The 144,179-nt window shown below is 34.6% G+C and overlaps 8 protein-coding genes across 57 annotated transcripts; 3 read left to right on the top strand and 5 right to left on the bottom strand.

Moving 5' to 3' along the window:
- Positions 1-17,833: 17,833 nt before the first annotated feature.
- On the bottom strand, positions 17,834-24,864 carry LOC110921246. Of its 49 annotated transcripts, none has more exons than XR_004886170.1 (14): positions 24,747-24,863; positions 24,308-24,398; positions 24,123-24,184; positions 23,975-24,014; positions 23,659-23,775; positions 23,162-23,570; positions 22,717-22,782; positions 22,318-22,622; positions 21,936-22,035; positions 21,195-21,802; positions 20,375-20,497; positions 19,761-19,836; positions 19,481-19,529; positions 18,431-18,472 (listed from the first exon to the last, which is right to left on the bottom strand). XR_004886170.1 is itself a non-coding variant. In XM_035986680.1 (7 exons), the coding sequence occupies exons 3-7, from the start codon at positions 21,232-21,234 to the stop codon at positions 18,239-18,241; spliced, it is 459 nt and encodes a 152-aa protein (XP_035842573.1). In that variant the 5' UTR covers positions 21,235-21,802; positions 21,936-22,035; positions 22,318-22,710; the 3' UTR covers positions 17,834-18,238. The 49 variants fall into 49 exon arrangements, 2 of the variants coding, with proteins under 2 accessions (XP_035842573.1, XP_035842574.1); XR_004886167.1 differs by having other exon boundaries at positions 18,431-18,537; XR_004886169.1 differs by having other exon boundaries at positions 18,431-18,552.
- A 13,402-nt stretch (positions 24,865-38,266) lies between these two features.
- On the top strand, positions 38,267-39,079 carry LOC110923704 (uncharacterized mitochondrial protein AtMg00810-like). Its single transcript, XM_022167766.1, has one exon. It carries the CDS (start codon positions 38,267-38,269, stop codon positions 39,077-39,079), a length of 813 nt encoding a protein of 270 aa, XP_022023458.1.
- Positions 39,080-54,963: 15,884 nt separating this feature from the next.
- LOC110922630 (protein P21-like) lies at positions 54,964-55,845 on the bottom strand. The gene has a single exon (XM_022166888.2). The coding sequence runs from the start codon at positions 55,815-55,817 to the stop codon at positions 55,149-55,151; it is 669 nt and encodes a 222-aa protein (XP_022022580.1). The 5' UTR covers positions 55,818-55,845; the 3' UTR covers positions 54,964-55,148.
- Positions 55,846-64,427: 8,582 nt separating this feature from the next.
- LOC110923132 (protein P21-like) lies at positions 64,428-65,297 on the bottom strand. Its single transcript, XM_022167308.2, has one exon. The coding sequence runs from the start codon at positions 65,280-65,282 to the stop codon at positions 64,611-64,613; it is 672 nt and encodes a 223-aa protein (XP_022023000.1). The 5' UTR covers positions 65,283-65,297; the 3' UTR covers positions 64,428-64,610.
- A 5,943-nt stretch (positions 65,298-71,240) lies between these two features.
- LOC110923706 (protein FAR1-RELATED SEQUENCE 5-like) lies at positions 71,241-74,148 on the top strand. The gene is made up of 5 exons (XM_022167767.1): positions 71,241-71,692; positions 71,846-72,104; positions 72,791-73,028; positions 73,440-73,500; positions 73,611-74,148. Exons 1-5 carry the CDS (start codon positions 71,241-71,243, stop codon positions 74,146-74,148), a joined length of 1,548 nt encoding a protein of 515 aa, XP_022023459.1.
- A 19,739-nt stretch (positions 74,149-93,887) lies between these two features.
- LOC110922662 (thaumatin-like protein) lies at positions 93,888-94,563 on the bottom strand (the record flags this gene model as incomplete). The annotated part of the gene is made up of 1 exon (XM_022166916.2): positions 93,888-94,563. A coding segment is annotated over one exon (534 nt), but the record flags the coding sequence as incomplete, so codon positions are not given.
- A 3,943-nt stretch (positions 94,564-98,506) lies between these two features.
- On the top strand, positions 98,507-100,428 carry LOC110923276 (pentatricopeptide repeat-containing protein At4g26680, mitochondrial). The gene has a single exon (XM_022167420.2). It carries the CDS (start codon positions 98,521-98,523, stop codon positions 100,108-100,110), a length of 1,590 nt encoding a protein of 529 aa, XP_022023112.1. The 5' UTR covers positions 98,507-98,520; the 3' UTR covers positions 100,111-100,428.
- A 1,280-nt stretch (positions 100,429-101,708) lies between these two features.
- On the bottom strand, positions 101,709-106,860 carry LOC110921295 (exosome complex component RRP42). Of its 2 annotated transcripts, none has more exons than XM_022165586.2 (8): positions 106,669-106,860; positions 105,215-105,342; positions 105,077-105,133; positions 104,919-105,011; positions 103,435-103,513; positions 103,224-103,348; positions 102,434-102,577; positions 101,709-102,053 (listed from the first exon to the last, which is right to left on the bottom strand). In XM_022165586.2, the coding sequence occupies exons 2-8, from the start codon at positions 105,338-105,340 to the stop codon at positions 101,814-101,816; spliced, it is 864 nt and encodes a 287-aa protein (XP_022021278.1). In that variant the 5' UTR covers positions 105,341-105,342; positions 106,669-106,860; the 3' UTR covers positions 101,709-101,813. The 2 variants fall into 2 exon arrangements, with proteins under 2 accessions (XP_022021278.1, XP_035842575.1); XM_035986682.1 differs by having other exon boundaries at positions 105,215-105,762.
- Positions 106,861-144,179: the final 37,319 nt, after the last annotated feature.

Raw genomic sequence — 144,179 nt, forward strand, 5'->3', positions numbered from 1 at the left:
AAAAGTCGACAAGTAAGTTTTTGGGAAAGGCAGGACCACATGTTACAGTTACGCAGTGTCCTCCTATTCCAAAGGCCGAAATTCGAAAACAATATGGAAATAAAAAATTACCAACAGAAAAGAGGCAGCCAAATCATACCAAACCTAAGGGAAAGGCACCGACTCAGGGTCAGAAGAAACAGACCCAAAAGAAAATCAAGAATGTGAACTTTATGAAATCTAAGGGAACGGACAAAATCGAAACTTTTGAGAACAAATCTAACTTAGATTTTGTTAAACAAGCAACAGTGTTGAAAAGAAATGATCCAAACTGTTCAAAACCTAGTACCTCGGGATCACAAAGTTCATCATTTTCAGCAAGACGATCACATGATGCTTCGGGGATTGTTGAACGAAGATATTGTCTTGAATGTGGTACAATTGGACATATAATTCGAAATTGTCCATATCTTCATAAGTTGAAAGCAAAGTTTGATGATCCCCGTGAACAAAATCATGCCGCCCAAGAGAATAGAAAAGGCAAACAGGGCGAAAACAAGAAAAAGGATCGGAAGATAAACTTCGTGAAATCAAGAGGAACTGATAAAATTGATACTTTCAAAAGCAAATCCAATAAGGATTTTGTTAAACAAAGTAAAATTTTGAAAAGAAACAGTCAAAACAACTATACACAACACACAAACGGTTGTGATGTAGGACCAAGTACCTCAAGATCACGAAGTTCATCATCCAGCTATTACAATTATGATACTCCGAGGTTTGTTGAGCGGAGATCATGCTTTGAATGCTGTGAGTATGGACACATCATTAAGAATTGTCCATATCTCACCAAGAGAAAGTCAAAAATTGATGCCCCCCATGGTAACAATTACCATAAAAGATCTGTTTCACCAAAACAGGACCCTCGTCTTGTTAAACAACGAGAAAAGAAACAGAAAAAGAAACAAAGAAAAGAAGTTGAAAAGGCTTTGAAACCGGAGGTTATCCAAACAAAATCTATTAAATCAGATGTTAAACATGAAAAACAGAAAGAGATTTGGATACCAAAACCGGTAACTGTTTCAGGGGGAGCTGCATCAATTCCGAATCATCGGGAAATGGATGTTACAATTCTCGATGATGACGGACGACCCAAGTCTGTGAAGGCTTGGGTCCCCCTCTCCAACTAATCTCTGAATGAGTGTGCAGGATGTTCCAGGAGGAACTATTGATAGTCTTAGGATTGTTGATAGTGGAGCGTCCATGCACAAGATTGGCGACATAAGGCTCCGAAATATTGTTATATCTAGGAGAATGTTGTTGCCATTTATGGAGAGAGAGAGAGGAAAGAAAAAGAGAAAGAAGAAGAACGTGGTTGAATGAAGTTGCAAAATTCGACCAAATGAAGAACGCGCCAAAATTTGGTTGCTATGGTTTTTAATCGGGTTCTCAGGAAAGAATACAATGAACGGTGTACAGATGCCGTGATGTAGATTGAACATCCGCACACCGCTTCTGAAAGAGGAAGACAAAGGACTTTCGCTGGTGCAATGTGGAAGACCAGCCGGAACCAAAGGTTTTTGATCGTGTTGCTGTGAAGAGATTTTTCAGTAGCTACAAAATCGACTTTGACGTCCACACAGGGTGGATATCCAGTTTGGGAGAGTGCTCAGATTCCTTGCAATGCACGAAGCAGTTGCAGGATACGGTTTTGAATTTCTAATCTCTCCTATACTTGTCGATATTTAAGCTACTTTATGAATTATTATCATCTCGTACAGCACTCTTTGGCCTGACACGTTGAACTTTGATATCACCTCACATGTGATCGTTTCAATAAGAAACTCATCAATGTTGTTAAGGTCCACACCGATGACCAACGTGCCGACCTTTTTACCAAAGCATTTGACAAATCAAGATTTGACTTTTTATTATTGGTAAACGGCATTAAGGTCAAGCAAGAGTAAAACCAACATCGGAAAATCATTTTTTTGTAAATATCTTTGTGTTTTAAATTTGTCTTAGTTTATTGATTTTAGGGGGAGTAAATCAAAATTTGAAAATCCAAAAACATCGAAAAATTTCAAAAACACAAAAACAATAGAAAAACAAAAATGAGTTTCCTGGCGAGAAAAAGAGAAAATGATAGTACATCAGTGGTCTATCCAAACCTCTTTAAACCTAAAATGAAAAACGATAAGCAGCTCTATATAAGATGTATCGGTAGGCTCACAATCATTTTAAAGTGTGCAGGGTGATATAAATCTTAAACCGACTGAAGACCAGGTGGGAACCACTCATTGGCATATGGTCTTAGTACCGAAATTTCGTTTGATAGATTGCCGAGGTTCTGAGATATTCGGTCTTTATGCTGCTTATCATCTGGGTATCATGGTTGTATCTTTTACCGAAAAATAACGGGGACGCAAGTCTAGATCTTCCATGATACTATACATACGTGTACATATTGCATACGACCTCAATAAGTGATAAACAATCACATGTCCATCAAAATAAGTGATAAATTATCACAATTATCCGGGAGTCAAGTTCGTCTCTCTGCTGTACGGAAGTACTGACCTGTTCACGGACTTGCTCCTGTGCCCTCATGCATTGAAACTCAAGTTCCTCATAAATAAGTGATTCTATCACATAGGGCTTGTTTTCAAATTCAAATAAGTGACTTGTTCACATTGTAAATATATACGGTCAAACAGATGATAAATGGTATACTCACCGGTAAGATGAACTCTCGTGCATACCTTGATACGGGAATGTGTCGTGATGTGGATGAACACCGGTCGGTAAGTATAAATCATACCTTAACGTATCCTCTAGACATGATTACATCTGATAAGTTGAGCTTAAGTGGACAACAATACCGATAATTGTTATAGGATGCTTATCTTAATGTTAACTAACTGAACAACAAGAGCGTTTTGGCGTGACCGTACACTGATATGATTCTCTTACCCTCGAAACTCGCAAAAAGAATGTCTGTATATATTTATTTACTGCTTTAAGTCTTTACATTTGAAAAATTCAAAAATTCCAAAAAGATTTTATTTCTTCTTTATTTTCGATCGTACGATGTTGGAACTCGAGTCTTCGTTGCCTGAAACCTGAACGAAAACCGAATTGACTAAAATCTTCATAAACGGTCGAAATTTGCAAGTTTTGAAAGTTGAAATCTGAAATTGATAAATTTTATTAAACTTTCAAACTGTCGGACGGTGTTTGATTGTGACGTGGTCATACGTGTGTCATTTGTTTATGATTAACTATATTCCAAGCAGTTGTTCTCATTACGCGTTTAGATTTCTTGCATGTGCAGATTCTAAAGGCTAGAAGAACATGGTCGATGACAAAGCTTCGGAATGAAGACACGACGTGAAGGCACTCAAGTGATGAAGATGATCGAGTTGCCGCTGGCCATCATCAACACCTCAAGGATCTCACTTCATAAAGATAAAGTATCTCACGAGCATAACTCAAGGGGGAGCTTATGTTAAGGGGGAGTTTGTTAACACACTTCCTACATGATACGGGTAGTTTGTTGATACACTCTCTGCTTTCAAGACGTGAAGACTTTGAAGATCCTCCGACATTGAGGACTTGAAAGGACATCAGAGTTTTGAGAACTCGAAGACCAAAGACCATCGAAGTTCGAGACGAGTCTACAACTATAGAAGATAAAGACAAAGCTACAACCAAGGGGGAGTTTGTTGATGCACTTGTGTCTGTACTTTGTCTGTATTCGGTCTATATGTAAAACGATGTCCTTGTCAGTCCTGTAAGTTGACCAAGTCAACCGTCCTCCTGGTTTGACTTGACCAACAGTTAGAAATGTTTGTGAATGTTCTGTGTCGAAGGATAGCACATCGAAGGATAATGTAGATCCTTCGATGGCCTCGAAAGATATGTTACAAAGGATAATGTTGGACTTCGAAGGATATGCAATCCCTCGAAGTATATGTAGATCTTTCGAACACTTTGTCATCGATAGATGATCCTTCGATCATCTATCGGATCCTTCGGACAGGACATGTGGAGCTGGGTATATAAATACCTATGCAGTGTATGTGTTAGAGAGACTTGAGAGACTTGTTAGATAGATGCACACATAGAGAGAGTTTGAGAGCATTCTATCAAAACACACACACACACTAGAGAGTTTGCAAGTTAGATTTGTAAACATTGTGCTTGTAACCGGAACCTTCATTCGTATTAATACAGTGGTGTTAATCGGTGAATCCTTGTGTGTTGGTGTTTATACTTGTCTCATCCCGGTTTGCTTGCTAGCTTGGATTCCGCACTCGCTAGTGGGTTTGTATAACAAGGTTTAGGTTCGTCATCCTCCGAAGAGGGACCTACACATATGTCGGAATCCAGAGAGCTCACGAAAATTATAACGGGCGCTACACTAAGGTTTCTCACACACACATATCTGTATGTGTGTGTGTGTGTGTATCTTACATTTATGCAGCTCAATCCAAGGCATCATTATGGGCATAATCTTCACTTTATTACCTTAAATGGTTGCACTCTCCAAGCAAAGAAGCTTTTTTACTAGTAAGAACATGTTACAAAGCTTAAGCGTTTAGCCTTAGTACAACCCACACATTATATGTCAGAAAAAAATAAGCTTCCTTTCACCATTCAAGTTTTTTTTTCAAAGGGGCAGCACCAGTGGCATCTGGAATTGTTAGAGTGGAACATCAAATATGGTTGTCATACACTACACATTTTGTCTTACAAGTGAATTTCTGTATACTTTGACTTTTAAGAGTCAAAGGATTAGTACTAGAAGCATAATTTATGACTTTGATTTCTAAAAAAACAGAACTAGATGGTAGTAAGAAATAGGGGTTGGGAGCAATTCTGTTTGGATTGGTAATAATCACGTTATAAAATATTCAACGGTACACCCAATGTTATATTTTCATTTAGTTCAGTCTTTAAGTTACAAATATCACTTTGAATTAAATAATGTTCTTATTTGAATTTGTTTTGAAGGACTGCAGGTCAGTTTGAAGAATGGTTAATAAGACTAGTGGGTATGGAGAGCCTCATCCCCAAGGGGATGGGCCGCCATGTCACCGCCACGTAGGAGGGGTTTGAAGGGGATGGACCTATAGGGGTGGGGGATGAACTCCTTATATATATATATATATATATATATATATATATATATATGTATGTATGTATGTATAGTTGTGTGTGTGTGAGGAGAGAGAAATTGAGGCCCGTGAAGATCGTCAAGTGGGAGCCGATGTTGACGCGCTGGAGGAGTGGGGGATCGGCGACGGGCCAGGACGCGCCTAAGCCGGCCCCCATACCCTGGCCTAAGAAGGTTAGTTTTAGCTCTTTTTTCCATTCATTAATTTGCTAATATAGCTATTGCTGCTACTTTCTAAATATTGTATGAAAAATGTTAAATTTACATGATGTATGAAAATTAAACATATGATTCTCACTCTGTATCTATTAAATTATGTAAGGGGTTTATCCTGTATCTACTAAATTCATGATGTTGTTTGTTTGCAGGTTTAATTTTAACCACTAGAATCGGTCCTGTTTATCAAATGCTTTACGCTGGTGGATCTTTTCATTTGCCACAAAGCGCAAGTCATTAAAAAGTTAGATGGTTGTGACTTTTTAAAAAAAGAGAAGCAATCCCAAACACCCTCAATATAGATTATCTTTGTTTGTTACGTTGTTAGTGTAACCCGTCCACCGGACGGGTATTAAACTAGTTAGTTTAGGATAAATGATTTTATAGCCGTCCTTGTTTTTGTCAAACCATACAAGCAAGCGGGTTAGTATTTCTATAAGCAATCAAGCAAACATCTCTAAAAACTTCATACGGCTAAAGATCAGGAAGCATTAGCAAAGAACGAAAAAGAAAAAAAGGGATAGGTTGTTTTTTGGTGATCGACGGCAACATATATCGTACACGTGGAATGAGATTTTTTATTTTAAAGATCAAGAACGAGTTGAACAACAAATCAATCAAATAACTAACCCAGTTAGAGCATGTGTAGTGGGGCGTTATATGCCATCATAAAGCCCCTATAAAGCCCTAAACACCACTACGGGGGGCTTTATGAGATAAAAAATGGTGGGTGGCGCTATATATATAGCGCTTGATGGGGGGGGGGAGGATTTAAAAATGGACCAATAAAAAAAGCAAGTGTTTTTTAATTAATTAATAAAATTGAAAATTAATAATTAGGTAATGATAGGTAGGGGCTTTATGACTACGAGCTCTAGTGATATAACGCCCCATAAAGCCCCTGTGTGACGTGGCACGACACGTGTCGCATAACGCCCCACAAGGGGCTTTATGACTACGGATGGCCTTAAGATGAATCGGATCCGAGTTAAGTCTGATAGAGATTAGAAAAGCAAACGAGACCGATAGAGTTAAGTACTTAAGTCCCAGTTAAGAGTAATTAGGTTATTATATAACGTAGGGGTTGTTTTTGATAATTACAAAGTTCTTTTAATATTTAAGAGATTATTAATGCAATTACTCAATTTTTTTATTTCATTATTTTCACGATTATTATTTACCAAAATACGTTTTAAATATACAAATAAATATGTGTTTTCATTGACCGTTTATTTTTATAAATGTTGTTTTAAAAAATAATTTGTTATTTTACATTTTGTTTAAACCATCTATCGTTTTTAAAATTGTTCCTTTTTAAACCATTTGTTTTTTAAAATCGTTCTTTTTAAAGTCGTTTGTATTTTGAAGTTTTTTTAAACACTTCATTTTATACCATTTTTTAAAATCAATCATTTTTAAACACTTATAAACTACTCACTTTTTAGGTCGTTCATTATTTAAATTTACAAAACGACATGCATAAAAAACAAAAGAAATGTAACATTTGAAAAAAAAAAGAAACATTCTAATAAAAAGTTTGTAAAATATCATTCATTTTTCAAACTTTTTTTAGAATGATTTATTTTTTTTTCAAATCTTCCATTTCTTTGGATCGTTTGTTTATTCAAAATTCGTTATTTTTTTCACCTTTCGTTTATTAAATTCGGGCATTTTCTAGTTGCTTACACTTGTTACCTTATTTTTTTAAGATTTTGTTTTTTTTATAAACATCATTTTATTAATCTTCGTTTTTTAAACCACTCGTTCGTTTAAAAATGATCATTTTTAAAATTCTTCGATTTTTGAAATCGTTCATTTTCTGAATTTAAAACGAAACGCTTTTAAAAATTAATAACTAAAACGAACGGTATCAAAAACGATTTTAAAATAAACGGTTTAAAACGAAACGCTTTTAAAAATTAATAACTAAAAAACTAATTGTTTAAAAAGGTTAAAAAATGATTTTAAAATGAACGATATATTTAAGAAAAACACTAAAAGACAAACAACTTTAAAAAGAACGATTTAATAAACAAGCGGGTTAAAAATGAATAATTTTAAAAACGACAGACGGTTTAAAAAAAGGTTAAAAAACAAATGATTTTAAAAACGACGTTTATAAAAAAAAACGTTTAATAAAATACATATTTATTTGTATATATATAACATATTTTGTTAAATAATAATCGTGAAAATAACAAAATAATAAAAAAAAAACTTGAGAAATTACATTAATAATCTCTTAAATATTAAAAGAACTTTGTAATTAAAAAAAAACAACCCATAAGGTATATAATGACCTAATTACCCTTACACTTAATTGTAAAAAAGTAAAAAAGTTAGTGTCAAGGGCCAAAACCATTATAAAATGCAACCTCAGAGTCTAATATGTTAAAAGATTTCTTTTCGGACTGAAATGGTTAAACTATCTAAACCACATTGGCCAAAATAGTAAATTACTCTAAATTTTAATAAAACCAACTTATTTGAATCATTAGACACTTCTGATGAAATATGGATTTAAGAACTACTTGGTCGCCCCGCCCCACCCCAACCTGAAAACTCTAGCGTTTCGTTGTGAAAATTTTGAACACCAAAAAAATGGACCCTACTAAAAAAAATTATGGGTCCGCCACTAGGTGTACACATGCCACTCATCAAATGAGTAAAATTAATAAGTTTTCATGATTGTTTTCTTAATTATATTAAGGTAAAATAACTTGTATGGCATTTAGACGATTTTTATATTAGCCAAATGATATCTAAATTGTTTAGCTATAATCGTCTTCACGCATCTATATAATAAAAGAAACAAATAAAGGGACACTTGTCATTATTCTAGAGCATTATTAATTGTAGCTAATTATTATTTAATTTAAATTATTAAATAATAATTAAATTAATATAAATCTTATCAACTCTAAATTATTCGCATAAACTTAACTTTAAATCGTAAAATCTTATCTAAACTAAAAAGAATTGTTTCATAAATGTTATTTATTATAAGGACAAAGTTGAAAATAAGAAAGTGTTGGGGTTAAACTGCAAAGTTGAAAAGTTTTGGGTTAAAACTAACAAGTCAAAGGGTTTTAAAATGAAAAAATAAAAACCTTTGGGTTAAAAGTTAAAAAAACAATTTTTTTTTTTTTGGAAAACACCCAATACATATGTTCAACTATTAAAACAACAAAAAGTTGCTAATTTATAGTTTGGTTATTGTTAACTATGAGAAACTAGATTGTTGCCATAGCCGCGCGTTGCGGCGGCAACGTCTTAACTATTTTATAGATGGCGAAACGTTATGTGATATGTTAACCATATAAAAACGCATGTTTTGACTATCCGAACTATATCAGTATAACCTATATAAGCATTGCGGCTACAACGATGACATTAATGTGTGGCGCCTACACATGACATTACATCACACATTACACATTTGTGACATTAACGTCATTAGACATAGATAAAAAAGAGTATGTCTCGTTCGTTGTGTTGTAGAGTCTTAAAAGTAATTTAGATAGCGATGTAAAGTCTTAAAAATAATTTAGACATAGATAAAAAATATAATAATGTGTCGCACGTTGAGGTGTCAAGTTAGAGGTATGGGTGTCAAGTTCGAAAGTGTAGAAACCAACCTTTGTTTTTATAATATATTAAATGTATAAATGTGAAATTATGTTTAAATAATTAGTTTAAGTAATAAGTATCTAAAAAAATTAAAATGTTGTGTGAGAAAAAGAAGGGAGTCAGGGATCGATCGAACCCTTGACCTCCATTTTATAAAGTGACACAGAAACCACTGAAGCACAATGCCAGTTTAGATATGTATTTACGCAAACATTATTATATATAAACAAAGGCGGTGGCTTTGATGTGATAGCCACCGACCTTTTGTTTTAATATATATATATATAATTATATTAAACAAATTATTAATCAAACAAAAAATTTAAAATATAATTAACCTAATTTAAAAAATAATAACACACGGAGTTTTCTTTTAATATAACTTTTTTATTATTTAGTATAAAAAGTTACATTTCTTCCACCCGTGAATACACAGGGTTTTTTTAAATATAATTTTTTTATTGTTTGGTATATAAAATTACATTTATTCAACCCACACAATAAACGAGGTTCTTAAATGTATAACTTTTTATTATTTAATATATAAAATTATATTTACTCAACACGGGTAATAAATGAGGTTTTTAAAAATATATTGTTTTTTTATTTAGTATATAAAATTACATTTATTCAACCCGTGTAATACACGGGGTTCTAACCTAGTACAATCTAAATAAGAATTGATGTTGGAACTTGGAAGGCAATTTGCAGGCCAAAACAGAAAACCAAAAGTCTAAAACTGGTCAAGCCCAATGTAAGTAAAATTACAGCCCAACATTGAAACAAGGTCAAGCCCGATGTATCCGACTGAAGTCAACATAACCTACAGAATTCACGTATTTATTTTGTGTAAATATTGATTTGATTCGTCATAATTGTTGTATGATACCGGTACTTGGTATAGAAATATAAAGAAATATGTCCAAAAGGATATCGACACACATTTTACATCAATTGGAAACCAAAAAAATGAACATCAGTTTCAGTTTGTAATAACGATATCAGTACCTGTTTGGATAACATCAGTAGGAACGTCTAGAAAAATCATAAAAACAAATATCAGTACCTGTATTGATGTCGGTTCGTCATGGTAAAGAACAAAAAGTTCAAAGATATTTGACTCGTTTGATTATAAACAAATCTTTTATCGAAACGTAGATAAATATAGGCATGTCACAACAACATACTCGTAACTTTATAATGCTTAAAAGTTATAAAAGAAAAACAAAATATTTTTATAATTAATTATTATAATAGAATAATAACCAATAATAAAAAGTAACGTTTTTTCATGTAAAAAAAAGGAAAAATAAAAACCTTAAATATAACACTATTCTAGCAGGAACCTACTAAATTTTGATAGCAAAAGTTAAAAAAAAAAAGTTTGGCTACTGTTGCTAAGCCATTCATGTTATATATACTAGGTTTTGCCCCCACCCGCGTTGCGGGGCAATAATCCGAATATTTCTCTCTCATAACATGTATGTCTGTACAGAGGGTAAAATCGTAATTATATTTTGAACTGGAGGCGAAATTATAATTTTAAACTGAGAGCAAAATCATAATTTTGAGCTAGGGGGAAAACATAATTTTATTTTGAACTGTGGGCAAAAACGTAATTTTGAGCTAAGGGCAGAATCGTAATTTTGAGCTAGAGGAAAAAACAACATTTTATTTTGAAATGGGGGCAAAAACGTAATTTTAAATGGAGGGCGAAACTGTAATTTTAAACTGGGAACAAAAATAAAAATGAGTTTTTGAATCGAGGGCAAAAGCGTAATTTTGAGCTAGGGGCAAAATTATAATTTTATTTTGAGCTAGGGGCAAAAAAGTAATTTTAAACGAAGGAGGAAAGCGTAATTTTAAACTGGGAATAAAATTAAAAAAAATGGGTTGGTCCAATAGGGAAGTGCCAGGCAAACTGCTTGACACTATTCCCTTAACTTGAAAATACTTGAACTGTGGGCAAAAACATAATTTTGAGCCGAGAGCAGAATCGTAATTTTGAGTTAGAGGAAAAAACAACATATTATTTTGAACTGGTGGCAAAAACGTAATTTTAAACGGAGGGCGAAACTGTAATTTTAACTGGGAACAAAATTAAAAGTGAGTTTTTGAACCGATGGCAAAAACGTAATTTTAAGCTAGGGGCAAAATTATAATTTTATTTTGAGCTGAGGGCAAAAACGTAATTTTAAACAAAGGACAAAAACGTAATTTTAAACTGGAAATAAAATTAAGAGTAAACTGCAATTTTACCCCCTGAGGTTAGGGGTCATTGGCATGTCTACCCCCCCTAAGGAAATAATTGCAATTTTACCCCCACTGTTTGGGGTTATGTCGCAAGATTACCCCCCGGAGTCAATTTTGCTTAACAGTCAACATAACAAGGGTAGAGTCAAAGGGTAAATAGGTAATTTTGCCAAACCATTATTATTATTATTATTATTATTATTATTATTATTATTATTATTATTATTATTATATAAAAACCCATCTCCATCCCATCTTTATCTCAACCCTAACTATGTGTTTGATGCAACCAGATCCACCCCCCAATAAAGATGGTGATGATTAACTTCAAGAGGAGATTTGGAGGTGACGAGGAAGATGCAGGAAACCAAGATGCAGGAAACCCAGATCCAAATAAACCCATCTCCATCCCCATCTTTATTTCAACCATGAAGATGAAGGTGACGATGACGATGATCTCTTTAGTCCTCTCTCTAGCTCTTGTTCTTGCTCTTGCCTCTGCCCTTGACTGATTCACACTAAATCCAGATTTAACTTCCGAACCTTCTATCGATAACCCCCAAATTTGAGATCCGGAGGGTTAGAGATGTTAACGGATCGATGTGAATATCTTTTGTGGCAACTCCGTCACCGGATAAGCTAGGGTTAGCCGGAGCAACGGAGTCGTCGGAGCGTGAAACGACGCCGAATTGGTTAGTGAGTTCGGTAGGGTTTTCAGCTAGGGTTTGTAATTGGTGCTTTAAGATGAATTTGTATATAATACTGTAGAATTTTACGGATACAGAGGGCATTTTGGATGATGAAATGGAGAAGATGACGTTGATGGATGAATATACATTTGGTGGATTTGTTGGTGATTAGTTAGGGTTTTGAATGAAGAAGGAGGTGGTGGTGGTGATGAACTGATGATGATGATGATGATGAACCTGATGATGATGATGATGATGATGATGACGATGACGATGACGATGACGATGACGATGACGATGACGATGATGATGATGATGATGATGATGATGATGATGATGATGATGAACTTGTTTCGTTGATTTTGTGATTTGTGTTGTGGATCAGGATTTGTTGTTGTTGTTAGGGCACTTAGGGTTTGATGATTTGTGTAAATTTGATGTTGAATGAATTATGAGAGTAATTGTTTGTAGGTGATTTGTGGATCTAGCTTCCAACACCCAGAATGAACTGATGATGATGATGAAGAATGAAGAATGAACTGATGATGATGATGAACATGATTTTTGATTTTTTATATAATTTTAATAAGACAGGGGCAAAAACGACTTTTCACACATTATAACAGTCAAAACAAACGTTGACTAACAGAATTGGGTGTCAGGGGGTAATCTTGCAACATAACCCCAAACAGTGGGGGGTAAAATTACAATTATTTCCTTAGGGGGGTAGACATGCCAATGACCCCTAACCTCCGAGGTTTGCAGTTTACTCTAAAATTAAATTAAAAATGGGCTGATCCAATAGGGAAGTGTCAGGCAAACTGTCTGGCACTATTCCCTCAAGTTGTAAATGTATATGTAATATATTTGAGTTGGGGGCAAAAACGTAATTTTAAACAAAGGACAAAAACATAATTTTAAACTGGAAATAAAATTAAATTAAAAATGAGCTGATCCAATAGGAAAATGCCAGGCAAACTGCCTGGCACTATTCCCTCAAGTTGTAAATGTATATGTAGTAAATAAATATATACGTATGTAGAATAGAATGCATTCTTTATAAAGGATAAAAAGATAACGGCTATGATTGATGTTTTATATTATTTATTATATATGCATTCCAATCATGACAAATTATTTTCTACAGTGATGAATGCCTAGAAAATTCTTTCTCATATAAGAACTTAATTTTTGTTGAGAACTAGTTGATGCCTTGTCTGTGTTGCGGGACGATGGCCGAATTATTCTTAATCAATTAAAAAAGACTACTATAATTTTGGTAGGAAAAAAAAAAACAAAAACGATGATAAGACCGTAATTTTGGGCTCAGAGCAAAACTGTAATTTTTCAAGACTAATGAGCGAGTGTTAGGCAGCTCCTTGACACGAAAAAAAATTAAATCAAGTAAACCAATTAAAACAAAAAACCTTTATAGTTTTGCTAAGAAAACTAAAACGATTGGAAAACGTAATTTTTAACTGAGGGCGAAATCATAATTTTAATTCAGGGATAAAATCGTAAATTAAATGAACCAATGGGGGAGTGCCAGGAAGCTTCCGACATGACTGTAATTTTACACTGGGAGCAAAATTATAATTTCACCAGGAAAACAAACAAAAACGATGGATAAAATGTAAATTTAAGTTGAGGGAAAAATCGTAACTTGGCTGTGAGAAAAAAACTAATGGCAAAACTATAAATTTATACGAGGCAAGATCGTAATTTTTATCCGAGGGCAAAATTGGAATTTTTAGCTGGGAGTAAAAGCGTATTTTTAAGTGGGGGTAAAAACATAACTTTGAACCGATAGCAAAATCGAAATTTTAAGGGAAAAAAAACTAATGGAAAACTGTAAATTGAAACGGGGCAAAATCATAATTTTTAACCGGGGCAAAATTGAATTATTTAGCTGAGAGCAAAAACGTAAATTTATTTTTAAGTGGGGGTAAAAACATAAATTTGAACTGATGACAAAATAGTAATTTTAAAACGAAATAAAATCGTAAATTTGTTGAGTCAATAGGGGAGTGCCAGACAGCTGCCTGACACTATTTTCCTGCCGGCCAAGTCAGCCAATCAAAGAGGGAGCGCTATTGGCGCCGATAGTTGATTTTGTTGTTTTGAGTAATTGATTTGTGTCTCACTTGATTATAAAAAGCTAATGCTATATGAAAGATGATTATTTTCGTAATTTTATCCTGATATAATTAATAAAAAAGGTAATTTTAAATAAAAAGACTCAACCTCACTTTCATTAAAGAGTAAATTGTCATTTTAGTTTCTGAGTTTTTGTCTAAATTGTCATTTTAATCCAAATAGCTTTTTTTTTCTCCTCTGCGTCCCTGACTTTTCCTTTTTCTTGTCATTTTGATCACATTGCCTAAGTTAGGCTAAAAACCAGGTTATAATCAAGGGTGTTTTTTGGCATTAAATTATTATGAGGTTTATAAATTATGTTGTAAACTACCGCTGGTTATCACTACACAACAGTTATGCCAAATATACCACTGGTTATAACCAGATTTTTAGATTGAGTTAGACAATGTGATCAAAATGGTAAGAAAATGGAAAAATCAGGGACCCAGAAGAGAAAAAAACAAACTATTTAGACTAAAATGACAATTTAAACCAAACATCAGGGACTAAAATGACAGTTTACTCTTCATTAAAGAATGTAATGGAATTATATGAAAAACTAGTACTTTATTCTCAATTTATAAGATTGATAGCAGTGTATGTCAAATGTTATAAGATGGTTTTCATGTTAAAGTATTGTTTGTATGCGAACGATTTGTGCCCGAACTCAACTCATTTACTCTAAAAGGTCCGAGCTCGAGCTCCATCTCCAGTCTTTTTGAGCTATGTCGGGAGTTTGGCTCATTAATAATGTTTCAATCTCAAGCTTGATTTGTTATCGACTCATTTATTTTTGTTAATTAAATTATTTATATACATATTCATTATAGGGAATGGTTTTCTTTCAGAGCTACAAATATTACGAGAACTCGTATGAACCAATCTAGAGCGTTTACTTATCACAAAAAATGTATAAATATAAAATATAAAATGATTTTTCTATCTCTCGAATAAATTTCCATTAATTCCACCTCTTCTTTTGGTTACTCGTAACCAGCATATGTAAGATCAGAGAACTATAGTCAACCTACACATATGTATATGCTTATAATATAGGATACGTATAAATTGCACATATCATCAATTCACATAAAAATCTTATATCTTAAAAGCATGTTATATTTCTAGACAAATTTATAACAAATAAATGATTTAGATTGATTCTCGCAATATATAGAAGTTCTGAAATGATCATTTCTCTGTAATTATATATGTTTATATATTATGCAGTTACGTGAACATTTCAATGTTTGGTAAAGGCAAAGTCTTTAAAAACCTGGGTTTGGGAGGAGAGGTCTTGCGTTCAAGTCTCCCAAACAACAAGGATTAAAAAGAAATTTGTCGTTCATAAAAACTAAATTATAAATTAAATATGAATGTAATGTATATTTGTTTGTATATTACTAGGCTATCACCCGGGAACATCCCGGGTTAGGAAAATTTAGTTTTCAATAATAAAAGGTACATACACAACATTTTCAAACTCATTAGTATCTTTTTTCCCTTGCCACAATAATTTATTTGTTCCGTTTCATCAGTATCCTAACTCTGTCTCCATGTGCATTCATAGTTTTCGTGTAAAGCTAATAACCTTTTAATTCTTAATGAGATCTCAGTTAAAAAAATGTTTCGTAAACCCATACAAAATGTTATATTGTTTGTTTTTAAATTATATTATATTATTCTTTTAGTTGAATTTTCAACTCTGATCATTGTGATGAAATTCTTACACGACAAATGATAAGTTGATTAAGTTGAAAGGAAAAACAATATTGGCTAAAAAGGATAGATTTATTCATATATGTAAAAAAAGCATATAAAGATCAAACAACCACGTCAACCAAACTGAAATATTCAAAAAAACCAATGTTTAAAACGTAAAAATCATAAAAATTGCTTTAAATTCATAGAGATAGGAGCTAAGTCTCTTTCTTGCTAACTTTCTTCGAATCCTTGACGTTACTTGGAATTGAAGAGTTGTAGACGTCAACCAGTTTACGCTGGTTTATTTTATTGATATCAGAACTGGTATTAGTATCATCATTCTTAACGCTTGGAATATGACTTTTTCTTTGGATAAATTCTTTATTGTTTCTCTGAGACAAATGTCAAAATTAAGTTACTAATAGTAAAATTACATAAACTGTAAATATTAATGTATTAATATGAATCATCTACTTTTATAAAAAAATACCTCAGTATCTTCATCTTTTCTTTGAGCTCATTAATATTTGACTCATCATCGGTCATGTTTGTAAAAACATACATTTCATCAAAGTTAGTCAAGATTATAAGTTGTTATCTCAATTTTAAAAGCAAACATCTTTCCAATCAACTTGTTTAAATCCACAGAAAAGATTACTTCTTCGACATCTTGTGAATCATAATATTTTATGATTAAATTAATATAACCAAAAATTTAAATGTAATGACAAAAATATATAGATGAAGTAAAACTATTTATACATACAGGTGTTGTGTTTTCATGAAGCAATTATTCGGCCGACTTGAGAACAACTTTTTCAATACTTTCATCAGCCAGAGGATGAAATAATATTATTGAAATGTCATCACTAATGTCTTCCACTTGAACTTTTTATCTTGAATCTAGTTAAATTAAATAAAAACATATATACAAAACGTTTATATTTTAATAAATATAATTATTAAAATAGATAAAAAAAGGCTCATGATACCTTTCAACTGGATATATAACCCTTTCATCACAATCATAATTGTTGCACACATGAAACAAATGCTCCTCCATGCCCACACAGTCTATAAGATCTGTATCCGCCTCCATTAAACATTTAGGACACTCCATATAGTGCCAACCAAAATTCTTATCTATATACCAAGTATGACAACGAATTGAGGCTATATAAATTTAAAAATAAGAACAGAATTAATTTCTATAAAATTATTTTTGCCTCTATATGTATTTAAAGTTTTCGTGTAAAGCTAATTCCTTTTTAATTTATAATGAGATCTCTGTATAAAAATGTTTTCGAAACCCATAGGACATGGCGGATGAATAGCCAAAGGGGGCCTATTGCCCATAAATTTTTTGGATCACACCAATTGTTTAATTCAACAACATATTTCCCTTCATCATCTAAAGTAAAATAACGATATATTAACTCAAACTTTATCATAATCACAAAATTATAAAACTAAGTTGTTAAATGAGCATCACATGTAAAAGAACTTGTAGAATTTCCAATTGTTAAACTAAACTACATTTTTAAGTTATGATAAGCCATACCTTTGAAATCATTTTAATATAAAAAGGAGCTAGTGGAATGTTTTCAATATGCAAATTTGACTGACATAAGTATTTATTAGGATGTTGAAAGCAATTGCATTTATATTTTTTACATTCTCATTACCTATGAACAGGGGTGGTTAACTGCGTTGTGTCTAGGATGTCTTTAAAGGAGTAACATATATACTTCATATGTATTCATTCTCGATCTGCATCAACAAAGCACGAATTACACTTCATATTCATCTAAAAATAATAATAATAGACTACTATGAAAGCCTGAATTGGTATGTATGATTGTCTAACCTGAGATAAGATTATAGGTCCACCTTGAGACACATATAACTTCTCTTCATCATGTTGACTTCTTGGTTGTAAACAGTTTCATTTCAGCCTAAAATTTATGTGATCTGGTCAAGAAACAGTAGACCAAATAAGGAAGCTTTGGATGTTTACTAAACGATAATAATTAACCTTAAAAGGCTCGTTATAAGTCCGAAGCTCAATTCAAGGTATGAAGTGTAACCATAGTGAAAACCCACTGTTTTTGAAAAAAAAAATATTAATTGGTCCTGTTTAAGAAATATAATATAGTATATGATCGATCACGGACATTACATCAAATGCTTTTGCAATAAGAGTCATCAATATATAAATATAGTTGATATATTGATATACTCAATGCATGCATGGAGGACCCACCAATCAATTTCATGCCATTTTTTATAGAAATACTCTTAATGAAAAAGTTAATGACAACCTCATGATGAAAAGGTTACAATTTACATTATTTTAAACCTCAAGCACTCGTTTACTTGGCATGAATACACTTGCAGTAAAATGAAAACTTTGGCATCTAGCATCCCCATTGCTCTGGCATCTAACTCAAATTTATCCATTTGTGTACTGCTCCCATCTGGAAAATTTGTGAAAATATGGTATCATTGGAAGCTGCAAGAGTGTGCTGCATTTGGCACCTGATGATGCATATACCTGTATATTTATAAACAAATGGCAAATTTCAGCATTTAGTTTTCATTTGTATTTAAGAAATACAATCAAAAGCAAAAATTAAAAGAAAACATGCCTCAGCAGCTGCAACGGCAGACGTAGCACAGGAAGCTTCTGCAACATCAAAAACAACTTGTTTCTCTTCAGACGGCCGGGTACATCTTTTGTAATCTTGTTCCCTACATTTTTGGATTCTATATTGTTCCTATTATTAACATAGATCAACTTGTTGTCCGATCTGTTTCATCTGTTATGAAAAAATAATAGTACAATCATCTCCGAGCTTGGTCACAGCTCGCAAAAACCAATTTTAAATCCCAATTATCCCAATAAAATATGACATTGCAATTTTTTATGTTTCCAACTATATTAATAATAGAAATTCACAATCTTTACATCAAACGTAATCAATTAACAACTTCACTAACATACTTAAACCCTAAATTTAAACATCACAGTTCTAGAAGCAAAAACTCATGCTTTAGTAATCATCAAGTTCGCAAAAAAAAACCTCAAAAACTTGATTCAAAACAACCCTTTTTTAAATTAATATGTTGAATTTATCACCTTTATTAAATTTAATATACCATTGTAAGCTTATTAAGTGTGTTATCAGTGACAATGACGATAACATAAGCCTTCAACAATATTTCCACCTCATCAAGGTTTTCAATAGCACTCTCTAAACTACTTGTGATCTGATGCCTGCTGATGTTGAAACAAATTTCTTATCTTCATAACTAACTGAAGCATCATTAGAAAGTGAATTACCAAAAGGGCTGACTCACCAGGACCATACGGACGCAGGCAATACACATGCAGATGAGGATAAATTTCAATGCTACAAATTTTAGTTAACATTTTAATGGGATCTACTTATAAAGAACAATGTAATCAAACTATAATCAACACATTATATATTTTATTTAACTTTGTCATGAGTATAATGGGATCTACTTATAAACGACAATGTAATCTAACTATAATCAACACATTATATATTTGATTGAACTGTATCAATTCGAGTAGGAAGCGTGATTAGCAATGGTAGAAATTCATACAGGGTTATGATCAGACAACAATCATAATATTTGAACTTTTGTTCATAAAATCAAAGACAACCTCATTCGATTGTTGATGTTGTTCGCATTCCGGCTCCAGCCAACCTCTCCTATATGCTTGTTTCCTCAGGAATTAAAAGTCAGTAATGTAATCAAACAACTGCTATCTAAACTAAAAAAAACTCCCAGAACCATATTTCCTAATAGAAACTGTTAGTTTTTAATCCATTTCCTGCCCCAGTCAATTAATAATTAAAGGCTTGCAGTCAAAATAAATTAGAACAACGACGAAAATGTAAGAAAATTATAAACCACAAATGCATAAAGCAAGAATGTTTTACCTGCCAGTCAGATCGAATAAGCCTAATACCCTTTCCGTAGAATATTTTCTTGCAACCGAAAAGGGGAAGCTCAGCCCTATAAGTAGGCAACGTAAACATATATTAGAAGCAAGTTGTACGCATCAAAGCACATAATCTAAAACGAAAGCTAATTTCCCCATTCAATAACTAAAAAAAGGAGCCAAATTATGATAGGAAAACGAACTGGTTGGCATGACAGTAAAAAAATTATAAAACCATATTGCAATTCTAGTTAAATATAAGACAAAATAAGCTTTATAGTAGGGATAGACCTATGCATCTATTTAAACAAAATATGATGTATTTGTGGCCTGGATTTAATTCTTGCAAAATTTTTGATTGACTTGTATAGTAGCTAAATAAACAAATGTTGTAACACCCAAAAATATGTATGCTAAAATATCTAGCGTTTTTTTTTTAATTTTGTTTTAAAACTTAAAACGGTTACAAGGGGTTATGGTGGTCATCGTTGGTTCTAACTGGAACCGGACCAAACCCGATGAAGCATGAATTGCAAAAGAACCGATAACCAATCCTTTTACATATCAGTTCTGTTCCAAAGTTCTAGCGGGTAAGAACATCTAATAGCTCACCCCTAATTAAGTAGATTAAATAAAATTTTAATTCATCGATCTGTACTTGAAACTCCTCTCCATGGCAACAAATTCCATAGCCACAACGGACATCCATCACTCCTTGTGAAGAAGAACCAACTCCTGAAAATTATAGTAATAATTCAAAAACATATACAAGTAAAAATACAATCTTTCAACGAAAAGGATATATCATAGTTTGGTAATTTGATGGGTATAAATTTGGATGCAGAAAACCAAGGGGATTGAAGTGACATGGATATAAACTATAAGGCAATCAAGTTTAAAAATGAGTCTAGAATAAAACAGTTTAGTACAATGTTTCAAATTTGAATTTAAATGAGTAATTATAGTTATTAAAGAACACTATAAAGTGTCACTAAATCTTCACATATGCTCATAGACTTTATTTTTTACATATGATTTAATTCCTTATCCTTTTAAACATAAAAACAAAGTGCTTGACTTTTTCTTTCAACAAAAAAGATCTTTCATTTCTACGTAATTAAACCTTTTTACATTATATAATTTAGTGAAAAGCCCCTTTTATGAGTGATTAAGTACCTAACTCTACAAAGAAACATGGGGATAAATCTTAAAAGCACAAGTCTTGATCATGCAAAAACAAAGTCCACGAACTTATGTATAAAACTTCGCAAGTCTATATGGGGTTTTCCAAGTTTGACATATACAGTCAAAGACCAAGTTTCATATTTAAATACACACACAAAAAAAATCACCACATATTATAGTTTGATTTTCAAAAGACAGCATACCAACTACACGGGTCATAAATTTCCACATGGTGTAAGAATCTCACCTTTAAAAGAAAATTTGCTCCAGCTACTTGCCCATTTCATCTACCTTGTCTCAGACAAGTGCCAAGCTTTTCTTTTATTAGATATAGAAATTTAAATGCTCATCCACCAATGGCCTTCCCCATGAAGGAATATCTCAGCTAATAGGTTGCATGATGTGAGAAATCCATAATAACTTTAGCCATTCACGAATTATCTTAGCATTCAAGAGTGATATAGCCTCCTACACTTCTTATTGTCAATATTATCAAACCATGCACTACATAATTAATGATACAACAAATATATTCCAAATCTAATCAGATACATAATCAAAACTGGGGAAATTGAATGCTCAGTTGTAATCATTTTACTGTATAATTCCCATATACCTTTCTATTAACATCTTTGACAATTCTTCAAACTTCGTGGCGGATAACACATCCTGAATTTTATTAACTAAAAGTTAACTTATTTTAGAATACAAAGAAGAAAGCTTACAGTGTCATCACTTCGTTCTGTTAACTTAAGGTACTGCAGTGTAACATGATCTACAAGAAAGAAGCCCATCGTTGCACGTAATTCGTAATAGATGATCTATTAGCCAATGACAAGCTACTCATGCCCTCACCTACATGTCAATTAATAGTGTGCTATGAATAGTTGTTAAAGAAATGGTGACCTTAAAAAAGATTTGACGACTTGACTGCAACTTCAAAAAACCATATAAGTTTGATAATTTTTAATGAATTATACAATTATACCTGTCCACGCATTGTTGGCTCTGCTTCAAATCCTCCTACTCCGCAACTCGCTACTCCTAATCTATCTAACATGGCTGTATGGGAATGAGTTCCAACAACACTATAAGAATATAAAAAAATTGCAGTTCATCACCTGTTGAATAAGATAGTAGATAGTAGTGAGTCTGAAAAAACCTCTTTTGTAAAAAACCAGATTATTATTGAAATAATATACTTTTGTAATCATATTAAGCATTATATACACCGACTATAAAAAAAGTTAACCTTTTTAACTACTGGTTTTGCACCAGCCAGACCCATCCTTTTTGTCACCCCTTCTTTACATGATATAATTAATACTTGTATCATGTGTGTATATTTAGCCGAATACATTAGTCATTACCTGCCATAAAAACCAGAAGGAAGGTGGAAACCCCAAAGCTTAATCACTGTAAAACGTTTTGCATGCCAAACAAGTGTTCAAAGCCTCTTTGTCGCATCACCAGACATGCAAAAACCACTATCAAGATTCTTGTTAAGTTCCTTTTTGCGCCTAATGTGAAGAGGAGGAGCCTCGTTAACATTTTTATCTATATTTCCATCACTGTTTGTTTGGTTAAAAAATCCCACTTTTTGCTTATCTCTAAATCTAGTTTTAGAAGCCCGATTGTGAAAACCAGTAGTTATCTCCTCTTATTTCTCTGAGATCTGAAATCGTTATTCAGCAGGCTAGCAATTGTTGAGTAGAGGGAATCAAGTTCAGGAGCTCGTAATTCCGTAAATTTATGCACAAGAAGCTCACCTGGCAGTATGACATGGTATTTGAGTTGTTTGCTTCCATCAATAGTAATTGTCAGAAAAGAGTAACCTACAATCAGAAACAACAAAGCAGCTATTTAACAAAATTTGTATTTTTTAAACAAAAAGCAGCTATATGTTTGATTGAGTTACAACAGTTGACAGTTAAGAATGACAATATCCCTGTTTGTTTTTTTCTTTTTGAAAATAAAGCATTTCTTCAAAAACAGTACTTGAAAAAGAACTTAAGAAACACGTAACTCTCTGGCCAAGCACATGCAAGGTGCAAAATGTTATAAAAACTATTACATGTTATTCGGTTTTAAGTGTTATGGTTCTACATTGTCACTTATATTTTGTAAGCAAAACATGTTAAGGGCTTCATTCTTTAGCTCTCAAGTTTAAATTTAAAGTTTTGACAATATATTCCAAATCTTAAAATTTCCCACCTTTGCTGCAAGTGACAAATCCAACCTTTGCTAATGGATCTAACCTTTGCTAATAGAGCAAGAGAATTAGTGTTGCACCTAGCATAGACACAATACTTGTATCATATTTGTAACCTTTCATTTACACCCATGACAAACATGAGAGCATTTACACTTGAAGCTGAGATCACAACCTTCTATCCCCCTCCCTAGTAAATAATAAAACCTGCAATAATCTAAAAATGAATCAATGATAACCATCAAGTGTGCAGCAGCTTGGTCTTTATCAAAAATTCAGCTACAAAAGATATGAAATTATCATTATCTCTAGCAGCATATGGTGCAGGCCCATCCAGTTGATGACTCTTTGGGATCCATATCAGTTCTTGACGCATCTCACCAAAGTTAGAAGTCCTCACTATGATGTTAACTTTTGCCACCAAATTATATCGTATTAGTATCAACTATAATATAAAACATATGCGCTCATCAAAGATGAAGAAAAAAAGGTGTCTTACTTGAACCCAAGCTGTACTGGTCCCCTTTCTTCGCTTTTCAAGCTCCACTTAATTATTATCGTACAAAAAGTGTCTTCCTTGGTGGTTCATTGTCAAAGAAGCGTCCGCTGAATTGCCCTATTACATAGGGGAAATAAGATGAATTTTTGCATTGTTTAGGGCTCCCATTTTCACAAAAATATATGCATTCAAATTAGTTACCTAAGCTTCTCACAAATTTCAAACCAGAAATCATATACACAATATATAAAATGCTACAAATATCACTACATATTAAAAAATGCATGCATTCAAATTAACACATAGAGCTCCATACCCAAGCCATTTGCCCCTTCACACCCTGCTTCTTCATCACTCTGTAAATAAAGATCATATAAAGATAAAAGAGAAACTTCAACTCAACCATATTGAAAAAAAATATGACCCGTATGAAAAAAAAAACCAAAGCAAAAGTCATGATTCACCAGAAATCGAAGGTGGAAACACAAATCTAAGCCAACTGACATAATCATTAAACTGCATATCCCTGTACATATAATACAACACCATAAATTAATTTATGATAAGAAATAATAAAAGCTATCGCAATGCTAAAAGTAAACTTATAAACAATTTTACAGAAATTTCATTGCAAAAACAAAAACTCAACTTCAAAAACATGTTGATCATTATCTTCATCAGAATCTCTGGCATCACTATTTAAGTCCAACAGAAGAACATCTCTACATAATGTACTGGAACTAAGATACAAAACACATAAAATTGATAAAATTTAAACAACGCAATTAAGCAAAATCAATTAACTAATAAACTTCCAAACATCAATTTGATTGTCCATACCAAAATCATTTTTCACTTTGGTGGGCTTACACATCGAATTGATAGATATAGAGAAAACGATCGATTAAGAACTAAGATGCGAGAGCAACTAATGAAAAGGCGATACGATCTGAAGCGGCATAGTAGAGTTTAGGGTTTGTGAATCATAAATATGATTCGATTGCTTCATACGGTTTTCAAATATGCGTACACAAAAAACCTCACCTAATCGATATCATTTTGATTGTTATTGTAATCTGAATGCATACCTGATTAGTTCATCGATTGGAGAAGAACGACGATGGTGGCTGGAAGATTAGGGTTCTGAATGTTTGGAAATGTATGGTGTACTCATTTTGGGACGACGGTGTGAAAAATGGGGGATTAGAATGATTAGGGTTTTTTTTAGTTCCTTATATAACCGGGTCAAACTATGCGGGTATGGATACACACGCGGGCTCCGTGTAAAAATAACATATTTCCCACATTTTCCCGCCAAAAACCTATACTGGTTGCACCACAACGCGCCATGTGTCCCAAACCTTATTTATTTATTATATACTAGCCTAAGATCCCGCGAGCTTCGCGGGTGGCTAAACACCAACTAAACACATAAAATAATTTAAATGTAGAAGCGTTAAAGTGTGATTTGTTAAGCCTAATATTTTGAGACAGTTGAGCACGTCCCAATAGTACATCTACATAATGTACGTTACAAATTAAGTTTTTGTCAACTAAACCTTCATGATGTTTTCATGATGTCTTCTTTAACTCCACTATCGCATTCATCCTCTGACATTATCAATTCCAATCAGGACGACTTAGAATTTAAAGCTCTATTGCTAGATTATTAAAAAGAGTTAATTACTGTTTTCGTCCCTGTGGTTTATCAAAAATCACTATTTCAGTCCATTGGTTTAAAAATTGCGATTTCAGTCCTTGTGGTTTCACTTTCGTAACCATTTCAGTCCACCTCGTAACCATTTCAGTCCCTGTACTTACAGAATAAATGGATTGAAATGCTTACGAAAGTGAAACCACAGGGACTGAAATGGTCACGAAAGTGAAACCACACGGACTGAAATCGCAATTTTTAAACTAATGGACTGAAATAGTGATTTTTAACAAACCACAGGACGAAACAGTAATTAACTCAAAAGAGTTAATTACTGTTTTATATACATGAAATTAATTTGAAAAAAAAAATAGATTCTTACTTAAGTGTAAGAACAACTCAAACGGGTTCTTAGAGATATCAACTGATTGGCTACCCTCCAACACTTGATTTGCTATAAACCCCTTTTACTGTTATAGAAAAAAAATAAGGTTATAACCTGGAAATTTTCCGGGTAGGAAAATTTAATTTATAACAAATAAAAGTATAAAAATAACACTTTAACATCTAAAGTATCCTCTTTTCCTTTTCTCCATCATAAATGTTTAATTGGTTTCTTAAACTTTTTCTTGTTGTAAAGAGCCATAAAAACATACAAAAGCAAGAATGTAAAGTAAACGTCTATATTTAGAGCATTTACATTGGAACCTCTATTCTATATTATATAGAGAAAATAATAGAGGAAACAACAAAAATACCATCACATTGGAATTTCTATAATAGAAAAAAAATTAAAGTAAAGTACACCTCTATATTTATAAGGTCACATACATTCAACCCTCAATATTATTATTCTGAGTGTGTAATATCTAATATGATTTTGAAAAGCTTCATTTATACCACAGCTTCACCAATTTTGAAAAGACCCATTTTTAGAAAAAGACTCATTTCATCACAACCTGTTTTAATCGAGTTAATCACAGGTTATCCTCTAAATATCTTTTGACATCTATACATAAAATAAATACAAACAAACTAATCATAAGTCCGTCTTTAAACAATTTTTCAAAGTTTACCTACTTGAGCAATTAGAGATAAATATAAGGCAAATCACCCGCTAGGTAAAAACGGTTGAAATTGCGTTTTTTTTTTTAGTAAACCAAACTTTATTAATCACCAAAAGAGGCATATAAACAACAATTAAGCTTCCAAAAAAACACACTAAGATACATCCAAAATACTCTTACCCCATTACACATCCAATCACTTTAAAAAAATTATCTATACACATACACTAACCAAAGTCTAAACCAGAGAAAGTGGACCAGATTGAGAGATTGACGCCTATCGATCTGTTAATCATCCACCAGAGAGTAGCCTCCTTAATGTCTTGCACTATTTTAGTTTGAAAAGCATCGACCCCTTTGAAGATCTTATCATTTATCCTTAACCATAGCCTTCATACTGTCATGAGAAATACAATATAAATCGGCATTTTTTTTTCATGGGCGTATCCAGACTAATTCTACATACACAAACCTTCCAACATATTGATTTAGCGAAGATACGTGAAGCGAACAAAAGACAGGAAGAGCAGCTTTTATATTTTTTATCATACCTGTAATCATTTTATAAATAATGCTATACAAAATTACAGGAAGAGAAACTGTTATAGTTAATTTTTTTATAATATCAATCATAATGCTATACACACCTTGTCGTAGCTTAAACACATTTCTTCAGATTATGGCCCAATTTGATCAGATTCTAAAAAACGAAGAAAGATTATCATGAGATACTGTAAAACTGGGGTTTAGGAAGTAAACCATAAAAATAACAAATTAATTTAGATGATTAGCCTTGCAGAAAACCCAAATCGGGAAAGTTTACCTGAATCGTTAACGAAAAAAATCAGACTCGGATTGGGTTACTCAAGCGGATATTAATCACTGGAATAAGATCGGGTATCAAACATAAGAGCACACATGAGTTGATTAATGGAACAAAATGGTGAGGAGAAGAATATACATCAGTGAATCGAACAGAGTTCAATTTCCCATAGGATCCCATTTAAAATATATAGATATATAGATATAGATAAAGAACGGTGCAAGATATACCTTTCCTTCAACTTCTCATAGGATCCCATTCAAGAGTTCCTTGTAGGGGAAGGAGTCTGAAAGAAGCTCATCACCTAAAATTACAAAACACAATTTGAATTAGATATGCAACTCGAGTACAAAAACAATAGTCGAAGAAGACTCGAAGCATCCCTAAAATTACAAATAATATAGTCAAAGCATCTCATAAAAAACATCAAGATTTCAAAGCATTCAAAATTTAAAATCAAACACAATAATGGTTTACTTCAAAATTTAAATTTAAAATAATGATTGACTTCAAAATTTAAAATTTAAAATCTGAAAATCAAATCACCAATATCCAATCCCGTAAATCAAGCAAACTTATTAGGAAAGTCTAACTTTTCAAATTTAAATTCAATTTACAGATTCGAAATTTAAAATCAAACACATTAATGGCAAACTTTCAAATTTAAATTTAAAATAATGATTGTGACTTCAAAATTTAAAATTTAAAATCTGAAAATCAAATCACTAATATCCAATCCCGTAAATCAAGCAAACTTATTAGGAAAGTCTAACCTTGCCAAGCAAAACCAACAGACATAGAAACAAACTCATAAGAGAGGGAAAAAATATAAAACAAACAAAAGGAGGGGTTTCAAAAAACGTAAATGAATATATTTATAGAAACACTACAAATTTTCCGGAAATTAATACAATACCAAATTTATTAGTAACTAAAAAATACAGCCAAAATTAAATGAGCATAAAGTATGAAACCAAACATTATACCGGATAAAAAATAAAACAATAAAACTAAAATTTTTGATTAACATGTCCGACGAAGTTTAATAGTCTGGCAATGGCATAAAATTTAGGGTTAACCATGAAAAAATAAAAAAAAAAACAAAACAAAAGAATCATTAATACATATTAATACAATACAAAATTTATTAGTATAAAACAAAGATTTTCAAATTTCAAAAAATATCATAGTTTGATTTGCCAAAAAAAAAAAAACAAAATAACTTAAAAATTATAGAGATTAGCATAAATGATGAAAACTATCATTATACCGGATCAAAAAACACCAAAAAAACGATAACATTAAACTTACCTCTTGTGTTCGAAGAAGATTCAGACTCCTGCAATTGTATAAAAATTAGGGTTTAACATGAAAAAACAAAAAATAAAATAAAAAAATCAGTAAGAGCATCACTCTTTCAAAGACATCAAGAATAGATCCATTAATAAGATTAGATTCGAAAAATTTAAATCATCATCAGCAACACAAAAATACAGAAAAATGATTAAAAAAAGTGCGATTAAGCATTTAAAATACATAACAATCTAATATAGTTTACATACCTGCAGAATAAGTGGAATGATCTACAAAAAAGAAGAAGAACAAATTTTAAGAAACTTGAAAATTAATGTGATTGTCGAAAATTATGGAAACTAACACAAAATTTGGAAGCAATTAAAACTTTAATATAAGTTATCTTGATAAATTTGGAAATACGTTACAATTTAGACAACTTTGATAAGTATCCATAATTGATATAAATTTCAAAAATTCAAATTTTGAAATAATCAGTCAAAACAATTTACCTAAAGAACTCAACTTCAAAAACATGTTGATCATTATCTTCATCATTCTGGCATCACTATTTAAGTCCAACAGAAGAACATCTCTACATAATGTACTGGAACTAAGATACAAAACACATAAAATTGATAAAATTTAAAAAACGCAATTAAGCAAAATCAATTAACTAATAAACTTCCAAACATCAATTTGATTGTCCATACCAAAATCATTTTTCACTTTGGTGGGCTTACACATCGAATTGATAGATATAGAGAAAACGATCGATTAAGAACTAAGATGCGAGAGCAATTGATGAAAAGGCGATACGATCTGAAGCGGCATAGTAGAGTTTAAGGTTTGTGAATCATAAATATGATTCGATTGCTTCATACGGTTTTCAAATATGCGTACACAAAAAACCTCACCTAATCGATATCATTTTGATTGTTATTGTAATCTGAATGCATACCTGATTAGTTCATCGATTGGAGAAGAACGACGATGGTGGCTGGAAGATTAGGGTTCTGAATGTTTGGAAATGTATGGTGTACTCATTTTGGGACGACGGTGTGAAAAATGGGGGATTAGAATGATTAGGGTTTTTTTTTTAGTTCCTTATATAACCGGGTCAAACTATGCGGGTATGGATACACACGCGGGCTCCGTGTAAAAATAACATATTTCCCACATTTTCCCGCCAAAAACCTATACTGGTTGCACCACAACGCGCCATGTGTCCCAAACCTTATTTATTTATTATATATATAGATATTACGTGTATACTTAAACACAAGATTTAAATATGAATGTAATGTATATTTGTTTGTATATTATATTACGTGTATGCTTAAACACAAGATTTAATTATATAAATGGATATTTCGAAGGGTCGCACTCAATAACCCTTCAAGTCTATCCAGAATTTGGTTAATTTGGTCCCTTGTGTTGAATATTTTAGCCGTCAGCTTCTATTTTGGTTCAGTTTATATATGTATTTTGGTTCAGTTTATAAATGTTTGATCTTTTCAAATGTTGTGTATGTCAGACGTGTATAATTTTGTTTTGCATTGACGTACACCATATTTAAACAAGGTGTTTTTTTTGTTTAACCTTTCTAAAACTAAAAAAAAAAGAACTTTTGAACTTATAAATTTTTAGTCCTGCTCATTTAGGTGTGCGTGTGTGTAATAGTAATAATACTAAACGATAATTATTATTATTATTATTATTATTATTATTATTATTATTATTATTATTATTATTATAAGGACAATAATATAATTAGTTTTTGTATTGGATAAATGAATGAAAATTAGTTTTACTAATTTCGTGAAAATAACGTTAAAAGAGGGGATGGTTGATTATGCATCATGTGGTGGCGTTGATAGCTGAAAGACAAAAGAATACATGCATTAATCGGCCTTTGTCCCGATTGTTGAGTGTTATAGGCCTTGTGTCCAAGGCTTGATGCAAAACTACTATCGAGCCGGGAGTCTTACTGGAAGCAGCCTCCTATTCCTACGGGGTAGTGCTAAGGTTGTCTATATCTTACCCTCCTCTGACCCTAATGGGGCGTTTGGTTCGCAGGAATTCAATGGAATTTAAGAGAATTGGAATTTGAATTCCATCTCTTAAGATGTTTGGTTCACAGAATTTGATGGAATTGGAATCCCAATTCCAATCTTTACGGGTCTGTTTGGTATGGGGTAATGGAATAGACGAAGGAATGGAATGGACGAAGTAATGGAATGGATGAGGGAATGCAATGGATCATTACCATTCCATGTCTTGTTTGGTTACCATGTGTGAATGGAATGAATTATTATTGTGTATTGTTCGGTAGGCAAGAAAAACGGAGTAATAAAATCAGCGGTGAGAGGTGTTGGTCGGTGGTAGTGATTGTGGGTGGTTATAGGAGGCGGTGGTGGGTGTCGGCAGCGGCGATGGGTGGTGGTGGTGGCGGCGGCGAGTGGCGAGTGGCGGTACGGGGATGATGACAAGTGGTGGTGGCGGCAAGGTAGCCGTTGTTGGTGGGTGGCAGCAGAGGTGGCGGTTGGTGGCGGCGGCGATGGTTGGTGGTGGCGGTGGTGGTGGAGTCGACGATGGTGGTGGGCGGCGGCGGCGAGTGACGTTGGCGGTTGGTCGCAACTGTGGGTGATAACGGTGGCAAGTGGGTGGCGGCGGCGGTGACTGTCGGGGTGAGGTGGTGGCGGGTGGCGGCGATGGCATCGGTGGTGGGTGGTGGTGGTGGGTTGTGGCGAAGTTGGTGGGTTGTGGTTTTGTTGATGAATGGTGCAAGAGGGGATGGAATGGAAAAAAAACATGGGGTGTGGAAGGAAGGATTTTGAGGGAATGGAATGCCTTTTGGAATGGTTGATTCCATTCCATTTACCAACCAAACATCCTTTTCTTCGTTCCCCCGTAATCATTCATTCCATTCTACCTCTCATTCCAGCATACCAAACACTACCTACGTGTTTGGTTGACAATGGAATTGGAATTGGAATTAGGCATGAATTCCTTCAAATTCTTTTAACTAAAGAAATTCAAAATCCTTCCTATATGTGAAGGAATTAAAGTAAATTCATTAGAATCTTTGACCTTTTTAGACCCGCACCGTTCAACCCATACCGTTTCGATCCGAACTGTTTCGACGCGAACTGTTTTGACCAGTACCGTTTTGAATCGAACTGCTTCGACCCGTACCGTTTCAACCCGAACTGGTGGTTGTGAGTGCCGGGGTGATGGATTTCAATTCATTTGACAACCAAACACAACAAAAATGGAATTGAGATTCCAATTCCAACAATTTTCAATTCCAATTGGAATGTTTAAATTCCAAATCCAATTCCTTCAAATTCTAATTCCTATACAAATTCCAATTCCAATTGCAAATCATTCCACGAACCAAACGCCCCCTAAGTTTTGTTATTGATAGAATTTAGTGAGTATGATGATGATGATGACAATGATGATGATGATGATGATGAATGAATGAAAATTGTAGGGGAAAGAGTGAGAAAAAGGGAAGTGAAAACCAGCATAAAAAAATTCCATTAAAATAATCCAAACCAGACAAATTTGATTGACGGACTTCGTCATTAACAATGGGCTAGAGCTCTTAGTATAAGGTAAACGAGTCAATAAGTTTTTTAAAAAAAAAATAATAGAACATCTAGATGTTTTAGGATAGCGGTTTTAAAAACTTATAATACTATGTGTAGTGTAGTGGGATGCCGCCTCAAATCACCTCTGCATTTTAATCTTCAGCATAGCTCACCAAACCAAAATGACATGGGAGCCAAGGAATTGAGCCCCTTTGGGTGCTACCATGTTAACGGGCGCAAGGGGCTTACGTGTGGAGTCAAAAAAAAAAAAAAAATCAGTTACTTCTCATGTTAAATCAAATTATACATACTAGAATTTTGATCATGCCGCGCGTTGCGGCGGCAACATCGCCTTTGTGACTTCATTACACGCGTAACGATGATGACATTAATGTGTGGTGCTCGCACATGACGTTACATTTTTTGACTTTGTTACACACGTTACGTTCTTGACATTGACATCATTAGACATAGATAATAAAAAAGAGTATAATGTCTCGAACGTTGCGGTGTAAAGTTTTAATAGTAATTTAGACAACAGTTTAAAGACGTAAAAGTAATTTAAACATTAACGTGGTTAGGCAGAGGTAACAAAGTATAATGTGTTATATGTTACGATGTAAAGTCGTAAAATTAATTTAACTAAAATGAGGTGTTAAGTTATTAAGTAGAAAAGGTTGGCGGATCAAATTTATCCATTAGCAAAAGTTAGAATTGAATGTGTAATTTACTTAAGATGAGGTTAATAGCGTTTCATGTCAAAAGTTTAAGGGTGTGACCCGCACGTTGTGGCATGTGTGAACTCGATCTTTTCCGGTGTGCACGTATAGTAAAGAAAATAGAAAACAAAAACAATATAATTGTAACATGCCTATACCGTGTTTATTTTATTTCCAATAAATTGTTTAAGGAGAAAACCGTTTTTAAACATTACTACAAAATGTTCAATTAAAGTTAAATATAAAAAAGACAAAACAAAAGAAAAAGTGTGTGTGTGAATATGTGTTATAGGAATTATGGAAATAAAATTAACAATTTGTCTTTACGCTAAAAAAACGAAAACAATTGTATTTACACTAAAAAACGAAAACAATTGTATTCACACTTAAAAAAACCGAAAATTGTAGTTGAAGACTGAAAGGTAAGTAATGAAAAAAAAAGCGTGTGGTGTTAAATGGAGATTCGAACTCAGGTTAAAAATCTGTATAGGATGTGCCTTAGCCACTTATCCATCCATTTTATTATTGCCTATCATACCTGTCATTCATTAATATAAACAATGTAAGGAAAGTAAACCTGGCAAGATTTGATTGGTGAAGAAGGTCACCGACCTTTTATTATAAGAGTATATAAACTGAAAGGTAAGTAATGAAAAAAAAGCGTGTGGTGTTAAATGGAGATTCGAACTCAGGTTAAAAATCTGTATAGGATGTGCCTTAGCCACTTATCCATCCATTTTATTATTGCCTATCATACCTGTCATTCATTAATATAAACAATGTAAGGAAAGTAAACCTGGCAAGATTTGATTGGTGAAGAAGGTCACCGACCTTTTATTATAAGAGTATATAAATTATATATACATATTAATTGAAAGGCTTCATGAACAGTAATCAATATTTTTTAGTATTTGTTTTAGTTTTTAGAGTAAATTACGTTTTTGGCCCCTGTGGTTATATCAGTTTTACTATATTGGCCCAAAATAAGAATTTTTAACGTTTCTGCCCCCATGGTCCCTATATCTAACCATTTTGGCCCCTAATTCTAACCAAACCCTAACTCAGGTTAATTATTAGGCACATGACTTGCACATGATGGGTAATATGGTAATTTCACCTCCCCTTTAATGAGTTTATAAATAAAACCCTAGCCCACTTCATCTTCTTCCTGATTCCATCTTCTCTGTGATTCCATCTTCTTTCAAAACCCTACTTTCAGACCAGACCTTTCACCAGACCTTTCACCATACCATCATCACCATACCATCAATCAACCCTACCATACATACAAAACACACACACTCCCTCTCTCATCTTTCTCTCTGCTCTTTCTCTCTACTACCGTATCATCACCACCATCACCGTATCATCACCACCACCACCGTACCTACCACCACCGTACCTACCACCACCACCTCCTCCACCGTATCATCACCACCATCTCTCTCTCATAAACACCCCTCTCTCTTCGACGCAAAACAGATCGAATCACAAGATCAAGCCATTCGGTTCACAAATTGAAGCTTTCTTCTTCGTCGACGCAACACAGATCTGACTTGGTGAGAGGAGTGAAGGGTGGGGTTTTAATATGGTGACGGCTAAGGTTTTGATTTGGTGACGGTATGGCGGGTGACGGATTAATGGTGGCCAATAATTTCCCCTCACTCAATTCTGAGTATTGATGGTAAGATATGGGGATTTATGGTAAGATCGGTGCACTAAACAAACAAGAATCATCACCAAAACTATCATCTGAAGTAGAAGTGTTAACCAAAACTCAAAAAATTGTTCTTGAACTGCATAATGATAATACCCATAAAGCACTAGACGAACAAGAATCATCACCAAAACTATGTGGATTTTCATATTCAGGTTTGTATTTTGTTATGTTTTTTGACAATTTTGTGTTAGGAATTTAGGTGGTGTTTGGATGTTGTTTGATGAATGGAATTCCAATGGCAAATTTGGGGGTTTTCATGGAGAAGATGATGGGAATTTAGGGGTTTATGTGGTGTATGATGATGATGGTTGAAGATGATCATGTTCGTTTTGATTTGTGTTTGAATTGAAGACCTGGTTGATATTAATAAGAAATAATCATAGTCTTATTTTCTTTTCTGTATCATTGCATTTAATTTGGTTAGGGGATGATGATGATGGTTGAAGGTGGTCATGTTCCTGAAGATCTGGGTTTGAAGATGATGTGTTTTGTTGAAGATCTGGGTTGCAGATGATGTTTTGTTGAAGATCTGAGATGCAGATGATGATGATTTATTGAAGATCTGGGTTTTATTTATAAACTCATTAAAGGGGAGGTGAAATTACCATATTACCCATCATGTGCAAGTCATGTGCCTAATAATTAACCTGAGTTAGGGTTTGGTTAGAATTAGGGGCCAAAATGGTTAGATATAGGGACCATGGGGGCAGAAACGTTAAAAATTCTTATTTTGGGCCAATATAGTAAAACTGATATAACCACAGGGGCCAAAAACGTAATTTACTCTAGTTTTTATTATAATATTTTATTTATCATATAATTTGATTTTTATTATATATTATTTGAGAGTTATCATAATTCAATATTTTTGAGTAGTTATTTAGATTTTTTATAATAATATTTTACTCATCATATGATTTGATTTTTTTCTAATAAGTTGTGTACATCAATTTGTTTTTAAAATTTACCTCAATGTGTTTATTTTTTTCAACATTACGATATAAAATTTATTAAAATAGATGTTGTGTCGCCATCGTACCAAAGCGAACCAAGATTGACCAAACAACATTGGTAATGGTACATGTATGTATTTTTATTGTTTTCCAATTTCAATAACTTTCTGTTTGTACAAGTCTATCTACGAAGATAAATGAATATCGGTACCAATTCCGTGATATTCTTAACTGGTCGATATAGTTCAAACAATAACAGTGCATGTACAATGATCATTTTTATTATTTTCGATCGATATGAATACATGTTGATTTCTACACGAGTTAATTATCATACAGGTACTGTAACGAACCGAACCAATATTCGTTGAACGTCTATGTTAACGTACCGCCGCAACGCGCGGGAAAATTACCTAGTTTATATATTAAGAACCATTTGTACCAAAACTGATTATTAATTTATACTGAATGTGTGAAAGAGTGGAGTATTGTGTAACGACTCACCTAAAAATGTCCTAAAACGCTCCGTAAGTGGAAACCCGAACCCCTGAAACCCTAACGTACATGAGAAATCAAGAAATCAAGAATTTAGAGTTTCAGGCGGGCCACGTAAAGGTTAAGCATAACCTTACGCGGGCCGCGTCAACTTAAAATTATTCCGAATAAGTATGAAGGCCACACGCGGGCCGCGTAGGTGTTCCTCCAAGTTCACGCGGGCCGCGACAGCTCAACGATAAGCGAAAGCCTGGTGCCGCCACGTGTCGATGACTCAGCAACCCTTAGCCGCCTTTATGGCCCTCACGGGCCGCGTAAATGTTATGCATAGGTTTACGCGGGCCGCGTAAAACCCATATTTTTGCTATAAATAGCCTGGACATCGAGCTTTCATTCTGTGTCGAAAACAATTCTCAAAAACGAAAGTATACTGCATAAAAATCATAATTTTCATTAGGGTGGCGCTGCTACGATACAGGGTATTAACTCAATCGCTGCTACGATTCAATGTCCGATCGATTTAAACTATCCGATGAATGTTTAAGTGCTGCTCAAACCCGGGTTATACTTTGTCATTCGTCGTGATTCCGACAGGATGTTTGAGTGTCGCCCAAACTCGGGCTATACTCTGTCATTCGTTGCGAGTCCGCTGGATGTTTAAGTACCGCACTTTGTCATTTGTTGTGAGGTTTTAATCTCGTGAGCTTATCGTAAAAGTTGTATTCAGTTACTTACCTAGTTTCGTGTGCATTATTGTTTAAATTAGGTTATCAGGCTTATCCGTAGGCTAAACTCTACCCCATACACTCGCAATCAAAGTAGATGCTAATTCTCAGAAGAATTTGAATTAGGAAGCTTGTTAAATCAATATTGCATGCTTATAATGTGAGTCATTCTCTTTTTACCAAACTTGCTTTCAAAATCATGTTTGTTTTCAAGGTTATAATTAAAGGGATTAAGTCTTTGTAGTCTTCAAATACAGCCGGTATGTGGGGTTTTGTATACATTACTTGTTATCCGTCACCATTGGACAACGGGTTAGCCAAGGGGTGATATGACCATAGTCACAGACACCATTGGACAACGAGATAGCCAATAGGTGGTCGAGTGACAAATACCATGAGTATATGGCTGACATATAGAAACATTGTAAGCTCTTAATACTGTAAATTATAACTATGGGTCATTTTGTGCAAACTGAATGAACTCACTCAGTATTTCCTGCTGACAAAACCTTTTTAACACGCGTTTCAGGTAATTACAGTAGATTGGAGTAAGAGTTGGATACGGCACCAACAAGACTTACAGAAGTGGCTCATTTTATCAATTAAATGAAATTAAAAATTTTCATCTTATGTATTCAGATTTATCCCATATTAAAAGCTACCTTTGTAAAACATGGGTTTATCCCCATCTGTTTAAATAAATAAAATCCGGTGTTTCTAAACTCTGATATTTTTCCTAACTCACGGTTCTGATGAAATTTCCGCTGCATGTTTTCTAAATAACCACCGGTACCACTTTGCTGTTCGCGACTCCCGATTCCATCCAGGGTGGGGTCGGGGGTCGTGACATATTGACTGATAATCATATCCTTTTGGTAGAACTAGAAAGAGAAAGTTTGGCATTCATGAGATTACGGGTCGACGCGTTTGTACTTTCTTTCATTTTGTGTCACTTTCAAAGTTATTTTTCTTTTTGAACGGCCAACATAAAGAATTTTATTAAGACTCTAGCCAGTGGCTAGCACCAAACAAACAACCACTAGCAAATACATTACAACCAAAAAGAAATAGACTAGACTAACAAACAGCTTAAAACACATCAAAACATCGCCATTGTTCCCAGGTCATGTTCGCTGACTTTGAACGGTGTTTAATCCATAAAAAGCTTCTGGCCTTGATTTCTTCCACAGTGGTTATAGGAGACTTCCATTTCCCTGAAAACATTAAGTCATTTCACAAGTTCCAAATTAATAGAAGAAATCAATAATAATCATTCATCATAAAGAATTTCTCCATAATTCCCTCCTATTTAATTCTGTATATTTTGTATTCATTGTAATTGTTTGACTCTCCATAACAGTAGCATAACAGTAGCCTTGTAATTAGCTTGTATTTTCTATTTATTTGTAATGCAATCTCTCTAGTAAAGAAAGAGATTATTCCTTGGCTAATATGGTATCGGCCTAACCATCCTGGCCTATCCTCTATTCTTTTTCTTTTTTCCGAATCCTTTCACTTCTTTCTTTGCTTCCTGTTATCTTTCTTCCCTGCGCAAAAATCATGACCACCACTCCAGCCTCCTCTTCCACCACTACAACCGGAACCAAACTCCCTATCCCATTATCCACATCCGACTCATTCACCACCGATGGCACCCCATTTGCCGATCCCACTCTTTACCGTTCTCTTGTTGGCGCCATTCAATATCTAACCATTACTCGTCCCGACTTGTCCTACGCGGTCAACCAAGCCTGCCAACACCTTCACTCCCCTACCGAAACCTATTTCCAATTGGTTAAGCGAATACTTCCTTATGTCAAGGGAACAATCTCTCATGGGTTACACTATACACAACCCACTACTTCTACCATTTTAGGATATTCAGATGCGGATTGGGCACGGTGCATTGAAACACGTCGGTCTACATACGGTTATTCAATTTTCTTAGGCGGTAACTTGGTAACATGGAGTGCGAAGAAACAACCAACTGTGTCACGATCGAGTTGTAAGTCGGAATATAGGGCAATGGCTAATGCTGCAGCCGAAATTGTTTGGGTTACTCATTTGTTAAAGGAACTTCATGCTCTTCCTCAAACTCGACCAACTTTGCTGCGCGACAACAAAAGTGCTCTTTTCATGAGTCAAAATCCAGTTTCTAACAAACGAGCCAAGCACATCGATTTAGACTATCACTTTGTTCGGGAGTTAGTTATGTCTGGAAAATTACACACCAAGTTTATACCAACCAAGCTTCAACTGGCGGACATTTTCACAAAAAGCTTACCTCGACCACTTTTTGAGCAATTTCGATATCAACTTCGAGTTCTTCCGCCGCCGTTTCGCTTGAAGGGGGATAATAGAATAAATCAATAATAATCATTCATCATAAAGAATTTCTCCATAATTCCCTCCTATTTAATTCTGTATATTTTGTATTCATTGTAATTATTTGACTCTCCATAACAGTAACATAACAGTAGCCTTGTAATTAGCTTGTATTTTCTATTTATTTGTAATGCAATCTCTCTAGTAAAGAAAAAGATTATTCCTTGGCTAATACAAATACTCCATAATGTAACCAGACAAACTGCATGATACGCTTTCTTTCTCTTCGCCGAACCGTCGAAATGATTGTGAGACTCGAGTATATCCTTTAGACTGAAGGCGATTAACGGTTGCGTTTTACACCACTGATATACAATATGCCAGACGATCTGAGAGAAACCACACGAGACTAAAAAGTGATCGCTGGTTTCGTTATACTCACCACACATAACGCATTCCATAGACTGGACTGAAACGCCTCTTCTGGACAACGCTACTCTGGTTGGAAGTCTCTCTTTAATCAAAGTTATTTAATAGCACCAACCAGAACTTTAATCATAAATTATAACATCAGTATATTCTTTTTGAATTTTTTACAGCATGGCTATTATATAAAACATAGATTTTTATACTTTATTCGAAGATTTTTTTTAACAAAAAACTAACATATTTTATATGTACTCTAATTATGCGTCAATATTTACACCTCACAAAATTTGAATCCTGCACCTCTAAAATAAAGGAGGTACACCTTACCACCATACCATGTCCGATTGTCCGCTGAGGACAACCGATGATACATACGAAACAATAATCCAGTAGACAAATATATATACAATTATCATGATATAGATTTCTTTATATCGTTATTATAAGGGTAACTTTTGGATATATATACGTTGTAAAATAAAACCATTAAACTTTTGGACAGCATGATAAAATCATAAACGCATTGAAAATACTACTTTTCTAAACTAAAAATGTGGACAGCAAGATAAAATCATAAACTTATTGAAAATACTGGTTTTCTAAACTAAAAATTAATAAGAGGGGGGGGGGGGGTAAATATCATTAATATTAATGTAATTAATATATAAGAAATATTAAGAATTTCAAAATTACAAATTTAAATTTAAATAGCATGTTTAAAGTTGGTTATAATGTAATAGAAAAGGTTGTGAAAAGGGCATTTAGCCCGGTGGTATTATGATATTGAAATAAAAGTGTGTGTGCTTTTTTTTTTTTTTTTTCCTGAGCGGTGATGATTCAAACCTTGTTGTAAACATATGATATAAATTTAGAAATATAATTAGAATGGGTATCTGCTATCGTTAAAAAAAAGGTCGTGTAGCACCGATGTTAAATTTCAACTCCACTACCAAAGAAAAATGAATGCTTTGTACACGAATTTCCAAAGTTCAATTTCGACGAGGCAAGTCATATTCGCATATATTGTGTAGTCCTGGTCTTCGATGATCACGTGTATTCATTGATTTTATTTACACTTATATGTTATTTATTTATATGTCATATTTAGAACGATAAACTTAGTTACCCCATTAAATCATCTTCTAAATTCTACACCAATATATTCTATTTAATTTGAAAAGTTAAAAAAGAGAATATAAGAATTTAAATAACTGGAAAAAATACTTTTTAATTGAGATCCAGATTATAAAATTTAGGGTTATTGGATTTTAATAATCCGAAATTTCACTCGTTGGCCACTAATAATTCCAACTTCAAAAATTCTCTGTGATAATCTCAACTTGTAAGATTTTGCCCCCAGTGATCCTTTGCTAACTGGGTTATAACCCAGTTAGTTTTTTGCTGACATGGCTGATGACGTGGACACAACTTTGTTATTTGTTGACTTGGCTGCTTATGTGGCACCATCACCACCTCCACCTCCTCCCCCTCCACTGCCACCACCATCTCCTCCAACCACCACCATCTTCTACCACCATTAGGCCGTGGGGTATGGGGCGGGGGTTGGGGTAAAACGCCCAAGACACCACCCCGGGTGGGCTTGGGTTGGGGCGTGGCCCCTTGGGGCTTGGGTTTCAAGTCGGGCGTGGGGCGGGGGGACCAAGGTGACATGGCGGTTTGTGAATGGGCAAAAGAAAAGATCCGTTGGGCTAGCCGTTGGCCAACGCCTATATTTAAAAAAAAAAATTCTTCCATTTTTTCACTATAAAAATCACATTTTACTTCTATTTGTTACCACATTCAACCATATCTTCTATTCCATGAAGAAATGGGTAGGGGGACTTATCGTGAAAACGATAGCTTATCCTCAAAGTGGAGCGAGATAAGCTCCCAACTTACAAAATTTAGTGGTTATTTAAATAAAGCAAAACCCTAAAAGTGGTGAAACCGAAGCCGACGTTTTGGCAAATGCAGTAAATGCATTCAAATCAAATGTGGGCGACTTCCGTTTCATGCATTGTTGGGAGATTTGTAAATTCCATCCAAAGTGGGCGACTATCCCCATTGGTAGCGAAACTAACTCGTCCTCCAAAAGATCTAGGGCCTCGTCCCAAGCCCAATCTGATGCACGAGATCAAGAGTTTGAGGACCTTTTGGATGATTCGCCAAGCCCAAACCGGCCTGAGCATGGAAGAAATGCCTCAAGAAGGCGTGCTCAAAAACAAACGGCGTCGCCTTCAGCTGGGAGTTCTGGCTCGCGTAGGGGAATATACAGCGACCAGTTGGATGGCATTTCATGCAAGTTGGATACATTCAACGTATTCCAACAACAAAGGGCCGAAATACGAAGGAGCAAAGAAGCTAGAGATGCCGCTAGAGATGCCCTGAAACAAAGACGAGATGATTTGAAAATTCTATCCCAGCCGATTGATCACCTACAGGGTGACGAGTTAGAAATAGTCTTGGCGTTGAGAGAAGAGATAAAAAACAAATATAAAAGTTAGGAAATTTTTTTTTTGTAATCTTTTTTTTTGTAATTTTCTTTATTTAAAATTATTAAAAAAATTAAATTGGTGTTATTGGGTCTGCCCAGCGGGTCAGCCCAGCCGGTCAGCCGGTCAGCCCACAAGCCCACCAAACCCACACCCCCAAACCCCCGCCCACCATACCGTGTGTTCTTGTGGGTTTCCCATGTCTGCCACCCCGTTCCACATGTCAACCAATGCCCAACCCAAGCCCCAACCCCTGCCCCACCATACCCCATGGTCTTACATCCAATCACCTCTACCTCCACCTCCACCGCCACCCACAGTCTTCCATCACCGGAAAAACACTATCACCTCCGACCACCTCCATCATCTGCCACCAGAAACCTCTGTTCCCAACATCACCTCCACTCCATCATCTTTAAACTTTAGCACTAATTTCTATTGATGAATTCTTCAAACCACCCATAGTCCTGCTTCATATAATTTCTTAATCTGTGCTAATTTATGTTTTGTTTTCTGGTTCATTCATATACAACATGTGCAACATCATTCTTATTCACAGAGTATCAATACGTAGGCATTTTCATGGTTGTTTTCGCAATCTTGATCTTTCTATTTCTGGGTTCTGTTGAGGGACTCAGCACAAAAACTCAACCTGCACTAGCTACTGCTTTATTCAGCTTTGTTTCCTTCTTACTAGGAGCCATTACATCCGTCCTCTCGGGTTTTCTCGGTATGAAAATCGCCACATATGCAAATGCAAGAACGACGCTAGAAGCAAGAAAAAGTGTCGGGAAAGCGTTTATTACCGCGTTTAGATCCGGTGTTGTTATGGGTTCACTATTATTCCGTTCGGTTCATCGGTGTAGTGAATCGGGTTTTAAAGAATTCATGGGTGGATTGAAGAATTCATCAATAGAAATTAGTGGTAAAGTTTAAAGATGATGGAGTGGAGGTGGTGATGGTGACAGAGGTTTCCGATAGCAGATGATGGAGGTGGTCGGAGGTGATAGTGTTTTTCCGGTGGTGGAAGACTATGGGTGGAGGTGGAGGTGGTCGGAGGTGATGGTGGTGGGTGATGGTGGTGGCTGAAGGAGATGGTGGTGGCAGTGGAGGAGGAGGTGGAGGTGGTGATGGTGCCACATAAGCAGCCAAGTCAACAAATAACAAAGTTGTGTCCACGTCATCAGCTACGTCAGCAAAAAACTAACTGGGTTATAACCCAGTTAGCAAAGGATCATTGGGGGCCAAAATCTTACAAGTTGGGATTGTTACAGGGAATTTTTGAAGTTGGGATTATTAGTGGCCAACGGGTGAAACTTTGGATTATTAAAATCCAATAACCCTAAAATTTATTAATTAGCATTTAATCATTTATATAAATATAAATGCGGGATGTGAAGAAGTTTAGAGAGTTATGCGTACAAAAATTAAATTTTCAATTGGTTAATAACATTAATTGCTCCTCTAAATACCGGAAATGATAATAAAACTGGGAACACTATCACTAAAACAAACCAAACAAATCTAATATTCCTATTATTCCTATTAATGCAAGATGGAATTCTAATACTATTGAAACATTCTTATTAATGCCGCACAACATTTTCTCCACTAACTTATTAATAATATTGTTAATATTGCTAATTAATATATTAGTTTATTATCTAACTAGGTTAGAACCCCGTGTATTACACGGGTTGCACAAATGTAATTTTATAGAATAAATAATAAAAAAGATATATTTTTAGAATAAACTCGTATATTGCACGTGTTGAATAAAATATAATGTTAACACAAATATAATGCCATATGTTAAGACAAATAGTTATCAAGATTTATCTTTTAAAAATAAACACTGATGTTCTATTTACTTGCTATAACATTTTACATTGTTATAGAAGCATATGCCCGACCTAGAATAATTATTTAATTCTATTGAAAAAAAAAGAATACAATTATTAAGTATGTATCAAACGGGAACCTTTGATTCCCAATTTACGATAAATTCAATTACCGAACTCCAAAGTATATATCATAATGAAAACAAACGTTTATTCTTATCTAAATTTTTGTTTAGAATTATTTATAGAAAAACAAATATTTATTCTTATCTAATTTTTTGTTTAAAATTATTTTTATTATTTACTATGATCATAATAAAAATAAACGTTTATATTCTTATCTAATTTTTTGTTTAAAATTATCATTATTATTATTATTATTATTTAATATGATCATAATAAAAACAAACTTTTATCATTATCTAAATATTTATTCTTATCTAATAGTTTGTTTAAAATTATTATTATTTAATATGAGAGATAAATAGGAAAAATAAGGTGAGAAAGCACCAGAACACGACACGTGTCCAACACAGATTTTCATTTATTAGTATAGGAATATATTTAATAAAATATATCCAACCTCTTCTTTAATATTTGAGTCTTATTAATGCCAGATGACATTCTCTCAACTAATTTGGTAATAATATTGTTAATATTACTAATTATTATTTTAATTTAATATCTAATATATGCACCCTCTCCTTTAATTAATTAATTAATTAATAATAATATTTGATATCAGATTAATAGACATAAATTTATTATAAATATTTAAATCTAAATTTACATTTATCTTTAGTGTGAATATTGCAACATAATTGAATTATAGAAGAATCTTCATTTAAGAAGAAAATTAAATTAAGAAGAAAAAAAACAAAGGGTGCAAATGTAAAATATTAAATAATCTTTCTCTTAACTCATTTATTATTATCTTTGACTAATTAATTAGTCATAAACACCATCATCATTCACACTAAAATTTATCCTACACATATTGAAATTTATCCTACACAGCTCGTAATTCTTCCAACACACCTCGTAATTTATGCTACACTTTAAATTATATATATATATATATATATATATTTGAAAGAAATATGTTATTTTGAAAAGAGTAAACTGCCATTTTGGTCCCTATGGTTTGGTCACTTTTGCCACTTTAGTCCAGAACTCAAACTTTTTGCATCTGGGTCCCTGTGGTTTCAGTTTTATTGCCATTTTGGTCCAAAAATGAAATCAAGTCATATTTGTCTTATAAAATCCTGCTATTTTGTCCTTTTCCGCAGGGGCAAAATGATCATTTCTTTTTTATAAATAAATACCATATTTTATAAGACAAATATGACCTGATTTGCCCCTAGGGAAAATGACAAAATTGCAGGATTTTATAAGACAAATATGACCTGATTTCATTTTTTGGACCAAAATGGCAATAAAACTGAAACCTCAGGGACCAAAATGGCAGTTTACTCTTTTGAAAATAAGTTACGAATTTAATGTAGTTAGCTATTAAAAAGAAATACTACCAATTAATTATCCATCTAAGTTTACCAATATACCCTTACACTAATATTAAATACAAAAATTAAATAAAGTAAAATGAAGCATTCTTATTGGTTGAAATTTCTTCTTTTTTATTCTTACAAAAAAAAAATTCTTCTCATTTGAACTCTCCACTTGAATTATAAACCAACAAAAACATAATTACTCAATAATATTATTAAATATTATATTAACAGACGTAAATTTATTATAATACCTACATCTAAATTTTGCATTTATATTTACTAGAAATATTGAAACATAATCCAATGAATTATAAACCCACAAAATGTATCATCAATAAAGAACACATGTATTAATATATGACTTAACAATGATATTTGGATTTATAATTTTATATTTTAATTGATTTTTAAATAAGTAATAAAATCTATTTTGATTTTAATTATTTAAATCCGTCATATATTTTAGGTATTGTTTTATATTGACTAACCTAACACACTGTAGATAAATTTACAGAGGATTAACAACATACAATGAAATTAATAAAGAATGTGTATTGCATGTGTTGATGATAGAAATTATGTAATTCTATAATGTTTAAAAAATGCATACCTAAATTATTTTTCATAAATACAATAATATAAAATGAATGTACAATTAAACAAATATCTAAATGTACGTTGTACACGACATTTGTTGTTTTGTTCGTAATTTGATCAATATTAAATTTTGTTTATAACAATCTATTCTAATAAATAATTTTATAAAAGGCCTTATGTCTAAGCATTTTTTTTCTTACCAAAATTTTCTAATTTTTCATATACAATTAATATTTTTAAACAAATATAATAATTAGCATCAAATTCTTTGAGATAAACATATGCATGTTAAGTCAAATATATTTAATTTAAATTGTTTATATTTTAAGGCAAATTGGATTTAAATAATCCCAACTTGCTCAATTTGGCCGATAATAATCCCAACTCAGTTATTGGCCGATAATAATCCGAACTGGTCCACTTTTGGCCGATAATAATCCGCCGTTAAAAATAGTTTAACGGAGTTAAGCTTTTTTTCGAATTACAAACCGATGTTTTATAGATTTTGATCAAAACGAGGATACGAGTTGATTGATATAAAATTTACCTTGAAATACTGCCCCAAACGACGAAAACGGTGCTTCAATTCGAGTGTTTAAATTACCAATTAACAAAAATCAAGTCATTTGAAGCACCGTTTCGAGGTAAGTTTTACATAAATCGAATCGTATCCTCGTTCTGATCAAAATCCATAAAACATCGGTTTGTAATTCAGAAAAAAAAGCTTAACTCCATTAAGCTATTTTTAACGGTGGACTATTATCGGCCAAAAGTAGACCAGTTCGGATTATTATCGGCCAATAACTGAGTTGGGATTATTATCGGCCAAATTGAGCAAGTTGGGATTATTTAAATCTAATTTGCCTATTTTTAATATAAAATCTATACCTAACAATATCCCTATCCCCAATTGTATATATTATAAAACATCTATTATGTACCATATTACATAGCTATTCAAATTTCGAGTTAATACTACATATGCCAAGTTTTATTGATTAAAACATAAATGTTTATAAACTAGATTATGATATGACACTTAATTATTATTTGCCTATAATACAGGATTTATAAGTAGTGTTAAAAAATATATATATATATATAGAGGAAGGTTAACGTACATTACGGCTTTACATACATCACGTACGACAGGTAATTACGCACGTTCATTTTAAAATCACGCACATTATAACTCGAAAATCCAAAATCACGCATGTTGAAACACAATAATCACGCATATTGAAAACATTAATCACGCATGTTATAGAACAAATCACGCACGTTGTTGTACGTGAAGTACGTTAAGCCGTAATGTACGATATACTTTTTCTATATATATATATATATATTGAGTTGAATTGGATAACAGGGATGGGTTAAGCAGTTCAAAGCTGATAAAGACGATATAATTAAAAAAACAAATGTTGTGCATATAGAATTATTTAAAAATTTGTGTATTGTAATCGTCTTTTCTTTTTCTATTATTGTATATAACAAAAATACTACAGTTTTATAACTTTTTGTACATAGTACAAAATTATATAATTTCTGTTATACATATTATTGTAAATTTCGAACACATTATTATATTTTTATTTTTCTATTATACAACTCCATGTAATACGTGGATCTATAACCTAGTAGAAACTATTGTTTTCTATTTGGTTTCTGATTTTTCCTTCACCAAATACTTTTCACATTGTTTGTTTGACTGAAATTGTCCGCAGGCACATTATCAATTTGGTGACTATATTCTAAACAATGCAAGTCCTAATTCGTGTACGCATTGGTATCATTATGAGTTTAATGCTTGAGTTTGACATAGACAAAGATAGAGGTATTAAATTTGTCCTTCTAGACAAGGGCAGACCTACATTCATCATTGGGTGGACGGACACACCCCTTAAAAATATTTTTTTTAGTGTAATATATCCGTTAGTCTTGAGCGCACTTCATAAAAATTTTCAGTTGCCCCCCTTGAACTCTCTGATGGTTAAAATAAAAAGAGAATAGAGAAATTAACAATCGTCACCTCAAAATTTATAAGCAAATAACAACTCCATGGCGTAAACAAATTGTTGGTTGTTATATGTTTTTGCTTTTTTCTAACACAAAAGGTGATGCGAGTTGGCAGACATATTCTATACAATCTTAAAACACAAAGTCGGAGGCTTTTACGCCACCGACCCTCCCCCTTTTCATTACAGTACAAGGCCACCCCTTTCACTTTTAAATAAAATACAAAGCCATCTCAACATTAAGAAATAATATTTTTAACCCTTACTCTATACAATACAATAAATCTAACCCCCAACTTTGGTATTTTTAGCCCCTATTTCATTTTACTGGCACTCCCCTATACTTTCAAAGTTTACATTTCTAACTCTTTTTCTCTTAGTTTTACGTTTTTTCCAAAGTTTCACCACATTACAATTTTAGTCCCTTGGCTTTACAAACGTTAATGTTTGATCCCGCATGTTTCTAATAGTCTAGCTTTACCCATGTACCATATATAATATGCGTTTTTAAGATGTTATTTCTTTAATGATTTTCGTTCGCTAATTTCTTTTTTTGAAGAACTAATTTGTCGCTAATCTCCTTGAATTTTAAAAGTTTCCACTTTATCCTTTTTCATTCTTTTACTTGAAAAAAATTAGGTACGGATTTTTATGTATGTATCAGTATAAATTCAAGTTGATCTCTTTTTAGACAAAAACTTATCTTGGGAAATGAGTCAGTGCAAGTATAATACGTCTTTTACATACAATACTGAGTGTCGTTAAATATAATATATTTTCATTCGATGGTATAAATTCGAGTTACTCTGCGTTTCATGTGTTTTCTATTTGTTTAAAGCTATAATAAGCCCCTTTGGATCGTTGTGCATTGGTCGCGTTACATAGCACTTGCGCAAATTCATTCGATATTTGCAATTTACCTGCGCCGCAACGCGGGCAGGTCTATTTACTAGTTGTTTCAATTCTCAAAGTATATTATTTTGATTTTCATTTATTAGTTTTTCATTAACTTTAAATTAAATTTAACTAGATGTAAGCTCCACCGCGTTACGGTTAGGGCTTACAAATTTAGACGTAACGTATACCAGGAATACCAATTTCGCTTTTGTTGTGGTATGTGTTCCTTTCATGTCTACGTATTTATTTTTTCTCAAAAAGCACCTCAAAACATATATAATAACAAAAAAAGTTTAGGATTAATCTATCTTATTTTAAGTATAGATTAACATGTTTTTAAATTACTAATTATTATACATGGAGTAAAAACTGAAATAAGATTATAATTTACTTTATCGTGGTTGGTGGTGGTTTTGACGGTGGTTGTGATGGTAATAGACAAAAGGTTTTAACGAAGTTAATTTTTTATTCGATAAAAGAGTTGTTGCTTACCAATATGTATAAACATCCATAGTTACCCACTTTTTTTATCTCTCCCGAAAACCTTACTCTATTTCTCTCTCTTAAACTCAACTTTCCTTCAACATTTGATTTCATAAATGTTGTATAACATACCCTCAAAGGTATATACCTACATCTATATATAATCTGTATATGTATATGTAACCCCTCAACTATGTCCAAATTCTTGAAAGTTATTTCCAACCCCCACCATCTCAAAACCTCATCATCGGAGCACTTAAGCACTGGCACCGCCTTGCCGGAAAACTGATTGAGGGTTGTTGTTGCCTCCTACGACGACCCCTCTTTCATTATGCACTCAACATCTCCTTATTTCTGATTCGACAGTTCAGTTTTCGGATTTTTAATAATCGAAAATTTCAGTTCGGTTTTCGGATAACCATTTTCAATAACCGAAAATAATCGAACCGAACCGACATGTTATAATAGTATGTCAAATCCATATATTTTTATGTTTAAGTTGTTTTAGTGTTTAATCCATGCTACTTTGAATTAATAATTTTATTCTTGATTGTCAAATATTTATAATAAGAACATTAACATGTTTATGTATCATTAAAATGATTTATCCATTGTTTACAAGAAATAACTAAATTTAACATAAAAAATAAATATTTTCATATTATTATAAAATAAAATGTCTTAATAAAAACATTAAAATGTATTAGAAGGTTTGGTTTATGTGAACACTATTAATAAAAAGACTAAATATATTAACTTAAATGTAAACATTTAAGAAACATTATTAAACTTTAAATTATACTTTTAATTTTTGAATCTAACGTAATTTGTTTAATAAACCGAAAAACCGAACCGAACCGTTGTTAAAACCGTAATAACCGAAACCGAAAACACCAAAACCGAAAACTGAACTTTCGGTTACGGTTTTACCCAAAAACTGAACCGAACCGTGCACACCCCTAGCCACCACCAAAGAAAATAAATAAAAGGATAAATGGAAAATAACTTGTACAATGTATATAGCACAACTTACAAGCAAAGATGCCTAAGATTGTTATAAATTAATAGTATATAAATTAACACTTTTTCGTAAGGTTTTTATAGATTAGAAATTTATAACATGTGTAGAAATTTTGAAATTTATAAATTTTCAAAATATAAATTCAATAGAAAAAATAATTTTCATTTTTTTTCGAACGGAGTTATCAATTAAACAATAACATAACTTATGCTGTTAAGTCCAATTTCGTCCCTAACATAATATGTATAACGTGTTAACATTCAATAAGACCTAACCTATACCACTTTGTTACTCTAACAACGTGTCCTCTTTTTTTAATAAAATCTAAAAAACCCCAACCGAGTTTTTGTGTACCACAACTATATCCCCATTGGGTTTTGTGTAAAACCAACAAAAGCTAGCTTGTGGTACACAAAAATTCGGTTGGGAATCTTAAATTCCATTAGCTTTCTTGGTACACCTCTTTGCCTTGAAAAGTTGAACTCTTCATCGTAAGATTTCATCTATATGTTGTTCGTTGCATGGCTTCTCACTCAAATCAGTTATCTTCTTCATTTTAAACTTAAACATGTAGTTTTTTGGGCACCAACTTTGCCTGACCATCAAGAAAGTTAACATACCTTGAATTTCATAATTTTACCAAATTTGTGGGAATGTGTTTGGACCGATTCCGATGTTCTGTTGATTGCGTTGATCTCGTATCTTGTGCGGAATCCAAGTACGAGAGTGGATTGAACAAGAACAAGTAAATATAATGTGAATTCTATTAATGATTTGAAAGTACACAACCACGAAATCACTTGGACAGAGTAACAGCTATCTAGTCCAAAAGTTCTCTTTACAAATGAACAAGACACTCCTATTTATAGGATTCCCAGATCCGCACTAAACCCTAAACACGAATGGACAACACATGCGCGGATCAATGTTTCATACGGGCCTGGTTAGCGCGGATCAGTAAACATTACAAACCCTACTTCTGCGCAGGCTTGATTAAAGAAGGATTAAAGATAATTAGAGAGTGTAGAAACTGTCTTACAGTGGAGTTATGGAGAATTTAGGGGTTTGAATGGTTATAAGAGTTCTACAAATATTCTAAATACCCCCTAATAATATAACTTTTACACATGAACCACATAATACCATGTAATTTACAGTTAAAGCATATAGTTCACGTATTTGTCGTGCAGTACATTAGTTTCGTATAAACCAATCGTTTATAATTATTATTCGCGTTAGTTGCCAATTTTCGAGAGTTATCATGTATGTGTTCCGGCAATTCCCCCAATTACCAACGTAGACTCATTTAACTAACCCTAGTTAAATGCAGTGCTATGAATGTGTGATTAAATTAGTTGTGGTTAGGTTGAAGTAGTAACCTAAAGTTGCGGGTTGTCACAATAGGTATTAATCGAGATTAGTCAGATTGGGATTTCATATGCAACTTTCAGTGTTATATGTATATACACACATTTTTATATGCAAAACACTTACTTCGACCCATATTTTGAGGTAGATAGGATTAATTTCCAGAATTTATAGGTTTTGGCCGGAAGGTATTGGCCCGAATTTGGCCAGAATCGCCAGACGACCACCGATTTTTGGCCGATTAGGACTGGATTTCACCATTGTTCACCGCCTAGCGATTAATTGGTAGATTATATGAAAAATACTCGATGAACCCATGAAAAATACTCGATGAACCCGAGGCTAGCGATTAATCGAAGACTAAGCGGGATTTTTACAGCCATGCATAAAATTCATCCTTCCAATTTGGAAGGAAATTGAGAGAAAAAAAAAAAAGAAAATCAGGGAATGTTTTCTTTTCTCTATTTATGTTAACTCCGGAACACACAATAGTCTACTTATATGTTCAATTTTTAATAGTTAAATTATATATGTAATTTATGAATTTTTATAAAATATATAATTTATTCAGAAACCTTATCGTGTTAAATTTTTTACTTTTATCAGGATTGTTTTGTCCATATATATTTGAGTATCTGTTTGTGTAGAAGGTTTTATGTTCTTGAATTCTACTTTTCATTATTTATCTTTCCTCTCAAATTGGCCTAACACCACCCAGTTTGCCCTAATTTTACTATGGGTTTATATATAGGATAGAGTTCTTTTCTTCCGATAATAACAAACAGACAATGAAGTCAGTCAAATATAGATTGCCCATTGGTGTAATGCTTATCCTATAGTTTGGTTTCAATTTAATTCCTTATTTAAAATATGTTAGCAGGTCACTTGCTATAAAAGGAATATAACTTACGCATGATGTTTTATAATTTATAGATACAATGTATTGACTAGGATTTTACGCTCCGCTTGCGTTATGCGCATATAATGTATATATGTGTGGGTCCTATGGGGCAAAAATGAAAGTGCACTAATTTTAACGTTATTTTACTCATTTTGTAAAGAGTAAACTGCTAAAATCATCCCTGAGGTTTGACTCAAATTGCTAGATCAGTACAAAATCAACTTTTTTTGCTAAAACAGTCCCTGAGCCTAGTTTCTGTTGCTATTTCAGTCCAATAAATTAACACCGTTAGAACCTCCGTTAATAAATGGGTAAAACTGCTAAATTCGTCCTGAGGTTTGATTCAAGTTGCTAGATCAGTCCAAAATTAAGTTTTTTGAATTTGTTAATTATAAACTTATTTAGGTATATAATTTTTCTAGACTTGCATTAATTTTTTGAATTTGTTAATTATAAACTTATGTAGATTATAAACTTATTTAGGTATATAATTTTTCTAGACTTGCATTAATTTTTTGAATTTGTTAATTATAAACTTATGTAGATTATAAACTTATTTAGGTATATAAATCATTAATATCACAAGATTATAAACTTATTTAAGGCGGGTCCAGTTATATTTATGTTCGTTGAATAAATCATTAATATCACAAGAGAAAAAAAATGGTAAATGACAGGTTCTTAGTGCATCAATACTTATACCAAATGCATTATATATTTTCTTAAATGTCTTAAAATTTAAGATAAATTACAAGTCTATCCTAAATATATAATTTAAATTTGTGTTTAGTTATAAAAATATAACCAGAATGTAGCTCTTTTGGAGAGCGCAATTTTATTTGACCTGTCTTAAACACTGGTTTGACCCGAACCCGTTTTGACTCAAACCAAAATAATCCTTTTTATGAGACTTGTTCTGGCACGACATGTTGTCCGACCTCACCTGAATGATAAGTATTATTAAATAAGAAACCACTTAATTAAGTAGAAAAAATGAATAAAAGAACTTTATAATACAAATATTAAATTAAAATAATTGATAAATATTAAACATTAAATATTACGATTTAAATAAAAACAAATAAAAATTATGTTAATTTCTTAATATTTAAATTTACATATAATGTTTGTATTTTTCATAACTAAATATTGTTTAAATTAACTGTTGTCGTATTTAAATCCTTAAATAAATACTAAATATTTACATGGTAACAACAACAACAACATCAAAATAAAATCAGTATTTAAGGCTGGGCCGGTTAAATTACGCTCTTCAAAAAAGCTACATTTATATTTTTAAAACTAATTTTATTTAAATTAAATTAAGTATTATCTTATTTAAATACTTAAGTATATAATTAGTAAACACTTAATGATAATAATAATAATAATAATAATAATAATAATAATCAAAATAACTAACAAAAGGATTTTTTTCTCTTGTGATATTAATGATTTATATACCTAAATAAGTTTATAATCTAAATAAGTTTATAATTAACAAATTCAAAAAATTAATGCAAGTCTAGAAAAATTATATACCTAAATAAGTTTATAATCTAAATAAATTTATAATTAACAAATTTAAAAAATTAATGCAAGTCTAGAAAAATTATATACCTAAATAAGTTTATAATTAACAAATTCAAAAAACTTGATTTTGGACTGATCTAGCAACTTGAATCAAACCTCAGGGACGAATTTAGCAGTTTTACCCATTCATTAACGGAGGTTCTAACGGTGTTAATTTATTGGACTGAAATAGCAACAGAAACTAGGCTCAGGGACTGTTTTAGCAAAAAAAGTTGATTTTGGACTGATCTAGCAATTTGAGTCAAACCACAGGGACGATTTTAGCAGTTTACTCTTTTGTAAAAATAGTGTTAAAAGAGGGACGGTTAATCATGCATCATGTGGTGGCGTTGATAGCTGAAAGACAAGGGGTACATAATCGGTCTTTGCTGAGTGTTATGTGTCTTGTGTCCATGGCTTGATGCAAAACTACTACCGAGACGGGGGTTTCACTGGAAGCAGTCTCTCTATTCCTAGAGAGTAGAGGTAAGGCTGTCTACGTCTTACTCTCCTCAGACCCTACCTTAACTTTGCTATTGGTAGGATTTACTGAGTATGATGATGATGATTTTGTTGACAACCTTGTTTCTGCAGTTTATGAGAGAGATGCTTACAAAAATCACACTTTTTTTTCTCTCTCTATATCCAGGATTATACATCACCTTAGCATAAGTATATATATAGCATGTACATATAGAAGAAACTTGATAAGGGTGGGTACGAGTCGAAATGTAATGTTTACTCTTGACATATTATTATGTGTTTGGGGTTGGTGTTTGCATTCGTATTCAAACTTAATAAGGACATTATGAAACTCATATATCATTAATAATCATATATACCCATTTATTGTGACAAATTACAACATTATTGTATTACAATGAGGAAAGCCTTATAACTAGACTATCTCCATTACTTATTCACTATATATCACTCCATTTATTTCGAACTCCTTTTTAATTTGATCATATAATCAAATGGCTTCGATCAAGGGCAGAATATAACGTCGTAGTTGGTTCCACCAGGGCACGTAAATGTGCTAGTTTGATCATCCTGAGGATAACTATAAGCATCGGGGCATCTCTGTTTGAAAAACCTTGATAAATCAGTTGGCCCACAAGGTCCATTGTTACAACAATACTGTTCAGTTTTGTACACGGTGCAAGGGTTATTGCACCCGCCAGGAGCCCGTAACTCAGCAGGACACTGGCCATTGATATCCGCGGTACAGGAGATACCACGGGTGCACCCATTAGAATTGGGTCTAAATACCATCGGCACGTTGAATCCGTCCACAAGAGAAATGTCAAAGAAATCAAGATTGTTGAACTGATTCAAAGCGTACTCGGCCAGTGTGTTGGGTGGGGTACCATAGTTTTGGCATTGGAGGAGACCGTTGCAATCACCGGTTTGACACCTGCCACGCCCGGAGCCATCAAAGTTGCAACCGGTTCGGGGCCATATACGGGCTCCTGCTGTGCCAGCTGCGACGGTTAAAGACCAGGTTTGGCCTGAGTTAAGTTGTCGGCCGCCACCAGGCACCGCACCAGCCCAAACGGTGTATGGACAGTTGTTTCGAATAGTGAACACGGCTGCATTGGTAGAGTGAAAAAGAATAGCCAAGAGAAGGAAAGTGGGAAGGGTGGAGGTTGTCATTGTGGTTTTGGGTGAATTGGAAGTGAGAGTAAACATGGTTTATATAGGCCGAACATGCAATACGTACAATATTTAGAAAGATATGCATTGAAATTTCAAAGGTATTCATTGAACAAAATGGTTACGTGGAATTGTTCTGTAGTAGACGAAGTCATAACTATACAAGTTAACAACACATTTGTTAAAACTTATTTTAGTTTACTCTTTTTTGTTATTTTATCTTTGTATTTAGTAACTTTATAAAAAAATATTTATTATCTTATTCTTATACTTAGTTTTGTTTATCATTTATAAAATTATCATTTTTGTTTATGCTTTTAATTTGTTATTTTCTGTGTGTGTAAACTAATTTCAGGTTTTTTATACACTAAGAGGGTGTTTGGGATTACGTTTTGAAGTGGTTATTTGAGTATTGCGTTTGTAAAACATAAATAATCTAAAAAAGTGTTTGGATGAAAAGTGATTATCTGGCATGTGCCTTCAAAACGCAGTTTTGGAGAAGCGTGTACCTACATGTTTTTTCAAAACGCAGTTTTGAAAACGCAAAATCTATTTTGAAAACGCAACACCAAACACCCCTAAATATACACACGCATGGATAAGCAATATTATACTCATCTGTATTTTGACCGACAAAAATCTAGCCTTCGTTCGAGTATGAAATTACACTCACAAATCCTATCCATTAATTAATTTTTTGCTTGCATTTGAAACTTAATTGCGTGTACATTTTAGCATTAGGGAAAAAAAATTGTGTCATTTAACTGTCAATAATGATTGCGTATTTGCGTGTACATTTTAGACCCTGACGAAAAACAAAAGAAAAATTCAAGTCAATTTGTTTTTTTTTATTGTATTTTAAATATACATTAGAAATACATATTATATGTCTTTTATTAAATAACTTTATACAGGGTAGGAATAGTGTACATTAATTGAGAAGTGTGAGAAGAGTATTATAACACTATATAACACCATATAAACACCGTATAACACAATGTAACACCATATAACACTATGTAACACTATATAACAATATATAACACTATACATCTATCATAGACATGCTATCAGACAAAATATAGTGCTATATTTGTTATATAGTGTTACATAGTGTTATATGATGTTATATGGTGTTACATAGTATTATACGGTGTTTATATGTTGTTATATACTGTTATATATAGTGTTATAATACACTTCTGGATTAATGTACATGATTCTCTACCACTTTATACATATACATAAATAATATATATATATATATATATATATATATATATATATATAGGACAAAGATCCGTTAGGAACCACCCTTTATTGCAAGAACCGCGAGAACCAATGTGAACACATGGCAAACTTGTAATTATACTATACTGTATCATAAAACACGCGCGTCCTTCAATTTTTATTAGGGTTCTGTAAGTGTTCCCCTGTTTTTAGGGTTTCATCAATTCACATCGTTCCCAATCCACAATGTTCCCAATCCACAATCGATCCACAATCGGCATCAGCACAATCGGCATCAGCAGCACAATCGGCATTAGCACAATCCACAATCGGCATCAGCAGCATCGATACATTGACACGACGGCGTGAACCCGCTGTTCACGGCGGCGTACAGGCTGATGTTTACAGCGGCATATGGCGTCTTCTGATCCATCCCATGTCGATCCTCGTATATCCGATGAACCTCCTCATATATTGTCTAAATATCATTCTCATACAACATCTGATGCCGACTTTGGTGGTCCATCTGATGTCAATACCGTTGATAGTCCCAGAATTATGTCTAAAACTGTTGTAAGTCGACATACACTTCATGGCTTTGAAATTCAGACTCTTTACTCTATGTCTACATCACTTTGACTGGTACGACACCTACAAATACAGAACTTCAAGAGTTATAATTCATTCGATTTGTGACTAAAGGTATTATAATTTGTAAATGATATTATATTAAATGATATGCACATGTGCATTATACTTACTGTAAATGATGTTATATTAAATTTTATGCACATGTGCATTATGTTGATTGTAAATTATATTGCATTAAATTATATGCATATGTGCATTATGTTGAAAATTAGACTATGTCGTTGATTTATGGATTCTGAACAAGTGCCTTATGGAGAACTATCCAATTATGTGCAGAATGGCAGCAAACAAATGGTATTGGGTGGCAGACAACTACAAAAGAATAGGGGAGGTGAATGTGTGGGATTGGCAATGGAAGAACAAACCGATAACCGGAGAGGCACGGCTGGAGTTTATGCAGCTTTTGGCACTGCTGAGAGACACCAGAATGAAGATGGGTCAAGATGGGTGGGGTTGGCACTTAGAAAATAAGTCGACTTTTAATGTTAAAACCGTTAGAAAGGATTTGTGTGTCACAAGCAGGGACCTGTCGAGTGGCTTTGTAATGACCTGGAACAGCTGGGCTACACCTAAAGCCAGTATGTTAGCATGTAAAGGCGTCGAAGCCAGGTTACCGACAAATACGGAGCTGGAAAAAAAGGGTAATTTAGACCAGCAACACATTGTGCCCGGTTTGCAAATGCGAGCAAGAAACTGTTGAACACATTCACATTACATGTTTGATGTCGAAAACGCTATGGTGGATGGTCGGAGCATGGTTGGGAGTAAAAGATTTTCCTGTAAGCTGGAGATTTCTAAGAATAAGAAAAAGGTAGTCAACTGCATAGTGATGGCTACATTATGGATCATATGGTCGAGCAGAAATGAGAAGGTATTCAAAGTCGTGCAGATTTCAAATGCTAGAAGACTGGAACAAGTCAAGGAGTGTACTATGTTGTGGATGAAAGTCATAGCCAAAATGGATAATTAGAGAAAAAATGAAGAATTTAGTGACTGAAGAGTGGTACACCAGTGCTGTGAATGTAATAGAAAATTAGGAGTTTATATGTTTATTGTAAGTGTAATTCTCTAGTTCCTGGCTAGAGTTCTGGTTTGAATATATGGCTTCTTGTTCTGTTAAAAAACAATGTCGTTATATATAAAATGATTATGCTCATGTTATATATAAAATGATAATGCTCATGTTATATACAAAATGATAATGCTCGTGTGCATTGTATTGACATGGTTACTGTTTCGCACAATGCACATGTGCATACATGTTTACTCTTTCACTGCACATTGTTGCTGTTTTGACCAATGCACATGTGCATACATGTTTACCATTTCATTACACATGGTTATTGTTTCGAACAATGCACACGTGCATACATGTATATTTTTTAATTACATGTAATCCGTTTTCCTTACATATACATCAACATATGTAATGTGGTACCCTACGTAATAGGGTACCACATACGTAATATGATATAAACAAAAATACATTATTTCAAAATATACACATGCATTACCGACATGTTTATTGTTTTTTATTAATACACGTGTGCATTACCAACATTAACACAGTTACAACAAGTAAATATAACACCCTCATCATAAGAATCACATAATCCGATCAACAATCATTATTGCAGATATGCACCACCAAAATATACTATACCAAAAAACATATTACATCCTAAATTAACACATATAACCATCTGTAATACATTATACAATACCAATATGTATGTTATTTCAAACTATGCACATGTGTGGTACCAATATTCCCTCTACCAAACAACATAATACATCATATAAACAACGTAATACATCATATATTCACGAACATGATCATTCGCCTCTGATAACGACAGTATTTTGTTGCTATCTTCACTCTCATGTTCTTAAGTTGCAAGTCTTGAATTTCTTTATCTTTGTTGAATATGCAATCAAACTTCTCACCAATCCCTTTATACATCTCCATATGTCGCATAGCGAACAACCCGCAATCTGTGAAGTAATAAAGGGATTTCGTTTACTTGTTCAATTTTTTCATAGTGATTTTGCTTGCTTGTCCTCCTATTTATGCTTTTTTTTTTCTTCTTGTGCACCTACATGGGATATATTTAATGTGTTTACATAAATGATATCATTTAACTTGAAAGTAATAAAGGGATGCACATGTGCATAAACTCCCAACTGCATCATCGAATATTAGTCAACCTTTTTTACCTCTTTGTTTAACCGTTGCGTAATCATCTTCCATTGCATCCGACATTTTTTTGACTCTTCATCACTTGATTTCAAAACGTAAGTTACCTTCTTTGATTTTTTTTTCCGTCATCGATCTACAATAATAAACAAAACAAAAAACATATGATTAACAAACATACAATCTCAATGAACATGTGCATTAACTTTAACATTATCATTACTATATACAATATGCACATGTGCATCAACATAAATTACATTATTAACATATTCTGGCAAACTATGCACATGTGCATAACTATGCACATGTACAACAACATGAATGACCTTATTAACATATTCTGGCAAATTATGCACATGTGCCTAACTGCACATTTTCATCCATATAACTAACCTAATTGAAATAATCTGGTAAAATATGCATTTGTGCATAACTATGCATGTGCATTAACATGACTGAGCTTATCAACAGGTTTTCTTCGATAAAAAATAATAGACAAAACAAAAGTTACTTTCTTCGATTTTTACCTCTTTGTTTAACTGTTGCGTAATCATCTTCCATTGCAAGTCGCATAATCATCTTCCATTGCATCCGACATATTTTTGACCCTTCATCCATTGACTTCAAAACAAAAGTTACTTTCTTTGATCTTTCCCATTGTTGATCTACAATAATATACAAAACAAAAAAATAATAAAATACTAAAAAATAATATCAATAATCATAAAATTATTTCATTATCCTGTTCCGTATAAGCCTATTCTGTATAAGCCTATTATGTCGCGTTAATGCACATGTGCATTAACTGTATAGATCATACAATTGTCTTATTATCCTGTTCCGCCTATTATGTCGTGTTAATGCACACGTGTATTAACTGTATAGATCATAAAATTATCTTATTATCATGTTCCGCCTATTATGTCGTGTTAATGCACATGTGCATTAACTGTATAGATCATAAAATTATCTTATTATCCTGTTCTGTATAAGCCTATTCTGCCTATTCAGTATAAGCCTATTATATCGTGTTAATGCACATGTGCATTAACACCACATAACTTGTCGACAGTCATAATTCAGTAGTAAAAACCCTATCATTTACCAAATCAACTTCCGTGTTACCAATCATATCCAACATTATGCACATAACAACATTACTTAATAAAAAAATACATAAAACAACACATCAGTACCGCATTACATATAGTTCATCACAACATTAGCCCTTCTGTTCACTAAAAAAACATATATATACCACAGTTTTCAATAATTCGTTTATGAAACAACTGTTTAAATGCAATAACCACATAATAACATGTCTGAATCGACGGTTAATAGTTGTTTTATCATATACGACTACAAAACAAGGTGTATAAACTTACAAATTCACGGAACGGTGCAACAGATAATCGATAGTCCGTTAGACGATGTGTGTTCTTCTGATTATCCATATCTGTGCAACAAACCTCGATTATCCCTATCTGTGCAACAAACCTCGATGATTACGATCGTTTTGCCCTAATTTAGACTGGAATACGAATGTGCGATCGATGATTATATTGTTAATGCACTGACATCGACTAATTTTGATGACAAACTGCTGGTATCTGATATAGTGGAGAGTATATCTTGATTTTGTTGGATGAATCGCACGGATTGATGATGATTGTAGGTTATCAGATGTATCGGACATGAATAAGTGATGTATTGTGATTTAATGTTTGTTTAAAGTCCAAACTAGAGGAGAATCGGGGACGTGATGGATGTGAGGCGGTGATTTTAAAAGTTCTAAGCAGATGATGATGATGATGCAGATTGTGGATTGGGAACAAATGTGATGAAGAAACCCTAAAACAGGGGACACACGTGTTTATGTTACAGTCCATATATTTACAATTTTGACACCGTGTGTTTTTTTGTTATAATTCAATATATTTACAATTTTGTCATGTGTTCACATTGGTTCTCGCGGTTCTCGCAATAAAGGTGGTTCTCGCATGAACCTTACCCTATATATATATATATATATATATATATATATATATATATATATATATATATATATATATATATATATTAGATTTTTAACAATTTGTATAAGAAAAATTATATCCTACCACTAAAATTATATCGTTAAAATTATTATGTAAAGAAAAATGACAAAAAGCTTTTATATATTCACATAAAATAACGTACAAAATTATTATAAGGGTCAGAATTTGATTACAGACTTTAAGGACTAAAGCGGTACCTCAGAACGTAAAATAATTATTTGAAAGTTCTAAGTTCTAGATCCCATACTCTATAATTCCGCCATGATAATACCAAACTAATGGAAAAAAAAATCAAATCCAGAATATTGTCAAAAGAGCTTTTGAGCTATTAATTCTATGAGAATTGAGGCAAATCGACCCAGTAGTTGGCATAAATAAGACATCCAAATTGACAAATACAAAATATGTACAAAATAGACATTGTTTCCTGTGTGAGAAAAGAAGCAAAAAATATTATATATAAGAATTCTGGTTCTCTTAGTTGCAATAGTCTTTTTCTCTTTATGTTTTTCTTTTACTTTCAATCGCACTCGTATACATAATAACTATTGTAGAGGTAATGAAACGAAATGAACCTGATCGATACCGACCAAACAATTTCCATGTCGGTACTGGTGACAGTATTCGTTTTTATTGTTTCCGATCGATGTAAAACAAGTTGGATATTCTTTTGAACATATCACAACTTTATTATTATTATTTTTTCGCTTCTCTTTCGCTTTTATAGCGGATGCCAGTACCGTAACGAATTGAATTGATCGAAATATTAGAAAATATTTCAAATTATATTACCATTAAACTAAAGGTTATTTTGTCACTATCACCTAGTGTTGTTTACGGTTCAGTTTCAAACCATGAAAGCGTCCAAACCGGCCAACGGGTTTAGTTTCAGGGTCGGCTTTATTCACTTATCTTTTAGTAGGTTGGTTTCAACACTTTCAAGCCGTAACAAACGGTTCTGGTTTACGGTTCATAGTGAAAACCAACCATATAAAGCCGGACCAAACCATAAGATTTTACTTTATTATTTTTAAGAATATTTCATATTGTACATATACACATAAATAAAATAATATCTATTTTAAATTAAAAGTAAATTAATGTAAACTAAAAATGGCCTAAGCCCAATTTCACATTCAGTTTTCACTAGAGGAGTAAATGTCAGCACATTTTTGAACTTTTTAAATTCCAAAATTTATATGTCTTTGGGCATTTTTTATGTATTCGTCTATTTGTACTACCTTTTCAGATGTGGAATTTGTGGAAGGCTATTTACTTGAAAGAGCTTGATTTACAACTATTATTATATCCTAGAATTTTGAAAACTTGTTTTTTCATTATTTTTTTATTTTCCATTTTTGGCAAATAAGGTCCAAAGAGCTTAAACCGTGAAATCAAAGCGGAACCAAACTATTACTAACAGTTTGATTCAGTACAGTTTGAGCATTCCGCGGTTTGGCTTTGGTTTACAAAAATTAAAAAATATTACTAACGATTTGGTTCACGATTTGACCTAAAAACCACGAAAACGGGACCTGTAATACCCTACTATCAATCACCCAGGCTTACTTCATCAGAGTGCCTAGTATGTGTACCAGGCTTACTAAATGAACTAAAACCTGTTGTTGGGCCTGAATTTGTGGGTTGTGACTGTCCCGCTGGTCTAGATGAAACTTGAAAACAGGCGTTGGGATAAAGCCCATTAGAACATGTTGGGCTGTTGCTAGCAGGCTGTATGGGAAGAGTTTAAATAAGAACGCTAAATATCGCGAAAACTGTAAGAACGAATGAAAAAACACGAAAACTTGGTAAAAAACAATTCAAATTCAAAATTTCTTTTTAGACTTATCATTATATTTCGAATACAATGTAAGAAATTAAATTTACACGTTTAATTTTACATGTATAATTTACACATGTGTAAGTTTGCCATTTACACATGTGTAGTTATGTAGTTCTTATTATTTGATGCTAGCTGGTTAGTTGTCGTTTGATGTTTGTGGATTTGCTTTTGGCTTGTTTACATTGGTAGTGGCATGTCACTCCAATGAACTAGAGTGGTACTCAGCCCTCTACTTGTTGTAAAAAGCTTATCAAGAGTGATTTTGAAAGAAGAGATTAATTATATAAAGAGTAAATTCTTTTTTTAATGTTCTATCTTAATTATAATAAGTTTTGCATTAAAAAAAAGATGATTTTGATTGGTTTTCTCCTTCATTCTCACGGTTCTTGTAATATTTAGCATTTTCAAGATAACCCTCTCATACGTGTAAATATAGGATTGGGTTCAACTGTGAACACTAGTGTATTTGCGAATTGAGAGAACTAATCCTGACCATACACGTGTGTAAATCAATGGCCAGGATTTGTTCACTCAATTCGCAAATACACTAGTGTTCACTCCAGAACCACACCTGCATATGTGTGTGTGGGAATCGCTATGGAAAGATTAATAGGAAATCATAGAAAACCCTTTAGATAGTCATATCTGGTGTAATCATTTATATATTTATTTGGACAAAAGACATTACTGTATTACAATACATAATCAAGGAAGAAGTCCCTTAGTTATTCACTTCACTGTAGTGCATTTATTTATGCTCTTATATATCAAACACAACTTTTATTATTAGATTCGATATCTCGTGGCTTCGATCAAGGGCAGAATATAACGTCATAGTTGGTTCCACCGGGGCACGTAAATGTGCTAGTTTGATCATCCTTAGGATAACTATATGCATCAGGACATCTGGTCTTGAAAAACCTTGATAAATCAGTCGGTCCACAGTTTCCAGAGTTACAACAATACTGATCAGTTCTGTACACGGTGCAAGGGTTATTGCACCCACCGGGAGCCCGTAACTCAGCAGGGCACTGGCCATTGATATCCGCGGTACATGAGATACCACGGGTGCACCCATTAGAGTTGGGTCTAAACACCATCGGCACATTGAATCCGTCAACAAGAGAAATGTCAAAGAAATCAAGATTGTTGAACTGATTCAGAGCGTACTCGGCTAATGTGTTGGGTGGTGTACCATAGCCTTGGCATTGGAGGAGTCCGTTGCAATCACCGGTCTGACACCTGCCACGCCCTGAGCCATCAAAGTTGCAACCGGTTCTGGGCCATATACGGGCTCCTGCTGTGCCAGCTGCGACAGTTAAAGGCCAGGTTTGGCCTGGGCCAAGCTGCCGGCCGCCACCAGGTACCGCACCAGCCCAAACGGTGTATGGACAGTTGTTTCGAATGGTGAAAACGGCTGCATTGGTGTAATGAAAAAGAAGAAGAGCCAAGAGAAGGAAAGTGGAAAGGGTGGAGGTGCTCATTGTGGTATTTCTGGGTGAATACAAAGTGAGACTAAACATGGTTTATATAGGCCAACATGGTATACAGTGTTCTATATAATATATACATTGAAATTTCAAAGGCATTCATTGGACTTGATGGATAGGTAGAATTTTTATGTGGTATATAAGTAGGGGTGTGTAAAAATATACTAGTAACCGAAACGAAATCTTTTTCGGTTATTCACTTCAGGTTCCTAACCGTACTTGAATAGTTTATTTGGCTATCTGTTTCATAGGGTCAAGTTATTCTACAAAGGCTTCTAATTGTAAGAAGTGTAAGAAGGATTTATAGAGTGACAAGTGTCCAATAACCTAAAACTAAACCCACTACATCACCACCAAAAACCTAAACACCCACCCCCACCCCACCCCACCACCACCCAATAAACCTAACCCCCCCCCCACCACCACCACCAAAAAACCTAAACCCCCCCACCCCCCCCACCCCACACCCGGCAAAAAAACAAAAAAAAAAAACTATACCTCACCAAAAAACCCCCAAAAAATCTAAACCCCCCCCCACCCCCACCCCCCAAAAACCTAAAAAAAACCTAACCCCCCCACCACCCCACCCCACCCCCCAAAAACCTAACCCCCCACCCCCCAAAAACCTAAAAAAAAAAAAAAATCTAAAAAAAACTAAACACCCACCCCCACCCAAAAACCTAAACCCCCACCCCCTCCGCAAAAAAAAATATTTTTTTTAGGGTGGGTGATGTGGGGGGGGGGTTAGGTTTTTGGTGGTGGTGGATGTTAAAACTTTTTTTTTTTTTTGTAGTGGGGTTTTTTTGTGTAGTGGGTTTTTTTAGGTTATTGGACACTTGTCACTCTATAAATTCTTCTTACACTTCTTACAATTATGATCCTTTGTATTTGATCCTAATCCCTGTTTCATAAATCTAAGCTTATTTGGATGACCATACTAAATTCGGTCAAATAAACCATTATTCGGTTAACCATTGGTTATGGATCAGTTTCAGTTAATTTTGGTTTATTATCCAATGTATATAAAAGTTGTAAAATAGAATTTTGACCAACAAACAAAATAGAATTGCTAGCCTACCTTCGCATATGAAAACACAAACTCGCCAATCATGAAATCTATGTGTTTTAATTTTTGCTTGTGTTTGTAACTTAAATACATTTACATATAGGGTGTAAAATCAAATACAAATTAGTCTTAACATACAAAATGATCTTAATATAAGAAGTGAGGGAAACCTCTTTTTTTGAATTTTTTTTGCATTTAATTAGAAAATATAAAAAACTTGATTGGAAAATATAAAAAAAAATCGTGATATTATACTAGTAGAGTAGTTGTATAATTACTCTACTTTACTAGTAGAGTAACTATAATTAATCTAGAGTAATTACATAATTACTCTACGAGTGTAAATCTAACTTAGAATAAAAAACTCCAAATAATGTCACATGCCATTCTCTCCTTCAACATCATAAATTTTATTTATAATTATATATTTAATATTAATATTAAATATTAATAACTAATATATAGATATCATTTATTTTTATCATTATCTTTATCAAAGATTAATAAATAACTTTAATTTTGCAATTTAGACCATTTGTTTTTTTTTTTTACTTTTAACCCAAAGTTTTTCATCTTTTGCAATTTAATCCCAACTCTTTTTTATTTTTAATTTTGGTCAACCATACTTATCATCTTTTCCAGGTTTTTCGTTTCGTTCTAAATTTTTTGAGTTAATGCACCGCAACGTGCGTGTGAGATTCAACATTTTTTTTTCTGTTTGACTGGCCTGTCGCAACACATATATTTTTCTTCGTTTAACAAGTTCGACCAACGCGCGGGTCCTGGATTAACTTAGTTATTTTTTTCATGTTTTACGTTTCGGTTTAATTTCTCTGCAACGAGCGTTCGTGATTCAAAGATTTTACGTCTGCTTTTCCCTAGGCGTTATTTTTGTCGTTTTTATTTAATTTGTTTTTACGAGTTTTTCCAGTGTTAGTGTTAGTGGTCGCTGACAGTGGTATAGCATTGATACTACATAACAAAGTTTTACAACAATCGCTGCAACGCAGGGGCTTAATACTAGTATACAATAATTTTTTTACATTATGTGATTAAATTATGTGTTCAATAAGATGAGGAAAAAAAGTTTAAAAAATATCTCTCCTTTAGTTTTCACGTTAAGATGAGGAAAAAAGGTTTAAAAAATTTCTCTTTTAGTTTTCACGTTAAGCGAATTTATAAATTTATATGCTATGATATCAGCAATCAAATCTGATTGCGTGGTACATTTTAGACCCATAAATTTACAAGTTATGATATCAGCAATCAAATCTGATTGCGTGTACATTTTAGACCCAAACGGCAAAAAAGAAAGTCAAGTCAAATGTGTTATATAAGGTAGTTAGGGGTGTGCATGGTTCGGTTTGATTCAGTTCGGTTCGGTTATTAACATTATCCGTAACCGTAACCGAAGTCATCGGTTAATCGGTTCGCTTAATTTGGTTAATTTATCGGTTTTCGGTTCGGTTAATTTTCGGTTAATAACCAATTGAAACAAGGGCTAACTTTTTTATTTAGAAATACATGTAATGGAGGTATAAATACAAGAAATAGATGTATAAATACATGAAATTGAAGTATAAATAAATGAAATAGAGGTATAAAGGCATGAATAGATGTTTAAATACATAAAATGGAGATATAAATAAATAAAATGAAGGTATAAATAAATGAAATGAAGGCATAAATAAATGAAATAGAGGTATTATTACATGAAATGAAATCATAAAACATAAAATACATGAAATAGAGTATAAAAGCAAGAAATATATAAAAAATAAATTGTTCGGTTCAGTTAATTTCGGTTAACCGATGGTAAAAAAATATCCGTTAACCGACTTTCGGTTAATTCGGTTTCGATTAATTTCGGTTCGGTTTCGATTAACGATTCGGTTATTGCACACCCCTAACAGTAGTGCTCCCTTTTCTGTTAAAAAATGTGTTATGTTTTATGGTGATTTAAATATACTTTAGGAATGGACGTATAGGTGTGAACTGTGAAGTTAACGGGGAACATAAAGAAAGTAGAGAATCATGGAAGGGTACATTTAACATATTAAATAAATTATAAAAATTCAATCTAAAATACTAAAACTTGTTTCTTTTAAAGAAAAATTTGAAGTTTTTGCATATAAAAAAGTGTAAAAGTTATTTCAATTAAAAACACTTTTAAAAAATTGTTTTTATACCTATTTTAATTGTTTTTAAGCATTTTTTTTAACTATTTTTAGGTTTTAAAGTTTTTTCTATTAAAAATATTTCTACATTTATAATTTATATGCAAAAGCTCTAAAAAAAATTGAAAGAGATAATTTTAAACATGTTAAATTGATTTTTTTATAATTTATTTAACAAGTAAAATACCAGGTTCCTAAGTTTTCCACTTTTTAGAGTTTCGCATTGAACCCAACCCTGGATGCATATTATAAAGTTTTTTATAAAATTGATTTACATATAGGGTATGGTTAGTGTACATTAATTCAAAAGTGTGAGAAGTGTAAGAAATATTTTAAAACATTAGATTTTTGATCTAATGGTTGAGATCAATAGGGACCAAATTATAAATTGTGTTTTAATTATTTGGACTGATTTGAAAATTGTAGGGGTAATAGTGTCTTTGTATATATTTCAAATTAGGTAACCTCTCCTAAATTCTAGCGATTCACTCCTAAATTCTAGCGATTTAATTTTAAACTTATTTTAAAATTCGGACATTCTAAAAAATCTAGTAATATGTAACTGCTACAAGAAATATATAACACTATACATCCATCATATAACACTATATAACACCGTATTATGTAACACCATATAACACCATATAACACTATGTAACACTATATAATAATATATAACACTATACATCTATCAGGCAAATATAACACTATATAACTCTAAATAACACTATATAACACTAGGGGTGTAAACGAGTCGGGCCGAATCCGAGCTCGACCAGGCTCGAGCTCGGCTCGTTAGGTTTTTATGAAGCTCGAGCTCGAGCTCGGCTCGGTTCGAGCCTACTTCTTTGAGCTCGAGCTCGGCTCGCGAGTAAAAGCCAAAGCTCGAGTTCGGCTCGACTCAGCTCGAACTATTTGGAGAACAACGTTAAACGAGCTAAAAGCTTGGCTCGAGCTCACTTCAACATCGCTTAAACGAGCCAAAGCTCGGCTCGAGCTCGGCTCGTCAATGTTATCATCATTATTAATTTATTATATATAAAAAAATTAAAATTTTGTATGGGCTCGTTTAGGCTCGCGAGCCTAAACAAGCTTTGTATTTCAGGCTCGAGCTCGGGCTCGATAACAAAACGAGCTCTATTTCAGGCTCGAGCTCGGGCTCAGGCTCGTTAAGGCTCGGCTCGTTCGAGCTTTTAACCGAGCCGATCACGAGTTGCTCTCGAGCCTCTGGGCTTGTTACACCCCTATATAACACTATATAACATCAAAAAACACTATAACACCATATAACACTGTGTAACAGTATATAACACTATATAAAAATATATAACACTATACAGTTCTGAACGAGATAACACAAATTCGAAGATTAATTCTTAATTCGTATTCCTATAATTAAGGGTGGCGGTTATGGAAGGTTATCAATTAATTAAATCAATAAGAAAATTACTTGTTTACCCTTTTGAATTAATTTAGATTGTGGACACATGTTATCACCACAATATTTCTCACCCTTCTCACATTTTAGATTAATGTACAGGATCCTCTACCTTTACATATATATATATATAGAAACGGGTTCAGGAGAGAACGGTGAAAAGTGTGAGAACGGTGAGAACGGATCCTGGCCCAACACGTGGCAGGGGGCCCTAATTGTTATGCGGGGGTACGATTGTCCTTTTATACGTTCCCTCCTTATTCGCGTTATAAATCTCGTTCAAAATAAAACTCCAAAGATTTATTGTTAGTTGTTACCTGCTTTGCAAGCTTTCTCAGATCTATGGCGTTTAACGTGGATTCTGTTCGACAAAGTAATATTCATTGGCGTTTTCTATTTTCGTTTCAGCAAATCATGCAATAGATGTGGCGTTTTGTTCTTTTATCATTGTTCTATGACGTTTTTTTTTGTATTATTAATTTATAATGTGTTGTATGATTTTCCATAGTGTTATTCAGTTATGCAGTTTAATCTCGTTTTAGTTGATATTTACTCTATTATTCATAACTGCAATTGGAGTTTTCGATATTAATTTTAATTGTCGTTTACGTTTTTGTGTATTTGTTATGTTTTTACGATCATTGGCGTTTTTCGTCTATTTGATTAGTTTTGAATTTTATTTAGTAGTATTTGTGAATATTAGTTATTACTATTTTGTTAATTTGTGGAAACATTAGTTTTGTTAATTTTGGCGTTTTCATTATGTGTTTATTATGTCTTGTTTATTTTTCAATTAATGGCGTTTTAATGTATAATGTTATTACGGGACATCACTCTGTTTTTCTAATTTTTCTGTTCCTCCCTGTGTTTTCTCAGACGAAGTCTCTTTCTCGAGTCAAAGGCATTGCCCCAAAACTGGATTACCATTTTTCATTCCTGACGTCAGTGAAGAATTAAAGCCCAGAAAGGACATGCTATTCTCAAGCTTTGATGATTGTTATTCTATGTATGTTAAGTATGCTAAGGAATGTGGGTTTTCAGTCAGGAAAGGGACTACAAAGACAAACTCTAAAGGTGTGTTACATATTAAGTATTTTTTGTGTACGAGAGCTGGGGTATATAAGGACTAGAAGGTTGATACGTTGGACCCCAATCAAAAAGAGCGAGTAGTGCGATCTAACTTTTCCAAGAGGACTGATTGTGGTGCACTTGTTGAACGTCCTGATAAGCATTTTCTTCCAACTGAACGGCTGAACTTGTTGAATATGAGAATGGATTTTGGAAGGTGTATAAGTTTGTCGAGGAGCACAATCATGAACTTGTTGAACGTCCTTCCTGATAAGCATTTTCTTCCAACTGAACGGCATCTCACTCAGCTCCAGAAGCATGTTATACACAACATGTCAAAGCTGAATTTGGGTCCTGTCAAGGCGTTTAATGTTATGAAGACTTGTTTTGGTGGTTTTGAAGATGTGGGCGCAAGCAAAGTTGAATTTAAGAACTATAAGAGGCAAATAAACTTGTTCATAGGGGAATATGACGCTGATATGGTTGTGAAACATTTGAATGAAAAAAAACATTCCCAGCCTAATTTCTCGTATGATTACATCACAGACGAAGACAATCGTTTGAAGGGTCTTTTTTGGTGTGATGATCAAGCCAAACGTAATTACCACGTGTTTGGTGATATGATTTCGTTTGACGCCACGTATCGTTCCAACAAGTAATTTTTTATAATTCAACTTCTTTGTTTTTTGGCGTTTTATTAATTTTACATTCATGGCGTTTTTTTAGCTTACATGCAATGGCGTTTTACTAGTTTACATTCAATGGCGTTTTATTATTGTTTCATTTATCATGGCGTTTTCATATGCAGATACTCAATGGTGTTTGTACCGTTCACTGGTATAGACAATCATCACTGCAATGTTACATTTGGTGCAGCATTGTTGGCGTCGGAAACTGCTGATACGTATATTTGGTTGTTAAGAGTTTTTCTTAAAGCTGTTGGTTCTCAGCCAAAAGTTGTTGTCACTGACCAAGATCCAGCGATGAAGAAGGCTATTTCTGCTGTATTTGTTGACACGAGGCATCGGTTATGCATGTGGCATGTGATGCATAAACTTTCTCTGAAGGTTGTTATGCTTTTTTTACCTTTGGCGTTTTAGTATTCAATGCATTTTAAGATACATGGCGTTTTGTACCTTGTTACTGTTTTTTTAATTAAGTTTTGTCTTTTGTTTTTTGGGGTATTGGATTTTAATAATCCCAAGTTTCACTGATTGGCCAGTAATAATCCCAACTTCAAAAATTGCCTACAACAGTCCCAACTTGTAAGATTTTGGCCACCGATGATCCTTGTCTAACTGGGTTATAACCCAGTTAGTTTTTTGAAGTTTTGAGCGGCGGAGAAGGTCACTAGAGGTTCGAGATGACAAGTGGTGGTCTCCTTTGGTGGTTTCAGGGGTAAAGAAGGTCGTCGGAATAAGTTGCAGGTCACCGGAGTTGCGTAGATGGTGGAAATTTTAAACTTTTGAGAAGCGGAGAAGGTTACAGGAGGTCGGAGATGATTGGTGGTGGTCTCGTTTGGTGGTTTCAGGGGTAAAACGGGTCGCCGGAATAAGTTGCAGGTCACCAGCCTAACAAGGTTATAACCCAGTTAGACAAGGATCATTGGTGGCCAAAATCTTACAAGTTGGGACTGTTGTAGGCAATTTTTGAAGTTGGGATTATTACCGGCCAATTAGTGAAACTTGGGATTATTAAAATCCAATACCCCTTGTTTTTTTATATATGTGTGGCGTTTTCGTGTTATTTATAGGTTGGTGTTAGGCTATGCAATTCCACCAATTTTAAAGAACGTATCTGTGGTGTTGTGTGGACGGATATTCTCACACCTGAAGAGTTTGAATTAGAATCGGAAATGGTTATTGCAGAATTCAATTTAGAAGATAATGACTGGCTATCTGATATTTTTGCACTTAGGGAATCTTGGATCCCTGCGTACTATAGAATGGAGCCTATGTCTGGTCTTATGCGAACGACATCCAAGTCGGAGAGTGAGAATCATTTTTTTTGGTCAAGTGTGCAATTCGAAAGCTACTCTTGTTGAGTTCATGACGCATTATGATACTGCAATAGAAGCACAACGTCACACACATCGTAAAAATGATCATGAATCTCGATACAAAAGACCCCAGTTGAAGAGTAGTTACAAAGTGTTGGAAGGGCAAGCTGTTGATATATATACAAAAAGTATTTTTTGTGACGTTCAAGCTGAGCTTATTGGAGTTGCGGATTGCATAAATTAACGTTACGAAGATCAGCCTGATGGGTTTGTTAAGTTTTATGTAAATGACTTCCAACAGCATTGTACATCCTTATTTGAGGTAAATAATGGCGTTTTGGTTTTTATGGCGTTTTCTGTTAATGGCGTTTTATCATATGCAATGTGTTCTTTTATTTTTTAGTCTTTTTAGACAAACATTCTATGCATGGCATTATAGAGATATTGTTTTTGGCGTTTTTCAGGTATTGTTCCGTAAGTCTGATTGCACATGCAGTTGCTCATGCAGACGTTTTGAACAGTTTGGTTTGCTATGTAGACATATATTCTATGTTTTGAGACTTATGGACATTAGGGAATTTCCAAAACAATACATTTTGAATAGATGGCGCAAAGAGGCCTCCCCAAACTGCTCTCCTGAATTCTCAATTAGTCGTGAATATATGACTGAGCTTGATCCTGATGTGCAAAGTATGATGCAAGATGTTATTTATTCAACCGAATACACTTTGAACTGTTTAGCTGGTAATAAAGAGGAGCTATCCTTATACAAGGATCATGTTCAATCTTATATGAAGAAGGTTCAAGATATGCAGATTGTTGCTCCTCTCGTTAGTTCTAGGGATAGATTTTCCGAGATAATTGGTCAATATAAAAATGACAAAAATCCGATAAGAGTCCCTGTAGGTTATAAATCTACAGGTTCTGGTTCTCGGAAGCGCCTGAAATCTAAACAGGAGATAGCAGTTGACAAGAAGAAATCAAAGTCGAAACCCGGGGCCAAAGAAAGACAGTGTCAGAACTACAAAGCCTATGGACACTATGCATCAACATGCAAACAGGCCGTAATTAAAAGAAGATCGACAAGGTCTTCGAGAGCCAGTGAAGAGTAGTTTGGCGTTTTGTATTTGTCATTCTTACAGATCACATACAGTTGTCTTTGGGACAGTTTAGATGACTTTGGCGTTTTTTATTTCAATGCTATAGAACACAAACATTTCTCAGTTTGGCGGTTTTTTTTTTTTTTTTTTTTTGCATATTTTTCTTTTTTCTATCTCTTTGTTCATAACATGCTACTTCGAAGTTAAATAACAAACAATATAAGATTGGGCAAGGAAATCAAACGACAAAAAAAAAAAAAAAAAAAACAATAACGCCACTAAATAAAACTTCCATAAACTTCTATTTTTGGTCGTGCTAAATTCAATAATGTTTTGCTGAACGAAATGGATAACATTGTTAATCCTCAGTCAAGAAAGATGTGTAACAATGTTATCTATCCCGTTTAGCTAAACTTTATAGAGAACAAAAACAGAATCTCCATGAATGGCTTTTTGAAGTTTTGTGGTTTTTGTATATTTTGACATTTATATTGAGGATGTTGCTCATTGCATAGAGTGAAAGTTTATTGAGAAAATTTTGTATATCAAAGAAACATGGATTTGAATCTTTAATATTTCTGGCGTTTATAAGATGAATGGTGTAGAGGAAAATATAGGTTTTTGTGGTTTTGGTTTGGATTTTAGTAATTCTGAGAGTTTGTTTATATAGGAATTTTTTGGCGCGTTTTTTAGGTGCGATTTTTATTGCAGTAAATGCTAGTAATAAAGTTACGTCGTTTTACTACTGTTTGTTCAGCTTATCGGTTAAAAACAAAGTTTGGCGTTTTATATCTATGGCGTTATATTATGATGAAGTGTATGTGTGTTGGGGCGGATTTTAATAGCATGAGTTTGGCGTTTTATGTTAAGTCAAAAGACCCTTTTACCCTTAATGAAGCGCACCAGATTAATAAAAGTGATTTTATTTACGAAAATGCCACCGCGTCATCTAGTCCATAGATTGTTTTGATCTGACGATTCATAAGAGTTCTCTCCGTTCTCACACTTTTGAGCGTTTTCTCTAAATCCTGACCTTATATATATATATATATATATATATATATATATATATATATAGTAAATCATATATTGCTAATCTGTATGTATAAAAAAATCAAACCTTAATTACGAATATATCTTGGCAATTATAAAGAAAAATATACACGTAGAGGTCGACGATATCAAATATATGATTCCAAAGAATATCATATGTTACTATCATAATCACTTTCTCATATTTATCTTTAACACTGATTTTAATTTAAATATTAATTTTTAATTCCTGCAAATGTTAAATCTTAATCTTAATTTTAGTAAACTTAACAATATGAACGATCCACATTCGATATATATTTGGTTAATTTATTACTGAAATCTATAACTAAAAGACCAATATTTAAGAAAAATGCAAGCTTTAAATAAATATACTTTCTAAGGTGGGGTTCCGCTACAAAGTCCATTTATCCTACAAAGTGTACAAAGTCTTAAAACACCACAATTTCGGCCATAAAACACACTCAAAACTTACAAATAACAAAGTGAAGATAACTAAAACACAATATCCAAGCCCTAATAGTCCATGAAAACTTCAAACACACCATCGTAAAACTATGAATATAAAACACAACAGTATAATCAACATAAAACACACTAATGTTAGTCATTTGATAATCAAAGCTTTATGATCCAAAATATAGCACAAAACCCACAAATATGGCGATTTAGTAATCTTCACTTTTTTTATTTGTGGGTTTTGAGTGTGTTTTATAGTCGACATGCCCTTTTATGACTTTTTACACTTTATAGGAAAAATGAACTTTGTAGTCAACTCATACCCTACTTTCTAAACCAATCATTGATTATATATATTAATTCATACCATACTCATGAATAGGTCTATTTTGCCTTGCTTTCTTTTTTGTTTTATTATTATTATTATTATTATTATTATTATTATTATTATTATTATTATTATTATTATTACTATTATTATTATTATGATGTTATTTTTACCTTAGCTTTTAGCATTGACATTTACATCCACTCAAATTTGAAAAAAAACTTTGTAAAATATTATTTTTACTACTTGTAGTTTTACGTGCTTTATTTTCTGTACGCATCGGTATAAATTCAAGTTCATTTACGTTTCGACGTAGATTTTTTCCAAAAATGTGACAGGTCAAATATAATATGTTTTCGTTGTTATTTTTATGTACAGTATTAGTTGGTCACTTGATGTTATAAATTGGTGTAATTGTTTTACGTGTTTTCCCGGTTTTGGTTGTCTTTTGGTTAGCATGGTTTTACACCCCCGACCCTAGGGCTGTCCAAAAAGCTCGGATTTAGCTTGGAAAAAGCTCGCTTGATGTGGCTCGGTTAGAAAGTGAGTCTAGCTCGGCTCGGCTCGTAACGAGCCAGATTGGCTTGGTTTGGCTCGCATACCAGCTCGGCTCGGATTATTTTACTTTTCATATTTTTTATTTTTATACACATTATAATATATCACAAAATAACCCTACCCAACTCCACACTATTAACATATTCTTACGTCCCTGGCTCGCAACGCGGGGCTTAAGACTAGTTGTTATTGTATTATTATTATTTAGGGTTGTAGTTTTATAAAGTTACAACACCACCCTTAAAAATAAATTTTCTTGAATCTAGTTAGAATCAAATAAATAACAAGTTACAATATTCAGAGTGAGTTTTGATAATTCGGAGTTCACTCCAAATCAAATCTCAAATCATCATTACTGAAAAATTCTTTCAAATCTCAAATCGCCATTACTATTATCAAATTGATAACAAAAACATTCAGATTTGTTTGATTAGTATAATCTCTATCTTAACCAATTGGGGTAGCCCAGTTGGCCAGCTTCACCCATATCTTCCCAAGAGACCCGGGTTCGAATCCTGTGGCCGGTGTAATACCACACAGGCTCTTCGATCTCGGTGGGGATTCACCGCCATGCAGCCGGGGGCTAAGCTAGCTGCGGAGTTGTAATACTCCGGCGGATGGGAGGTCCGTGCAAATACCCCCCTCCCCCCCTAAGTATAATCTCTATCTCTGTAACTAATAAATAATAAAAATCTTAAGGGATGCATGAACGAGTTTAGGCAACCTTAATTTTTGTTTTTTCACATAGTATGAATAGTATAATCTCTATCTCTATACCTAATAAATAATAAAAATCTTAAGGGACACATGAACGAGTCTAGGCAACCTTAATTTTTATTTTTTCATATAAATTGTATACCCATTTAATTACACGCGGATACTTACCCGTTTTGAATTTACCTGATTCAATATTACATTTTATACATTCTTTATTTCGTTTTCATCAACCTCGCACGTTTTAATTGTTTAAAATTTACAATTTTTATAATAAAAAAATTTAATTCACATATGATCCCACATATTTAATATTACAAAAACAAAACCAAGTTTTACTAGTTTAAGTTGTATAATACACATCACTCTAACCTACTATTGTAAAAAATTGATGTTAGAAAAGTAACTGATTGGAGACTTTAAGACAAACGATGCCTCCAAACTTTTGAGTGTTATATCTTTTGATTGAAGGTGCAGAGTTGTTGCAAGTTTTAACTAAAATGTATTACACTGGTTTACCGAAATTCAACAAACTACCTTTCAGTTTTATGAATTCCAAATGAACAAACTTGTTACAAACATGTAAAAAAAAATAAAATAAACATGTATATGATTCTTAAACAATATGAAAAAAGTGCAAACTTAGTGAATAATTCAGTTTGCTAAACTAAGAGTTAACACTGTTACATTTGTGTAAATCTTAGAAGCTAGTTATAACATTATAGAAAACGTTGTAAATAACAATCAATTTCGTTACTCGCCACCAACCTCTTTTGTCCCCTCCTTAATGTCTTAGCGTCAATTGAAACAACACTAAATTCCAATGTGAAATTTCTGTGAAACGCACTTGCCTGTGATTTTCTCATCGCATTAAGTTTGTGTAGTCCCGTTCTTCTTCGCCACATGTGTGCATGTATAATTGATCAGTGTTTAAATATAATGGAAAACACGAATAAAATACATGTAACCGCAGACAGGCCAGCAGAGAATCCAGTCAGAGAAGCAGCCATTGAGTTTGACATGATTGTCAGCTTGATCTGGTTCCTCCTTAGGGTGTATGACAATGATGGTGAGACCGAATCAAAGGGTGGATTCGGATGGAGACAGAGATGGGGCGATTTTGATGATGATGATGTTATGATAAAAGTCCAACCTTTAATCTCTCTAGTTATCTCCTTATATATACACCGAAGAGGAAACCCAATTAGTTAATAAGGGTAAGATGGTCCATCAACAATTACCAACTAATTATATAATAGGTTTTAATATATTTTGATCTATATAATATAAATGATTATAATAGCTATAAAATTAAATATAATACATTAATTATATTTAATCTTACATGTATATACTTAAAGTTACATTAGCAAGGATTTAAACTCACATCATTTGTGAGAATAAATCATATCACTAGATGATTGGTAAAATTTATCTCTTATACTAAAGCAAAACAATGGTTGACTATTTGACCTTGATGTGGCTATTCTCTTTGGCCAGAGAATTGGTTGTTTAAGCGGCAAAATGATTTATATGGAAACTCACTCAATTCTCAATCACAGTTATAAATCTTCTCCAATACGTTTCATTCAATTTTGAAACCACTGATATGCTTTTCATATAGAAACCACAATCAATCATCAATTACTTGAAAATCTTCTACAAAACTATGAATACGTTTCCAATTTTATCGCGTATAAACAGTTTATTATGTTTAATTGGAGAATTCAAATGCCAATTAGCTTCACCTGTTTTGGTTTCTCTTCATCAATCTTCAAATCTGAATCATCGGTTAGTGGTTTCTTTCAATTGCTACTTATATTATGGATTATGTTGATATATTGTTCGGATTCCATCTCTGTTTGTGTGTTTTTAGTTGTTATAAGAAAGCCCTAATTTTATATGTCTCAATTTTTATGTTGTTGTTGATGTTTAATCCGTTAATTGTTCTTTGATATGGGGTTGTAATGAGTTTATTGTTCTAATTTCAATCTAAGTTTGTGTGTTTTGTGTTGCTATTATAAACTCTAAGTTAATTTGTCTCAATCTATGTTCTGGTGATTCTTCATATTTTCTGTTTTTTTTTTCTACATATCATAATCCTTGATTTTTTTTGTAATTTTATTTTACTGTGTACTTATGTTTTCTCTTAACAGACGACGATTTTTGTTTTATTTCAGGTATGGTTAGTGTTTTTTTGGTTGATATGAAGCCACAATGCATTACTCATTAATTTTATTCTCATTGTTCTTCATAACGTGTTTTTATTGTTTCATAAATCTCTTAACTGACAATGATTTTTTTTTATTCAGGTATGGTTAGTTGTTTTTTGGTTGATATTAAGCGTAATTGCAATAGTCATTAATTTTCATCTCATTCTTCTTCATATTGTTTGTTTTTGTTTCATAAATAAATCTGAACCCTAACTCTGTTTTGTTTTATGTTTTTCCTTTACTCATATGATTTTTGTATTGACAATGAGTATACTTTTTGTTTGCAGGAATGGATCGTGGCTTTCTGGTTGATATGACGGACCCGTATAAATCTGAGTTGGTATATTTCATTAACATTTTCTGATTGTTTTCGTTAACATTTTCTTATAAAGATATCATATTCTTTTACTTTTCAGGAATTGCCTATGTGATATCATATTCTTATTATTCAAGGAAAAGGTATGCTCATAGTTTTTCATGTTAGTAGTATGTTTTTCAAATACGCTTTGTTCTTAATTGGGGCAGAATGACAAATTTCTTGAGACTTTATTTATTAGGTAAATTGATTGTTGGATACCCCTATGTTGATGTCGATACAAATTTCTTGATCCTCTGTTTCGTTCCAACTTCCACACTATTATTCCAGCAGCAAGTTTATAGATTTTATGGTTATTATTATTTGATGAGATTTCATTGATTAGGTAAATTGATTGTTGGATTGAGTACTAAAATATTTATTACTTAATCAATCAATAGTTTATTATTGTTGCAGCAAGTTTCAGTTCATTATTCAATCAATTGTGTTTGTAGCGTTTTGAGTTGTTTATAATAAGAAGTTTATAGGTTAATTGCAAGTAGGTATGTTCAAAACTGATTTCCATATGTTTTTTTTTTAATCTAAAGAGTGTGTTTTTTGGTGTTTTGATTTGTTTATTTTAACATAATTCTTTTTAATCTCTATTATTAAAATGTTATATCTTCATTTATTTTCTACCAGGTAACTCGCAAAAATTCAGCAATAAACCAACTGTGAACAATTGACCCATAAGTGTCATTCCTACGTATATATACATATATACAGACATACACATATATGAATGTGGGTTAGATTGTATATATGCTGATCATAGTGAACCTACCATTTGAAAGGGACAAGACGAAGTAATTAGTAAGATTGGAACATAGTGCAGACAGCACATTTAGGTACTTACTATCAACATTTTCGCCAACCAAAAATAAATGTCATTTTATTTAAAGGTTATAAGTTCAAGTCTTATTGGTATATTTAATATGCTTTAGTTAAGTATGGTGGTGCTGAATTCTAACAACTTTAATGAAGTTGTATTGGATGGCAAAAAGGATGTTTTGGTCGACTTCTATGCTCCCTGGTCAGTCATGTTTGGTTTACTTATAGTTTTCACGGTCTCCTTGGTCATTTTATAGAGTCAATTTCTAATTTATTCCGGATAAGTTAACTAATTATTGTTCACTTACATTTTACAGTTTTGTTTCCTGTTACAGGTTTGGCCATTGCAAGAGCCTTGCTCCTATATGCATCTCAGCCTTTTATATTAATTTGTTTACTAGACCCCAAATGTGCAAAACCAATATACTAATTGTCTCTTCTTTGTCACAGACTCATGAAAGCCTTGCAGTTGCATTTAAGAATGAGTATATTCGAGAAAAGTAATAAGATAATTTTTAGGATGCTTAGGTGGATGTGTGGCCACACGATGTTAGACCGAATAAGAAGTGAGGTTTTTAAGGATTGGTTAGGAGTAGCTAGTATATCAGACAAGTTAAAAGAGGGGAGGTTGAGATGGTTTGGGCATGTGAAGAGGAGGCAGTTGACAGAACCAGTTAGAGTAGTGGAAACCATGATAGTGGAAGGAATGAGGAGTAGAGGCAGACCCAAGTTGACTTGGGATGAAAGACTTAAGCAAGATTTGGTAGAATTGCACCTCTCTGAGGACATGGTTCATGATAGGAGTGCGTGGAGACATAGGATTAAGGTTAAGGACTTGTAGGTGAGGGTATAGACGTGCCCTTCCTTTTCCTTGGGAGAGGGGGGGGGGGTAGATTTCTTTTACACTGTAGGTAGACCAACATATGATGTTTTCCATGTTTATATGCATATATGTTGCTTACTGATGATTTATATGCCTACTGCTACGCGATTTACTTGCCCGTTTTTCGTCTATCTGTCTGTTGGTTGTTTTGGAGCCGGGGGTCTCTCAGGAAGCAGCCTCTCTATTCTCGAATAGAGGAAAGGTTTACCTACATCCCACCTCCCCCAGACCCTACCAATAGTTCTGCTATTTGTGGGATTTACTGGGTATGATTGTTGTTGTTGTTGTTGGCTCTTTAAAGGGTATCGGGTGTACACGTTTATGGTTTTATGTGGGTAAAAATTACCTTTCGGTATGCTCATAACCTGGAAGCTGATCTTAAACTCATCTCAAATACACACTTGAAATATCATATACTCAACTACACTTCTATCAAGTATAAAACTAAAATCATTTCAAGTTTTACAACAACTTCTACATACTATTCATTTTATCTTTTGAGATACTATAATATATTCAGATTCTATGCTCGCAGTCAGATGTGTATCACCTGATACTAATAGTTAAATCGTTTATTTTTTTTTTGTCAAGGTTTGAATTGGTTCTCATGATGGCAATCTGAACCCTAACACTGTTTTGTTTTATGTTTTTCCCCTTTACTCATATGATTTTTGTATTGACAATGAGTATACTTTTTGTTTGCAGGAATGGATCGTGGCTTTCTGGTTGATATGACGGACCCGTATAAATCTGAGTTGGTATATTTCATTAACATTTTCTGATTTTTTTTGTTAACATTTTCTTATAAAGATATCATATTCTTTTACTTTTCAGGAATTGCCTATGTGATATCATATTCTTATTATTCAAGGAAAAGGTATGCTCATAGTTTTTCATGTTAGTAGTATGTTTTTCAGATACGCTTTGTTCTTAATTGGGGCAGAATGACAAATTTCTTGAGACTTTATTTATTAGGTAAATTGATTGTTGGATACCCCTATGTTGATGTCGATACAAATTTCTTGATCCTCTGTTTCGTTCCAACTTCCACACTATTATTCCAGCAGCATGCTTATAGATTTTATGGTTATTATTATTTGATGAGATTTCATTGATTAGGTAAATTGATTGTTGGATTGAGTACTGAAATATTTATTACTTAATCAATCAATTGTTTATTATTGTTGCAGCAAGTTTCGTTCATTATTCAATCAATTGTGTTTGTAGCGTTTTGAGTTGTTTATAATAAGAAGTTTATAGGTTAATTGCAAGTAGGTATGTTCAAAACTGATTTCCATATGTTTTTTTATCTAAAGAGTGTGTTTTTTGGTGTTTTGATTTGTTTATTTTAACATAATTCTTTTTAATCTCTATTATTAAAATGCTATATCTTCATTTATTTTCTACCAGGTAACTCGCAAAAATTCAGCAATAAACCAACTGTGAACAATTGACCCATAAGTGTCATTCCTACGTATATATACATATATACAGACATACACATATATGAATGTGGGTTAGATTGTATATATGCTGATCATAGTGAACCTACCATTTGAAAGGGACAAGACGAAGTAATTAGTAAGATTGGAACATAGTGCAGACAGTAACACATTTAGGTACTTACTATCAACATTTTCACCAACCAAAAATAAATGTCATTTTATTTAAATGTTATAAGTTCAAGTCTTATTGGTATATTTAATATGCTTCAGTTAAGTATGGTGGTGCTGAATTCTAACAACTTTAATGAAGTTGTATTGGATGGCAAAAAGGATGTTTTGGTCGACTTCTATGCTCCCTGATCAGTCATGTTTGGTTTACTTATAGTTTTCACGGTCTCCTTGGTCATTTTATAGAGTCAATTTCTAATTTATTCTGGATAAGTTAACTAATTATTGTTCACTTACATTTTACAGTTTTGTTTTCTGTTACAGGTTTGGCCATTGCAGGAGCCTTGCTCCTATATGCATCTCAGCCTTTTATATTAATTTGTTTACTAGACCCCAAATGTGCAAAACCAATATACTAACTGTCTCTTCTTTGTCACAGACTCATGAAAGCCTTGCAGTTGCATTTAAGAATGAGTATATTCGAGAAAAGTAATAAGATAATTTTGGCTCTTTAAAGGGTATCGGGTGTACACGTTTATGGTTTTATGTGGGTAAAGATTACCTTTCGGTATGCTCATAACCTGGAAGCTGATCTTAAACTCATCTCAAATACACACTTGAAATATCATATACTCAACTACACTTCTATCAAGTATAAAACTAAAATCATTTCAAGTTTTACAACAACTTCTACATACTGTTCATTTTATCTTTTGAGATACTATAATATATTCAGATTCTATGCTCGCAGTCAGATGTGTATCACTTGATAGTAATAGTTAAATCGTTTATTTATTTATTTTTTTGTCAAGGTTTGAATTGGTTCTCATGATGGCAAGACCAAGACATCCCTTGAAGGTAAACTACACGATTTGGTTAGCTAATGTATTCAACGTGTCAGTTTAGGCAAGTTTGAAAAGAGGGGTTGGAAATGGCTTAACTAGGGTTAGTCACATGATTCGAAAGCGAGGGAGTCGAAGACGCAAAGGGTGAGCCTTGGGCCTAGGTGCTTAAAAAGTGAGGATTTTTTTAAACAAGGCAAACAATATAAATATACCATTTTCTAGGGGTTCTGAGATGTTATAGGTTCCAGGCCAGTTTTGGATATTTTAGACTGTTTCTAGCTGCTCGGTTATGCTCCCAGGTACATTTAACGGTTCAAACCAGGAGGCTAACCAAAATCATTTTTGTCTTCAATTTTTTTCTAAACAAAAAACTAAGATAATATGCTTGGCGAGATTTTATAATTTTGATAATAATCTGAATTTTTGTTCATTACTTTGTATGGATACTGAACCACTGGTTGACCATTGTGGGTGAACATATGTGATTAGGATGCAGATGGAAGGTTCTATGGCTACTGCAAATTCAACACATGTTCCAGAGTTTAATGAAACCGAATTTAGTGTCTTGAGATGTTCTAAGGATGTTGTGATGTTATCTGATCGGTTATGGAGTCATCTCAAGGGTGCTTTGTTCCCACGATGTATATAAAGGTGCGGTTGAGAACCTGGCTATGCATAAGCATGGGTTTGTTAAGCAGAGGAAGGTGGCTTTGGAGAAATATAGCATAGTGAGGATTTGAGTGTGTTTTTGCAGGTGTATGAGAATTTGTCAGTGATGAATGCCGCAAATATGGGTGCGGTTGTTGATAGTAGAGAGGTGGTGCATCAGGGGACATGAGGGAGAGATGTTGTCATTATGTTTAAAGAGCTGAGGCAATCAACTACATATTTTGGGTGGGACGAGGCTGCCTTTAAAGGAAGAGGACAAGGATTTCTTGGAGAAGAAGATGAATTCGTAGGATTTTGAGTTGAGTTTGTCTTAAGAAAAAGATTTTGTTTATGAAAATTTATACAACTTTGTTCTTGGCTGATGAAATTTTGACCTTAGCTTAAATCACCAGCCATTAATTGGCATACAAAGTTAGATGTTATATTTGGGTTTTTTTATTTTTTGAAATCGACATCTAAAATTATTAGCCTTTGAAATCGCTGTGTAGTTATATGCCTCATGAAAGTAAAAAATTCAAACTTGAGTCAACTGTATGAGAATAGGCAACAAGCATACAATGGTTTGCTCCCACGACTACACGAGGCATTGATGTGAACTTAAAACTCAAAATGTATGAACTTTTTTTATTGCTTTTCTTCTTCCTAACCTAAAACTGACAATACACAATATTAAATTGTTGCAGAATTGAAGATTTTTGAGTTCACGAGATAGAGCAATATTTTATTTATTGGACATACCACTTTACTATAGAATTCGTAGCAAGAAAGAGATTGGGTTAAAACCCTCATAATAAGCCACAAGGGTTGTAATATACTTGAGAAATACAGGCGTATATGCCTATACATAGTTTCATTTTTTTTTTAAATATCACTTTTAGTTGCAATAGTCAATTATTAATGTTTAGAAGGGTTCAGAACTGGAATCAAAGGGTTCGGGATTTCGAGCTCGATAGCTGAACAGAACAATAACAAAGCTCATGGGCTTTTTGGAATCTATCTGAACGATTGAGTGACATCTGTATATGGGATATTGCTAAACCAGCAGAACCTACAAATTTTCTACCTTTGAAGGTAACATTACCGAGTCATTATCCACAACATGATTATGACAATTTCTATATGTATGTGTCTTGATAATTTATTGATTTTTTCATGTCGGTTGAAGTAATATACTGCAAATACCCAAGTATACATAACTTAGTTTTTGTCTTTATGTTTAGAGTACTAAAGCTCTATTTGTAGGGAAGTGGATCTGTTACACAGAGTGAAATATTATTCTTATCATGGAATAAGAAGGTTCAACTAATCTTTGGTATTAACTTCTGTTAATGGAACAATTGGTATGCACAGAAATCGAGGTTAGTTTTAAGCTACTTTAGTTTAGGAAAACTGATGAACATTTTGTTGTTGTTTTAGTGGTTTGTGACCTAGGGAAGCAAAAACCGATTATAAGGTAAATTTCAGGAACTTTGCAAAATGGCTATGGGTTGGATGTTGTTTAACTATTAGTCTTTTTATTTATCTTTTTTTTAGATTTATGTGTTTAACCCATTTAGAAATGATATAGTATAAATGTCCAGTTGAATAACTTAAAAATTTGATGTGCAATGTAGCTTGCCTACAATAGGAACGATGATGGGAGTGACCCTTCAACATGACCTCCAACATTAAGTAAAAATTCGTTAGTTTTATTTTTTTAAATTCATTAGTGGTCATTTGTTTTTTTTTAACTCATTAGGTATTTAATGGGTCAAAATGGGGGTTTATATTGATCTGAATTACTTCTTTTTCTACATTTTAAAATTATAATTCGCGTATCAGATATGTTAATAAATATTGTTTCTTCGCAATATCCGACCTTTTTAATGAAATTATTTGCCGCTTTGTTCATTTGTTAGATAAAAATTGATTTTTTATGGTGTTAATATGCAGGTTGATCTACAGGGTTATTTTAGATAGCAATCATGTTCCTTTGAGCCAAGAGGTACTATTATCATTGCTGAAGCAATTGGCATTATTCAGATTTATGAATTAAATTGTTTTCATCATTCAAATAGGGTAATACACAAATCTATAGCCTAGAATGATCATATTTGATACAAAAACTTTTTTTTAATTGTTCTTTTAAATGGAGATGGTAAGTTCATTTTTTATTATTATTACCTAATATATATGATTGTAACTTCAGTTATAAAAAGGTATATACACATTTTTAATGATATGTTTTTTTTGTAAAGGTATACGGTGCTTCACAAGTTGATGTTATTGCTTCTTATACAATGCGGGTCTTGCGATTCGATACACTTTGGATTCAGGTTGCAAACGGGTTCCAGTTATTTATGTTGATGTTCATTAAGGTAATATAATTGTGGAGGGTTATATCATCCTAATAAAGTTTTTATTATATCTTTACATATAAATCAAGATATGTGGGACCCATTTCATGTTGCTTGGGAATTATAATTGTTGGTTTGTGGTCTCACTAGCTAGATTGTGTTAAAAGATTTGTGTTTCATTACAATCGTGTTTGGCATATTATCACACATTGTGTTGCATTTAGTAAGTTTAATTTTAAATATCTTTTATTAAATATTAAATTGCTATAGTGAGCGCCGATAACGTAACGAGCAAAAACGATGTAATTAAGTACGTAGAATGGAATTGATAACGATACCGTTTGTATGGTTCTAGATTGATTAATAACATATGTCGATATCCTTTTTTTTGGAATATCACGACTTTAATATTCGAAGTTGCACTTTCGGTTGTTATATCCACATGGTACTATACCAAACCAAACTAATACCATAGGTTACTATAAAATACCGGGTTATGCGGGTAATAAGTGAGTTGGTGAAATACCAAATTGGTATTTTGCAGATTTGGTCCTTACTAATGGAACGTTGATTTCATTTAAAAGTTTGTGTGTTTATGTCAACACTATTAAATAATAAAATTTATTGTGAGACCACCCGTATAACACACGGGATCTTAGACTAGTGTATATATATATATATACACACATTCATTTATTTACATACATCAAACCTCTTTTGTTTTACATACATTCTATTTTGCTAATATCCTGTAATATTTAATTTCAAAAGTTAGAAGGATTGATATATTTACAAGCCGTTTAACAACCAATATTTATTATTACTAATAATTAGCTAAATAAACTAGTTTAATACCCGTCTGTTGGATGGCTTACGCTAACAACGTAACAAACAAAGATAATGTATATTGAGGGTGTTCGGGAACGCTTCTCCTTTTTTTCTTTTCCATATCCTTTTTTGAAAAGCTTGCAACCATCTAACTTTTCCTTTTCTTCTTTTCAAACCACTAAACCTCATTCTCAAAACACATTATCCAAACACTACAAAAATGACCTATTAACTTTTAAGAAGTTAAAAACTTAAAAGGAGCTCAAAATAAGCAATCCCAAACACCCACATTAAGTGGACACAAGTCTAAACAACATTATAAACAAAAGCACCATTTTTAATTTATAAAAGGAAAACGAACGTGGACAGTGTACAACCACACAACAATATAAAATAAAAGTGATAGAGTGACAAAACATGAAATGGTGTCATTTTAATGCAAAAGTAAACAGTAGACAACACTGTGGAAAAGTGTTGTAACAGTCAAACATGGTTTACTCCCTCAATTTTAGTTCAAATCACATCAGTTTTTGGTGAATATAAAACGATAAGGGAAAATACAAAATTGGGTTGTTTCCAACGGCGAAATTAGTCGAAAATGCAAAGGAAAAGCCTATCGCTAGGGCTGCCGCGCACCACTTGGAAAGTTATCTACACCTCCCGCTAGTCGGCGTTCCTGGGGTGTTGTCATTTGTTGCTCTTGTTGTTGTTGTTGTGGGGCTTCTTCTTCTTCCCCCTGGATCATGTGGGTGTCAAGGGTGCGGATTTTTTTGTTACTAGGCCCCTCATCTTTATGATCTAGGGTGACGGTGTCTTTGCAGCCACCCTTGAGGAGATGCGTGAGCTTCCCCGATTTTAAGTCGGACTCGATCTCCCTCTGCAGACTGAAACAATTGTCTGTGAAGTGACCAGTGTCCTTGCGATAATCACAACATTGGTTCGGGTCTTGGCCCTTCTTGCTCTGCATTGGGCGTGTAGGCTTGAAGGTGATGTTTTCGGTGTTTAAGACGTCCAAGGTGTCTTCGTTAGTGGGGTCTAGACCCGCTCTTTTGACCGCTTGATATTCTCACGGTAATTAATGTTGTTGATCAGCTGATGGCCATCGATAGGAGGATTGAGTTTCTCTTCCACGGAGCAGGTGGTCTGGACGCGGTCCCAGACAGAGTTTCTGCCTCGTCTGTTGTTGCGTCCAACATACTTTGATTACCATCTATCATAACAATAACCTTTATATCATTCATTAAAATTTTCAACATATTTCATTTTTATACATAATATAAGTATATGATTGTAACACCTAATGCAAATCCTTTTCTAACATATTTCATTTTTAAACATAATATAAATATATGATTGTAACACCTAATGCAAATCCTATATTGTTCAATTTTGTTTTGTCCACATGAAAGATATCGGGCCATAAAGAATGCCCCGCCTCAATATATCATCAAAGTGTTTACCGTGCAATGGTTGTGGATGATAAGAGACTTCCAAAGTTATTCGGTGAAAGTAACCAAAAACAAAACCATAGGCTCCCTACAGAAGAAACCGATAATATTGATGTCACGGGAGATTGAATGTTAGAAATGATATCAAAGGTACTCATGTTTTGTTTACGATGGTGTGGCAAAACTCGTGGAGGCGGGGCAATATGGTGGGTTTATATTTTCTTTAATTTGTTTAAATTTAATAAGATGTTTATCTTAATTCTTTTCTTTAATAACTAAGGGCATTTTGGATTATTTACACACAATTAAAGGTATTAAATGAAAAGATGATGTTACTGTGTTAGTCACGACTCACGTTGATTGAAATTACAAACCAAATGGACTAAAAACAGTGAATTAGTCTTATTTTTTATACCTTCTAATTAGTCATTACTCATCACCCAACAACTTTGGCCCCTCTCCGGTGACTCCACTGTTTAAACTTTAAAGTTCTAGGTCTTCGCATGACTCTATTAGATTCAATCATTACACACAGAAAGAAAAAAAATACACTAAATTCCAACGTGCAATTATACGTATTAATATAAACTGTTCATGAACAGTGGTATATATTTTTAAAGTATTTATTTATTTTTTTCTATTTTTTTTCATTTATTTATTTATTTTATACTATGTTTTGAGTATTTACTTTTTAATGAATTTTTATTCATTATTTAGTTTATTTTTTTCTAATAAGTTGTATTCGTTAACTTTTTAAAAAAATCTTACCCTCTAACTATATTTATATATTTTCTCAACATTGCTATATAAGTTTTATTGAAAATAAATACCATGCCATTGTATCAAACTGAACCAAAATGGATCATGAATGATAATTTATTATCTCTTCTATGTTTGATTTTTTCAACATTGTGATATAATTTTATTGAAAAAGGATATTGTGCCGCTATCGTACTAGACTGAGCTGAAACGACCGAACAACATCTGTATCGATACAAATATTTAGTTTAATTGTTTTTTGCTTTCGATGAACTGACACTGTATCGCTATTATATCGTAACGAACTGAACAAGATCGGCAACGGTACTTGTATCCATTTTTATGGCTTCATGTTTAATAATGGATATTGTGCCTCTACTGTAGTGAACTGTGCCAAAACCGAAGGAACAATATCAGTTTCGGGTACCAATATATTTTATTGTTTTTGCTTTCAATAAACTAATATCGTATTGTACCAAACAACATTGGTAGCATGACCTCTACACACTTTTATTGTTTTTGGTTTCAATAATTTTTCATTTATACAACTGTATCCGCGATGGTATATAAATATTGATACCATGACGATCTAAACTGGTCGATACCGTTCGAACACGATTGGTGCCGGTAGTGGTGTTCACTTCTATCGTTTTCGATCGATGTAAAACACATGTTGAATTCTATACTTAGTGTATGTATGATATTGGTACTATAGCAAACCATAACGATACTGATCCAGTGCTCGCAGTACCTTACCGCCGCAAGGCGCGGTCAAATACACTAGTTTCTATGAAACGAAGTTGCCTTGATTTTCTCATCGCATGTCGTCTTCACATTAAATTTGTGTAGGCCGGGCGGTCTTCTTGGCCTTACATCTCGTCAGGGGCGGACCTAGGTGTTGGTCTGGGTGAGCGGGCGCACCATTTGAAAAAAAAATTGATGTATTTTATAGGCAAAAATACTGATCACATCCTTTAAAAGTTTGGTTAAACCTCTCGTCTACACCCCTAGAAAATAATTCATGAGTCCGTCACTACATCTCGTTATGTTTAATTTCACAAGTTAAAAGAATATACTATTAGTGGAGGGTTCAAATGAGAAGAATTTTTTTTTGTAAGAATAAAAAAGAACAAACTTCAACCAATAATAATGCTTCATTTTACTTCATTTAATTTTTGTATTTAATATGGGTGTAAGGGTATATTGGTAAAATTATATAGATCATTAATTCTTAGTCTTCCTTTTTAATAGCTCACTAAATTAAATTTTTAACTTATTTAAAATATATATATATTTTCAAAGAAGAAAAAAATTAATTTAAAGTGTAGGATAAATTATAAGGTGTGTAGGATAAATTACGAGTTGTGTAGGATAAATTTCAGTATGTGTAGGATAAATTTTAAAAAATGTGTAGGATAAATTTTGATGTGTCTAGGCAAAAATTTTAGTGTGTAGGATGATACTCTTTATGACTAATTAATTCGTCAAAAATAATAATAAATGGGATGAGAGAAAAACTATTTAATGTTTTACAGTTGTACCCTTTATTCTTTTTCTTCTCAATTTAATTTTCTTCTCAAATGAACCTCCCCCTATATATTTATTAACTAATAAGGTGCCCGCGCGATGGTAGTTTTTTTATTCGTACAATATTTATTGCAACATCATTGTAGTAGATATACATCATAAGCGAATTCATCGGTTAGTCTATTTCATTGTGGTGTGCATGGTTCAGGTGGGTTTCGGTTATTATCGGTTAGTCTATTTTATTAACCATTAGGTCGGTTAATCAGTTTTATTTATTTGGTTACATTGTGTTTTTGGTTTGATTCATTTAATTCCGGTTAATAGCCAAAATCAAACTTGAGCTAAAACTTTTGGTTAGAAATACATGTAATTTAGGTATAAATACATCAAATGGAAGTATAGATACATGAGTGGAGGCATAAAATATGAAATACGTGAACCGAATGTATAAAAGCTAGAAATATATGAAAATATGAATGGTTAGGTTCGGTTAATTTTGGTTAAATGAGGATAAAAAAATCAATAACCGATTTTGGTTAATTCGGGGTTGAGTTAATCGGTTTCAGCTATATCAGTTTTTGGTTGATTTCGGTTTGGTTTCGCCTTTTTCGGTTATGATTTATTTATTGCTCACCCTTAGACACTGTCAAATCATGTAACCTATCTTTTTTTAATTAAAAAATATAGAAATGCTATACTCGAATTAAAAAGAATAAGATACTCATTTTATGGTGTATTTTTTAAAAGAAATATTAACATACAAAAAAATTATGACCCTTTACAAATCATAGGGGTAGGAATGGCAATGGGCCGGGCTTGGGCGGGGTACTGATAATCCCAGGCCCGTACCCGGTTGTAATTCTTTGTCCTATACCCGGCCCGTTACCCGTCGGGTATTTTTCGGGTAATTACCCGTCGGGTTCGGGTATATCCATTAATTTCTTAAATTACCCGTTGGGACAAATATGCAATTTTTACTTTGATGTTTATATAATTTATTATTTTAATGACTATAACAAATGAAACTATGATTAATAACTTACATATCATATTCAGACCACATACACTAAACTAAATTAAATAAGTAATTGTATCAGGACCACCTAATTGCATAAAACATCCACATAATAAAGGGTGGTAGCTTCCATATTCAATATACATGCTCAAAAATAAGTTATACGTTCACTAAACACTTGCCAAATACATATCCACATATGACTATAGAGAAAGCAATAAGTACATGTACTAAGTTTATATATATAGAATTCTATAATATGATACTATCGGGTATTATTCGGGTAAATGGGCCGGGTATCGGGCATGTATCACTAAATCCCATACCCGTACCCATACCCAATTTTTTTTTCTATTTTTAAGCCCGTACCCGGCCTATTACTAACGATTTGGTCACGATTTGACCTAAAACCCACGAAAACCAGACCTGTAATACCCTACCATCAATCACCCAAGCTTACTTGATCAGAATGCCTAGTATGTGTACCAGGCTTACTAAATGAACTAAAACCTGTTGTTGGGCCTGAATTTGTGGGTTGTGACTGTCCCGCTGGTCTAGATGAAACTTGAAAACAGGCGTTGGGATAAAGCCCATTAAAACATGTGGGGTTGTTGGTTGGTGGCATGCCATATGAGAGAGTTTAAATGAGAACGCTAAATATCGTGAAAACCGTGAGAACGAATAAAAAAACACGAAAACTTGCTTAAAAAACGATACACTTATCATTATATTTCGAATACAATGTTAGAAATTAAATTTACACGTTTAATTTTACATGTATAATTTACACATGTGTAAGTTTGCCATTTACACATATGTAAGTTTTTTTGTATTTACACATATGTAAAAAAACTTATCAAGAGTGATTTTGAAAAAAGAGATTAATTATATAAAGAATAAATTCTTTTTTTAATGTTTTATCTTAATTATAATAAGTTTTGCATTAAAAAAAAGTTGATTTTGATTGGTTTTCTACTTCGTTCTCATGGTTCTCATAATATTTAGCATTCTCAAGATAACCCTCTCATATATATAAATATAGGATTAGGTTCAACAGTGAACACTAGTGTATTTGCGAACTGAGAGAACTAATTCAACAGTGAACACTAGTGTATTTGTGAACTGAGAGAACTAATCCTGACCATACACGTGTGTAAATCAATGGTCAGGATTTGTTCACTCAGTTCGCAAATACATTAGTGTTTACTCTAGAACCACACCTATATATGTGTGGGTGGGTGTGGGGGAATCGTTAATAGGAAATCATAGAAAACCCTTTAGATACACATATCTGGTGTAATCATTTATATATTTATTTGGACAAAAGACATTGTATTACAATATATAATCAAGGAAGAAGTCCCTTAGTTACTTATCCACTTCACTGTAGTGCATTTATTTATGCTCTTATACATCAAACACAACTTTTATTATTAGATTCGATATCTCGTGGCTTCGATCAAGGGCATAATATAACGTCATAGTTGGTTCCACCGGGGCACGTAAATGTGCTAGTTTGATCATCCTTAGGATAACTATAAGCATCAGGACATCTGGTCTTGAAAAACCTTGATAAATCAGTTGGTCCACAATTTCCAAAGTTACAACAATACTGATCAGTTTTGTACACGGTGCAAGGGTTATTGCACTCACCGAGAGCCCGTAACTCAGCATGACACTGGCCATTGATATCCGCAGTACATGAGATACCACGGGTGCACCCATTAGAATTGGGTCTAAATACCATCGGCACGTTGAATCCGTCCACAAGAGAAATGTCAAAGAAATCAAGATTGTTGAACTGATTCAGAGCGTACTCAGCTAATGTGTTGGGTGGTGTACCATAGCCTTGGCATTGGAGGAGTCCGTTGCAATCACCCGTCTGACACCTGCGATGCCCTGAGCCATCAAAGTTGCAACCGGTTCGGGGCCATATACGGGCTCCTACTATGCCGGCTGCAACGGTTAAAGACCAGGTTTGGCCTGAGTTAAATTAAAACATTCATTAGCACCCCTGCTATCCTTCTTCCTAACATCAAAGGTGTCTCCGTTAGTTATAAAACAATCGAAATTAAAACATTCATACTAGTATTGCGTTCCTTCAAATTCAATATTCAAACACACCCCTGTTACCACCCATTAGCACCCCTGCTATCCTTCTTCCCCTGCCTGGACGCACAAAAATAAGACAGCAAACAGCAGCAAAATTTCGACTGTTGTTTTGATGTTATTTGCGATATTAGTAGGGTGATTTTGTTGTTTTGGTTTGTTTAGATGTTTAGTTACAAAGAATCCACAACTAGGGCTTGGAATTAAAAGCAAAAATTATGAAGTTTGGTGATCCCCATTAGAACTTTGGCGATCTTCTTCTTTTCACTTCAGTTTAGAATCTTCGTTCTTTTTCAATGCAGCTATGATGTTAGGAATAGCTTCGGCTATCCCTGTGATTATATATTAATAATAACACTATTGGATTCGACTTTTACAAAATTTAAACAAATATTACTCAAAAGTATTGTACTACAGTTATTTGGTCTGGATTTTAAACTTTATTCAATGTGTCTTTTAATTCTTAAATTCACACGTTACTTTTAAAACCAAAGAATAAACTTGAGTATTTGACACACTTTCATTACTCGATTGTTTTCAATAGTCGATCAAAAAATAGTTGTTTCCGTTAAATTTCGGAATCTCGGGCCCTGGCCGGTGTCGCTTAACTCATCCCCGTTTTCTGGAATGTCACCTGAAGCTTCTTTTCTTGTTTCACCACTTTCAAAGTCAACGTATTGTTTCTGAACTTCTGGCCTTTTGGTGTTTCCTAAAGATGAAAACACATAGAGGACAATAGTAATCGAGGTATTTTTATATTGTGTTTAAATATTTAATGTGCAGACCATGGGCAAACGAAAATCCAGACCCTAACCCGAAGGCTATAGAATCATCAAAGGCACTGACGAAGTAATAAATCGTAGGTTTATCTCTATCAAACATCACTAATTTTCTTTCTTAATAATTTCTATATTTTTACTGCTTTCCCCTTGAAAATAGGTGGTGATTGTGTGCTCGTGAAGCACAAAACTCCAGGGAAGGAACCATGGGTAGCAAAAGTGAATAAGTTTTCCCAAGCTAGCATTCATGTCTCGTGATACTATAGACCAGAGGACACTAAATATGGCCGGCTAGCATTTCAAGGAATAAATGAATTACTTTTATCTAATCACTGTGATAAGGTGAGCATTTATTCCATTGAAGGAAAATGCAAGGTCCATTCGGAGTATGATTATACCCATCTCGGAGTAGCTTCTGATAACGATTTTCTCTGTCGTACAAATTATGACGCAATGGAGATGGTTATAACAGATGACTCAACCTTAAACATGTATGCTACATCATAATTTCCATATGTTTTTTTTAATAATTTAAGGCGCTGCACGTGTTGATTGATCTGTTTTGTGATAATATTTTAAGGTATTGCACGTGTCAGGCGCCTCTCCATCCCGATCATCCTATGATTCAGTGTGTCACATGCAAATCGTGGTAGGTCAAGCTTATGGTTCTTTTATCTGAGTTTTTTTTTTTTTGGTCCTACTAGTTTTATCATGGCTTTTATATTGGTTTTGAACTCAACATACATCGATTTTTACTCGATGATATTCAATGCTTATGCCTGAAACCCGAAACCCACGAGCATACCCGACACCTGCAGAAGGGAGTATCGTATTAACAATGATTATGCTCGTTTTGTGCGCCTTCCAACTTCAAGCGCCAAGTTGGTATCAATTTTCAGGGATATGTCAAGTGCTTTCACCAAGTGTGAAAGTGCCCCGCTGCATACAACAAATCGCACACCATAAATCAGAATGCCTTTTCATAGAGTCACATAATTTTGTTTATGATATACAAATTAAATAAAGGAAAATTAGGTTTTAGGCTTTTACCCGAGTCTCAAACTTTTGGAAAATTGACAAAATGTGGTTAGGATGGTCACCATATGAATCCGAACCCAGCAACCTAAATTTTGGAAAATTGACAAAATAATATTAAAAAAATCAAACCTTATCCCCAGTATCCTCAGATTTGGAAAATTTGACAAAAAATAATATTGAAAAAAAAAAATCAAACCCTGTCTCCAGTATCTTCAGAAATGGATGAATGAAAACCTTTAATTCTTCAAATCATTAGTTGGGTGAACAGGAGGCTTTACAACAACTAAACTAAGTTAATTTTACATGCTTCATATTCGTAGTGCTGTCATTTTGACAACAATTCTGTTTCAAGAGCACACCTATATCACCAAAACAAAAACCCTTCCGTTAATCGAAGCCCTAACTTTGAGATGAACGAAAAGAAACAAACCAACATGACTAAGATGATCGTACCTGAAGAAGACGGAATCAATAAAGCAAGATCATGTATTGGAAGGGTCGTGAGAGAGCTTGATTTGTGATTGTATCAATTATCAGCACGCAATATGAATCAATAGATGGTTTTAGAGAGAGAACGAAGAGGGGTTGGCTCCGTAGAGAGAGAAACACATTTGGTTTAGGGAAGAATAAAGGTTTGTGACCCCAAAACGGTTGAAATAACCTATAATTCACCCAACTGAACTGAACGTGGGAGGAGAGTGGCAGCGTTCGGGTGAGAGCACTACCTAGGTTTGTAGGAGGTTGTGAAAATCATGGGCAGAATAATGAGGAACAAAATCACCGGCAGAGAAACTGCCCTGAACTGCCATGAGAGTAGTTATTTTTTGAGTTTAAGTGGCTGAGATTTAATCTCAGCCAAATCCAATGGTGGATATTGATTTGAGAGGTGGTTAGACTTAATGGGTTCCATAGATATATATAATTTTGATCCAGAAAACTTGCATTTAAATGAAACTTATCAATCTTTCCATGTATATTCCAGAACTAATGCATTTAGGATTTGCAAGATCAACAAAAGGAAGCAAAGAGATTCAAGAATCTATACCAATTCAATCCCAACTCGGGTTCCAGAAAGTTCTCTTTCCTGCAGTAACTATTGCAAGAAGATTGAATCTGGTCTTGAAGTTTCTGCCGATCGCAAACTTAATTTCTATTCCAAACAAACGGGTTAAATTTGACCCTTTTACTTATTTAAACGGGGTTCAATGGGGTGGATGTCTTTTTATCTCAAAGGAGTTAATTTTAATCCTTTTACTTACTTACTCAAATGGGTTGGATGTCTTTTTATGTCAAACGTGTTATTCTTGAATCTTGACCCACTTTTACTTGTATATTCGAGCGGGGTTAAATGGGTTGGTTATCTTTTTATCTTAAACGGGTTAAATTTGATCTTTTAGTTACTTATTCAAAAGAGTTAAATGGGCTGGCTGGTTTGATGCTTTGATCTCAAGTGAATTAATTTGACCCTTTTACTTGCTTGTTGAAACGGGTTAATGGGTTGGATGACGGGTTAGTTTTGACCCTTTTGTTAAATGCGTTGTTTTGTTTGTTGAAGGGAACCAGTTCAAACTATGTGATAAGTAAACAACAACTATCGAATAAACGTAGGAAGGAGCCTAACAACTTAAAAATCTCAAAACTGCCCTAAAAATGAAACGAATTATGAAATTTGAACAATTTATAAACCCTAAAAATGAATAATTTTCTTTTTACTCACCTGGATCTCAAATCAGTCGGTGGATATGTAATCAAAAGTTACAAACTTTATATAAACAAGTTTTTAGGACCCGTGCATTACGACTGGACCGTCAACTCAAGCAGAAAAATAGACGTAAAAATGTTAAACCACACACACGGACATTGTCGTGTTTTGACTCGTCAAATTTAGATCGAAAGGACATTGTCGTGTTTTTGACTCGTCAAATTTAGATCGAAAGAAAGGTAAAGCATTTCAAAAGTTTACAAAATACATGCAGGGTTATATACAAAAACAAAAAGTGCCATATTTGGTTTCAAAAGCTTAGATGAATCTGCTGCTACGAACTCGTAAGCTTTCAACTCTGCTTCATCCCACCATCAAAAACCCTAATTCCCCTGTTTTTCGAACCCCAATTCCCCATAGAACACTCCAAGAACCCAAAGGCCAAGATCTCGATTACATCAACGTAGCTCACAGTCATCTTCTCCATTCCGATTGGCCCAAACTGGACACCCTATTACCCAAACTCAACCCATTTAGAGTCAAACACATTTTACTCAAAATTCAAAACGATTACTCAATTTCACTCAAATTCTTCAAATGGGTCGAACTAAAAAACCCCAATTTACTAACCCTCGAAACCAATTGCATTATCATCCACATTCTAACGAAAAATCGAAAATTTGTCTCTGCAGAATCTGTTTTCAACAAGATTTTTAAATCTTGTGATGTTTCGATGCACTCCAAGGTTTTTGATTCGATTGTGTGTTGTTACAGGATGTGTGATTCAACACCTCGTGTGTTTGATGCTCTGTTTAAAACATATGCACAGATGAAACAGTTTCGGAATGCGGCTGATACGTTTAGTCGAATGAAGAGCTACGGGTTTCTTCCGACGGTCGAATCGTGTAATTTGTATATGAGTTCGTTGCTTAGTTTGAATCGGGCGGGTGTTGTGGTGTCGTTTTATAAGGAGATGAGGCGGTTGAGGATGATGGTGAATTTGTTTACTGTTAATATGTTGATCAACGGGTACTGTCAGTTGGGGAAGTTAGAGGATGCACGCCAAGTGTTTGATGAAATGCCTGATATGGGTTTTAGCCCGAATGTTTCTTCGTACAATACGCTAGTTGCTGCTTACGTTAATCGAGGGCTTCTGGCAACGGGAGTTAAGTTGAAAGTGGAGATGGAGAAGAATGGGGTTAGCGCGAATGTGATCACTTATAACACGTTGATGAACGGATTGTGTAAGGAAGGGAAACTGCATGATGCATATAAGGTGTTCCATGAAATGAAAGCTACGAATGTGGCTCCTAATACTGTAACGTATAACACGATGATTAGCGGATACTGTAAGTTGGGTAAAACCAAAAAGGGTACTCAAATCCTTGAAGAAATGTTGAGAAATGGGGTTAAAGTCGATATCTTAACGTATAACGCGTTGTTGTCGGGGCTATGCGATTTAGGGAAGACTAGAAAGGCTGCTTATTTGGTTCAAGAACTTGATAAAAAGAAATTAGTCCCGAATTCTTCAACTTTCGCCGCGCTTATTAGAGGACAATGTGTACGACAGAACCCTGATCGCGCGTTCCAGTTGTACAAAAGCATGATAAAGAGTGGTTGTCGTCCGAATGTGGATACCATTAAGATGATGATGTCGTCTTTCGTGAAGAACGTCGATTTTGATGGCGCGTTTTGTGTTTTTAAAGAGATGTTAGACAGGCCTCCTAGTCCTGATTCGGCAATATGGAGTGCGTTGTGTGAAGGATTTTCAAGAGAATGGAAAGATCGGTTAGTTATGAGTTTGTTAAAAGAGGTGGATGATGGGTGTCTCACGCTTGAACGTTTTGAAAAGGCTAAAAGCGTAATCTTTCATTCGAGTGTTGAGGGTAGAGAAATAGAACAAGATGTGTAATGTGCACAAGCAGTGGCGGATCCAGGAATAATTTTATGGGGGTGTGAACCCCTTCGGTTTGGGTAGAAGCAAAGAAGAAAGTGGAGAGGTGTGGAAGCGAGAAGCGGGAATGGAGAGAGTGGGAACACCACCCCTCCACGTCAGTACTGGAGTGAGTGGAATAGTGAGAGAGAAAGATGGGTACCGTCCACCCTAAATAGAACTATAGCTTTTGGCAAAAGCGATTTGATATTTTATGGTTAGAACTATTTATAAAATTACAAAATCGATACAAAAGTGCTTGCAAGATACAATAAAATTACCAATATTGATTCGTTACCCAACTCGCAGAGCTCTAGAGGATTCGAAGGAACACGAACGTGGTATGTTCATGTGTTTGTTTAACTGAAAATATATATGAACAAAGAAACTTTTTGTTTGTTTGTGTTCATTCATTAAGAAAATGAATCTTGCTCGACTATGTTTGTTCCTTAACATTCTAAATGAACGCAATAAACGAACATAAACAGATGTAAAGAAATGAATATAAACGAAGAGAATGAATGTGTTCTTGTCAGTTGATTACTCAAAACTTGGATTTAAAATTGCAAGGAACAAAGAAATATAAACAAACTTGGATTTACTATTAATGAACATATTAACGAACAATGTTCTTATTCATTCGTTTGTTGATTACCCAAAGCTTGATTCTAACATTTGATTGGTAAGATGCATTGTTGCAGGTTGAACCAATAGTTATTAATATATATATGTTAATAGGAGATGGGAATGAACAGTGCTTTTGTTTGTGGTTTGTTCGGATTGAGCTATTTGGGCGGCCATCCCCCCTTGAGACGCGTGTTTTCCTTACCCCTCTTTAATGCCTCTAAAGTGAGAGAACGGGAAGAGAGGGGCGGTGGTTGGGTGCTGAATCGACAGAGTGAGAGAGATGGGAGCAGCTCCCTCCACCACCACGGCTGCCAATTTGTCGTTCGGTGACCCCTGCAGAGGGGAGGATGCGGTGTGTAGGTTGAGAGAGAGAGAGAGAGAGCTCTCTGGGAGAAGCGGCGCTGTCCCTGGTGGAGGAGCCATGACGGCGGCCACGTGCATTTCGGCGCACCAGGTTCTCGTTTCCGCTCTCTCACTCTCATTGCTGCCGCCTCCTGAGGTCTTCCCTTTCGTTCTCTCTCTCTCTCTCATCGCCTACTGTGTTTAGAAGGGCGTGTTCATTATATCATGTTGTGGGCAGGGGTGTTTTAGGCCACATGACATGTGGTCTCGTTTCCAACCATCGCTCCTGGTGGCGGACGGTAGTGATGGTTTTGGGTGTGTATATCATTCAGGCTTTTTTACTACTTTGTCCTTAACTTTCTTACAGGTTTTGGTTTCTTGGCTGTGATCTGTGTGAGCCTGCTGTATCTATGATTTACTATCTATTTAAACTACATGCCAATGAATAGTAAAAAACGGCAGGTTCTTTTAAGGGCTTTTGGTTGCTTGACAGTGATCCATATGTGAGCCTACTGAATCGATGTTTTTTAGCAGTTTTGTGGTCAAATTACGGTATTTTGCTACAGTTTTGTTGGTTGGCTGTGGTAATGGGTTCTGTCACTTGGCTATGATGATCTCAAAACCTCACTAAACTATCGATCGTAAATGATACATGCCTGATATGAATAAGAACACTAACACAATATCATAAAACTCTTTACATCAATTGAAGGTCATGAGTCTTCTTCCATAGCCTCAGCTGCAGCAATCTCGGAATCCAATTTGTTCATCAACTGCTCACTTACATGTTTAGCCACCGATATCATATCAAGAATCACACTCGAGTCTAAGCCCGCACCCCCTCTTTTGGTCAACCCACATATCAATCCTTGCCGGTTGACTGACACCGAAACAGCAGAGCTCATTTGTGATTCCTCTTCTGAAGTTGCATCTACAATATAATGCCTTCCAACCTACAAAAAAGAAAAAAAACAAAAAGAAAACCAATATAAATAAAAAAACAACAAATTATATATACTATAATATAAAAAGAAATCCAACTTTAGCCCCTCAACTTTGGTATTAACCACCTTTAGCCCCTCAACTTTGGTAATGACATGTTTAGCCCTTTAACTAAAACGACTTTAGCCCCTCAACTTTAATAATAAACAACCCTAGCCCTTCAACTTTAGTAATGAAATGTTTAGCCCCTCAACTTTAATAATGACATGTTTAGCCCCTTAACTAAACCATCAAACAACTTTAACTCTCGCGATTTGCTTATTTTAATCTACGTTTCGAACCCGCTGCGGAGCGTGGATGGTAAACCACTAAAGTTGGGAAATAATGTCACCTTAGTTAAAGTAACTATAACCGGGACTGCTGTCGTGTCAAATTGTAGAAACTCTTCATCACTCACGTCAACCTCTGGTTGTTCATCTGGTGTGGCGGCTGATGCAATGTTGACTTTTGGAATACCTGTGTCGCTTAAAGCAGCCTGAATATGCGAAAGAATTATCAAGATCAGATAACAAGTCGTGAAAATCAGCTATTCGAGCGTTCTGGTAATTCTACATTTCCGTAAAGCTACTCCTATCATGATAACGTTTTGTAATCGTTAACTAAGTAGTCAATGCGGAAAAATATAGGATATCGGTCAAGGACCGATATTTGAGACATCGGTTATCGCAGTGGGATATCGGTAATTTTAATATCATGCTAAATTTATATATATAGCAATTTAACACTAACAATTGTAACAAGTAAGAACTGACTAAGACTTAGAACACTAACATTTAACAGTAACAACTAACAATTAAAACTTAAAACACTAATAGCAGCAATAAGAAGAAAAATGAACGGTAGAAATAAGAATGGTCCTGATATCGGGAAAATCGGTGATTTATCGATCAAATATCGGTCCTATATCGGTCAAATATCGGACAATATCGCTGATAATATCGATACCGATATTCTGACCAATATATTGTACCACTATCTCGGCAGGGGACCGATAACCGATATATCACTGATATATCGGGATATTAACTACATAGATCGTTAAAACATGATTGCTAAATCCAAAAGGGCTGAAAATTTAATACTTAATGAAGGAAAAAGAAAGTGAGAAACAATAAAGATACCTTAATGGCAGCACCTAAAGCATCAAGCACATTTCCATCCATACTAACCACAAGACCATCAATATATAGATCCCAACAAACTTTTCCGTCCACAATTGACAAAGATGAAAGATTAATTCCAGCACCTGCCATAAATGTTGTGACAACATTTGTTATAAACTTATAATATGAAAACTGTTTGATTTGTACGAAGATTTGTGAAATTTCATACCTGCCCCACTTTTACCTCCCAATAGACACTGTCTAAGGGCTGCAGATAGTTCCTTTGACAGTTCTTCACCACCTCTCCCCTGTATAAATAAAACAAGGGTCCTAATAAAGACACACCCCAAAATCTTAATTTCACACCCTGTATACAGGCCGTATAACGTTTACGGCCGGTATATAATAATCTGACATGACAAGTATTGGGCCGTATAGGCTCGTATAACATAATGTTATACGGCTCGTTTAGATGGAAAAACTATTAGATCGTATAACATTCTATACAGGTCGTATAACACTATACAGGCCGTATAGCATTATATGAGGTTTGAGTAGTATAACATTATATCGGTCGTTAACATTCTATACGGGTAGTATAATGTTATACGGGCCGTATACATGTAGACAAAAAGACATTCTGTGACATTTTTTGTGCACAACCAGTTATACGACCCGACGGGCCGTATACATGTAGGGGTGTGAAAATAAGATTTTAGGGGTGTGGGAATAGTGGGAGCCATGGTTGTAAAAGTCGCTAGGCGCTCCCTAGTCGGCCGACCGGGGAGTTGATAGTAATCGGCCTAGGCGAAGAGTACTCGGGGAGTACTCAGACATGTTAAATTATATAGATATAAGTTTTTGGAAATTAAATATATGTCAAATAACATAAAGAGTAAACTGCCATTTTGGTCCCTGAGCTTTGGTCACTTTTGCCACTTTAGTCCAAAACTCAAACCTTTTAAATCCGGGTCCCTGTGGTTTCACTTTTATTGCCATTTTAGTCCAAAGATGAAATCAGCTGATATTTGGCTAATAAAATCCTGATATTTTGTCCTTTTCCTCAGGGGCAAAACAGTCAATATAATTTTATAATAACACATTATTAATTAAACTAATGAAATCAGCTGATATTTGACCATTTTGCCCCTGAGGAAAAGGACAAAATAACAGCATTTTATTAGTCAAATATTAGCTGATTTCATTTTTGGACCAAAATGGCAATAAAAGTGAAACCACAGGGACCCAGATTTAAAAAGTTTGAGTTTTGGACTAAAGTGGCAAAAGTGACCAAACCTCAGGGACCAAAATGGCAGTTTACTCTAACATAAATTTACTAATATCTATAACAAAATACGTGAAATGATATTCATTCTTTAATATAATAGGCATAGAAATTATGATTTATTATTTTTTAAGTCAAACAAGGCCCGAGTTGACCTACTAGATACGATTTTGGCCGAGGTTGACCGTGTTTGACCGATTCCGAGTAATTAGGCGGAGTCAAAGAAAGTCGCCTCGGCAGCCTACCTTGTAGCGACTACTCGGAGAGTACTCGGCCTTGGAAACCTTGTTTTACAAGAGCCATAAAACATTAACAAACCTAATTTCCTAGAACAAGTAGAATATCAAATTGAAGGAAGAGAACCAGAATTTCAAACACAACCACTTTAATAAATAAAAATCTTGAAAAAATATAATAAAAGTTGAAACCTCAAACTGTGGTGCTGCAGTGGGACTACAATCAACAAAGATAGAAACTTTCCCTTTATCAGGAGCTGAAGAACTTGGTCTTCCTAATTCAGCCTACAATAAAAAATAATAACTTCATATCAAAATTACACATAATCAAAAACAACATATAATATTACCTTGACACTAGCTATGACTTCAGTTTTACCCATCTTAACTCTTGCAGAACCATTCGCCTGCAATTAATTAATAATAATAATTAGAAAGCATTACACTTAAATACTGAAACTTGAATACAACGCCACGAAAGTGTTTACTTGAGCAATGACTCCGGTTTCCACGAATATCGGACGATATGTTAATCTTTTGCGGCCATCAGTACGGAGGTCTTGAGCAATTCCGCCTTGTATAAAATGCTTTTCTCCAACGGATAATCCCACCATTGCTGCACCGCCAGTTTGAATTCAGGAAAGAGCATATATGTGTGGGCGCTCGGGGGGCAAAAGTGAAAGTGTACTATTTTTAACGTTATTTTACTAATTTCCTGAAAATAACGTTAAAAGAGGGGGATGGTTAATCATGCATCTTGTGGTGGCGTTGATAGCCGAAAAACGAGGGTACGTGCACTAATCGGTGTTTGTCTCAATTGCCGAGTGTTATTTGCCTTATGTCCAAGGCTTGATGCAAAACTACTATTGAGCCGGGGGTCTCACTGGAAGCAGCCTCTCTATTCCTACAGGGTAGAGGTAAGGTTGTCTACATCTTACCCTCTTCAGACCCTACCTTAGCTTTGCTATTGGTGGGATAAACTGAGTATGATGATGATGATGATGATGATGATGATGATGATGATGATGACGATGATCTGTAGATTCAAGTTATTGGGCTTCTTTAGTTAGTGATTTAATTGATGGGCTTTAGGAAAGTATGTACGTCTTGGTTTTACAATTAGGGTGTTCTAGTAAAGTATGGTTTAAAAAAAGAGTTTTTTTGTTGTATGTGGTTTGTCAGTTTTAACTTTTTTGTCCCGTTAGTTTAAAATGGACAAAATACTGTATGAGGTTATCATGTTTTCATCATTTTGCTCCCCAGTGGCGGATCCAGGATTTTTTTCCAAGAGGTTCACTTTTTTAAATGTTCGAGTTCATATGTCCGAACATAAAAAAATACGGGTCGGAGCATATGTATAAGTTAACAACTTGATTAATACACTAACTAAAGGGAGAGTGGTTGCCGGTTGGATGTGCGTTTAGACTTAATAGGTGACGATGATTCTAAGAGTAGGTTTGGTTGTCCGCAATAAAAAAACATGGAATGAAGTGAACGATCTAAAGAAATCAACAAGGTAATAAAATCATTGGAATGGACCATTACATTACACTAATCAAAACAAACAGTTGTGCTTCTATTCCAATGGAATGAACCAATCCTAGTTCTTCCCTAATTCCAGCATACTAAACATTGACTGTCACTCACCGCAAACTACATTCAGCCGACTAAAAGGGAACACACATAAAGCAAAACAAAATCATCTGTTTGCAAGTAATATCTTATTCCACCATACTAAACAATGGCTGTCACATCACAGACTTATCTCAATAACCTCCCCCCGTAAAACACTTAAAACGAAGGGAAACGAAAACATCTACAGACCACAATGAGGCAACCTATTCATACTAACTAGCCTGCCTATGTAAATTGAATGTCTAAACAAACACGTAAATCAACAAATTCAAAGTTAAAATCAACAACTTATAAGGTTTAAACGAACCTGAAGGGCTTAAGAGAGTAAATAAATACGCGTGTGGAGGCTCCGGCGAGAGGCTCTGTGACCGGTGACAGCGTGTGGAGGGATGGTGGCTGGAGACGAGAGGATGAGTGGTCGCGTGTGTTTGTGTGGTAAACAGGGAAGATTAAACCCTAATTCGCTTTTGAGTTTGTAAAAAAAAAAAAAACAAAAAAGTGCGCACGTATTAACCAATAGACCACTCATACATATCAGCTACAAGTTCCTCTACAAAACATTAACACTATAAATTACGAGCTAAACGGGTTCCTGAAAACCTTTTCTTGGCTCTAAATCCGCTCCCCGACCCAGATGTCATCGACTTCTATTGTTAACTGATACTAATGTGGCCCTCACACTAGGGGCATTTTAAGTCTTTTCCTTTTAAAACTTTTTACACCATCTTTTTGAAAAGCTAAAATTACAATTAAGAGGAAACCTAAGCTTCAATCATTCCACTTGAAGCTTCAAACAAAAATTCAATGGCAAACAACACGGTCATTCAGTCAACTAATTAAATTTATGAACGTATAGTTTAGTTAAAGTTTTACCGCCTACTTTACTTGACAGTGAAGTGACGTGACAAAACTTTTGCAATTTTTAATTAAACTACTTCTTTAAACCTATACAACTTGATAAGGTCAAACACCATAACACTAGATTGCTAAATCATACAACAAGCTTAAACACCCACGTTATTTTTTTAATTTTAAACTTTTTTTATATATACACAGACAAATAATTATTAAAAAAATTAGATCAAGCTTAAAAAAACTATATGTATACTTAAAAATAAATAAATGGTAAAACAATTCAATCAAGCTTAAAAGAACTATTAATAGAGCTACAAATAAACATCACTCGAGCTCAAGACAACCTCGAATTGAATCACACTCATAGAATTATCTTGTAGTAGGCTATAGGGGTGGTGAATTGGATTATGGATTGCCAAAATAGCTCTCTCTTTCAAACCATGATAGTTCATATGGTTTAAACATTAATTCATGATAACTATAACCCTCCTTTAATCAATTGATTGATGATTAGGTTGTTGGTATAATTTAGATTGAGATCCTTGGAGAAGTAAAAGATAGATGAGGTAAAATGATTGAGATAAAGTTATCGTTTGAAAATAAATAAGATTAATATTTGAATTGTTTAGATTTATATGGTTATTTAAATAGAGTTTGAAGTGTATTACGGTCAATATAGGTTTGGTATATATGTATAAGGTTAATGTAAAGGTTATATTCATATCTATCTACTATAATAAAAGAAACCAACTTTTAAACACGTGTTATTCATTAAAGGTATCATCAAATCTATACTTATCTTATATTAACTAAATAAATAAATAATAAAATAATATTAAATCTTATCATACTTTAATAAAATATTATCCTCAAATCTAAATTGTTAATTTAATATATTTTTAAAACAAATATCTCTCTTTCCTACTTATCTTATATTAAATATATAAATAATAAATTAATATTAAATGTTATCCTAATTTATTAGAATTATAATTTTTTTATTAGTTGGCATACAAAATAATATTTATTCAACTCGTGAAAAACAAAATATAAATTATTTTATTATTTACTAAAAAAAGTTACATTTATATAACCCGTGTAATACACGAAGTTTTTAAAGATATAACTTTTTATCATTTGCTATGTAAAATTAGATTTATTCAACACGTGTAATACACGAGGTTTTTTAAGGATATAATTTTTTTATTATTTGGTAGATGTTTCAACCCGGCTATACACGAGTTTTTTAAAGATACGACGTTTTTAGTATTTAATATACAAAATTAAATTTATTTAATCTGTGTAATACACATGGTTTTTAAAGATATAACTTTTTTTAGATCTATTCAATACGTGTAATATACGAGGTTTTTAAGGATGTAATTTATTATTATTTGGTATATGTACTCAACCCGATTATACACGGGTTTTTTAAAGATACGACGTTTTTAGCATTTAGTATACAAAATTACATTTATTTAATCTATGTAATACACATGTTTTTTAAAGATATAACTTTTTTTATTATTTGATGTATAAAATTACATTTATTTAACGCGTATAATATACGGGGTTCATAAAGATATAGTTTTTTATTATTTAATATATAAAATCACATTTATTCAACTCGTGTAATACACGGGGTTCTAAACTAGTCAATTATATAATAAAAGAGAGTCATGAGACGGGTTAGTCTTCAAATCGCTTTTTAGCCTAGGCTTTCAAAAAGATCTCTGTGTCAGTTGAAAAACAAAATATACCTTAAATTTAAAATAAAAAAAGAATAAATAACATCAATGGTCCCTGTGGCTATGGACCATTTAGTAAAAATTATGGATTTGATCCTTAATTTTTTTTTGCAGTGTTGGTTAAATTGGCAAATAGGATTAACTTTTTTTTTTGTTAAACTAATGTAAAATTAAACACTTGACTCAAATTAGACTAAGTACTAACCTACTATCTCTCTACACCGTTGCTCTCCACTCGTGTAAGTCGCGCGCTCTCTCTCTCTCTCTCTCTATCTCTACACTCTTTCTTCTTCAACCATATCAATTAGGTTTGCTCTATCAATCTAGTTTCCAAACACACGTGGGTTTCCATAATTCATTATTAATTTGTTAAAATAAATTTACAATTTGGATTCCCCCTTTATTTGGATTTGTTTTCGGCCTCCATTCGCCATTGTACCTCGATTTGCCTGCGTTCTGCTTTCGACTCATAAGTTAATGTTTTACACCGATTCGGCATACTATTGTTTGTTACTTGGTTTTTAAATTCTTGCTTATAAGTCAAATTAAAAAAAAACGGAATCGTGCCTCGAGGCATTTTCCCTTCGCATCACGAGGAGATTCGAGGCGTACGTCCGAGGCAGAATTAAAAATAAATATAAAAGTTATATATTTTATAGAATATAAAAGAATTAACACATACATATCTATTCCTACGAGGTAGAGGTAAGGCTGTTTACATCTTTAGGAACTAGGTTCACTTTTATTAAAAATATTAATAAAATAAATAATAACGAGACTCTCGTTATTTGTGGGAAATTCATCAAGTACAATACCGGTTACATAAACCGTATGAACGAAAATAAAATACACAATAATTGTACCAATCTTGATTCAATCCAACATCTTTGGAAGAACTTCAACTGCACCATCTTGAATAAACCTCCGCTGCAAGAATGAACAAACTGTCGTTGAAGGTTTTGGTTGAGGATCGTGTTAGACACGGGGCCCTTAAAACAGATTTCGTGCCTCCTCTCAGACGGTCTGTTTCCAGGATACAACAACCGAAGCAGTAGTTGTACTGCCGGAGATGACACTCGCGCCCGAGATTACACCGGGTATAAATTGGTGTTCATAAAAATAGGAAAATGATGAAGTTGATAAAAGGATAATTTAGAGAGTGCTCCTCTCTAAATTTCCATGGAACAAAAGAACCTTCTTTCTGTGTATATCTCTCATCTATCTTTAGAATGAGTCATCATTCTTTTATAGTCATACACATAAAGAGCTAATTTAAACCCAATCAATATTGTCATAAGTTATACAATTAAACAAGATATTAAACCTTGTAATCAATAGGTTTTAATTTCTCATTAATCTTGTACTAAACAAGATATTTAATATTGTAACATACAATATTAAGGTTCAATCAACTGGATTAAAGTGGTCAACTCGAAACGCTCATTTTCATTCATGACAGAATTAAATGAGTTAAGACCATTTAGACATTAACTCACTAGTGGTTGACTAGTTCTCCTGGTCGCGCATGCGCGTAGGCGGACCCGCATCACGGCTACTGTCCAACTAGTACTGCGTGCGCGCCTGAACCGAGTTGGCAGTCCATGCATCACGCTACATGGAGCCGCGCGCCACCCATATTACTTATGCGCATACCAGGACGCCACCTGGTCTTGCGTCATCTATTCTTGCGCGCCACACGGATGCCATTACGCATAGCAGGACGCCACCTGGTCATGCGCCATCCATACTCATGCGCCAACCGGATGCCACTACGCATACCAGGACGCCACCTGGTCATGCGCCATCCATACTCGCGCATAAGTGCGGGTGCGGCGCACCCTTTGGTCCCCACTAGTGTTTGCCTTAAGGAAACAATTACAAGGAGTGCTCCTCCTCATAAACCACTTTAAGTTTTGTCATCCCACCTATGTGGGACAAGTTGACAAAACTAATCCATTTTATTCATCTTTATTTGTTCCAAACATACAACTTCAAGCTTCGATATCTCATTCATCCTAGCTCTATTTGGACATAGTTTGAACACAAACCATAAATAATTATTTATACAACACATATATAAATATTATTGATGTCCAAAATATTTAGTGAAAAACTCATTTTCACTAAAATTTCTGTTGGATCGTTCCGGTGACTCTAAACAGTCAGTAAAGGCAGTTCATCTTCGTTTACAAAGGCGGAATCAGAGTAAGCAAAGTCACAACAGTTTGTTCCTTTCAATTTCTTTCTATTACTGATTTCCTGAGTCTTTTACAATGATTCTGATGAAATTTTAGCAGCACCTCGACTCACATACACATACATGTCCGTTTGAAATGAGTATGCACAACTCCTATATATAGTGCCAGCCATTCCGTTTGAAGGTGACACACCCAGTTCTAACGAAACCCTGCTTCAAACGGACTGGACATCTTCAAACGGACAGTACATCTTCAAACGGACTGCCATGTTCAAACGGACTGAATCCCTAAAACATATTCAAACCCTAATTCAAACACTTTTGTGCACTCGTTTAACCTATCTAGACATAAGACTCGATAAGACGTAGTTAATAGACACTAGATGCACCAACAGACTCCCCCTTGAATGTTGACGAAGTCTTCGGCTTCGAGTCTTTAGTCTTAATCTTTGTCTTGACATTGTATAGCTCTCTTCAATCTTTATCATCTTCAAACTCCCTTTTGAATGTTGATCCAGAATTCTGACTCTCCCTTTCGCAGACTCCCCCTCTCGATAAGCTAGGGCTTTAATTCTGGTTCAAACTTTGACATTTTCATTGCCATGAGGATTCCTGTTACCTGTATATACTCTACCCAAATATAAGATATATGACAATAACAGTATCAACCCATACTTACCATTCAACCTCAATTGATAGTTTAACCAGTGTTTATAAATTCACTTAAGTATTCAGGTCCAAGTTAATGACCCTGATTACTCAATTAATCTACCAAGTCCAACTTAATGACCTTGATTGATCTGAAACAATACACACTGACATTTGTTCAACATTTTCAAACAATTTTCTGAAAAAAAAATTACAAGTTTCAAATTAATGAACTTGTGTTGACTTTTTCAAACAATCAATCTTAGTCAAGATAAGCTCTCCTCATCCTCCAGTTCAGAACCTTCCTGCATCTGCTTTCACTTCAGAGAATCCAACAATCAACTCTCCACGTTGGTTTGTCAAAAAATAAAGCAGAAAAGAAAAATCTTTTTGGATTTTCTATAAAGTTCTAAACTAGAAAATGAAATACAGAAACTTAAATTGCAGAATGTAATGAAAATAAACTATTTACAAACATATTTTTGGAGAGCGTGCTAGGGAATCATATCAGTTATCAGACAAGTCACTAGTACCGTTAAGCTTAATTTCATACCCAGAATTAAACAATTCACCTCGATTGTCGATATACTGGTCCACTTAAATTCTCACACAATTTTCAATCTATTCAGGATACGAATTAAGTATCTTAAGAACTTAAACTCATTCATGTGTCCCACCTCTTGGATATACTCCCGTATCCAGAATCCCAATATTCAGTCTTACAGGTGAGTATACCACAGATGATATCTGTCAGGGGTTAAATGCGAGGGCCGTGAGAGCTCAGGTCGATACTTCCGTATACGCAGAGAGATGACGGCTTCGACTTTTCGGTGTGTCCCCTTTAGAGGATCTTTTGTTTCAACAGCAGCAACTATCAATTTTATTGTTTCATCAGCTTGCTGAGGGCGATGCTATGTTTCAAGCATTTGCGGAAAGTATTATTCGGGGACTAGGTCAGAACTTCCATTCGGCAGAAGTCCCGGAATAATACCCCAGATATCACTGAGCATAAAGACCTAGTATCTCAGAATAAGGGACCTTTCAAACGAGATTTCAGGGGTTACCTATATATCCAAGTAGTGTTCCCCACGAAATGCTCAATTTTAAATTTTTTAGGTTTATATCCCGAATAAATCTACTAAATGTGCAAAAACCTATCGACACATCATCAGTGAGACTGTTTAACGCATTTAATTCTTTACAAATCTTTAGCGTACAGTAATTGTCAAACCGATGTACTATCATTTTCCCTTTTTACACAAGCTCTTTTTCATTTTATATTAAATTTTATCATGTTTTTGTATTTTTGAATTTTTTACTGTTTTTGTATTTTCTATAAAATATATCTACTCCCCCTAAATACCAAAACAGGTGAAAAATCGACAAACCATTGCAGATTGTTTCTCATCTTCATCTACAACAGTACTTTCATCAACGCCAAGTATGCCATCCAACACCGAGAAAAGCTTCATACCATTTAGTTTTAAAAGAAATTTAAAACGTGTTCTGTCAAAAGCCTTTTATGTAAATCAGCTTTCTGATTGTCAGTGTGGATTTGCTCTATTCGAATCAACTTCTTCTCGAAGCAATCTCGGATGAAGTGATGTCGAATTTCTATGTGTTTAGTTTTAGCGTGATGAACTGGATTCTTTGTTATATTTATTGCGGCCTCATTAACAACAAAAAGAGGTGTGTTAAGAAACTGCAAACCGTAGTCGCGCATCTGTTGCTGTATCCACAGGATCTGAGAGTAGCAACTGCTAGCAGATACGTACTCCGCTTCACATGTAGATAGCGCCACAGACGTTTGTTTCTTACACTGCCATGTAACCAAGCGAGGTCCAAAGAACTGGCATCCTGCAGTTGTTGATTTTGCATTGACTTTGCAGCATCCGAAATCCGAGTCGGAATACCCTTCGAGCGTGAAATCGCCTTTTCTAGGATACCATAACCCCAAAGATGGAGTACCCTTTAGGTAGCGTAATATCCTCTTCACAATAATCATATGCGATGCTCTTGGGTTAGATTGAAATCTTGCTGCGAGGCACGTTGGGTACATGATATCGGGTCTTGAAGCAGTTAGATACATCAACGAACCAATCATGGAACGATAAAGTGTCTCTTCAACCCTATCTTCGGTGAGATCTGGATGTATCCCATGATTCGTTGCGAGTGGGGTAGCAGGTGGAGAAGAATTTGACATCCCAAATTTCTCTAGAATATCACGAACATACTTCGTCTGGTGTATGAAAATTCCCTCAGGTAGTTGTTCAACTTGTAGACCCAAAAAGAATTTCATTTCCCCCATTGATGCCATTTCGAACTTTTGCTTCATCACTGATTCAAAGTCTTTGCACAGACTCTCATTTGTTGACCCAAAAATTATATCATCCACATAAATTTGTACTATCAGAAGATGTCCGTCGACCACTTTGGTGAAGAGAGTGGCATCCACTTTTCCACGAATAAACTTGTTGGCTAGTAGGTGTTGAGACAAAGTCTCGTACCAAGCTCTCGGGGCCTGGTGTAAACCATACAGCGCTTTATCTAACAGATAGACCTTGTTTTTGTGGATTGGATCGGTAAAGCCCGGTGGCTGTCCGACATATACCTCCTCTTTTACCTTATCGTAGAGAAACGCCGATTTTACATCTAACTGATAAACTTTGAAGTTTTTCCATGATGCAAATGCTAGGAAGATTCTGATCGCTTCTAGTCGAGCTATAGGAGCATACACCTGAGTGAAATCTATCCCCTCCTGTTGACTGAAACCCTGGACTACGAGTCGAGCCTTGTTTCGTACAACAACTCCACGATCATCTCTTTTACACTTAAACACCCATTTAGTGTTTATCTTCCTGTGACCATCCGGTAAATCTACCAACTTCCACACACCCAACTTCTCAAATTGACTTAACTCTTCTTGCATCGCATTGACCCAAGAATCTTCAGTAAGCGCCTCTTTATAAGTTTGCGGTTCAATCTGCGAAATGAAACAACTTAGTGAAAAATCAGTTTGTAAAGGTGCTACTGTAGAATAAAAACAAGTAAGCCCTTGGTCAATTTGACGTCTGGTGCGAACGCCTGATTGTAGTTCTCCTATGATCAACTCCTCTGGATGGTATGAAAGAGTTATTGGTATTGCTTCGCTTGGAACATCTACATTGCCCTCCAGATTAGTAACATTCTGATCTGCATCATGTACACCGACTGGGTTTGTTTGACTTGAAATCTGGATCTGCTCCCCCTCAGAATCTGAATCTCCATGATCAAATACTGGCATGTTATCAGCTTCTTGATCTTCATTCTCTGCCGACTGATTATCTTGAGCAACTCTATCTTGTTGGACATCATCATGTTCACCAGCATTGCTTGGACCAGCTTCATCATCATTCGAAGTTTCCCGTGGTCGTCTAGAATACTCAGCTGGGAACCTTTGTTGTGACTCGTACTCTCGCAAAATATCCAACTCGTCAAAGAAATCTTCTTCCTCCTCTGATTCTTCTCTCATGTCAAACGACTCCCATAACTTGTCATAATGATAACGCCATGAATCTCCAGGATTCTGCGGCGGCATAGTATAACCTTGACATTCAACATTTGGAGCTTCAATAATCCGCTTCTCACTTGGAACGAAGACACGTCGCATAGGACTTGCATATCCAACAAATATACCCTCAATGCACTTCGGACCAAACTTTCCTTGAGGCTCTATAACAGTACAGGGTGACCCGAACGGTTCTAGATACTTCAAATTCGGTTTGCGGTTATTGATCAGCTCAAAGCATGTTTTGTTGAACTTTTTGACAGTGAGAACTCTGTTGAGCATATAGCATGCGGCGGAAACAGCTTCAGCCCAAAAATTTATCGGTAACTTTGAATCTGCAAGCATTGTTCTGGCCGTCTCGATTAGTGTCTGGTTTTTACGTTCTGCGACTCCATTCTGCTGTGGAGTGTACGGAGCACTAAACTCATGCAAAATACCTCGTTCTTCACAAAATTCTTCCATCCTGTTGTTCTTGAATTCAGTACCATTATCACTGCGAATTCTTCTGATACACCTTTGGTACAGATTCCCAATCTTTCTGAACAACGCCATCAAACTGTCAAACGTTTCGTCTTTCTTCTTCAAAAATGAAACCCACGAAAATCTGGAATAATCATCAGTAACCACAAGACAATAGTAATCTCCTGTAATGCTCTTAACATTCACAGGACCAAACAAATCCATGTGAAGTCTTTCAAGTGGTTTGGAAACTGAATTGACTTGCTTTGTAGGGTGTGACTTTTTCTTCTGTTTGCCTTTAACACAGCTTATGCACTCCCCTTCCAGATGAAAACCTTTGACGTGAACTCCTGTAACCAAATCATTGTGCACCAAGTGATTCATTTTTCTTAGATGAATATGCCCCATCTTGCAGTGCCACAATCTCGATTCTTTTTCAGTTGCTCTGGACACAAAACAATGAGCCTGACCCGTGGTTGTAGTAGCTACGCTCATGTCCAACACGTACAGATCATTGACTCTTGGTGCCCTCATGATAATCCATTCCTCAGGGATAACAAATCCTGGCTTCAAGATCAAACAATCTTTGTCAGTGAAGTGAGTAGTATACATCCTGTCACAGATCTGGGAGATACTCAGCAGATTATTCTCCAGCTTAGCAATGTAATTAACTCTTTCAAACGTCACAATCCCATTGGATAACGTTCCTTCTCCTACAATCCTACCACCTTGGTTTCCTGCGAATCCTACATATCCTCCATTGATATTTCTAACATCGTACAACAATGCAGTCTTCCCTGTCATATGTCTGGAAGCTCCACTATCCATGATCCACCTCGAAATGAGTTTTGGAAGATCCTGCCCATAACACTAATTGATTTAAAATTTTCAATAAGGATGTCGATTCATGCTTCACGATCAAGGAAGCTCCGGCAATTCAAACTGCTTAGTCAAACATTGTGTCCACCCAAGCCTCATCAGTCTTGGGTGTAACCTTGGTACCTTTGACTCTTGCAATTTGAATTTTAAAATTTTCAGCCTTAAGAGGTGGAAAATTTGCATCATAATCAATCGGAATTGAATCCTCCACCTTTTTCTCCTCAGAAGTTGATATTTTTGTCTCTGTTTTAGGTTTCCAAACTTGTTGAGATAATGCTACCCGTTTGTAAAACTTGTCATTTTTAGTTACCACTTTCTTTACGGGTTCATTTTTTACTTTGGTGTTGTCATTTTTCAAACTCTTTTTCTCAACAACCACTGAAGCTTTACCCTTCATATCAACCTTCTTCTTTTGAGCCTTCACAGCTTCAGTCTTAGGCTTCACATTGGTACACTTTCGTGCAATATGTCCAACTTGATTGTATCTAAAGCATGTTCGGGTGTCAGCTGCCCGACTTGTGCCTTCAGACTGAGACTGTGAAGCTTTCTTCTCAAAGAATTCTTCATTCGATTTCGAAAAAATCTTTGCTTCTTCATCAGACAATGAACTTGAACTGTTCACAAACAGCTTCTTTTCAACAAACTTCTTGTTTTGAACATTTGTAACACCTCGAATTTTTGTGTTTAATGATGTGTTAACACGTGTCATTTGTTTACACGTGGCATTGATATTAAATAAAGGACTAATATTGACAAACCTTGAAAGTATATAAATTCGAGGGTTATAAATGTCAAACAAGGGTAAATATACTGTATAGTAACCCTAAGTGGTGCTTGTACCTTCAAACGAATAAATCATGGATCGTACGAAAGCGAAACGCGGAAGAAAGTGAGAGATTACAAGCTACAGGGGTTAACTGTGTCAACATGTTTAATTATACCTCTGAGTGACCCTTTAACGCTCCCGAGACTTTGTAACAGTGTTATACGCTCACTAGAATATACTGTATAAATTCCGCGAAGTTCCGTTTTAAAACAAGGAAGTTATGATCAAATTCGTGTGAGAAGGGTTAAAAGCGTCAACAATAAAAGTTAAGGCTTTCAGAATAATTAATAAACTAACCGGGGACTTAAAAATGCGGGTAAGTAACACGAGGTCCTTAGTTGTAATTAACCGAGGGCCAAACCGCAAAGTTACCCCTTCAAACCCGAAAGGTCAGGTTAATAATTACGAAAGATTTCGTTATTAATTACCAGATTCTTGTCATCATTACAAAAGATTTTAAAAACCTGAAAAACTAACCTCTCGTGACCCGCGTTAGGTTTTGGAGTAAGTGAAGGCGGGCCGCGAGCCCCCTAAGATACGCGCCTGATTTTTAAACATCAGGCGGCCCGCGTACAAAATGCATGGATCCTCCATGCGGGCCGCGTGGGACGCCCAGATGCAGAAACTTTGGATTTTTATGCCTTTTGAGCTAGTGAACGATCAAACAACCAATAAATGAGGCATGGGCGCCCCCTACTCGACCCATAGCACCATGGGACACCTGCCCATCATCCATGATCAGTGTAGACCAATGTGTAATGATCTAGAGGCATGTTGAGCACTATAAATAGGCATGTTATGTGCATAAGTGAACTCACACCTCAAACACTCATCTCTGATCATTTCTAAGGCTCTCAAGTGCTCTTCTCTTGTTCTGAAACTTACTACAAGTCTCTGTAAGTATATCATACCTTCCATAGTTCTGTCCTTGCTTAGTTTAGCTTATAAACCAAACCGTCGTAACTAACGGTTGTCATAGCGATAATTCACGAATGGTCCAGTGAATTGTCGAATCAAAAGTAGTCATGAATTGGTATTTATGTGGGTAATAAACCCCTAAAAGGGTTTCCCCTGATCACCACTCTAACTACGTCAAATGCCGAGTCAAACGTGCACACAAAAAGTTAACAGAAAGCTATATTAGCGATTCTTGTATAAATTGTAATGCAGATGATATGAAACCTGTTTTGACACTTATAAAACATGATATTAAGTATATAAACTTGTCTACGCTCGTTTGAATCGACCATTTGCTATATTGACCCGGTTCGGAGCCGAATGTCGCAAAAGTTTGACTTTTGCTTTGACTTCAGTTCTGACCCGTTTTAGTGAGGTATAGATATGCCTTAGGACTCTATTAGGACCAGGTTACATGATGGTATAAACCTCTGTGACCGGTTCGTTGGTTGTCCGAGTCTTTTACGCATTTCCGTTAATCGCCTAAAAGTTGACCGTAACGGCCTTTTTAAAATAAAACGAGCATTTCGGACGCGTGAACGGACCATAACCTTGCTTACTAAATTATAAGCATGTCCTTAAAGTTTCACGTCAATCCGAGGTCTAGAATGAGAGTTATGCTAAAAAGCGCAATTAAAGTAAACTTTTGTAATAAACGGCGCAATTAGCATAACGCCTATCTAAACCAAGATTTCGTCACCAAAACTTTTACCCACTGTTGTAAAATAATATTTTTGGAATTTTAAAGATTTTTAATAATTTTTACCTTGCTCATAACCTGCGGTTATGGCTACGGTTCGGTAAATACCGAATATGCCCTTTTCGGCCAAAACTTGAGTTCTACAAGGTCTTTTGACCCGATTCCAGTTGCTACTGATTTTAAATAATAAATAAAGTATTTTAAACTTTATAAACTGTTCGGGAAACTCAGATTTCCTGTAGAACTCGAAAAGCTCTTTAAAAGTCTTTAAAATGACCGAAAAACCCCTACGGGGCATAATATTAACTTAAACTCGTTACGGGCATCACGGAAGGTATCCTACTGATACCACAACCTCTTTAAGGCATATTGACTTAGGAAATAAGCGTAGGACTCTCATGGTTAACCGTTGCGCCTATTGCGCGCACGATTCGGCTTATGAAACTAGTTTTCATAAATTAGCCGATATGGGTCAAGCCATATTATTTTGACCCCGAAATCCAGAGTGTGAACCTTAAACCCATATAAAACAAGTCTCTGAACTTGTTGGGTCAGAATCACACTCCATTCTCGGTTTTCGCCTTTTCGCGCGATTAAACCGTATTTATATTTCGGAACCAACCGGTCTAGGCTACGGCCAATATAAAGACCCGTTAGGATTCTAATAGGTTAATTAAAACCTTCGTTCCAGAATAGGAGCCCCAGTAAAAGCTATCTGTGACGTAATCCATTAAGGAATATACTTGCAAAGGTAAATACTTTAACTTATTTTCCCTTATACGGGCTTGGGATACGGTATATTAATACCGCTTGATTGAGCATCATATCTTCCATCGCTTAGGTGGTTAATTGAATCATGTGATCGGCTCATTTAAACAGTCTTGTTACTTAAAAGTCTTTGGGGGGTTAATGACCATTGTCCCGGATATCCTTGGCATCATTTTACGAAATGGCCACGACCTCGACATCCCGGTGTAGGCGTACACCCGGTATATTATGTCGACATTATTATTAAAAGACGTAGCCGTTGGTTTTTACACTACGGTTTTACGCAATGTGGTGTGTCTATTAATCTTTAACCCGGACAGGATCCGGGCTACTGAACGCATAAAAGGACATGTAACTCGTTCACAAGATTTTAATAATTTTCCCAAGTTATAAAAGAGTTTGTGCCTTGTGCATTCAAATCAATTTAATAAACATTTTCAAATGTGTCAGTTGAACGTATTTACCAGTGTAAACTGACGTATTTTCCCCAAAAGATTAAGTGCAGGTACTACACGAAATTTGGCTGGTAATAGCTTCCTTGCATCACGAATAGTCTCGCAAACTTGATGCTGTATCTGACTGAACAATACTTTATTTTATTTATGATCCCCTGTGGATACAATTCGACTTCTGTAATACACTTGATATTACATTCAAAAGGTTGAATATTATTTATCTTTATGCTTCCGCTGTGCATTCATATAATTGTGTGGTTTGACTATATTGTTGCCAACTACGTCACGATAATCCCCCACCGGGCCCACCGGTGATACACGTGGAAATCGGGGTGTGACAACATTTCTCTTTTGATAACCCTTACCACCCTGATAACCAGGCGACCAATTATTTCGGTTGTTGTTATAAAAACGTGGTGGAATAACAGATTTCTTATAGTAAGCTTTATCTTTCTCAAAATTCATTTGTCTCTTTGTTTGACTCAAACTGTTCACTTCTGACAGATCAACTTCAACCAACTTGAACACATTTGTTAACTTTTTCATATTAACATTCTCAATGGGAAACTCAGAATCCGAAAACAACTTATCAGATCCCGACATCTTGTACATGACAAGAGTAGGTTCATCATTTAACTTGTTTTTGGACTTTTGTTTCGGAATGTAATTGTCCAAGAAACATCCATCATCTTCTGCTGAATCAGATAACAACACACTTTCAGCTGTGCTTTTGACAATTTCGGTCTGAACACTATCATCAGATGATGAAGAAGAAAATGTAACATCAATTGAATCAGGAAGTTTCACTTCATTCTCTTCTCCAATTTCAACCAACCCAGATTGCTTTTTCGAATAATTGTCAAGAACAGGTGGTGGAACTTGATGAAAACCCACTCCGGTTCCATCAGAGTAAACATCTTCGCCGGCTTTGTTTTTCCCGATGGGTTTGGGAACTATATGTTGCAAAACAAAGCGTGCGGAGTTGTAACTCTTAAGCTTCAACTGGATTCGCTCATTTTCAATTTCAGCTTCTTGAACTTTAAGTTTCAATTTAGCGATTTCATCCAGTTGTTGGTTGATTGATTCCTCTTTTAACTTAAGCACTGTTTTTAGTTGAACATTTTCTTTATATGTTTTACCGTTTCTGTCATCATTATCTTTCATTATGCTTTTTAGCTTCTCAAATTTTTCAGTGATTTGACGGTTTTCAAGAACTAACTTTTCATTTTCTTGCCTAATTCTTTCATGATCAATTTTATCATTTTCAATTTTGTTAGTTAATTCTTTTAACCGTTCAGTTAAAGCTTTAACCATCTTGTCACGATCAAGAATTTGATCCTCAACACTTCTGACTTTAGTAGTCAGATCCTCAACCTTTTTACTGTTGAGATACGTGACAGTACTACAAACTTTGCATTTCTTGATGCAATTTTTGCAGTCAACATCATCACCAACTTTCTTACCTGACTCAGTCGTTGACTTGTTTGAACTGACCTGGCTTTTTGACTCAGAGACGGATTTAGAATCTACCTCAAGCGCCTTAGCTGCCAGCACCTTGTCAGCCATTTTTCCAAGATTTTCAGCGTTCAAATCCTGAGTGGTGTCGATGATCCCAGTGTCAACCTTCTTTGACTTCTCTTTCTCTTCTTTCTCCTTCTTCTCTTTCTCCTCTTCTTCTCCGCTTCCCCACCATTTCTTCTGCCAATACTCATCTTCGTCTTTAAACTCTTTGATTATAGTTTCCACATCAAGAGTTTTATGGTCAACAGCGATGTTTCCATATGGGTCAAGATAACATTCCCTATCTGGATCCCATCTCTTAGCTCTTACTGCTTCATTAAAAATACTAGCTAATCTGACCAATCTGTTCGAGGCCAACGACCTTCTGTAAATGTACTTTTGTTCTTCAGTTCTGTTGTCTTTCCAAGGAATAGGTTCTATTTTTACCATGAATGCATATCCAACCGCATCTTCCTCAGGTAACAACTCACTCCAGTCGTAACCTTCATCGTCGTGAATTACTGCAAGAGCTCTAGACTTCTCTTTATTCTCTTCCAGCGGCTTCAATCTTGGCGGCTCTGATTTATTCTGATGATAAATCGCCTTCTTGTAGTAATCTTCTCTGAACGGGTTCTCAGATTCATCAGCATACGCGTTTCTGCATTCACGCTTAAAGTGACCTTTCTGTTTGCATTTAAAGCACGTCACTTTGCTCTTGTCAAAGCCCAATTTGGTATAAGGTCCACCAATTGACTTCCTCCCTGTGATCTCCATGAAACGCTGTGCTCGACGAACTGCACTGGCCATACACCATCTTATGTCGATCAGTTCCATCTCCTCAGGATCTATCTGATCATAATCTTCTTTTGTCAAGTTGGTGTTGCCAATCTTCCCTGCTACAAGACCTTCATAAGATTCTAACACCGACGCCAAGAAAACCATCTGTTGTTTAGCAGACTCCTCGCTGAAATTCTGAGCGTTCTTTAAGTCTATAGCGATGTTGCATTGAAATAAATTCTTTGCATCAGACTGGTTTGAATTTGATGAAGATCCACTGTGATAACCACTATGATATCCACTGCTTTGACTTTCTTTGTTTGTTGTGGAGACATTCTCAGTAGAAAACGCAGTCTTGGGAGATGTGTTCTTTGACATCATGCTTTTTGGATAATACAAATCCAAGTTCTGCTGATACGATGAGTGATTGACTTTGTATGTCTTCTTTAGCTCCAGCTCGTGACTTTCAAGTCTCTCAATCAACAGATCCACTGTAAGCTCTGCAGGCTTGATCGTATTCTTCAGCATCAACGCATAATACTGCCAATCCATCTCGTCTGGCAACGAATCAAACAGCTTATCGACTAGCTCTTCTTGAGAATAGAAAATTCCATTTCTCGCCAGTTCCAGCTTTAGATGCCCAAATCTCTCAATCATTTTACAAACAGACTCATTCTTTAAACACCCAAACAAATCAAACTCTTTTCTAAGTAGTTTCTTTTTGTTTTTCACAATTTCTGTACTTCCTAAACACTTTGTTTTCAACTTATCCCAGAGATCTTTAGCAGTAGAGTACTCGATCAAAGATATGATATCTTCACGAACGGATTGAAACAACAGCGCAACACACTTTTACTCAGCAACAAACGATTCTATCTCCTCAGGTGAAGTTAAACTTTCCCCACTTTTGCCTCCATCCCGGTATCCATTTTTTAGATTCTTCCAGCTGGGAAAAGCAAAGGCTTTCAACCAATCTTCGAACTTCTTGGCCCACCGGCTATATTCCTCGATAGCCATCAACTTCGGTGGTTTGTTGTAAGTTCCGAAAGCACTTTCAACTTCCAAAGCATCCGATAGCTTTTTCTTTGTATTCGGAGGATTCTCATTCATGTTGCTTGAAGAAGTATCGTCTCCAGAATTTCCAGCAAATGCATACATATCGCTAAATGGATTCATGAAAATATCATCCATCTTTTACGTACCTGAAAAATCAACAAACACTTAGAAATATTTTTGGTTTTGCAAAATGACAGATTCAAACGGAATTTGTTCAAGCGGAATGGTTCAAACGGTATAGTCTTTCAAACGAAATGGTTCTTTTCAAACGGAATCTGTTATTTCGTTTGGGATAACAATAATCAAGTTTCAAACGAAACCTCTTTCAAACGGAAGTTTCAAATTTAACACTTTTCAAACGGAACACTTTTCAAACGGAACACTTTTCAAACGACAATTTCAAACGGAATCCATTCCTCAAACGATTCTTCAAACGAAAGCAAGTTTTCAAACAGATTACCAGCCAATTTCAAACGGTAGTGATCAATTTCAAACGAAGTGTCAGTTTCAAACGGAAACCAGACTTCGTTCAAACGGATGATATCAGCATTTTACGAACAGTTTCAAACGGACTAGATGTTTTCGATCAGATTTAAGTCGAATTTTGATTCAAAACTTTCAAGGATTCGTTATCAATGTGTTTCGCTTGTTATGTGAGAGTTTTAGGCCATTTTAACCGTAAACACTTGTTCAAATTAGAAAAGAAAGGTAGAAGTGAGAGAATTCGAAGTAAATCCGATAAAATCAAGCTGCAATGGTATGAACTCCTCGTCCTGAGCTCTGATACCACTTGTTGGATCGTTCCGATGACCCTAAACAGTCAGTAAAGGCAGTTCATCTTCGTTTACAAAGGCGGAATCAGAGTAAACAAAGTCACAACAGCTTGTTCCTTTCAATTTCTTTCTATTACTGATTTCCTGAGTCTTTTACAATGATTCTGATGAAATTTTAGCAGCACCTCGACTCACATACACATACATGTCCGTTTGAAATGAGCATGCACAACTCCTATATATAGTGCCAGCCATTCCGTTTGAAGGTGACACACCCAGTTCTAACGAAACCCTGCTTCAAACGGACTGGACATCTTCAAATGGACAGTACATCTTCAAACGGACTGCCATGTTCAAACGGACTGGATCCCTAAAACATATTCAAACCCTAATTCAAACACTTTTGTGCACTCGTTTAACCTATCTAGACATAAGACTCGATAAGACGTAGTTAACAGACACTAGATGCACCAACAATTTCCAACAATCCCCCACATGAATGGAGATCGATTAAAACACACAAAATTCCCCAATGAAAACTCGACAGTCGAGTATTTCAGGATAGATAGGTGTAGCCTTTGAACCTTCCTTTGTGAAGCATACTTAGCCTACTAGGGTTTTGTAGATGTGATGTCCTTGAACAACCCCCCATTTGTGTAAACGACAATATTCATTCACACAATACTTTCCCTAGCCGGGCCATATCCTCATGTATGTCTCCAATAATGGTCACGGAGCACTTTCCTGGTATCGCGGAAGCTCTAGGAATTATGCCTTAATTCCATTCGAAGCGACCACACTTCTCTCCAACATAGGTGATTTCCCTTTAAATCATTAAAAGCATTATGGTTCATTATGATTTACACGAATCATTTAACCACATAGTATGCTTAGCCTCACAACAATGTCACTGGATATTATAGGAATGGACTAGGACGTATTTAAACACCCTTTTATAGTTTTAGGGGAATATATGAACATATAAACTAGCTTATATATAAACATATATATTAGCTATGCCCCCACACTGACTACCACTCGGTTCATGATTAAGTTGGCCTATTGAACCTAGATCTTGAGATCTCCAGTCAACTAGGTTAGGCTTCCCTCATGTCCCTTTTTCCATGGCTTTAGTCCCATTCCACAACCTGATCTCTTATCAACCCATTGGTTGTTGGATCCAAAATTATCTTTGACTTCGCTAAGTCACGAACGACAAATTGAGATAAGTTGTTCTAACGTGTTTCTTGACTCGCTAGTCACTTTTGCTTTTTAGTCGATTCATAAGACTTATAACTCGTGATCTCAACCTGGATCCAGTTATGTACCTTGTCTTAGAATGACATGAAACTCAATTCATGGCTAGACACGTTTTCACCATGCCTTTGGTGTGTCATGACTGACATCTTACTAGATTTTGAATCTAACCAATTGGCATTCGAGTCCAATCTACTCGATTGATTCCATATAACCATTGTGTACTCCACTTGGTCATGCGTTTGCAATATATGCAAGTCACCCCCATATTTAAGTGTAATTGGATAGCATCCGAATGGGGCGATGAAAGGTTCTCCCTTTCATTTCGAGTTTGAGAAAACTTCTCAACCCCAATTTCCACATTCAAATGCAAGTCACCCCCACATTTAAGTGTAATTGGATAACATACAAATGGGGTGATGAAAGGTTCTCCCTTTCATTTCGAGTTTGAGAAAACTTCTCAACTACCATTTCCACGTACCCTAAAGGGTTTGTTTCTTAAATGGCCTCCCCCCACATTGCTTGCATTTTAATGAAGTTATATTTATAGTTTTGTTTAGCATAAAATTCGTTCTTGTGTCATCACATATTTTGAATGTTTAAAGTTAATTTAATCTCCGTCGAGCATACAAATTAACAAGTATTAGTTTAGCATGCTTTAGACCACAATACTCTAGCATGAGAACAGAAGATGCATCATTCTGATTCTTCACAGCCTTAAGAGATAACGCACTATCTCTTCCGAACATTCGTTTCTTAGTTTAGACACAATAATGAAATTTTATTTCACCATTCCAAAACCAACGGTTTTAGGAAGGTCTCAAAACCATAGTTAACTCCATCTATTAGGATCATAACTCGTTTGCCTTTTTATCTCCAAGGCTTCACCATTGACTTTCTAAAGACTTAAACATAAGTCTTAATCTAAGTCGCTTTGATGAAAAATCTTTGTATAAAATCACTTGAGTCTTGAGATATAGCTAATTAAATTGACTCTCAACAACAAAGCATTCACGTATGCCTATAGTGATATATACATTACGTTGTTGTTTCATTAATACCATGTATTGGGATACTCCCCCAAATTGAGGACCAAGCCTCCACATAGTTTAAACAACATTGATGGTGGTAGAAACATCTACAAGTCCATCACTATTGTAAATTTCCGTTAATAAATTTGCTAAATTTATAAAAATCATTTACAATAATAACATATATTTCTTTCATATGTTATATTCTTTGAAAACTTACATTTGCATTTCCATGTTGATGCTCTCAACATTAAATGACATATCTTGTTTTCGTGCATTTCATCTCAAACCATGCACCAGGTTTCTCACAAACTCGTTATACGTTTGATGTTTGATTTGTGACTTATTACATAAGTCATGATCACAACCCGCTCGTTGTGTCCGTGTAAATTAGTTTTTACTTTGTATCAAAATGTGTATCCTTTGGCAACTTATTAGTAGTCCAAAATAACGGATACACCAATGATATCTAAAAATCAAATCCCAAAGTGTTATTATTTTCAACACACTTTAGAACGAAATAAACGCAATTACATCGTTCTGTCATGTTTTGAGGTACTCCCTCAATGGAACACGTATAACTTGTTTCGTCTTGAAACTCTAAACTTGAATAATCATAAGTTGTCCAAAAATATAAAGTTGTTTACAATTAACTACTCGCAAGTAGTTGAGCAACTTATTATATTTATAACAACATCGAGTTGTTTTTCACAAAATAGTCTCTCCAAGACTATTATATGGTTCAAGACGTTATACTTCTCGTGTAAGTATCGAATCACTTATACTTCGCAAAGACATGTTTTATTCGTTCAAAACATTTCTCGTTTTTACAAGTGTTTTAATATTAAACTATATATTTATGTTTTGATTACAAATCAAGACAATAAACCTTATAATAGTTTAATAAATAAAACAATTTCAAACTCGCTCGTTTGAAAATAAAACGAATACACATCGTTTTAATAAATGGTTTATCATATTCAAACCATTTATAACCGCTGTTAGATAATAACGATTATCAATCATTAAAATGAGTGGTTTGTATGAAAACCAATTCTAATATGCTAATTAGAATTTAAATGTTTAACAAACATTCAAAATATGTGGTTTTATAAAGTATACCGCTTCTAACGCGCTCGTTAGAAATGAAACGGATACATTTATTCACTTTTGGTTTACTTAAATGAACGTTTTCTAACATGCTCGTTAGAAATGAACATATATCTTTTCTGACACGCTCGTTAAAAAATATATAAAACGATTACAAAATTTGTTTCGAAGTTTATAAAAAAATATAAACTATTTCTATTATGCTCATTAGAAATAAACAAATAAAAATCGTTTAAACATATGTGGAAAAAATCCGTTTCTAACTCGCTCGTTAGAAATTTAATAGTTTAGACGAAACCGTTACAAGGTTTATTATCCAAAATAATTGTCTCCAACACACTCGTTGGTAATTATTTGAAATAATAATATTTTCTAACACGCTCGTTAGAAAATCTAAACGTATATTTTCTAGCACGCTCGTTAGAAAATATTACCGTCTTTTAACAAGTTAGTTCTACACAATCATCGAATCTAACACGCTCATTAGATATAAAAGATGATATTAAACTTATTACTCTATAAAATTCTAACACGCTCGTTAGAGATATAAAAAGTTTAATCTTGTTATACTTGCACCAACAATGTTTCTAACACGCTCGTTAGAAAATATTATAACTTGTTTAAAAAATAGTTACTTTCTAATATGCTTATTAGAAAATAAATATATTTCAAGACTTTTAAAACCAACATTAATATCAATTATGGTTACTAAAAGCTTATTAAAATATATTAAACGTTACAAACACTTTAATTTGTAAGGGGTTACAAAATAAAATTTTCTAATACGCTCATTAGAAAATTTAGTATTTCAAAAACATATTGAAATACATCTTATTTTGTATATGGTTCGGTTTAACAAAACACGAACACAAGCCATGAAACTCCAAAACTTGAATCAAAACGTTCGTTTTGCAACCCGGTATTCGGATTAAAGATTGCACTCCAATCATAAATTTAATCCGACTCATTGTACTAAATAAATATTTCCCAAAAAAATATTTTCAAGATTTTAACAAAATCTCATTAAATATTTTAACTTTCGTGAACCTAAATCCTCGTAGAGAAGGGATTTAAGATTGTAGCAACAATTTGCACGAAAGTTTGTTTTAAGATTGTAGGAACTAGGTTCACTTTTATTAAAAATATAAACAAAATAAATAATAACGAGACTCTCGTTATTTGTGGGAAATTCATCAAGTACAATACCGGTTACATAAGCCGAATGAACGAAAATAAAATACACAATAATTGTACCAATCTTGATTCAATCCAACATCTTTGGAAGAACTTCAACCGCACCATCTTGAATAAACCTCCGCTGCAAGAATGAACAAACTGTCGTTGAAGGTTTTGGTTGAGGATCGTGTTAGACACGGGGCCCTTAAAACAGATTCCGCGCCTCCTCTCAGACGGTATGTTTCCAGGATACAACAACCGAAGCAGTAGTTGTACTGCCGGAGATGACACTCGCGCCCGAGATTACACCGGGTATAAATTGGTGTTCATAAAAATAGGAAAATGATGAAGTTGATAAAAGGATAATTTAGAGAGTGCTCCTCTCTAAATTTCCATGGAACAAAAGAACCTTCTTTCTGTGTATATCTCTCATCTATCTTTAGAATGAGTCCTCATTCTTTTATAGTCATACACATAAAGAGCTAATTAAAACCCAATCAATATTGTCATAAGTTAGACAATTAAACAAGATATTAAACCTTGTAATCAATAGGTTTTAATTTCTCATTAATCTTGTACTAAACAAGATATTTAATATTGTAACATACAATATTAAGGTTCAATCAAATGGATTAAAGTGGTCAACTCGAAACGCTCATTTTCATTCATGACGGAATTAAATGAGTTAAGTCCATTTAGACATTAACTCACTAGTGGTTGACTAGTTCTCCTGGTCGCGCATGCGCGTAGGCGGACCCGCATCACGGCTACTGTCCAACTAGTACTGCGTGCGTGCCTGAACCGAGTTGGCAGTCCATGCATCACGCTACATGGAGTCGCGTGATGTGGGTTAAAATATACATATTTGCCCCATGTAAAGTGTATTATTATTGTATAGTTTTTATTTGTTTTTATAGTTTTTAGTAGGGGTATTGGATTTTAATAATCCCAAGTTTCACTAATTGGCCGGTAATAATTCCAACTTCAAAAATTGCCTACAACAGTCCCAACTTGTAAGATTTTGGCCACCAATGATCCTTGTCTAACTGGGTTATAACCTTCTTGGGCTGGTGACCTGCAACTTATTCCGGCGACCTGTTTTACCCCTGAAACCACCAAACGAGACCACCACCAATCATCTCCGACCTCCTGTAATCTTCTCCGCTTCTCAAACGTTTAAAATTTCCACCATCTACGCAACTCCGGTGACCTGCAACTTATTCCGACGACCTTCTTTACCCCTGAAACCACCAAAGGAGACCACCACTTGTCATCTCCAACCTCTAGTGACCTTCTCCGCCGCTCAAAACTTCAAAAAACTAACTGGGTTATAACCCAGTTAGACAAGGATCATTGTGGCCAAAATCTTACAAGTTGGGACTGTTGTAGGCAATTTTTGAAGTTGAGATTATTACCGGCCAATCAGTGAAACTTGGGATTATTAAAATCCAATACCCCTTTTTAGTATTATATTAAATTATTTTGTGTTGGGACAGGTTCTGATGCAAATGGAGTAAAAACGAGTAATATGAAAATAACCAGCCAGTTGGGCAGAGTGAAACGCCAGTGACTGAATTAAAATTTGTAGCTATTTTTCTTGATTGGGAACAATTTTGGGCTGCACATCAGAAGCACATGGGGGAATTGGCTAATTCTTTTCTAAAAAATATAAGTGGGCATGCATTGATAGTGGACGTGTTAGAAAAAGTGGTGGATCCCTATTATTTTTCAACAAACATCGAAAGAGGGACCAGACTTTGTTGGATTCGAAAACGTCAGGAGCTTGTTGGGCCGAAGCCCATTTTATATGAAAGAAGGTCAGACGGCGCAAGATTGGAGGCGGCTGTTCCTATGGTTTTTTTTATATGTTACGACACCAGTGGCAGACCCAAGAATTTTTCCATGGGGTGCGGAACATTTTTAAAAATTTTAGGCCCCTAGGTACATAAGTAAAGAAATCGGTTCGTGTCGGGTCGGGTCATATAAAATAAACGAACATCAAACTAAATATATATAATCATCAAAAATATGTCAAACTTTGTTACAAACATAATTAAAACGTCGACGCCCTACGGGTTTTCATTTTTTGAAATCTATCCAAAATATCATCTAAAACTAATTTCTTAAGCAATTCTTTCTTTATATAACATAAGTTCATCGCTCCATAACATAATCTTTCAATTTTAGCTTTCAACTATTCAAGCCCTAGAAATCATAACGTAAGTTGTAATCACCCTAAAAATATATAAACAACATAATCACCCTAAAAATATATAAACAACATAATCACCCTAAAAATCATCTAAACAACCATAAACAACGTCAAAACACATAAAATTTCAAACCTATTTAACAACTTTATTACCCTTTTTTCTCCTATAATATCAACCAAAATCATCAAAATAACAAAGAAACTTGCCCATGTTCGGATTCCGGTTAGATTTGGTGTCAAACGACGATGGTATGGTGGCTGCTGGCTGCTGGACTGTTGTCGCTGGGTGATGTTGTTCGTTGGCAGTGTAGGGACGCAAGAGAGAGAGAGAGAGCGGGAGAGAATTTCTAAAGGTTTTGGGCTCTAATTATTTTATTATAGTTTGAAATATTGTTGGGTTTGGTTAATGGGCTAAGACTTAGTGGGCTGGCTAGTTAGGAATTATAAGTGGGTAAAGGTATGGGTATTTGGGTTTAAAATATAAATTGATAACACTTTTTACCTAAGGGGTGCGGACAAAAAATTTCAAGGTTGCGGTCGAAAAATTCCAAGGGGTGCGGACGAAAAATTCCAAGGGGTGCGGACGGGATTTTCGACGGAATTTAGCACTAAATTTTTTTCCCCGGGGGTGCGCCCGCCCACCTTGGGTTGACTTTAGGTCCGCCCTTGTACGACACATTGGACGAAAAAAGAGGCAGCAGACAGAATACGCAAGTTTTGGGACGGCAGCAACATCAGGTGCGACAAGAGGAGAAAGAAAAGAGTTGGTTCGAGGGTTCAAGCCACGATCAAGAATCGGGTCGAGTTCACAAATAGTTAGCGTTCAGTTTTAATTACTTTGTGTTTTTTAGACTTATGAACATGAATTATTTGTTATATCAGACTTGTTTATTATTGTTCTTAACTATGATTCTTGGCTAATTAGCTTATCTACCCGGGTTTGTGATGAATATTTATTGATAATTGGTAATTTCTCGGTTTTGGTAATTTTGTGATGGATAAATATTAAAGTAAAAGACCTAATTATATTTGATTAGATGTGTGTGTGTGCTTTACTCTAATTTATTATCGTTCAATCGTTCCTCATGTGTCTTTGTGAATGTCTTTCATGTATAGATGCATGTTAGGTTACCTACTTTGTGTTTGTAACTAGTTTATGCTTTATGGTGCACGTATTCCATAGGAACTTTGTTTGATAATTTAGAGGAGTTTAGTGTTCTACCTATTCTTGAGACCGGGAGGAGATAGATAGTTAGGATTGTCTTTGGTGCTAGGTATTTAGGTGCAGTGAGACCGGGAGGAGATCTGTCTACGTGGCCTAGTATTATTTGTTTTCCTAAGTCTTGTCAAGTGGTTTTAGGTTACCCCGTGCACTCTAGGGTGTATTGTGATTAGTAAGACCGAGAGGAGATCTAGTCTTTGGGTACTTTATTATTGTTGGAGAGACCGGGAGGTGATCCAACCCATACCAGTGAGCTTTATTTGACCTTTAGGACCTTAGGAGAAGTTGATGAGACCGGGAGGATATTCAACTTATCTTTAGTCTTAGAGTTTCGTATTATTAGAACCTGGTTCCATCATAGTTACCATTGCCGAGAGAAAACTGACAGTCACAGATAGGATTCCAAACCTGGGTAGTACTTTCTCATCCTTGATCTCACCTTCGTACCCTTCAGCCTGCGTCTAGGTAGTCTAGTTCATCTTAGTTAATTCCTTTAGATTAATTAGTTAAAACCTCAAATCAAAAACAATTAAAACTAGTTAAGTATTAGTTGAGTCAGAGTCTAGTTTAGCGTCGCTAGTGTCTCGTGGGTTCGATACTCGGACTTCATTAGGCTTTACTACGTACGATAGGTACATTTTCTTGTCAGTGGTCTAGCATTTAGAGAGTCTTAGTTTATAAATTTAAAACTAGGGTGTCTAGATTAGGTTAGTTTTTACAGGCCACAATTTGCACATCAAGTTTTTGGCGCCGTTGCCGGGGACACTTAGGCGATTGCGTTATGAGCTTTGGCTGATCTTATTTGTCTAATTGGTCTTATTTGTAATTTGAGTCTTAGGGTTTGAATTCTAGAGTTTGTGTCTAGTAGTAGTGTGTTAAGTCTTTATTTTTGTAAATATTTTTTATTAGATAGTTTTTTTTTTCTTTTTTTCTATCTACTTTGTGCTGTTTTTGCTACTCTCTTCATGGCAGGTTATCATAGCGAGTACCCTCCCTATGTTTGGGTGTTCGTGGAATCATGTCAAATATTCGCTCAGATAACGACAACAGCACAGGACCAAGGAGATCCGAGGTTTCCTGAAATGTTCACCATTCTTGAGCGAATGATCGAGACACTACGTCAAATGATTAAGGAAAGCATGAATCATCATGTGGATCTAAGGTGTCAACACAGTGGTGGACCGCACTTGTACGAAGATTGTCCGATTTACGTGAATCAGGAGAAAAATCAAAGTAGAATACGCTTTACATGGGATGATTACTATTATGATAATATTGGTTTTGAGAGCTATAAGGGAGTGAAAGAAGAAGAAGTTGAGGAAGAACATGTTAAAGAAGAACTTCCCGGTGATCCAGAATTGTCAGATGTAGAATTGGAGACGACAACGGACGATTCAGTCCCACCTCTGGTTCAACAGGACGTGACACCTAATTGGTATTCCACGCCATGGTATTACGATCCTGAACCCATTGATGACGATTTCTGGTATGATGATTGAAACGCCCATTTTCCCTTTCTCGTTATATAACATAACTTTATGCAAATTCTAAAAAAAAAATTTGACATGACCCGTTCGAAAATTTAACCTTTTCCCTGCTTTTAACAACATCATTTTAATTATATTCTACGACACTTTTCAAAAACCACAAAGTTGTGACCATAAGGTTCACCATGAACAATTTTGTACAAAACATATCAAAAGATTTAGAATTTCTAGCTACTTACTAACATACTAGACACAATTTAACATCATATGACAAAACGAAGTTTTTGATCCATTCATAATCAACAACATGAACCGGAAGCGTGTAAAAAGTCGACACTTGTGTGTTCGATCCGAGTGCGCCGCAATCAAGCATGAGATTTACCTAACATTCATAACAACAAACACTTGTTAGTTCATAACACATAACAATTGAAATCCTTTAATTCCATCTTCTTTTTCAACCCGTTAACATAACATATTACCTTACTAACATCGTTACTTTCATTCGGAAACATTCATCATTCCACTTCCCAATTCATTTGTGATGAATCGCCACATATTATATTCTTCAATATACTTACCCCATTTGACCCGCATGGCAAATCTAATTCCTAAACATTCCAACTATCATTCTACTTAACACTCCAACCTAATAGACGGATCCTTTAAATTTTACCACAACTTGATCTTTCGGACATTTCTCCATACAAACTCTTTGCATTTATTCAATCATGATTCATAAAGGAAAATTATACTAAAATCATAGTTCTAAATGGTATCATTCATAATCTACGAATAGAGTACATAAAGTTCATATGAACTTACCGCGATCTTGTGATGATTGTGCCTTTGAGTGACTTGCGCCTTCTTCCTTCTTTGTGCCTATATGTCATAATCTCGTACTTTAGCTTTCTTTTAACATTAATTTCACCAATCCTTATAGTATGTTATGGCATTTACTAGTCACATATATCATTGTCATGAGAAAGTTGCATCATCTTAACAAGTATTCATGCAAAAGCCATAACTAAACTCATTTAGGCATTTTGTCAAACACATGGTGTGCATATCACTAGACTAGCATAATGTACAAGCATTTTAAGCACAACTTTCATAGTTCACTCCTTGAGTAACATAAACATCCTACCATGTTATAATCTATCATTCAAATCAAGAGCATTCAAATTCTAAATCAATATTCATAACAATTTCATAATTCAATCATCAAATTAACATACAAAACTTCACAATCTCTAAGCATTATTTGACATGCAAGTGGGTTTTTGCCCTAATCATGTTCATACTAAAATTTAGCATCTAGTGATGTCTAAATCTCCTTAGAAACCGTTAATCATACTGAATTTATCAATACACTCACGAATTATACTAAACCCATTAAATCAAACATCACCAAATTGCAAAATTCGACTTACTTGATACAAGAAACACTTAGGTGATCACCATTCTTATCTCATGCATTCAACTAGACCTCAATTTCCCTTTTAATTTGGTGGATTTGTGAAGTTAGGGTTAGATGAGGAGGAGTTCTTCTTGGTTCCCTGCTCACGATCGCACACCCACACTTCCCTTTACTGGGCATTTTTCTTGTATTTGGTATTTTAAGTCAACATTTTCACTTTAACCCCCTCATCTATCCCAAAACATGACACTTTCTCTTTTTTTTATTTATTTATTAATCTAGTAACATTTATGCATACATAAGGCTATTAAGTTTATTAATATTAAAACGTATCATACGAAATTCGGGGTGTTACAAGTCTACCCCCCTTAGAGAAGGTTTCGTCCCCGAAACCTGAACACGTACCAAATAATTCTGGGTAATGTTCTCGCATTTCTTCCTCCGCTTCCCACGTGAGATCCGATCCCTTTCGATGTTGCCATTGAACCAACACTTGCCGAATGGATTTGTTGCGGAGTTGTTTTACTTTAGAATCTTTTATTGCCACCGGCTTTTCAACATAATTTAACTTCTCATCTACTTCAATATCATCCAAAGGTACGTATGCCGTCTCATCCGCTAGGCACTTTCGCAATTGCGATACATGAAAGGTGTTATGAATTCCATCCAACGCGGGTGGTAATTCTAACCGATATGCCACCGTCCCAACCCGGGCGAGTATTTTGAATGGCCCAATGTATCGAGGGCCTAGCTTCCCGCGTTTACGAAAACGGATTATCCCTTTCCATGGAGAGACCTTTAATAACACATGATCTCCCACTTGAAATTCTATTGGTCGCTTTCGTCGATCCGCATAAGACTTTTGTCTATCTTGCGCTGCTTTTAATCTTGACCTAACCATATCAATCTTTTCATTCGTCTTGGTCACTACTTCTTTTGGCGCGATCTCTCGTTGACCCACTTCCCCCCAACAAACCGGGGTCCTACATTTCCTTCCATAAAGCATTTCGTAGGGAGCCATTTTTATGCTATTATGATAGCTATTATTATATGAGAATTCTACCAAAGGTAGTTGATCATCCCAGCTTCCTCCGAATTCCATAACACACGCCCTTAACATATCAACTAATGTTTGAATAGTTCGTTCTGACTGACCATCGGTTTGTGGACGGTAGGCGGTGCTGATATGTAATTGGGTTCCCAATTCATCGTGAAACTTCCTCCAATAACGAGATATGAACCGGGTGTCCCGATCGGATACTATAGACACCGGAACCCCATGTCGGGATATGATCTCGTTCATATAGACTTTCGCCATCTTTTCTGAATTATAATTTTCCCGAATAGGTAGGAAATGTGCACTTTTGGTCAGTCGGTCAACGACCACCCATATTGCATCGTGCCCTTTTCTTGTCTTGGGAAGCTTAGTCACCAAATCCATTGTTATATGTTCCCACTTCCACACCGGGATCTCCAAGGGTTGTAACTTTCCATACGGCTTTTGGTGTTCGGCCTTTACTTGGGAACATGTCAAACACTTAGCAACATACTTGACAATGTCTCTTTTCATCCCCGACCACCAATAATTCATCCTCAAGTCTCGATACATCTTTGTAGCCCCTGGATGAACGGAGTATCGAGACTTGTGAGCCTCATTCAACAGTAACTCTTTCACCCCACAATGCCGAGGTATCCAGATCCGGTTATATCTCGTTCTCATACCATTTGCATTCTCTTCCAATTCATGAATAAACCCTTTTGTCCTTTCTTTCTTTGGGTCAACAGCATTTAAAGATTTCGTTTGAGCTTCTCGAATTTCATCAAGGAGTCTAGGAGTGACAACCATCTTCATGGATTTTACCCGAATCGGGGGTGGGTACTCCTTTCGACTAAGTGCGTCCGCCACTATATTAGCCTTCCCGGGATGGTAATGGATGTCACAATCATAATCCTTAATGAGTTCCAACCATCTTCGTTGCCTCATATTGAGATCTTTCTGTTCGAAAAAATATTTGAGGCTTTTATGATCCGAGAAGATAGTACATTTCACCCCATAAAGGTAGTGCCTCCATATTTTCAGAGCAAACAGGACTGCCGCCAGTTCTAGATCATGAGTTGGGTAATGGTTCTCATGCTGCTTGAGTTGTCTTGAGGCATACGCAATGACTTTACCCTTTTGCATTAATACGCAACCTAAACCTTGGTGGGAGGCGTCAGTATACACTACTAATTCATCCGTTCCATCCGGTAATGTCAACACCGGAGAATTTGAGAGCTTTTCTTTTAAAGTCTGAAACGCTTTTTCTTGTTCTTCACCCCATATAAACTTTTCATTCTTCTTTGTTAACTTCGTCATAGGAGAGGCTATCTTGGAGAAGTCTTGGATGAATCTCCTGTAGTACCCAGCCAAGCCTAGAAAACTTTTTATTTCACTTGGATTCTTCGGGGGTACCCAATTCATTACCGCATCTACCTTGGACGGATCCACATGAACACCGTCCGCATCGATCACATGACCCAAAAATTGTACCTCTCTAAGCCAAAAGGCACACTTTGAGAACTTTGCATATAACTTTTCCTTGCGAAGCGTTTCTAATACATCACGTAAATGGGAAGCATGCTCTGTTTCACTGCGGGAGTATATTAGAATATCGTCGATGAAAACGATTACATACTTATCAAGCATTTGTCGGCACACCCGATTCATTAAATCCATAAACGCACCTGGTGCGTTCGTCAGCCCAAAGGACATTACTAAAAACTCGTAATGTCCGTACCGTGTTCGAAACGCGGTTTTCGGAACATCTTCTTCTCGCACACGCAGTTGGTGATATCCCGACCGCAAATCAGTTTTTGAAAACCAACTCGCCCCTTGTAGCTGGTCAAAAAGGTCGTCAATTGTGGGCAACGGGTATTGATTCTTCACCGTTAACTTGTTCAACTCTCGATAGTCGATGCACATTCGCATCGAGCCATCTTTCTTCTTTACGAATAATACGGGTGCTCCCCATGGCGAAACACTTGGTTTAATAAAACCCTTATCGAGCAACTCCTGAAGTTGCGTCATCAATTCTTTCATTTCGGTTGGGGCCAACCGATAAGGAGCTTTAGCTACCGGTTTTGCACCCGGGTTAAGCTCTATTTTAAATTCTACTTCTCGTTCAGGTGGGAGCCCTGGTAGGTCTTCCGGAAATACATCCGGATATTCATTCACCACGTTCACATCTTCAAGCTTTGTGACACCTCGACTAGTGTCAATCATATAAGATAGATAAGCTCTACCCCCGTTCCTCACATGTTTGACAGCTTTGATTATAGAGCACAATTTCGGCTTGATAACCCTTTCCCCTTGAACACTTATCCGTTTCCCCCCCGAGGTTACTATATGAATGATTTTCTTTTCACATTGAATTTCAGCATGGTTTTGGGCTAGCCAATCCATTCCTACAACTACTTTAAATTCCCCCATGTACATTGGAACAAGGTCTATATTAAATTCCTCATCTTCGATTATTATCTTACAGTTTTTGCAAATATCATGCAACAAATAGCTTTTACTATCAGCAACTTCAACCTCTAAGGGTATTGACATCTTTTCAAGCTTAAACGATGGGTGAGCTAACAATTCATTAGAAATGAATGACCTACTAGCCCCGGAATCAAATAAAACATTCATAGGCATAGAATTAACCAAGAATATACCTGAAACCACGTCCGGGCTAGCTTTAGCTTCATCCGAGGTTAACTGAAACATCCTCCCGCGAGCCTTGGGGGGCTCATCCTTCTTTCCATCTCTCTTTGCCCCTTGTTGGAGTTTCGGACATTCCGCTTTAATGTGCCCCGTTTCATTACAATTGTAACACGCCTTTGAGTTTTCAGGGCACCTATAAAACGGATGTCCTTCTCGTCCACATTTGTAGCATCCCTTCTTTCCCGACAAACATTCACCCGAATGATGCTTCCCACACGTCTTGCAAGTCGGGATCTCACTACTTGCTTTCCCTTTCTTGCTTTGGTCTTGAAATCTTGTCTTTTTCGATGGGCTTGCATTGGTAGGCTTCTCCGCTACCCTTTTCTCTCCCCGTTCAACCTGCCTTTTTATCTCAATTTCTCTGTCTCTTGCCCATTCAATTAGTTCATTTAACGTTGCACACTTGGAGGGGTTTACAAATTCCCGATATTCAGCCTTTAACATAGCATGGTAACGTACAATCCTTTGCCTCTCAGTCCCCGCTATCTCTTCACAGAACTTCACCCTTTCAAGGAACTTGTTTGTTATCTCATCAATCGTTTCATCCTTTTGTCTGAGACGTAAGAAGTCTTCCTGAATCTTATCAATTGCGGATTGTGGACTATAATATTTCAGAAATGACTCCTTGAATTCTTGCCATGTTAACGATTGTACCTTATCATCCCCCAATTCCTTCGAGTATGCGTCCCACCAATCTTTTGCTCGAAGTTGTAGAAGGCCCGTGGCAAACATTACTTGATCCTCCACTTCACATCTACTTCGTGTAAACACTGCCTCGGTACTGGAAATCCACCTTTGACAAGCTATCGGATCAACTTCCCCTTTGTACGGTAAGGGGTTGCATGCCATGAACTCCTTGTACGTGCATCGCCGAAAGCTTTTCTTCACTTGCAATTCGCTAATCATTTCTTTCAATTCTTCCACCTTGGAAGTTACCGAGGTATCAATTATTTCCAATACTTGCCCTTCGACTTCTTGAGCTAGTCGGGGAATACTAGCCTCAACTGCTTTCATTACTTCTTCCACAACCATAGCTTTTATTTCATTTCGGCGTGCTTCATCATCCTCATTCGCATTCACCCTATCGGCCATCTACATAAAACATTCGTTACATTCATTAGATTTCGTTTCATTTCTTCCACCATCATTTCTTAACATCATTTTATCATGACACGTTCCATTCATCATTCATACTTCTTGCCTTATCGTCATTGTATCGTATCATTCTTTATTTTAGACATTCATTCATCCTTTCTATCATATGACCATGCTAGTGCTACATAGCTCTCATTCTTTCTAATATGTGAAAGAAATTACTCATGACTAAACCATGCTTAAACTTTCTTTGGAAACTCAACGTTTCCGACAACCAACTCCGTAGTATTCTTTATCCCTTGCATCTTGATACACTTTTCTTACCCATTAGGATCGAATTATATCATTCTAAGTACCTTCCGTATGAATAAAACAGTAAACAGAACAATATATTTTGAAATGGGCTGAAAATGAGCTCCACCGTAAGTTACGGTGGTACCGTAACTTACGGTGACCCCTTTTCCTTTACGGTACTGAGCTACTGGTTTACGGTAGCCATTCTTTCTCCCAGGTGCTACCGTAAATTACGGTACCACCATAAATTACGGTACCACCGTAATTTACGGTAGTGCCCAGCGTACTTTTATTGATTTTTCATGTTTTTCTACTCCTTTTTGACCCGTATTAACCCCCAAACTGATCTGATTCATCCTATACCTTCCACTACGTCACGTAATCATTTCATAACGTCCCACAACAATTTATATTGAAATGCAAAATTATTTCATAACGTAATCATTTAGAACACTTACTTGCTTTGTGCCACGGATCGAACACACACTTCTCCCGAGCTTTTGGTTTGAGTTCAAGCATTTGATGCTTAAATCTCTCAAACCTAGGCTCTGATACCAACTTGAAACGCCCATTTTCCCTTTCTCGTTATACAACATAACTTTATGCAAATTCTAAAAAAAAAAATTTGACATGACCCGTTCGAAAATTTAACCTTTTCCCTGCTTTTAACAACATCATTTTAATTATATTCTACGACACTTTTCAAAAACCACAAAGTTGTGACCATAAGGTTCACCATGAACAATTTTGTACAAAACATATCAAAAGATTTAGAATTTCTAGCTACTTACTAACATACTAGACACAATTTAACATCATATGACAAAACGAAGTTTTTGATCCATTCATAATCAACAACATGAACCGGAAGCGTGTAAAAAGTCGACACTTGTGTGTTCGATCCGAGTGCGCCGCAATCAAGCATGAGATTTACCTAACATTCATAACAACAAACACTTGTTAGTTCATAACACATAACAATTGAAATCCTTTAATTCCATCTTCTTTTTCAACCCGTTAACATAACATATTACCTTACTAACATCGTTACTTTCATTCGGAAACATTCATCATTCCACTTCCCAATTCATTTGTGATGAATCGCCACATATTATATTCTTCAATATACTTACCCCATTTGACCCGCATGGCAAATCTAATTCCTAAACATTCCAACTATCATTCTACTTAACACTCCAACCTAATAGACGGATCCTTTAAATTTTACCACAACTTGATCTTTCGGACATTTCTCCATACAAACTCTTTGTATTTATTCAATCATGATTCATAAAGGAAAATTATACTAAAATCATAGTTCTAAATGGTATCATTCATAATCTACGAATAGAGTACATAAAGTTCATATGAACTTACCGCGATCTTGTGATGATTGTCCCTTTGAGTGACTTGCGCCTTCTTCCTTCTTTGTGCCTATATGTCATAATCTCGTACTTTAGCTTTCTTTTAACATTAATTTCACCAATCCTTATAGTATGTTATGGCATTTACTAGTCACATATATCATTGTCATGAGAAAGTTGCATCATCTTAACAAGTATTCATGCAAAAGCCATAACTAAACTCATTTAGGCATTTTGTCAAACACATGGTGTGCATATCACTAGACTAGCATAATGTACAAGCATTTTAAGCACAACTTTCATAGTTCACTCCTTGAGTAACATAAACATCCTACCATGTTATAATCTATCATTCAAATCATGAGCATTCAAATTCTAAATCAATATTCATAACAATTTCATAATTCAATCATCAAATTAACATACAAAACTTCACAATCTCTAAGCATTATTTGACATGCAAGTGGGTTTTTGCCCTAATCATGCTCATACTAAAATTTAGCATCTAGTGATGTCTAAATCTCCTTAGAAACCGTTAATCATACTGAATTTATCAATACACTCACGAATTATACTAAACCCATTAAATCAAACATCACCAAATTGCAAAATTCGACTTACTTGATACAAGAAACCCTTAGGTGATCACCATTCTTATCTCATGCATTCAACTAGACCTCAATTTCCCTTTTAATTTGGTGGATTTGTGAAGTTAGGGTTAGATGAGGAGGAGTTCTTCTTGGTTCCCTGCTCACGATCGCACACCCACACTTCCCTTTACTGGGCATTTTTCTTGTATTTGGTATTTTAAGTCAACATTTTCACTTTAACCCCCTCATCTATCCCAAAACATGACACTTTCTCTTTTGTTTATTTATTTATTAATCTAGTAACATTTATGCATACATAAGGCTATTAAGTTTATTAATATTAAAACGTATCATACGAAATTCAGGGTGTTACAATGATGAGGGGGAAGACGTGAATGAGCCACTTGACCGGGAGGTGATCCAACCCATACCAGTGAGCTTTATTTGACCTTTAGGACTTTAGGAGAAGTTGATGAGACCGGGAGGAGATTCAACTTATCTTTAGTCTTAGAGTGTCGTATTATTAGAACCTGGTTCCGTCATAGTTACCATTGCCGAGAGAAAACTGAGAGTCACAGATAGGATTCCAAACCTGGGTAGTACTTTCTCATCCTTGATCTCACTTTCGTACCCTTCAGCCTGCGTCTAGGTAGTCTAGTTCATCTTAGTTAATTCCTTTAGATTAATTAGTTAAAACCTCAAATAAAAAACAATTAAAACCAGTTAAGTATTAGTTGAGTCAGAGTCTAGTTTAGCGTCGCTAGTGTCTCGTGGGTTCGATACTCGGACTTCATTAGGCTTTACTACGTACGATAGGTACACTTGCCTGTCAGTGGTCTAGCATTTAGAGAGTCTTAGTTTATAAATTTAAAACTAGGGTGTCTAGATTAGGTTAGTTTTTACAGACCACAATTTGCACATCACCGCGCGCCACCCATATTACTTATGCGCATACCAGGACGCCACCTGGTCTTGCGTCACTCATGCGCCACCCGGATGCCACTACGCATACCAGGACGCCACCTGGTCATGCGCCATCCATACTCGCGCATAAGTGCGGGTGCGGCTTACCCTTTGGTCCCCACTAGTGTTTGCCTTAAGGAAACAATTACAAGGAGTGTTCCTCCTCATAAACCACTTTAAGTTTTGTCATCCCACCTATGTGGGACAAGTTGACAAAACTAATCCATTTTATTCATCTTTATTTGTTCCAAACATACAACTTCAAGCTTTGATATCTCATTCATCTTAGCTATATTTGGACATAGTTTGAACACAAACCATAAATAATTATTTATACAACACATATATAAATATTATTGATGTCCAAAATATTTAGTGAAAAACTCATTTTCACTAAAATTTCCAACAACATCTTACCCTCCTCAGACCCTACTTTAGCTTTGCTATTGGTGGGATTTATTGAGTATGATGATGATGACATCTAACACAAACATAAAAATACACATAACCCCATGAGGCGCATTGTTTCCAGAACTAAAAATAAATGTAAAGGTTGTATATTTTATAGAAAATAAATTAATTGACATATACGCATCTAAAACAAACATAAAAAAACACACATAACACCATGAGGCTTATGGTTTTCCAGCGCCTCGGCCTTTGAGGCGAGGCCGAGGCACACACAAAAATAAACACCATGA

The sequence above is a fragment of the Helianthus annuus genome, chromosome 17 (assembly GCF_002127325.2).
Source record: "Helianthus annuus cultivar XRQ/B chromosome 17, HanXRQr2.0-SUNRISE, whole genome shotgun sequence".
Classification (NCBI taxonomy): domain Eukaryota; kingdom Viridiplantae; phylum Streptophyta; class Magnoliopsida; order Asterales; family Asteraceae; genus Helianthus; species Helianthus annuus.

Excerpts from the sequence above, each read along its gene's own strand:
- LOC110923276 (XM_022167420.2), top strand. The coding sequence starts at position 98,521 with ATGAATCTGCTGCTACGAACTCGTAAGCTTTCAACTCTGCTTCATCCC.
- LOC110921295 (XM_022165586.2), bottom strand. The coding sequence starts at position 105,340 with ATGGTGGGATTATCCGTTGGAGAAAAGCATTTTATACAAGGCGGAATT. Across the intron at positions 103,514-104,918 it reads CTGCAGCACCACAGTTTGAG|GGGAGAGGTGGTGAAGAACT; the intron begins GTTTCAACTTTT and ends TTATTTATACAG. Across the intron at positions 102,578-103,223 it reads CTTTAGGTGCTGCCATTAAG|GCTGCTTTAAGCGACACAGG; the intron begins GTATCTTTATTG and ends TCGCATATTCAG.
- LOC110923132 (XM_022167308.2), bottom strand. The coding sequence starts at position 65,282 with ATGAGCACCTCCACCCTTTCCACTTTCCTTCTCTTGGCTCTTCTTCTT.
- LOC110923706 (XM_022167767.1), top strand. The coding sequence starts at position 71,241 with ATGGATTTTGGAAGGTGTATAAGTTTGTCGAGGAGCACAATCATGAAC. Across the intron at positions 72,105-72,790 it reads TGCATAAACTTTCTCTGAAG|GTTGGTGTTAGGCTATGCAA; the intron begins GTTGTTATGCTT and ends TGTTATTTATAG. Across the intron at positions 73,501-73,610 it reads TTGTTTTTGGCGTTTTTCAG|GGAATTTCCAAAACAATACA; the intron begins GTATTGTTCCGT and ends TATGGACATTAG.
- LOC110921246 (XM_035986680.1), bottom strand. The coding sequence starts at position 21,234 with ATGAAATGGGCAAGTAGCTGGAGCAAATTTTCTTTTAAAG. Across the intron at positions 20,498-21,194 it reads GAGCAAATTTTCTTTTAAAG|GAGTTGGTTCTTCTTCACAA; the intron begins GTGAGATTCTTA and ends TATAATTTTCAG. Across the intron at positions 18,341-18,434 it reads CTGCCGTTGCAGCTGCTGAG|GTATATGCATCATCAGGTGC; the intron begins GCATGTTTTCTT and ends ATAAATATACAG.
- LOC110922630 (XM_022166888.2), bottom strand. The coding sequence starts at position 55,817 with ATGACAACCTCCACCCTTCCCACTTTCCTTCTCTTGGCTATTCTTTTT.
- LOC110923704 (XM_022167766.1), top strand. The coding sequence starts at position 38,267 with ATGACCACCACTCCAGCCTCCTCTTCCACCACTACAACCGGAACCAAA.